The sequence below is a fragment of the Scyliorhinus torazame genome, chromosome 4 (assembly GCF_047496885.1).
Source record: "Scyliorhinus torazame isolate Kashiwa2021f chromosome 4, sScyTor2.1, whole genome shotgun sequence".
NCBI classification, from domain to species: domain Eukaryota; kingdom Metazoa; phylum Chordata; class Chondrichthyes; order Carcharhiniformes; family Scyliorhinidae; genus Scyliorhinus; species Scyliorhinus torazame.
In genome coordinates this window covers 196,433,910-196,560,186 of record NC_092710.1, presented here as the reverse complement: position 1 = coordinate 196,560,186, position 126,277 = coordinate 196,433,910, and the positions used below count along the sequence as shown (strand labels likewise).

At 48.1% G+C, this 126,277-nt stretch overlaps 1 protein-coding gene across 1 annotated transcript; it reads right to left on the bottom strand.

Moving 5' to 3' along the window:
• Positions 1-19,525: 19,525 nt before the first annotated feature.
• LOC140410677 (ammonium transporter Rh type A-like) lies at positions 19,526-112,982 on the bottom strand. The gene is made up of 11 exons (XM_072499063.1): positions 112,747-112,982; positions 88,080-88,266; positions 84,564-84,714; positions 68,510-68,657; positions 57,912-58,078; positions 55,649-55,786; positions 45,836-45,969; positions 28,458-28,567; positions 25,288-25,361; positions 23,601-23,791; positions 19,526-21,983 (listed from the first exon to the last, which is right to left on the bottom strand). The coding sequence occupies exons 1-10, from the start codon at positions 112,922-112,924 to the stop codon at positions 23,714-23,716; spliced, it is 1,365 nt and encodes a 454-aa protein (XP_072355164.1). The 5' UTR covers positions 112,925-112,982; the 3' UTR covers positions 19,526-21,983; positions 23,601-23,713.
• Positions 112,983-126,277: the final 13,295 nt, after the last annotated feature.

Genomic DNA, 126,277 nt, shown 5'->3' with positions numbered 1-126,277 from the left:
GAAAAATAAGGTAATTCAGCCCATCAAGTGCAGTGAACCCCTGAAAAAGCACTCCACCCATCCCCACAACCCTGCACATTGATCATGGTCAATCCACCTGCACATCTTTGGACTCTAGAAGGGGCAATTTAGCCTGGCCAATCCACCTAACCTGCACATCCTTGGACTATGGGAGGAAACCGGAGCACCCAAAGGAAACCATGCAGACACAGGGTGAATGTGCAAACTCTGCACAGACAGTCACCCAAGGTCGGAACCGGGGTCCCTGGCACTGGGAGGCAGCAGTGCTAACCACTGTGCCACCTTAAATTAAATTCCAAGGTAAGGTCATCTCTCTCAGCCCTTACTGCATAGTTGCCTGAGCAACCATGTATGCAGCAAATTTTAATAAATGACAGAACAAAAAATCATACACAGAAAAAATACAATTAAAATTTTAAAGAAGTAATTCCTCCAAAAAAATCTCAGAAGCAGCCCCAATTAAAGATGTTATGCCAATAGGACGTCCAGTGGTGACCATGGAGTGAGTGGTCGCACACTTGGAGCTCGGAGCTCACACTCAAGGTGGATTTTTTTTAGACCTTTCCCGTTTGGATGGAAAAAGGTGTAGTAGTGCTCGGAGAAAGTGAGACTCCCTGGTGTGGCTGGTGGATGGATCAACGAACCAGAAGTGGGTTGAGAAGAAGGGAGCTGGTGGAGCAGGAGAATCATTGTGCCTCACAGGTAAAGATGGCAGAGGTTAAAGGACCTGTCCTGCCCGCCCAGTGATCCACGGAGCAGCTTGTGGACTTCTTGAATGAGAAGGTCAGCCAGCAGAGCAGGGAAGCCCAAGAGGACGTAGCCAGGCTGGAAGAGCCGCTTAAAGCATGGATTAACCGTGTGGAGCAGAAGCTGGATTCACAGGGCAGGCGATTCAGAAAGTGGAGGAGATGGTGGGGGAGCACGAGGAGCAGCTCGCCTCGTAGATGGGAGTGATGCGGGAGACACAAAAATGGCTGAAGGAGGATCTGGAGCACCACTCCATAAGACAAAACTTGCGGATCGTGGGGATGCCCGAAGGCATTGAAGGAGCGGATGCCGGCACGTATGTGGCCAAGATGTTGGAAAAGCTGATGGGGGAGTGGTTCTTCGACTGGCCCTTGGAGGTCGACTGAGCATACATGGCGCTGATGAGGAGGCCGCAGGCGGGCCAGCTGCCGAGGGCAATGGTGGTGAGGCTGCAGCGTTTCCTGGACAAGGAGAAGATTCTGCGATGGGTGAGGCAAACGAGGAGGTGCACCTGGGAAGGGAACGAGCTGCAGGTGTACCAGGACCTGGGTGCGAAACTGGTGAAGAGGTGGGCTGGGTTCAACTAGGTCAAGGCTGCCCTCGTCAAGAAGGGGGTGAAGTTTGGGGTGTACCCCCCTCTACACCAATGGCTCCAAAGTGGAGATGGTCGATAGCTTTAACTTCCTGGGGGTCACCATTACCAACAGTCTGCCCTGGTCTACTTACGTTGATGCAACAGTCAAGAAAGCCCAACAACGTCTCTACTTCCTACGGAAGCTAAAGAAATTCGGCATGTCTGTATCGACTCTCACAAACCTCTGCAGATGTGCGATAGAGAGCATTCTATCCAACTGCATCACAGCCTGGTATGGCAACTGCTCGGCCCAAGATCGCAAGAAACTGTGGTGAATTCAGCCCAACACATCACACAAGCTTGCCACCCCCCCCCCCCCCCCCCCCCCCCCATTCATTCTGTATACACCTCCCGCTGCGTCAGGAAGGCAGAGAGCCCTCACACCCAGGCTTTGCCCTCTTCCAGACTCTTCTATCAGGCAGAAGATATAGAAGTCTGAAGGCCCATACATTCAGACATAGGAACAGTTTCTTCCCCACAGCTACAAGACTCCTCAACGACTCTCCCTCGGACTGATCTTCCCTGTAAGAACACTATTCACGACACCCAATGCTGCTCTTGCTTTGTTTGGCCCTTGTTCCACACTAACCAATTACTTTTTGTCAATGTACTTTGTCGATTATTCTTTTTGTCTGCTGTGTACGTACTGTGTACGTTCCCTTGGCCGCAGAAAAATACTTTTCATTGTACTTTGGTACATGTGACAATGAATAAATAAATCTGTTCCCAGCCTGCCTCTGGGTGACTTTCCAGAATCAGGAACATTATTTTGGTATGCCAGAGGATGCAATGGAATTTTTGAGGGACAATGGACTGGAAGGAGAAGGAGGATATTGAACTTTTGAGGATTGTGAGGAGGTGTTTTTTTTCATAAAGCTAAATGAGCTGTGGGAACGGAGATTCACCAGAGTATTCTGACTCTGTACAGGCCACGACTCGGGAAAAAGTCAAACCACAGTCCGGCAAAAAGGGAAAAATATTCTAAGCTGCTTTGTGGATAAGGGGATCACTTGTGTCCTTGGAGGGGAGGAAGTTGGTTGTAGTAAAGACCCTAGGAGCCAGGATCCAAAATGGTGGGAAAATCTGGCAACGTGGATGCATTTGATGAAGACCGTGAAATTTGGAACTCATGAAGAAAGATTCCAATTATATCTCAAGCGAATCAAATACTGCTGGAAGTAAAGCCTTTCTCAGTTTGCTTGGGCGTAAAACATTTATGCTGCTACAAAACTTGTTTCATCCAGCAAAACTGGCAGCCAAGTCCAATATTGAACTGTTGAAAATTTTAGAAGGGCATTTCTCACCTAGATTGTTGCTAATTGTAGAAGGTGAAAGCATTTTACAATTCGTAGCGGCTTTAAGAAAGTTAGCAAAACACTGCGAGTTTGGTGTAACACTTGATGACACTTCATGATAGGCTGATTTGTCGACTCCGCTGTGAAAGTGTTCAGAGGAAGCTGCTTGCTGTAGCAATTTACTCTCAAAGCTGCTTTGGAAGTGACCACATCTATGGATCTAGCAATGAGAAACGTTTCACAGATAGAGTTAGAGTGAAGATTCACAAAATGGATACCACAAGAAACAAGGCTGCTAGGGGACAACCATGTCACAGATTACACAGGTGGACACACTGCGGAGGAATGTTGGAGTAGAGATAATAAGTGTAAAAATTGTGGCAAAAAGGACATATTGCCAAGGCATGTTGGGTTCAGAAAACTTCACCAAGGATATTGTTTGTAAACATCTAGGAGATAAGTGCTTTCACTTCCTCATTTTCTCAGCAGAAAGCTTTTGATATGATGACAATGGTTAATGATGTGGAGATGCCGGCGTTGGACTGGGGTGAGCACAGTACGAAGTCTGACAACACCAGGTTAAAGTCCAACAGGTTTGTTTCGATGTCACTAGCTTTCGGAGCGCTGCTCCTTCCTCAGGTGAATGAAGAGGTCTGTTCCAGAAACACATATATAGACAAATTCAAAGATGCCAAACAATGCTAGGAATGCGAGCATTAGCAGGTGATTAAATCTTTACAGATCCAGAGATGGGGTAACGCCAGGTTAAAGAGGTGTGAATTGTCTCAAGCCAGGACAGTTGGTAGGATTTCACAGGCCAGATGGTGGGGGATGAATGTAATGTGACATGAATCCCAGGTCCCATTATCCCAAGAATCCCAAGAATCACTGAAACGACTACACAATGACATTAATAAGTTCCATCCAACCATCAGACTCACCATGGACTACTCTCCAAAATCAGTTGCATTCTTGGACACACTCGTCTCCATCAAGGACGGTCACCTCAGCACTTCGCTTTACCGCAAACCCACGGATAACCTCATGATGCTCCACTTCTCCAGCTTCCACCCTAAACACATTAAAAAAGCCATCCCCTATGGACAAGCGCTCCGTATACACAGGATCTGCTCAGACGAGGAGGAGCGTAACAGACATCTACAGACGTTGAAAGATGCCCTCGTACGAACGGGACATGGCACTCGACTCATCGATCGACAGTTCCAACGCGCCACAGCGAAAAACCGGACCGACCTCCTCAGAAGACAAACATGGGACACAACCGACAGAATACCCTTCGTCGTCCAGTACTTCCCCGGAGCGGAGAAACTACGTCATCTTCTTCACAGCCTTCAACACGTCATTGATGACGATGAACATCTTGCCAAGGTCATCCCCACACCCCCACTACTTGCCTTCAAACAACCGCGCAACCTCAAACGAACCATTGTTTGCAGCAAACTACCCAGTCTTCAGAACAGTGACCACAACACCACACAACCCTGTCATGGTAATCTCTGCAAGACGTGCCAGATCATCGACATGGATACCACTATTACACGTGAGAACACCACCCCCCAGGTACGCGGTACATACTCGTGCGACTCTGCCAACGTTGTCTACCTCATACGCTGCAGGAAAGGATGTCCCGAAGCGTGGTACATTGGCGAGACCATGCAGACGCTGCGACAACGAATGAACGGACATCGCGCAACAATCACCAGGCAGGAATGTTCCCTTCCAGTCGGGGAACACTTCAGCAGTCAAGGGCATTCAGCCTCTGATCTCCGGGTAAGCGTTCTCCAAGGCGGCCTTCAGGACCCGCAACAACGCAGAATCGCCGAGCAGAAACTTATAGCCAAGTTCCGCACACATGAGTGCGGCCTCAACCGGGACCTGGGATTCATGTCACATTACATTCATCCCCCACCATCTGGCCTGCGAAATCCTACCAACTGTCCTGGCTTGAGACAATTCACACCTCTTTAACCTGGCGTTACCCCATCTCTGGATCTGTAAAGATTTAATCACCTGCTAATGCTCGCATTCCTAGCATTGTTTGGCATCTTTGAATTTGTCTATATATGTGTTTCTGGAACAGACCTCTTCATTCACCTGAGGAAGGAGCAGCGCTCCGAAAGCTAGTGACATCGAAACAAACCTGTTGGACTTTAACCTGGTGTTGTCAGACTTCGGACAATGGTTAAGTCATAGCTAGATATTGTCGTTAGGTTCACAGCAGGGTACTTGAGATGCATTCAAGAGTGAGGAAAATGACAATAAACAATCCAAACACCAGGCTGTCTGGAAGCTATTACCTTTTCAATTACAGCCTATTAAAACTTTTTTATCTTTGAAAGTGAATAGAAAGTCAAAGGATCTCAGGGGGGTTAAAGCCTTGTGATAGTTTTGGCTTTCTATGAAGTAATAGCTGTTGCTGTTTGAGGCAGCAGGTGTAAAGGGACAGGTAAGTGAACAGGTAGTGATTTTTCACTGTCTCTGCCTGCACTGCTCTTTAGCTTCCAGGCATGGTTAACTGATTGGAGAGGAGGGGATTCTCTGATATGGGGGTCATTGATATGGGTGGTCACTGATAGAGGGGTCACTGATATATGGAGGGTCTCTGATATAGGAAGTCTCTGAGATGGGGGCCTCTGATCTGGAGGGCTTGTCATGTGGGGGTCTTATTTGGGGGATCTCTCAGATGGGGGTCTCCTATATGGGGAGGTCACTGATATGAAGGTGTCATGGATATGGGCTGACATATTAGCATGGTGCGTAGCCCCATGCCCAACCGGGTCCAAAGGCTACATGGTGGCCCTGGCTGGCACCGTGGGCTCTGCCCCCGCATGTCCCCCCCCCCCCATCCCCGCACCCCTGGTCCCGTTGTTAGCAGGCACCGTGCGGGCCTCTGGCACTGGCGCCTATCCCTGATGCCAGGTGTACCATCGGCTGGCACTGCCCTTGCCGGCAGTTCGCTCCACGACCCCAGTAGGGGCTACAGTGGGTGTTGTCCTGGGTGGGTCACCATGTGGACATGATTCGTGGGCCCACCTAACTTCTACCCCTTCAAAAACCCTGCTCATCCTAGCCACCGCATATGTGCCCTGTGGGCCACCTTAAACTGAATAAGGCTAAGCCTAGTGCACAGCGAGGATTCATATACCTCTCTTTCAGCTCTCCTCAACTGCCCCACCACCTTACACGTGGATAACAGCCCAAACTCCGTCTGTAACTTCTGCTGCTCCCTCAGCAACCCAGCCTCCGGGGCCTCCAAATACCTCCTATCCACCTGCAGAATCTCATCCACTAACCTCGCCATCTCTGCCCACTCCATCTGATCCCTGTGTGCCCATATCAAAATAAATTACTGCTGCCTTCAATACCTCCCATACCTCACCTGTGTCATTCAGCTCCACAAATCCCCGAATGGCAGCCCTCACCTGCTCACAAACCTCCTCACCTACCAACAGCCCCACATCTAGCCTCCACTGCGGTCGCTGGCCACCCTCCTGATTCACCTGCAAATCCACCCAATGCAGCGCATGGTTCAAAGCCACAATTGCTGAGTACTCTGAACTGACCACCTCCGCCAACAACGTCCTATCCACCACAAAATAGTCGATTCAGGAGTGTAGCGCAACAATTACTCACTCAAGTCGAGAAGAGATTAAATCAATCGAGGCTTTATTAAGCAAGACTTGTTCCCCAGCAGCTCAGTTACAGAATGCGGCTGCTGGGAGAACTCGAGCTCTTATACTCCACCTTCAGGGCGGAGTCAGCAGGCGGCAGATCCAACCAGGACCCGGGACCTGTCAGCCAATAGCCTCTCGGCTTCACAGGTACCATACTACCCCTAACACATACCACCACATTCACCCCTTGTTAAAAAAGAACCCGGCGGGGTGGTGGTTCGCATGGTGGTAGGGGTTTACAAGGCTGGTCCTGGAACTGATTTCGCACAGTGGCTAACAGTTAAGCCCAACAGATTAACCCAACAGTTAACTATGTACAGGTTGTCAGAATTATTTACATGTTCGGTTTCCTTGTTGTGTCATGCGGATTCCACGAGTCGAGCGGTGCCCTTGTCGTTCTTGTCGATCGCCTCAACCCCGGTGGTGGTGCAGGTGCTGGCTCGGGCACTGTCGTCTCTGGGAGCGGTGCGCTGTTCGTCCCTGTTTCTTTACTCCTGGGCGGGCACGGTAGGAGGACCAATCCACCCGGGAAGGGAGCGGACGCGGGGTGCGCCGGTGGCAGGGTGGGGGTGATCGGTGTTGGGAGTGTGTGTGTTTCCGGCGGGCGCCAGGTCCCATAGGGAGACCGTGTCCTATCGGCCGTCGGGGTACGCCACGTAGGCGTACTGTGGGTTCGCGTGGAGAAGGTGAAACCTCTCGACCAACGGGTCCGATTTGTGCGCCCGCACATGTTTTCGGAGCAAGATGGGTCCTGGGGCTGCCAGCCAGGTCGGCAGCGACGTTCCGGAGGAGGACTTCCTGGGGAAGACAAGGAGGCGCTCGTGAGGCGTTTGGTTAGTGGTGGTACACAGCAGCGACCGGATGGAGTGGACCTGCCACCGGGAAACTGGGAGATTTCTGGACCGTAGGGCCAGTAGGACGGTCTTCCAGACCGTACCGTTCTCCCTCTCTACCTGACCGTTCCCCCGGGGGATGTAGCTGGTCGTCCTGCTCGAGGCAATGCCCTTGCTGAGCAGGAACTGACGCAGCTCGTCACTCATGAAGGAGGACCCCCTGTCGCTATGGATGTACGCGGGGAAACCGAACAGTGTAAAGATGGTGCTGAGGGCTTTAATGACTGTGGCCGCTGTCATGTCGGGGCAGGGGATGGCGAAGGGGAAATGGGAGTACTCGTCCACCACGTTCAGGAAGTATACGTTGCAGTCAGTGGAGGGGAGGGGGGCCTTTGAAATCCAAGCTGAGCCGTCCAAAGGGACGGGAAGCCTTTATCAGGTGCGCTCTATCTGGCCTGAAAAAGTGCGGTTTGCACACTGTGCAGATTTGGCAGTTCCTGGTGGCTGTACGGACCTCCTCGACCGAGTAGGGGAGGTTGTGGGATTTCACGAAATGGTAGAATCGAGTTACCCCCGGGTGGCAGAGGTCCTCGTGGAGGGCTTGGAGGCGGTCTACTTGTGCGTTGGCACATGTGCCGTGGGATAGGGCATCGGACAGCTCGTTCAGCTTTCCGGGACGGTACAAGATCTCATAGTTATAGGTGGCGAGCTCAATCCTCCACCTCGAGATCTTGTCATTCTTAATTTTGCCCCGCTGTGCATTATCGAACATAAAGGTTACCGACCGTTGGTCAGTGAGGAGAGTGAATCTCCTGCCGGCCAGGTAATGCCTCCAATGTCGCACAGCTTCCACTATGGCTTGGGCTTCCTTTTCCACTGAGGAGTGGCGGATTCCTGAGGCGTGGAGGGTCCGGGAGAAAAAGGCCCGCTTGGTTGAGAGTGGCCGCCAGAGCTACATCGGATGCGTCGCTCTCGACCTGGAAGGGGAGGGACTCGTCGATGGCGCGCATCGTGGCCTTTGCGATATCTGCTTTGATGCGGCTGAAGGCCTGGCGGGCCTCTGTCGACAGGGGGAACGTAGTGGACTAGATTAACAGGCGGGCCTTGTCTGCATACTGGGGAACCCACTGGGCGTAATACGAAAAGAAGCCCAGGCAGCGTTTCAGGGCTTTGGAGCAGTGGGGGAGGGGAAATTCCATGAGGGGGCGCATGCGTTCGAGGTCGGGGCCTATAACTCCATTACGCACTACGTATCCCAGGATGGCCAGGCGGTTGGTGCTAAAAACGCATTTTTCCTCATTATAGGTGAGGTTCAGGGCGTTAGTGGTCTGGAGGAATTTGCAGAGGTTGGCGTCGTGGTCCTGCTGGTCATGGCCGCAGATGGTTACATTGTCGAGGTATGGGAACGTGGCCCGCAACCCGTGTTGATCAACCATTCGGTCCATCTCCCGTTGGAAGACCAAGACCCCGTTCGTGATGCCGAATGAGACCCTTAAGAAGTGGTAGAGCCGCCCGTCAGCCTCAAAGGCCGTGTACTTGCGGTCACTCGGGCGGATGGGGAGCTGGTGGTATGCGGACTTGAGGTCTACGGTGGAAAAGACCTTGTACTTTGCAATTCGATTGACCATGTCGGATATGTGGGGGAGAGGGTACGCATCGAGCTGCGTGTACCTATTGATGGTCTGACTATAGTCTACGACCATCCTCTGCTTCTCCCCGGTCTTCACAACTACCACCTGGGCTCTCCAGGGAGTATTGCTGGCCTGGATTATGCCTTCCTTCAGCAGCCGCTGGACTTCAGACCGGATAAATGTTCGGTCCTGGGCGCTGTACCGTCTGCTCCTAGTGGCGACGGGTTTGCAATCCGGGGTGAGGTTCGCAAACAAGGAAGGCGGTTCAACCTAGAGGGTCGCGAAGCTGCAGATAGTGAGTGGGGTTATTGGGCCGCCGAATTGGAACGTAAGGCTCTGGAGGTTACACTGGAAATCTAATCCCAAGAGAGTGGGAGCGCAGAGTTGGGGAAGGACATATAGCCTATAATGCTTAAACTCCCTCCCTTGCACCGTTATGTTCGCGATGCAGAACCCTTGGATCTCTACTGAATGGGACCCTGCAGCCAGGAAAATCTTTTGGGTACTCGGACGAATAGAGAGAAAACAGCGTCTTACCGTGTCCGGGTGGATAAAACTTTCCATGCTCCCAGAGTCGATTAGGCATGGCGTCTTGTACCCGTTGACCAGCACCGTTGTCGTTGCCGTTTGGAGCGTCCGGGGCCGCGATTGGTCCAGGGTCACCGAAGCCAGTCTAGGTTGCTGCACCGTGGCATTTTCTTCTGGCCCCGTGGAGCCGTCAATGCTGGGGTCCTTGGCTACCAGCCAAGATGGCAGCGTCCATGGATCGCACGCGGTCGGTGGTGGACAAAATGGCCACCCCCATGGATCGCACGTGGCCGGGGGGTCACAAGATGGCAGCGCCCATCCTCCCCTCGTGGTGTCCGGGGCCCAAAATGGTGGCGCCCGCGGGCCGCACATGGAGCACTGGGGGGGTTGAGTCTGCTGTCCCCGTTCTCCCCCGGAGATTGCGGCGACCCCCCGGGACTGGCACACCGCTGCGTAATGCCCCTTTTTGCTGCAGCTTTTACAAATAGCTGCGCGGGCCGGGCAGCGCTGCCAGGGGTGTTTCGCCTGCCCGCAAAAATAGCAGTGGGGCCCACCAGGATGGTCTGGTGCTCTAGCCGCGCAGGCTTGCGGTGGGGTGGGGGGTGCCGGGGAGTCGGTCGCAACGGGGGTCCACGGAGCCCAAGGGGCTGCCGCGCGGTCGGGGCCGTAGGCGCGGGCATTTTGTGAGGCCACGTCGAGGGAGGCCGCAAGGGCCCGTGCCTCTGTGAGTCCTAATGAGTCTCTTTCTAACAGTCTTTGGCGAATTTGAGAAGAAGTCATACCTACCACAAAAGCATCCCTGATTAGAAGTTCCGAGTGCTCGTTTGCATTCACCGACGGGCAGTTGCACTTCCTTCCCAGAATCAAGAGCGCACTGTAGAACTCGTCGAGCGATTCTCCGGGGATTTGCCGTCTCGTCGCGAGTTGGTGGCGTGCGTAGACTTGGTTTACGGGCCGAATGTAGACTCCTTTCAGCATGGCGAGCGCCGTCGGGAAATCCTCCGCGTTTTCGATGAGCGAGTAGACCGCCGGGCTCACCCTGGAATGCAGGACCTGCATTTTCTGATCTTCCGTGGTCCGGCCGGGGGCCGTTCGAAGGTAACCTTCGAAGCATGGTAGCCAGTGTTTAAACACGGCTGCCGAGTTTGCTGCATGGGGGCTGATTCGCAGACACTCCGGGCGATCCGGAGCTCCATAGTCTTTTAAGCTTGCTTAATAAATTGTAGCGCAACAATTCTCACTCAAGTCGAGAAGAGATTAAATCAATCGAGGCTTTATTAAGCAAGACTTGTTCCCCAGCAGCTCAGTTACAGAATGCAGCTGCTGGGAGAACTCGAGCTCTTATACTCCGCCTTCAGGGCGGAGTCAGCAGGCGGCAGATCCAACCAGGACCCGGGTCCTGTCAGCCAATAGCCTCTCGGCTTCACAGGTACCATACTACCCCTAATACATACCACCACAGGGAGTACGCCCTGTGCACATGGGAGAAAAACGAGAATTCCTTTGTCCTCGGCCTACCAAACCTCCACGGTCCACCCTCCCCATGTACTCCATAAACCCCCTCAGTTCCTTCGCCATCACCGATACATACTCTCCCTGACCTCAGACTGGACCAATCCAATTTAGGCTCCAAAACTGTGTTAAAATCCCCTCATTATCAACCGGTGCATTTCCAGGTCTGGAATCTTCCCCAAAATCCGCCTCATAAACTCTACATCGTTCCAGTTTGGGGCATAAACATTCACCAATACCACCAATTTCCCACTCACTTTAACGAACCACCCCACAGAGTCTGCCACTATGTTCCCCACTTCACAAACTACTCATTTATTTATCAAGACCACTACCACCCTTGTCCTCAAATCCAATTCAGTGTGAAATACCTGCCCTATCCACCCATTCCTAAGCCTAATTTGATCCCCAATCTTCAGATGCGTTTCCTGTAAAAATGCCATGTCCGCCTTCCGACTCATGAGATGCGCGAACATGTGAGCCCTCTTGACCGGCCCATTCAGCCCTCTCACATTCCATGCGATCAGCCTGGTTGGGGGGGCACCCCCCCCCCCCCAGGGGTACCCCCCACCCCCATCCCCCACAGACGTACACAGGACAATGGCCCCCACAGAAAAAAGAACATCTTCTCCAAAGTTCAATGTTCTCCTTCTCCATTGTCCCTCAAAAACTCCATTGCTTCCTCCAGCATCCCAAAGTAAAGTTCACGGTCATTATAACATAGAACATACAGTGCAGAAGGAGGCCATTCAGCCCATCGAGTCTGCACCAACCTGATGTGTTGGGTGCTCTGGATCCGTGGAACACAGGCAGGCCACCAACACTTAAAATAGTGCAACACTATTTTATTAAGTCAGAAACTGTTGAACATACTTTCACTGTGGGTTAACACGATGTTAGATTAAACTAAAGACCTATGCCTGTCCGAACCAGTCTGTGCACTCAGCACATGGTGAAGATCTGTGCTGTAAGCTGTAAGCTCTGTCCTTCTGAGAGGCTGCATCCCGAATGAGCGGGAACTCTGATGCCCCCTGTCTTTATAGTGAGTGTGCTCTAACTGGTGATTGGATGCGGTGTTGTGTGTGTTGATTGGGCTTGCTGTGTGTCCATCAGTGTGTGTGTCTGCACCATGATATACTGGTGTATATTATGACACGACCCACTTAAGCCCTCACTTCCATCCTATCCCCGTAACCCAATAACCCCTCCTAACCTTTGTTTTGGTCACTAAGGGCAATCTATCATGGCCAATCCACCTAACTTGCACATCTTTGGACTGTGGGAGGAAACCGGAGCACCCGGAGGAAACCCACGCAGACACAAGGAGAACGTGCAGACTCTGCACAGACAGTGACCCAGCAGGGAATCGAACCTGGGACCCTGGCGCTGTGAAGCCACAGTGCTATCCACTTGCGCTACCGTGCTGCCCATATGGTTAGCAAGAGGCAAGTCGGGCACAGCATCCCAAATTTCACCTCTTTCTTAAAGAGGGTAGCTTTCATGTTATTAAAACCCACTCTCCTCTTGGCCAGCTTCTCATCCAGGTCCTGGTGAACTCAAAGCTCACTGCCCTCCCAGGTACATTGCCTCGTCTGCCTGGCCCATCTCAGGATCCGCTCCTTGTCAAAAAACTGATGCAGCTACTCCCCCGTCGCCCTTGGTAGCTAGTTACCCCGCGGCTTCCTCATCAGCACCCCATGCACCCAGTCAACTTCCAAGGGCCGTTCAAAGGCCCCCTCCCCCAGCAACGTCCAAAACATCCTGGCCACATACGAGGCCGTATCCGCTCCGTCACTGCCCCGTGGCAGCCCCATGATCCTCAGGTTCTGTCTCTGGGACCATTTTTCCAAATCCTCCACCTTCTCCTATAGGCGCCTCTGAATATCCCGCATTGCCCCCATCACGGCCGCCATCGAAGTGAGCTGCTCCTCCTGGTCTCCCACATCTCCTCCACCTTCTGGATCGCCTGCATCTGAGATTCCAGCCTCATCTCCACGCGGTCGATCCCAGCCATAATCAGATCCACCATCCTCGCCAGGTCATCCAGAGTCTCCTTTCTCTGCTGGTTGAACATCTCATTCAAAAAGTCCACCAGCTGCTCCATAGACCACTGAAACGTTGTCAGCTTCTGTGTCTCCGGCACAGCTTCTCGCTCCAACTTTCTCGCTCCTTTCGTTTAAACCACTTAAGGTCCATGAGTCCATCCACCGGTAGAACACACTCTTCTTCCACTACATCTACACCTTTTTCCATCAACAAGTCCACCCGTTAGCCGGGGAAAAGGTCCAAAAATATCGGCATAAGCAGGAGCTACCAAATGTGCAACCACTCACAACATAGCGCCACCGGAAGTTCGGTTTCATGATTTTTCAAAGCACAAGTGAACTGTGCCGTCGGATACTCGGCCCATTGAAAGCGGAGCATCGCAGAGGCTCCGGAGAATACCAGGTCGGGCCCGCTAATGTAAACGGTGTTTACTGTACGTGCGTTCCGATATGCATTGACGCTGCTGTTGAGGGGACGGATAATTGCGTTTTGGCGTCAGATCGGCGCCCATCGCGATTTTAGCATCGGAACCGATTCTCCGCCCAATCACGCTTCACGATTTCAGCATTTTGTCTATAGGCATTAATGTTATGATGTACTATCCACTTTAAAGTGTGTGGCACGTTAAATATTTCTGTAATAAACTTGCAAATAAATTGGTAAAGTATAATCTCTCTGGCATGCAGTTTATAAACACCTCTCTTTTATTTTCTGAAAGTAGAAAGATACAAAAGGGCTGGATTCTCTGCTGACGGGATTCTCCAGTGCACCGGCTGTGCACCCACGCCCAGGGATTTCCCAATGGCGTGCAGCTGCCCACAATGAGAAATCCCATTGGCTGGCTGGTGGGACGGAGAAACCCGCTGCCAGCGGGGATGCGGCGCACCAGGGGCGGGATTCTCCGAACCCCCGCTGAGCCGTAGAATCGCCGGGGGACGGCGTGAATCCTGCCCTGCCATCCCAACGCCGGCTGCCGGATTCTCCAGGGCCGGTTTTTCGGCGGGGGCGGGAATCGCGCCGCACCGGTCGTGGGCCGTTGGCAGCGGCCCCCCCCCCGGCGATTCTCCAACCCGCGATGGGCCGAGTGGCCGCCCGTTTTCGGTGGGTCCTGCCGGCGTGAAATTCACCAGGTCCGTACCAGCGGGACCGGGCTCTGCGGGTGGTCTGCGGAGTCCTCGGTGGGGCGCGGGGGGATCTGGCTCGGGGGGGGGGGACACCCCCACGGTGGCCTGGCCCGCAATCGGGGCCAACGATCCGCCGTCGAGCCTGTGCCTTGGGGGAACTCTTTCCCCCCGAGTCGGCCGGTGTAAACGTCCGCCATGGCCAGCGTAGAAAAGAAACCCCTCCACATGCGCTGCGATGATGGCAGAACACACTGGCGCTCCCGCGCATGCGCCAACTCACGCCGGCCGGCGGAGGCCCTTCAGCGCCGTTTGTCGCGGCACCAACCCTGGCGGCGGCGGCGTAGCCCCTGAAGGTGCGGAGGATTCTGCACCTTCCAGGCGGCCTGATGCCGCAGTGATTCACGCCACTCCTCGGCACCGGTATGGCTTGCCCCGCCGGGTAGGGGAGAATCCCGCCCACAATTTTCGAAGGGTAATTAAAACTTGGCCAACTAATTATTTAACAGGCTATCTGGGGAAAGGTAATATCTCTTAATAGCCACTTTCCTCGGGAGAGATGTGATTCACTTTCTCAGACCCAAATTATGTGTCCGTGTGAAGTTGCTACTTTGAATTCAGGTGACGGTGATTGTTGAGTGAGTGCTCCCAATCTAAGGTAGTCTCTATTTGGGACTCGAGTTATAATTCATTCCATCAGAAGATTAGAAGGAATGTAAAGAACAGCAAAGAATGAAAAATATATTGATAAGGTGGAAAAAGTAGAGTACGAGGCAAAACTTGCTCGTAATATAAAGAAGAATGCCAAGATATTCCATAGATATTTAAATAGGACAGGAGTTAACAAAGTAGGCATTGGTCCTGTAAAAATTGCACCTGGGGAATTGATAATGGCAGTGAATTAAACAGGTATTTTGCATCAGTCTTCGCTATAGAGGACACAAATAACATTGTAGAAATAGCTGTGAATCAAGGGGTGGCACAGTAGCACAGTGTTTAACACTGCTGTCTCACAGTGCCAGGGACCCTCAGGTGACTGTCTGTGTGGAGTTTTTACTTTCTCCCCATGTCTGAGTGGGTTTCCTCCGGGTGCTCCTGTTTCCTCCTACAGTCCAAAGATGTGCAGGTTATGTGGATTGGCCATGACAAATTGGTCCTAGTTGCAGTTACAGGGATAGTGTGGAGTTATGGTGTTCTTTCAGAGGGTCGATGTAGACCCAATGGGCTGAATGGCCTCCTTCTATAATGTCAGGCTCTATGATTCTAAAAAATGGAAGGGAGGAACACAGAAAAATTACAATTGCCAGCCAAGTGATATTGAGGAAATTGTTAGGTCTGTGGGCTAATGAACTTCACCTGAAGGTCATGAAAGAAGAGGCTGGTAAGATCACTGATGCATTCATTTTAATTTTCCAAAATTACCTAGATTTGGAGATGGTTCCACTAGATTGTAAAATAGCAAATGTAACTCCTTTATTAAAAAGGGGAGGGAGACAGAAAGCAGCAAACTATAGGCAAGTTTGCCTCACATCTGTTCGCCTCACAATTCGCCAATATTAAAGATGGGCACAACACAATGTTAACATACTGGTACAGCAGAGCACTTGGAAAAATTCAAGGCAGTCAGTTAGAGTCAACATGGTTTTGTGAAGGAGAAATCATATTTAACCAATTTATTGGAGTTCTTTGAAGGAGTCACACATGTTGTGGATAAAGGGGAACCCTTCCAACTTCTTCCATCGGGCAGGAGATACAGAAGTCTGAGAACACGCACGAACAGACTCAAAAACAGTTTCTTCCCCACTGTTACCAGACTCCTAAATGACCCTCTTATGGACTGACCTCATTAACACTACACCCTGTATGCTTCATTCGATGCCAGTGCTTATATAGTTACATTGTATATGTTGTGTTGCCCTATTATGTATTTTCTTTTATTTCCTTTTCATGTATTTAATGATCTGTTGAGCTGCTCGCAGAAAAATACTTTTCCCTGTACCTCGGTGCACGTGACAATAAACAAATCCAATCCAATCCAATCCAGTGGATGTACAGTACTTAAATTTCCAGGAGACATTTGATAAGGTATCACATCAAAGGTTATTACAGAAAATAAAAGCGCATGGTTTAGATTGTAATGTATTCACATAATAATAATAATCGCTTATTGTCACAAGTAGGCTTCAATGAAGTTACTGTGAAACGCCCTGGACTGAAGATTGGCTAGCTAACAGGAAACAGAGAGTTAGCTTAAATGGGTCTTTTTCTGTGATGACAGATGTGCCATGGTGATCAGTGCTGGGGCCTCAACCTTTTACAATTTAGTTAAATGACTTGGATGAAGGGACTGAAGATATGGTTGCTAAATTTATTGACAACAGATAGGACTAAAGTAAATTGTGATGAAGACATAAGGAGGCTACAAAGGACCATAGATAGGCTAAGTGAGTAGGCAAAAAAATCTGGCAAACAAAGTATAACATGGCAAAATGTGAAATTGTCTATTTTGGGGCGAAAAATAAGCAAAAAACCTATCTAAATGGTGAGAGATTGCAGGGCTCACAGAGGGATTTGGGTTTCTGACGGCATGGATCACAAAAGGCTAATATACAGACTCAGCAAGTAATTAGGAAGCTAATAGAGCGTTATTGTTTATTCTGAGGGGAATTGATTACAAAAGTAGGGAGGTTATGCATCAGTTGTACAGGGCATTGGTGAGATCACAGCTGAAATATTGTGTACAGCGTTGGTCTCCTTATTTAGGGAAAGATGTAAATGCATCAGAAGCAGTTCAGAACAGATTTACTAGAATAGGCAGGTTGTCAAATGAGGAAAGGTTGGAGAGGTTAGGTTTGTATTCACAAAAAATAGAAGAGTAAGAGGCGACTTGATTGAAACCTTTAAAATCCTGAATGATATTTACAGGGTCGATGGAGGGGAGATGTTTCCTTTTGTCAGAGAATCTAGAGCTTGGGGTCACTGTTTAAAATTAAGGGATCACTCAATAAAGACAAATGAGGAGAATTATTTTCTCTAAGAAGGTTGTGAGTTCTGGAACTCTCTTCCTCAAAAGGTAATGGAAGCAGAGTCTTTGAATATTTTTAAGGCAGATTCTTGATTACAAAGGGGGTGAAAAGTTATCAGGAGTCAGCAGGATAGTGGAGTTGAGGTTATAGATCAGCTATTATTTTATTGAAAGGTGGAGGAGGCTTGAGCAGCCAACTGTTCATATGTTTGTATGATATTACTGTGCCAAGTTTGGTGGTTGAAATTGAGTTATATTGCCCTTGTATCTCTGAGTGTCTCCTCTCATTCATGTTCAACATGGAGTAGTATTAAAACAAGTCAACTTGTTACTAAAGGGAAATCCTGTTTAACAAACTTATTGGAGTTTTTTGAAGGTATAACTAGTCAAGTAGATAAAGGGGAACTATACCTGGATGTTCAAAAGGTTTTTAATAAGGTTCACAAAAAGGTTAATAAGGTAGATGAATTAGCATGGAATTAGAGATAAAATATTCGCATGGATAGAGGACTTTTTAATAGATAAGAAACAGATGGTGGACTTAAATGGGTGATTTTCAAGTTGGCAGGAAGTAAATAACGGAGTACCACAGGGTCAGTGCTGGGACTTTAGCTATTTACAATCCATATAAATGACTTAGATGAAGAGACAGAAAGTAATGCATCTAAATTTGCTGATGACATAAAGCTAGGTAGGATGGTAAGCTGTGGGGAGGATATAGAGAGGTTGCTAAGAGTTAGAAAGGTTAAGTCAGTTGGCAACAATATGGCAGGTGAATTTTAATGTCGAGAAGTGTGAAGTTATTCACTTTGGTCGGAAGAATAGAAGAGTTGAATTTGTTTTTTAAAGTGAGAAAATTTTAAGTATAGATAGTCAAAGAGTCTTGGGTTTGCTCATACAAGGAATGCAAAATGCTAACATACAGGTACAGCAAACAATTTGGAAAGCAAATGGCATGTTGCCCTTTATTGGGACTGGAGTACAGGAATAAAGAAGTCTTGCTAGAGTTGCACAAGGCTTTTCTGAGAACACATCTGGAGTATTGTGTTCAGTTTTGGTCACTATATTTAAGGAAAGGAGACGGTACAATGAAGGTTCACTAAATTTGTTCCTGGAATGACAGGTCACCCTATGATGAGAGATTGAGCAAATTGGATCCAATTTCTGTGAAAGTAGAGTTTCGAAGAATGAGAGGCATTCTCACTGAAATGTTTAAGATTCTGAAGGGGCTTGACAGAGCAGCTGCCGACAGATTGTTTCTCTGGGTGAGGAATCTAAAACACAGAGACACAATCTCAGAATAAGAGGTTAATTATTTAGAACTGAGATGAGGAGAAATTACTTCAAAGGGTAGTGAATCTTTGTAATTCTCTCCCCCAGAGGGTTGTCGATGCTCCATCATTGAATACATTTAAGACTGGGAGAAGCAGATTTTTTTTCCCTCAAGGAATTAAGGGTATAGGAAACATGCAGGGAAGTGGATATGAAGCCCAAAATCAGCCATGATCGTAGTGAATGGAGGAGCAGGCCTGAAGGGCCATTTGGTCTATTCCTATCCCTATTTCTTGTGTTCTTGATTAATAAGTTAATCATTACCAACACCACTCCCATCTGGCTCAAGATGCTGCCAGAGTGTGGCGGCTCTCTGCCAGTTCTCTCCACAGATCCTCTTCCTACATCGCTTACAGCTTCAAATTCCTGGTCCACTAACAGGTTCAAAAACAGTTGCTTCCCCACTGTTACCAGAATCCTGAATGACCCTCTTATGGACTGACCTGATCTCTCCAAACTGAGTAGTACTACACTCCATGTGCTTCAGCCGATATCTGAGTCTATGTATTTATATAGTGTATTTATCATATGTCCTATGTTTTTTCATGTATGGAACGATCTGCCTGGACTGCTCATGTACATGTGACAATAAATCAAATCCAAATCCAAACCTGATTGTACATTACTGTGCAATGGGAAGTTTGCTCGGTCACTTTGGAAGCTATAAAGACTAGGAATGGGCAGCATGGTGGCGCAGTGGTCCCAGTTTGATCTGGCTTTGGGTCACTGTCCTTGTGGAGTTTGCACATTCCCCTGTATTTGCGTAGGTTTTGCCCCCACAACCCAAAGATGTGCAGGGCAGGTGGATTGGCCATGCTAAATTGCCTCTTAATTGGAAAAATTGAATTGGGTACTCTAAATTTTTTTTTTTTTTAAATAATAAACGTCGGCCAGTCCAAGTAAGGAGGACAGAATTTTCATGAGAATAAGGTAGCTTCCCTAGTTATTTTTCTGGTGCTAGCACACACATTTGATGGGCCAAATGGCTTCCTCCTGTGTTGTAAAATTGTATGAAAATACTACATTTATTGAATTTTGTCTCATGGTTCTACATGGTAGAACGTGAACTCACAACTTCCATGTTACTTGTCAAATACAATAACTCTAGGCTGCCATACCTTTTATTTTAAAAGTAATTGTGTTATAAAACATGTATAGAAATTTAAACAAGTAGATAATAATGAAGAATCAGCAGTTAGAAATTTTCTATAAAAACAGAACACGCATTTCTTAGAAAAACTATTGGGCACATTGTTACATGGGAATTTGTAACTTTTAGACAGCATTTGATCTATTAAACACGCAATATGGGTTCCATTGAAGCCTTTTCACAAGCTAGGGGATACATTGTGTGTCCACCTGTTATTTTTTGTTAATGTATATTACTTTTCACTGGATCACTGCGAGTATTTCCGCTACATTCACAGGTATTATAGAATTTTACACAGAATAATGAAACCAGTGATCTACGACGTTCCATTTATAAAATTTATACCTACATTTTAGCAACGATGTTTGCTAATGCTCACCAACATCAAAAATCTAATTATTTTGTTGTTCAATATAATATTTCACACCAGCAAGATTACCATTTTGTAGCTTTCTATGCATCATTTTATTTCAATATGTAGTTCTTACTCTTCACTGCTACAGATTTACAGGAAATTTGGTTTGGAAATATTTTATATTACAGGTAAAAGTATAGATTTCAAAAGCTGCAGAGTACATTTATTTTTGAAAAATTTAAATAGCTTATAATGGTCCTTTCCATCTGCATGAGAAATTGTGATAGTCTTGCCTTGAGTGTAATCTTTCAATTCCTCCATGGCTTCGCTTCTGTCGACTACTTCACCTCTAAAATGCTCTGAGTTCTGCGTTCTTCCAGTTCTGCCTCACCTCCTTTGTTCCAGTATTGGTAGACATGCTTTCAAGCTGTGTAGGCACTAAACTCTGGAATCTCCTCCCTTAATCTCGCCACCTTTCTTTCCTGCTTTAAGACACTCCTTAAAACCTACCCCTTTCATCTTAGTCACCTACCTAATTCCTCCTTCGGTTTGGTGTCAATTTTTGTCGGATTGCACTCTCCTTATAAACCTAGGCACAATTCGCACTGTTATGTGGATGTAAATTATTCTTGTAAGGAGTTTGTGTAGAAAGGTTTTTGGAAATACAATAGTCAATGCTATAAATCTATTTTTGTTCTTTGATCTTAGTTCATTCACCAACTTCAGATTTTTATTTAACTTATTTGTGTTAAAATTTAGTTTCCTTAATTTCCTTCCCTTTTTTTTCAATGCACTGGTTCGTGTTGGGAAAATATTTCTTAAGTATCAGCAGCCTGTCCAACACTTGACCAAAGTGGCCATTCTTTATGAATAAAACTGGTGAATAATGGCAGGGTATTTGACATATGAGAAATATAAACAAGCCGAGTTCTGTCCTTGTATGTGCACTGCCCAATGATTTTTCAACATTGATGAGGATTCAGAACCCTGGATGATTTATTTTCTACTTCTTATTTGAGGGACACTGAGGGTGACTTTAGTATCCCTACTTTAGTATATACTAGACAGCACAATAAAGAATTTTGCATTCATATTGTACCTTTCATATCCTTGGGGCATCCAAATGGTTTCACATGCAATTAATGTCTTGCTTTGAAGTATAATCACTGTTGTTACATGTGGTAGCTGAATCTGCCCTCATGAAGCCTCACAAACAACAATGAAATAACCAGATACCCTCGTTTGGTGTTCTTGGTTGGCACATTAATGTTGGTGCTAAAATTGGGAGAACTCCCCATATTATATTTTCTTTATTATTTTGATGGAATGTGGGTTTCACTGGCAAGGCCAACATTTGTTGCCCAATCCTAATCGTCCTTCAACTGTGTGGTTTGCTCGGCCATTATACAGGGCAATTAGAGTCAACGACATTGTTGCGGGCTGGAGTCACATGTGCCAGATCAAGGAAGGATGGCAGATGTCCATTCCATCAGGGAAGTGAACCAGATGGTTTTTCCACAGTTGATGATTGTTTCCTGGTCACCATTACTGACTAGCTTTATTAATTGAATTAAAATTTCACCAGCTGGGATTCGAACCAATGTACACAGAGCATTAGCCTGGGCCTCTGGATTACTTGTCCAGTGACATTACCACAATGTTACCATCTCCACTCTTCAAATAGTGCCACCGGATCTTGTAAATCCACTTGACAAGCTGAACAGCGCCTCTCAATCCGAAAGACTGCACCTTCAGCAATGTAGAACTCCTTCAGTATCTTACTGTCAGCCAATTTGTCCTGTAGTGTGATTGAATCCACAATCACCTGAAGTCCTACCTCCCTGCAACTACAACTTGAAAAAGAGAATTCTAACTGTTGTGTATCGGTAAAACAAATGGGGTTCAGCAAATTAAGAAAGACATGACCAAAAAGGTATATCAAAAGAATGCATATTTACCAGTGGAGAAAAATGTTTTGTTTTTATCTGATTATTATACTTTAGAAAGTACAGAAAGTTAATTCTGTTGCAATCTGAAATCTTCTTTTGTTATGCATTTTTGTTGGGTGTCTTAAAAAATATTAAGGTAGATAAGTCCCCAGGGCCGGATGGGATCTACCCCAGAATACTGAAGGAGGCTGGAGAGGAAATTGCTGAGGCCTTGACAGAAATCTTTGGATCCTCGCTGTCTTCAGGGGATGTCCCGGAGGACTGGAGAATAGCCAATGTTGTTCCTCTATTTAAGAAGGGTGGCAGGGATAATCCCGGGAACTACAGGCCGGTGAGCCTTACTTCAGTGGTAGGGAAATTACTGGAGAGAATTCTTCGAGACAGGATCTACTCCCATTTGGAAGCAAATGGACGTATTAGTGAGAGGCAGCACGGTTTTGTGAAGGGGAGGTCGTGTCTCACTAACTTGATAGAGTTTTTCGAGGAGGTCACTAAGATGATTGATGCGGGTAGGGCAGTAGATGTTGTCTATATGGACTTCAGTAAGGCCTTTGACAAGGTCCCTCATGGTAGACTAGTACAAAAGGTGAAGTCACACGGGATCAGGGGTGAACTGGCAAGGTGGATACAGAACTGGCTAGGCCATAGAAGGCAGAGGGTAGCAATGGAGGGATGCTTTTCTAATTGGAGGGCTGTGACCAGTGGTGTTCCACAGGGATCAGTGCTGGGACCTTTGCTCTTTGTAGTATATATAAATGATTTGGAGGAAAATGTAACTGGTCTGATTAGTAAGTTTGCAGACGACACAAAGGTTGGTGGAATTGCGGATAGCGATGAGGACTGTCTGAGGATACAGCAGGATTTAGATTGTCTGGAGACTTGGGCGGAGAGATGGCAGATGGAGTTTAACCTGGACAAATGTGAGGTAATGCATTTTGGAAGGGCTAATGCAGGTAGGGAATATACAGTGAATGGTAGAACCCTCAAGAGTATTGAAAGTCAAAGAGATCTAGGAGTACAGGTCCACAGATCACTGAAAGGGGCTACACAGGTGGAGAAGGTAGTCAAGAAGGCATACGGCATGCTTGCCTTCATTGGCCGGGGCATTGAGTATAAGAATTGGCAAGTCATGTTGCAGCTGTATAGAACCTTAGTTAGGCCACACTTGGAGTATAGTGTTCAATTCTGGTCGCCACACTACCAGAAGGATGTGGAGGCTTTAGAGAGGGTGCAGAAGAGATTTACCAGAATGTTGCCTGGTATGGAGGGCATAAGCTATGAGGAGCGATTGAATAAACTCGGTTTGTTCTCACTGGAACGAAGGAGGTTGAGGGGCGACCTGATAGAGGTATACAAAATTATGAGGGGCATAGACAGAGTGGATAGTCAGAGGCTTTTCCCCAGGGTAGAGGGGTCAATTACTAGGGGGCATAGGTTTAAGGTGAGAGGGGCAAAGTTTAGAGTAGATGTACGAGGCAAGTTTTTTACGCAGAGGGTAGTGGGTGCCTGGAACTCACTACCGGAGGAGGTAGTGGAGGCAGGGACGATAGGGACATTTAAGGGGCATCTTGACAAATATATGAATAGGATGGGAATAGAAGGATACGGACCCAGGAAGTGTAGAAGATTGTAGTTTAGTCGGGCAGTATGGTCGGCACGGGCTTGGAGGGCCGAAGGGCCTGTTCCTGTGCTGTACATTTCTTTGTTCTTTGTTCTTTGTTGTTGTGAATAGACTACCACATAAAATATTTAGAAAGAACACTGTTTACAACTTAACACTGCTGAATTCCTTTTAGTTGGCTCTAAAAGTTGATGTACGTAAAAAAAAATCATGTTGGATCATGCGTCAGCATTAGTTGTCTGCCTTCCATGTTCTGAAGAAAGCAAATCTTCATGTTCATTTTTACCATTTGGCACCTGTGATTAAGTAAAAGAATCACATGATTAAAAGAAAAAAAATAATGATTTTGCACGTTCGTTGAACTTGAATGGGCTGAATCTATCATGCCTCCAGTGTTTGCTGTGTGTGTTTGTGTGGGACGGGGGGCAATTAAATTAGGTGGGCACCCATTCTTCCACCTCTGAGCTAACCCCTATAATGTGGTAGTCTCACTGCTGTCATTAAATGAACAATTAAGGGTGAATTAGGCTTGTTATGACGTGGATCGTGCTCACGCCCTAAAATGTTTGGAAGCAGGAACCCTGATTTTTCATTTCAACTTGTTAATGTGGGGGATAGGAAAGTTCTTTGGGAGCTGTCCTTTACCGATTGTGGAGTAGCCTACCTTTGGTTCCCTCATAACCATTTGCTCTCTTAAACCCAACCCCAACCCCCTCCCCACTGGCCGCTCACCCTACCCTGCCCAAACCATCCCTGGCCTTACCTGCTCCTTGGATCTAAGACCTTGGGGTCCTTTGTTCACCAGCACTCCCAGCATTGGCCACTGACTGTTAGGTAATTTGGACATTCTGAATTCTCCCTCTGTGTACCCGAACAGGCTGTGGAATGTGGCGACTAGGGGCTTTTCACAGTAACTTCATTGCAGTGTTAATGTAAGCCTACTTGTGATAGAAAAGGTTATCAATATTATTATTATTATTGGCGTGTGCCTGGCGCTGCTGGGATTGATGGAGCCACCGGCCAATCTTAAGCAACCACTAAAGTCCAATATGAACAACAGCTGAACAGACTAGAAAGTTATTTTTAGTAACTCTTTAGCAGTTCACAGAAGATTTAACCTGGAATGGGCTGGTTGTCTAATGAGGAAATGTTGGATAGACTCAGCTTGTATCCACTGTACTTTTGAAAAGTAAGCGAGGACTTGATTGAAACATAAGATCCTGAGGGTTCTTGGCAGGGTGGATGTGGCGAGGATGGGCACGATTATCCCAAAAGGGAACAAAGTCTCCTAGCAAGCACATTTAGCCGCATGTCTCCCAGCACTCACAGTGCCGCTAAATACGTGGCTATTCAATGCGACTCGCGCTGAATAAGAGGCCTGAATGGGGAATGCACGGTTGAGACTGTACTTAGCCCCGTTTTGTTCAGTGGGGAGCTCCGCGCACCGGAACTCCCCATTGTAGCGAGAGATCGAGACACCATTTTTAAATGGCGACTCAATCTCCGAGGCCCTGAAACAATTTCCGACCTCCCCCTCCCCCCAGCCTGAACGCAATATGTTCAGCACTAATAATGTCTATTAAATACTCATTTCTGAGATTCAGTACTCAAGATATGTGGAAGACAATGTCAATATTGAAGTATGAAGGCAACATTAGATTCATTAAAAACAAAATAACGAATCCCCTTTCAGCACATGAGCAGAATAGAATGCAAAATTTAAGCCATAAATAAAGTTAAAAAGGTGGCACTCTAATGTGAAACTTTATGTGAACATACTGAAATTTCGTACCTCCCAGTAAATTTGATCATCAAAACAATTTTGATCTGGTGGTTGCCCCCAAAAGGGAATGAGTAGAATGAAACCTGTAAAGAGAGGATAGGTTGCTCTTTGAATTATAAATAGCTATCTTTTCCATTAGAGCATTTAATTTGTCTACATAGTGAAAGGAAGAATCCCATCATAGCACAGCTCATCAATTTTTTGCCTACGATACAGTTCCCAGTTTTTATTGACATTTATCTCTTAAATAATGGGCGTGATTCAGTGCCTTGTCACGCCCGACTTGGTGTCAGGATGAGATCGTTGAACTCGCAAGAGGCCTCTTGCGAGATTCGCGACACTCAAAGTCTTGTGAGATTCATCGGCATCTCGTGAGAAGTTGCAATCTGGATCTTGCCTCACTGGGTGTGATCAAGACCAGCAAATTTAAATGCGTCATTAGGTTAATTTAAATGTGTGTTCATCGGGTTCACCCAGCGCCCAGGACTCAACGACCATGCCTGGGAGACCTCGCCACTACGCCATTTAGTACTGGTCCACACAAATATGGACCAGTCTTAACGGCACCTGGGGAGGTCTCCCAGGCCATTGGAGACCACCGAGTGGTCGGGAAAGAACAGAATTGTGCCCGGGCCCTCCCCCTTGACACCTGGACACCTTGGCACTGCCAGGTTTGTAGGGTGCCCAGGTGGCACTGCTTCCAGGGTGTCAGGCTGGCAATGCCAGGGTGCCCAGGTGACAGGTTGACACCATCAGGGACCGGGCCGGGGGGGGGGGGGGGGGGGGGGGGGGATATACATTGCCAGCTAGAGGGGGGGAGGGGCTTGAAGGAAGTGGGTTTCTGGGAGCCTCCCCAAAGTTGCGAATTGGGTTGGGGGGAAGATCGGAGCAGCCTTTCAAAATGGTGCCCAGATATCGAGCAGCCTTTCCTGCTAGTGAGATCAGCCTGTCAGCAGGAAATCCCTCTAAGTGTGATCCCGGTGGAGAGAATCTCCCTGAGGCCAAACAAAACAGCAGAGTACCACTGACTAGTGGGATGTCTCTTGGCCTATTCAGCGGCCTTTAACTCAAGTCTGCTGAATCGCGCCCAATATTTTGCCAGCTTTATAAGTGGTTTTCTGTTATCAAGGTCCTTTGAAAGATAAGTTATTCCTACAATGATCTATTAATCAAACAAATAAATGTTCGATCTTCAAATTAATCTAAGGTTTCTTTTGAAAACCTGCAAGAGAAGTCGCCTTTGTGTGAATACTTGCTACTTGATTAACAATATATTGACACCAATTAAAATTGTTGCATCCCTATATTGATTTGTTGGTTGTAGGAAAATGCTGAGCGCAGGATAACATCCAAAACTGAAAAGTTAGGACAGTTCCTCATAGTTAAGGACATAGTTAAGGGGCGGCACGGTATCACAGTGGTTAGCACTGTTGCTTCACAGCTCCAGGGTCCCAGGTTCAATTCCTGGCTTGGGTCATTGTCTGTGTGGAGTTTGCGTGTCTGCATGGGTTTCCAACAGTTTCCTCCCACAAGTCCCGACAGACGTGCTGTTAGGTGAATTGGGCATTCCGAATTCTCCCTCGGTGTACCCAAACAGGTGCCAGAATGTGGCGACGAGGGGCTTTTCACAGTAACTTCATTGCAGTGTTAATGTAAGCCTACTTGTGACAATAAAAAGATTATTATTATTCTGCATCTTGAATGCAAATTTCGCCATATCATCGGAGCACAAGTTAGTATGTTTTAATGTGCCATGCACTAACATTTCTGCAAAACTGAGTCACTTTTGTTAGTTTTGCATAGATCACACTTTATGATGGGGATGTCAATAGGAGTAATCAGTCAATCACATTGGCTCTTTCAGGCAGTCATATAATAAATATGTATAATAGTTGCACAATGTAATAAGAAATTGTTAATTGGTTGGCTTCATAAATGGTCAGAAGCGATCTGCCTAACATTGATGCCTGAGGACACTCTTGTATATTTGCAGTTACTTATTTTTTATAAATAAATTTGGAGTACCCAATTCAGTTTTCCAAATAAGTGGCAATTTAACGTGGCCAATCCACCTACCCTGCACATCTTTGGGTTGTGGGGTGAAACCCACGCAAACCCCGCCTGCCGCACTGGATCTCAGGCAAGCCCCCCCCGCCCCAGATCTCTTCAAGCCTCCCCCCCCTCCCCCTGAATCGCTGGCAAGCCCCTCTCCAAAATACTGGCAAGCTCCCCCCAAACACTGGCAAGGTGGCCCCCCTCTCCTAAGTGAGTAACATCTTGTGGCTTGTAAAATGCAGCCCCCCCTGCTCAGTATCGCCAGTATCCCCTTTCGGACCCCACTCCTTGGCAGTACCAACACATCAGAGTGTACACTTTTAACCACAACCTGACATGCTGCAAGTCAATTTAATGATGGAAGACTTGCCACACGACCCCTATCCTGGGAATGTCCACTGACCTTGGTCCCTCCATTGCAGCCTGAGCCCTTCCCCCCCCCCCCCGATCCCCACCTCCTCTGAAGGAACCTGCTAGTCACTCTGAAGGGAAGTGTAGAGAGGATACTCACCCACTTGCCCCCCTCCATGGTGTCTGGCCCCTGCTTGTCAGGACCAGGAGAGATTGGCGCCCAGGGGATTTCCAGCTGTGGGGGAAATAGGAGCATACCGGGAGACTGGAGCCTCCGGCCTCAAACCTGGCAATTATATTTAAATTCAGGGCTTGATCAGCTGTATTCAGGTTCTCACCTGCTTTGGCCAAGAACATGATCGGGCCAGGTGCAGCAAGCTGGGAGACTCGCAACGGTGAGAATCCCGTTTTGGGACTCACACCCGATTTGAAGAGACCACCAGGAATTCCATCTGGGGCTAACGGCCCTGGAGAATTGTGGCCAACATGTCAATTTGCAACCTTCCATCACCATCTTGACTAACAGGCTACCAGGCCTATAAAGCCTGGCTAGTTTGAATATGATCACATTTAACTTGAATAGGGGAGCCAGGTTTAAGTATTAAAAATGGGTAAATACACTTCTACAATGGGCAACAAAGGTTCCTGGACCTACATCAAGTTCAGAAATTGCAATCCAAACAATTATTTTTTACTTGATTAATTCTTGTATTTCTATTTGTGATGAAAAGTGCATGGAACAAAGTATTATTGGTAGTATTTCATATTCTGACCTGTGATGATTCCTCCAACGAGGGCCACAGCAAGAGTAGCACCCAATCCAGCAGCTTGGTATCCAGCCTGTTGAAGACTATTTCTTGATTCCGGGAAAGTTAAACGAAATCTGAAAGAAAAAGTTAAACATTAGAGGCTGGATTCTCCGTTTGGGAGATGTTCCTGCCGGGAGCGAATATCATGCAATTTGCGTTTCCATTTGGGGCAGGGAGGGCGGGGCGCGATTCGTTCCGTGATTTAGGACATGCAAATGGGCCAGCACTCTGCCTGCAAGAATTGGAAGCAATTCCCAGCACAGCGGGCAGTGTAACTGATGGGGCCGGACTTAGCAGTAAAGAGCCTGACAGCTGGAGCTGTTTTAAGCACTCCACTCACCACACACACATTACAACCATGAATATAGCTCAGAGAAGACCTTGCCCCCGACATCGGGAGTGTGCGGTGAACCCACTGCTCGAAGCCAATGAGGAGAGGAGGAACACCCCAAGGTGTGCCGCAGACTCAAACCCACCCTCCTGAACAGCGCCTAGGAGGTGGTGGCAGAGGCAGTCAGTGCTGCCAGTCTAACCAGGAGGAGATAACTCGTGATCCTGAGGGGTGGGGGTTGCTTGTGAGGCTTCTGCCCTGAGAGGGACACAGAACCCGGGAGGGTTTCAAAGGTCACGGTGGAGGTGTTCTTTGCTTGGTGTAAGCTCTGCTAATCCCCTGCCATCACTTCTGAGGAGTGCCAACACCTGGTGGACCACTGATTGAGCATGACCATGCCATCCCCTTGATGATACCCACCATGCCCGACAATCTTTGAGAGTTTTTTAAGCCTCTCGCTCCCCCTCAACAGCGATGGAGCCTAGTTTCTGCTTGTAAATACTTGCACCAATTGGCACCCGTGTGACCTCTGCCTAAGAGGGGCAGAGGGAGTATTGCGGAAGGCCCAACCCGCTAATGAGGTTTAAATCCATGAAATTTAACATTTTGCATGACCACTGGGGCGGGATGCAAACGTTTATATTGCCACCAGCGGGAGACCAGAGCATGGTGGGGGAATGGGCACAGGGTGCAAATCACCATTTTTCTATTGCATGCTATTTTTTACCCATTCACAATTTGTGCTTCCACCAGCAGGAAGTGGAGAATTAAGACCCAGAGGTTCTGCTTATAACATTATTAAAAGCTTGTTTATTTATAGGGGTGAATTCTGTTTGGGAGAATATGGGCGGGATTCTCTGTCCCGGGTTGCCTGGAATATGTTCCCCAATGGGAAGGAGAATTGGGCATCGGGGGAAAATCAGAATCGCCGCCGGGCACCAAACAGAACTCAATGCTCTACCTCTCCGCTGGCAGTGTGAACAAGGTCTACGATGCACGCCAACAGGGGATGCAAATTAATGGGTCTGAATGTCCCGGTCTCCAGTGGTTCCCGGGGCCCCACGGCTGGGAATCATGTGGGTGCAGATCACTTGTGGTTTTTACCAGTGTAGTCCAGATGTGTTGAACTTCGCGTTGGGCCAAGGGGGCAACATTCACCACATTATAGAGGTGTAAGTGCATTGCAAGCACAAACTGCATTCCAATCAGTCAACCGTATGATTTTACTGCACTTAACTCTCTTTGATGTTGTTAATGTTCACAAACATTAGGATTTCACCGCACAGGCCACTGAGCGTGAAAGGATATGAATGAACCAAAGCTGCAGATGTTTTCTACAGACTGTCAATCACAGACCACTACTCAAAAGCTATGCATGGCTTGCAGCTAATGGATTTGGGGGAACCAGATCCAGGCATTGCAGGAATGGACATGTGGAGCTGCAAGGTAAGTGTTACAGCTATACTGCTTCCCAGTGCCCATGTTTGCACTTGTCTCCAGCTTCCAGACAGGGGTCCCTTTTCTGGAGGGGGGGGGGGAGAAGGGCGGGGGGGAAAGAGGGGGGGGGGGTGGGGAGAGGAGGGATCTGTGGAGGGGGTTCCTTTAGGCACAGGGTCCTTGGGGGGTCCCCTTATTACAGGGGTCTCTGGGGGGGGGGACCCTATTACAGGTTTTGTTGAGGAATCATGGGAACATAGGAATTAGGAGCAGAAGTCGGCAATTCAGCCCTTCGAGCCTGCTCCGCCATTCAATCAGATTATGGCTGATCTCTTCCTGGTCTCAAACCCACTTCCCCACCTGTTCCCCATATCCCTTTAACACATTTTTAAAAATCAGAAATACATCTATCTCCTTCTTGAAACCATTTAATGATTCAGACTCCACTGTACTATGGGGCAGCGAGTTCCACAAATTCACCACTCTCTGCGAGAAGTAGTTGGTCCTCATCTCAATTTTAAAGCTGTGTCTCTCAACCTATATCTGTGACCTCTCATTCTAGATTACCCCACAAGGGGGAACATTTGGTATATGTTTACTTTACCAATCCCTCTCAGTATTTTATATACCTCAATCAGATCCCCCTTTCATCCATCTAAACTCCAGCGAATATATATATGTATATTTTTTTAAAAAAAATTTTATTAAAGGTTTTCAAAAAATATCAATAACAAAATGAGAAAAAAAAGAACCCAACAGGGTTAAGTACAAAACACAGTCCAGAAAAACAACCCTCCATACCCCACTCCCCACTGTACATAAATAATAAATTAACATTAACACCCCGACTTAACACAACAGGTATTTACACCCCCTCAGACCCTTCAGTGTAAATAACAAAAACAATAATAAAGTAATAAAGTAAACCCCCCCCCCCCCCCCCCCCCCCCGCCCCGAGCTGCTGCTGCCATTGACCAATGTCTATCATTCTGCCAGGAAGTCTAAGAACGGTTGCCACCACCTGAAGAACCCTTGTACCGACCCTCTCAAGGCGAATTTCACCCTCTCCAATTTAATGAACCCTGCCATATCACTGATCCAGGATTCCACACTTGGGGGCCTCTCATCTTTCCACTGAAGGAGAATCCTTCGCCGGGCTACCAGGGACGCAAAGGCCAGAATTCCGGACTCTTTCGCCTCCTGCACTCCCGGCTCCTCTGACACACCTAATATTGTGAGCCCCCAGCCCGGTTTGACCCTGTATCCTACCACACTTCACACCCTCCTTGCTACGCCCTTCCAAAATCCCTCCAGCGCTGGGCATGCCCAGAACATATGGGTGTGATTTGCTGGGCTCCCTGAGCACCTAATGCACCTGTCCTCCCCCCCCAAAAAAACGGCTCATCCTTGTCCCGGTCATGTGTGCCCTGTGCAGCACCTTAAACTGTATGAGGCTGAGCCTCGCGCACGATGAGGAAGAGTTCACCCTCCCTCGGGCATCTGCCCACGTCCCTTCCTCAATCTCCTCTCCCAACTCCTCCTCCCACTTACCTTTCAACGCCACCACCGAGGCCTCCTCCTCCTCCTGCATCACCTGGTAAGTTTGCGAGATCTTCCCACTCCCACCCCCCCCCCCCCCCCCCCCCCCCCCGAGAGCACCCTGTCCTGTACTGCCTGTGGCAGTAGCCGCGGGAATTCCACCACCTGCCGTCTGGCAAACGTCCTTACCTGTAAGTACCTGAAGGTGTTCCCCGGGGGGAACCCGTACTTCTTCTCCAGCTCACCCAAGCTCGCGAACTTCCCGTCCACAAACAGGTCCCCCAACTTTCGTATCCCTGCCCTGTGCCACCCCGAAAACCCTCCACCTGTTCTTCCTGGGGCGAACCGGTGGTTCCCCGTAATGGGGTCCACGCTGAGGCCCCAACTTCCCCCCTGTGCCGCCTCCACTGCCCCCAGATTTTGAGGGCAGCCACCACCACCGGGCTCGTGGTATACCTCCTTGGAGGGAGCGGCAGCAGCGCCGTTGCCAGCGCCCCCAGACTCGTACCCACACAAGATGCCGTCTCCTGCCTCTTCCATGCAGCCCCCTCCCCCCCCATCACCCACTTGCGCAGCATCGTCGCATTGGCGGCCCAGTAGTACCCACAGATGTTGGGCAGCGGCAGTCCCCCCCTATCTCTACTCCGCTCCAGGAAAACCCTTCTCAACCTCAGAGTCCCTCGCGCCCACACAAACCCCATTATACTCCTGTTAACCCGCCTGAAAAAAGCCTTCGGGATAAACACGGGGTGGCACTGGAACAGGAACAAAAACCTTGGGAGCACCGTCATTTTGATTGACTGCACCCTACCCGCCAAGGATAGCGGCAACACGTCCCACCTCTTGAACTCCTCCTCCATTTGCTCCACCAGCCTTGTAAAATTAAGCCTATGCAGGGCCCCCCAGCTCCTGGCCACCTGGACCCCCAAATACCTGAAGCTCCTCGCCGCCTTTTTTAGTGGGAGCTCGCCAATCCCCCTCTCCTGGTCCCCTGGATGAACTACGAACAGCTCGCTCTTCCCCATGTTGAGCTTGTACCTCGAAAAGTCCCCGAATTCCCTAAGAATCCTCATTACCTCCGGCATTCCTCCCACCGTGTCCGCCCCATACAGCAGCAGGTCGTCCGCATAAAGTGACACCCTATGCTCCTCCCCACCCTGCACAAACACCCTCCAGTTCCTTGACACCCTCTGTGCCATAGCCAGGGGTTCAATCGCCAGTGCGAAGAGCAGGGGGGACAAGGGACACCCCTGTCTCGTCCCTCGGTGCAACCGAAAGTACTCGGACCTCCTCCTGTTTGTGGTCACACTTGCCATCGGGACCTCATACAACAGCCTAACCCACCTGACAAACCCCTCCCCAAACCCGAACCTCTTCAGCACCTCCCACAGGTACCCCCACGCTACCCTATCGAAGGCTTTCTCAGCGAACATCGCCACCACTATCTCCGCCTCCCCCTCCCTCGCCGGCATCATGATAACGTTCAAAAGCCTCTGCACATTCGCATTCAACTGCCTCCCCTTCACGAACCCCGTCTGGTCTTCGTGGATGACCTGCGGCACACAATCCTCAATCCTCATGGCTAAGACCTTCGCCAGCACCTTGGCATCTTCATTTAGCAAGGAAATCGGTCTGTAAGACCCACATTGCAGGGGATCCTTGTCCCGCTTCAGGATCAAGGAAATCAATGCCCGGGACATCGTCGGGGGCAAAGCCTCCCCCCCTCCCTTGCCTCATTAAAGGTCCTGACTAACAGCGGGCTCAACAGGTCCATATATTTTTTATGGAATTCGACCGGGAAAACGTCCGGCCCCGGTGCTTTCCCCACCTGCATGCTTCCTATCCCTTTGATCAGCTCCTCCAGCCCAATCGGGGCCCCCAATCCCGCCACCAGTCCCCCTTCCACCTTTGGAAACCTCAATTGGTCCAGGAAGCAGCCCATCCCTCCCTCCTCCCGTGGGGGCTCGGATCGGTACAATTCCTCATAAAAGTCCCTGAAGACCCCATTGATGCCAACCCCACTCCGCACCACACTCCCTCTCCTGTCCTTAACTCCCCTGATCTCCCTAGCTGCGTCCCGCTTACGAAGCTGATGCGCCAGCATCCGGCTTGCCTTTTCCCCATACTCGTAGACCGCCCCCTGGACCTTTCTCCACTGCACCTCTGCCTTCCTGGTGGTCACCAGGTCGAATTCGGCCTGGAGGCTACGACTCTTCCTCAACAATCCTTCCTCGGGCTCCTCCGCATACCTCCTGTCTACCCTCACCATCTCCCCCACCAGCCTCTCCCTCTCCCCCCGCTCCCTCCGCTCCTTGTGGGCCCTAATGGAGATCAGCTCTCCCCTCACCACCGCCTTCAGCGCCTCCCATACCACAGCGGGCGCTGGTCCCTCTCCTCCCCCATCTCCAAGTCCACCCAATGCGGGGCGTGGTCCGAAATGGCTATTGCCGAATACTCAGTATCCTCTACTCTCGCTATCAGCGCCCTACTCAAAATGAAAAAGTCGATTCGGGAATAAGCCTTAGGGACATGTGAGAAGAATGAAAATTCCCTAGCCCCCGGCCTTGCAAATCTCCAAGGGTCCACCCCTCCCATCTGGTCCATAAACCCCCTCACCCCTCAGCACACTAGCCGCCACCGGCTTCCGACCCGTCCTAGACCTGGAGTGATCCAGTGCCGGATCCAGCACCGTGTAAAAGTCTCCCCCCCATTATCAGGCCCCCCACTTCCAAGTCTGGGATCCGACCCAACATACGCCGCATAAAACCCGCATCATCCTAGTTCGGGGCATACACATTGACCAGTACCACCCTCTCTCCCTGCAACTTACCACCTACCAATATGTACCTACTGCCATTATCTGCCACAATGCTCGACGCCTCAAATGACACCTTCTTTCCCACAAAGATCGCCACCCCTCGATTTTTGGCACGCAGCCCCGAGTGAAACACCTGACCTACCCACTCTTTCCTCAGTCTTACCTGGTCTGCGACCTTCAGGTGTGTCTCCTGAAGCATAACCACATCCGCCTTGAGCCCCTTCAGGTGCGCGAACACGCGGGCCCGCTTAACCGGCCCATTCAGTCCCCTTACATTCCAGGTTATCAGCCGGATCAGGGAGCTACCCGCCCCCTCCCCCGCCGACTAGCCATGACCCCTCCTCGGCCAGCCACGCGCCCGCACCCCACACCCGGCCCATTCCCCACAGCGGCATACCCCCGTCTCGACCCCCCCCACTCGCTCCAGCTCCTCCTTGACCATAGCAGCAGCAACTCGATTCCCCCCTACCCAACCCCCCCACCCAGCTAGGACCCATCCTAGCTGATTTACTCCCCCCATTGCACTTCCGCAAGTCAGCTGACTCCTGCTGACCCCGGCCACTCCCGCCTCTCCTTCGACTCCCCCCATTGTGTGGCACACCCTCCTCTCCCGTCCCCATCCATAGGCTCTCCCCCTCCCCCTTCCGTTCTAAGCGTAGGAAAGAACCCTCGTTTCCCCGCCCAGGCCCCACCCCCTCCAGTCTTCACCGCGGGAAAAAGCCCGCGCTTTCCACCTACCAGGCCCCGCCACCTCTGACGCAGCTCCTTTTACAGGCCCGGTCCCTTCACCCCTGACTCGGGCCTCCCCCTCCCCCACGGGGCCCCATCTCACCGCCGTCCACCGCCCCCCTGTTCCGTTTACCTACCCCCCTCCAAGAGCCTCCCCGACCAACCCAACCAAAACAGTGCCCAACCCGCCCCAGCCACCCTCACCGACCCGAAAGAGAAAAACACAGAGAAAAAGAAATCCGGAGCAGTACAAAGGAACGAAAATAAACATAACATATCAACCGCAGTCCCCAATAGCCCATCCCGACCCTCAATCTGTGTCCAACTTCTCGGCCTGAACAAAGGCCCACGCCTCCTCCGGAGACTCAAAATAATGGTGCCGGACCTTATAGGTAACCCACAGTCGCGCCGGCTGCAACATGCCAAACTTCACCCCCTTCCTGTGCAGCACTGCCTTCGCTCGATTGTACCCGGCCCTCCTCTTCGCCACCTCCGCACTCCAGTCCTGATATATCCGAACCTCCGCGTTCTCCCACCAGCTGCTCCTTTCCTTCTTGGCCCACCTGAGCACACACTCCCGATTGACAAACCGATGGAACCGCAACAGCACCGCCCGCGGAGGCTCGTTAGCCTTGGGCCTCCTCACCAGCACTCTATGGGCCCCTTCCAGCTCCAGGGGCCCCTGGAAGGACTCCGCTCCCATCAGCGAGTTCAACATGGTGACCACATAGGCCCCCACGTCTGGCCCCTCCAGTCCCTCCAGGAGGCCCAGAATCCGCAGATTCTTCCGCCTCGACCGATTCTCCATCTCCTCGAACCGCTTCTGCCATTTCTTGTGGAGCGCCTCGTGCGCCTTCACCTTTACCGCCAGGCCTAAGATCTCGTCCTCATTGTCAGAGATCTTTTGTCGAGCCTCGCGGATCGCCACCCCATGGGCCATCTGTGTCTCCAGCAGCTTAGCAATAGAAGCCTTCATCGGCTCTAGCAGGTCCGTTTTAATCTCTCTGAAGCAGCGCTGGATACCCTCCTGCTGCTCCTCCGCCCACTGCATCCACACTGCCTGGTCTCCGCCCGCCGCCATTTTGTCCTTCCGTTCGGTGAAATCCCTCCGGCGTCGGCCTAGCCCCTCAATGTTGGGGGTCGGCCCCCAAAGATGCGGAGCATTCCGCACCTTTGGGCCGGCGCGATGCCCGTCTGATTGGCGCCGTTTTTGGAGCCAGTCGGCGGACATCGCGCCGTTGGGGGAGAATTTCGCCCCATATGTCAAAACTTTATCACCGGAATCAATCTGGTGAACCTCTTCTGAACTGTCTCCAACGTGACCACATCCTTCCTCAAACAAGGAGACCAAAACTGGACACACTACTCCAGATTTGGTCTCGCCAACACCCTATACAAATACAACAACACTTCTCTACTTTAATACTGCAGTCATTTTTCAATAAATTTATTTTCAATAAATGCTAACATTCCATTTGCCTTTTTAATTACATGCTGTACCTGCAGACTGACTTCATGCTAGTCATGAACAAAGACACCCAGATCCCTCTGCCCAAGTGCATTTTGAATCTGCTTTCCATTTAGATAATAATTTGCCTTCCTATTTTTTTGGCACTTATCCACATCAAACTCCATCTGGCAAATTTTGACCCATTTGTCTAGCCTATCTAAATCCGTCTGTAAACTCTTTGGTGTGATTGAATGGCCATGCTGTGCCTGAAAAGCAGCTCGCCATGACATAACACGGCTGATAGAAGCCAGGAGAGCCGGCTCCCGGGGTCTACCAAGTTCGCAAAGCCTCACAAGATCTAACGCAATGTAAATGGGCGGGATCAGTTTTTTGCAAATGGAAAATAATAAGACTGGAGAAAAAACGTAAATAAGAAAATATTAAAGTGAGACAGCTAGTCTCACTTTAATATGCAGTTTCCGAGGTCCCCTTTGCCTCAAAGACCTCGGGCGTGCACCGTTCAGGACTGGTCTGCGCAAACGGGTGCCAGTCGAAATGGTATTCGTGGGAATCTCCGAGAGGATTGGAATCCCCCAGGTGCATGCCCTTTGTGCAGTGTGGTACACTGACACTGCTGGTGCCACCCAGGCACCCTGGCAGTGCCACCTTAGTGCCAGCCTGGCTCTTCCAAAGTGCCCAGGTTGCATTGCCAGCTGGCAGGGGCACTGCCAGGGTGTCAGCCTGACACTGCTAAGGTGCCAAGCTGGCGATCGGGCCAGGGATGCCCTGTGCGAGTGTTTGGGGGGGGGGGGGTAGCTGGGGAGGACTTGTTTCTACAGGAGCTGTCAATACTGAGGTCTTATCAGTTTCATTATAAAATATTATGGATGAGGAATGCCATTCAACTCTGTCATGCACTCAAAAAAAACCTCTTTGTCCTCTCTAGCCACGTCCAATTGTTCCTTAAATGATTTCATCTCTCTGTCTGACTGAAAGTGAGCAAAACAAATCTATTTATGAGGATAGAATTCATTTTGTTTGTTCATTCACAGGATGTGATATCATTGGCAAGACTAGCACTGATTGTTCACCTTTATTTCCCCTTGAGAAGGTAAGCCATTTCAGAGGGCAGTTAAGAGTCTACCATATTGTTGTGGGTCTGGAATCCCACATAGGTCAAATTGGGTAAGGATGGAAGATTTCCTCTCCGAAAAGCCATTAACAAAGCAGATTTTTTGAAATGACATCATTACTGAAACTAGCTTCTTAAATTCCAGATTTATCTAATTATTTGTATTTAAATTCCCCATTGGGATTTGAACTGGCTGACACATCATCAATCCTGCCATCTGGATTATTAGTCCAGCAATATAACCACTGTGCTAAAATACCCCCAGTCATTTATGCTGAGAGTCACGATTTTATTTATTTTCTTTTGTGAGGGACACAAAGAGTCCATCACCAGTTTGAGAGAAAAAAAAACCTTAACTTTATTTACATTAATATTTACACAGCACCAGTAGCTCGCTCCAGCCGGTACCTAACTGGCCGGCTCTATTTGTACAACAGAAAAGGTTAATGATTGCACCTTATCGGGGGAGTCATACTCCCCAAGATCTATGGGGTAACCAATTGTCCCTAGCCAGTAGGATCTGTGCAGATTACAACTGTTTCTTATTTACGTTTTTTCTCTAGTCTTATCACATTTCATTTTCCATACTATTGTGATTTTAAAAAAAAACTCAAACCAATACTCTGTCAGCACGGAGTATTGGAACATTTTCCTTCAAATGTAATTTATCACTCATCAACTTACCTTCGTAATCTATTTCGGCATCATTATATTTCACACAAAAGCAAAATATTTGTGGATGCTGGAAATCTAGAATAAAATCAGAAAATGCTGGAAATGCTCAACAGGTGGAGAGAGAAATAGACTTAGCATTTCAGATCGATAGCCTTTCATTGAAATGGCAAAGGTTAGAGGTGTAACAGGTTTAAACCAAATACAGAGGCAGGAAAGGGGAGGAAAGAACAAAAGAAGGACTGTGGTAAGGGAAATAAACAAGAGAAATTAAGTGACAAGGGATGATAGTACAAGGCAAAAGGAGGTGGTACCAGAACAAGTAAAGAAACAAAAGGTGGGTCCAATGCAGGCATAAATGACAAATGTAGAATTATCGGCAACAGCTGTCATCCACAAAAGGGAGCAAAGGGCACGATTAAAAATTATTGAACTCTGGAGGCTGTAATGCAATTGTGAGCGACCTGTGGCCTGCAAGCTGTATGCGACCCAACAGACTTGTGTGCGGCCTGAGAGACATTTTATTGATTGTTGCCTACATGCAGATTTACCAGTCTCTGCTGGTTTCCATTCACGTAGTTTTTTCCAACCAGTATTACTAAGTGATCGGCATGTGAAGTGAGGTGCGTGCTGATTGCACTCAATGACTGTGAGAGCCGTGCGCTCCCTCTGCATCCAATCAAAGGGTTGCTATGGTTCAACCTACACACCCTGAAAATTTTAGGTATGCAAGTGCAGTTAGCAAAATTACCCTATCGCAGGAGACTTTCTTGGTTACAACACCTCTAGATGTGGGAGGTTGTGCTTTTTTATGTTACTTGTATGCTTTGAATAAGGTCAGCATAAATATTTATATTTTTTGACTATTTGAGGTTGATGACAGTTCTATTAATATATGAATGATTAAACATTTTCTATAACTCGTTATGAAATATTTCACGTGTATTAAATGTACTTAAATTGTTTTCATGGGTCATGGTTGGCGCACAAACCCAATTTCAATCTTGTGGCCCACTGAGATGAAGGAGGGCCATTCATATGCTTAGGTAGCTTGTCACTGCTGTAAAGTGCCTGATCGAAAAAAAACAATATTGAGCATCATTCGAACAGTGTGGAGCACCGAGGTAAGAGAGGACAGCATGAGAATGCAGAGCAGAATTAAAAGGACAGGTGACTGGAAACTCAAGTCCTGCTCAGAAAAGTGGTCATTTGGTTCTCCTCAGTGTAAAGGAGACTGCATACAGGGCAGTGAGTATCGGTTATGAGGTTGAAAGAAGATCAGACAAATCACTGATTCAGCAGGAAGCAGTGTTTGGAGCCTTGGAGAGTGAAAAGGAAGAAGTAAAAGAGTAGAAATTTCCACTCTTGCACGTACGTAGTCAGGTGCCATGCGAAGGTAAGTAGGTGTTGGGAGTGATTGGGGATGTAGACCAGGATGCCGCAACAGGAATGGTCCCGTTAGAATATTGAAAGGAGAGTGAAAGGTTTGTTTGGTAGTGACATTATGCTGGAGGCAGCAGAAAAAGTGGAGGATGATGTGTTGAATGTGGAGGTTGGTGGAGCGGAAGATGAAGACCATGATGTACCATCAATAACGACAGAAGACGAGTTGAGAGTGAAACTGTGGCTTTAATTAGCTTAAAGATACCTGCTGGCAGCTGGCCCCAGACTGAAGGCAGAGCCGGAGGTTGGCCACCTTTATGCCCGAACCCGAGGGGAGGAGCCACAGGCAGAGCCAGCAGGGGCAAGCCCGGGCATGTTACATACAGCAGGTATAATATAATACAGTGGTTTACCACATTCACCCTCTGTTAAAAAGGAGTCCGGTGGGGGTAAAGTATACGGTTGAATTATATATCGAGTCTGTCAGGGGCTTTGACTTTCCGCTGTGGCCGCCGCAGTCCCGGCTGTGGTGTGGATACTGGTGTCGGATGAAGTGTTGAGGCCTGCGTGCCGTCTTCTGTGTCACCATGTAGATGAGTGCCTGGCGACGGACCCTGAGGCTCTGGCGTGCCATGCACTGGGACTAGCGGAGTATGCCATGGCCCTGGTGCACCATGGGTAGCAATGGAGGGAGAAGGTGTAGGGTCGGGGGTAGTGGTGATGGTCGCTGGGGAACCTGTGGGTGCCAAATCCTGAAGGGAGACTGTGTCCTCCCGCCCGTCATGGTGTGCCACGGAGGCATATTGGGGGTTAGCATGGAGGAGATGGACCCTTTCAACCAGGGATCCGACTTATGACTCCTTACATGATTCCACAGGAGGACGGGCCCTGGGACCGTCAGCCAGGACGGGAGCAAGACCCCTGAGGTGGACTTCCTGGGGAAGACAAACATTCTCTCATGAGGGGTCAAATTGGTGGCGGTACACAGAAGCGACCGGATGGAGTGGAGCGCATCAGGAAGCACCTCCTGCCAGCGGGAGACAGGGAGACTTCTAGACCATAGGGCAAGAAGGACGGCCTTCCAGAACGTCACATTCTCCCTCTCCACCTGTCCGTTCCCCTGGGGGTTGTAGCTGGTAGTCCTGCTTGAGCTGATGCCCTTGGTAAGCAGGTACTGACGCAGCTCATCACTCAGGAACCCCGATCACTATGGATGAAGCTGGGGAAACCAAACAAGGTGAAGAGGCCGTGCAGGGTCTTGATGACTGCGGCAGAGGTCATGTCAGGGCATGGGATGGCGAAAGGGAAACGTGAGTACTCATCAATTATGTTGTGGAAGTACACGTTCCGGTCAGTGGAGGGGAGGGGCCCTTTGAAATCGACGCTGAGGCGCTCAAAGGGGCGGGAGGCCTTTACCAGGTGTGCCCTGTCTGGCCGATAGAAGTGTAGTTTGCACTCCGTGCAGAAATGCAGCTTGCGATTCTCCGGGGCGCTGTCGCCTCATGGCAAGGAGATGCCTAGCATACACCTCATTGACTTTCCTGACATACTGTCCTTTCAACAGCGTTATCGCATCTGCGTATGAGGCAGAGTCTCTGATAATAAGATATACTTGCGGGCTCACCCAGGAGTTGAGAATTCGCAGCTTGTGCGACGACGGTGGCGGAGGATTCGATGTAGGATTCGAAGCAGCGTAGCCAGTGTTCGAACATGGTAGTGGCATTGGCTGCTTGGCGATCAGGCGATCAGGTTTGAGTGATTGGTCCATCTTAAAACTTTAAGCTAATTAAATTGATGTACCATCAATAACGACAGAAGACGAGTTGAGAGTGAAACTGTGGCTTTAATTAGCTTAAAGATACCTGCTGGCAGCCGACCCCAGACTGAAGGCAGAGCCGGAGGTTGGCCACCTTTATACCTGAGCCTGAGGGGAGGAGCCACAGGCGGAGCCAGCTGGGCCAAGCCCGGGCTTGTTACATACAGCAGATATAATACAATACGGTGGTTTACCACATACAAGTGGAACTGTATTGTGGTTCTGGGAAGAAGTGGAAAGTGTGAGAAAAGAGGTGCAGGAAATCAAATGGATATTGTCAAGGGCCGTGTCAATTACAACAATGCATGATCCTCAGTCGAGGATGGAGCAAGACATTTCAGATTTGCTGGTATAGAATGTTGCATCAGCAGAACAAATATGATCGAAATGGAGAAACTGGGAAAATGGAATAGAGTACTTTCAGGAAGTGGGGTGGGACGAAATTTGGTCCAGGTGGCTGAGAAAGTCCTTGATCTGATCGTGAAGGTTTGCCTGTCTCCAAAAATGGGGACAGAGAATTCGATGGAAATAAAGGACTAGTTGGAGATGGAGCAATTAGGGGAAGGGTGGAAATTGGAAGCATATATTTTTTTGAAATTTTCCAGCTGGGAGGAGAGAGCTGGAAATGGATGTTGTCACAAGAACTTACAAAAGAGGTGAAGGAAGGGAGCTGATTAGGACTGGAGCAACGAATGTTGTACAAAATCGAAAGAAGGCAGACAGAGCCAGGACTATACTGGTTCCTATACAAACCTTTTTATTTGGAAGAAGTGACTGCAGTTAAAGGAAAGTTGTTCAATGTGAGGACATGTTTAGCCAGGCAGTGATTGGGCCTCTGTTCCCGGGAAAAAATGGAGAGAACTCAGACTGTCCTCGGAATGGAGGTGTAAAGAGACGGATTGTCCATGCTCGAAAAAACGGTTAGAACCAGCAAAATGCTAAAATAGCAGAAGGCTTCAGAAAATCACAGAAATAAGTGGGAAGAGATGAAATAAGGTGAAAAAAATCAACCGAGGTAAGAAGAAATCAGTTCTGGGGGGAAATGTGGCTGAAATGATGGTCCTATTAGGACAGTCCTGTTTGTGGATTTTGATAAGGAAATAGATATGAGCTGTTTGTGGCTGGGGGTCTATGAGATTGGAAGGCATCGAGGGAGGACTGCCAGAGGAGATGAGCAGTTGATAGCTTGATGGTTGGTGGTAGAGGCACAATCCAGGAGAGATAAGAAGAAGTATCAGAGTTGCATTCAGTCTCCGTGTGGTAGAAGTTGATTTGCCGTAAGTGGTAAGTTGCAGGGAGAGAGGGTGGTACTGGTCAATGTGTATGCTCCCAACTGGGGCGATGCGGGTTTTATGCGGCGTATGTTGGGTCGGATCCCAGACTTGGAAGTGGGGGGCCTGATAATGGGGGGAGACTTTAACACGGTGTTGGATCCTGCACTGGATCGCTCCAGGTCTAGGACGGGTAGGAAGCTGGCGGCGGCTAGAGTGTTGAGGGGATTTATGGACCAAATGGGAGGGGTGGACCCTTGGAGATTTGCAAAGCCGGGGGCTAGGGAATTTTCATTCTTCTCACATGTCCATAAGGCTTATTCTCGAATCGATGGCGAGTGTGGCCACAAATAGGAGGAGGTCCGAGTACTTTCGGTTGCACCGAGGGACGAGACAGGGGTGTCCCCTGTCCCCTCTGCTCTTCGCACTGGCGATTGAACCCCTGGCTATGACACTGAGAGAGTCGAGGAACTGGAGGGGGTTGGTGCGGGGTGGGGAGGAGCACAGGGTGTCGCTTTATGCGGACGACCTGCTGCTGTATGTGGCGGACCCGGTGGGAGGAATGCCAGAGGTAATGAGGATGCTTAGGGAATTCGGGGACTTTTCGGGGTACAAGCTCAATATGGGGAAGAGCGAGCTGTTCGTAGTTCAGCTAGGGGACCAGGAGAGGGGGATTGGCGAGCTCCCACTAAAAAGGGCGGAGAGGAGTTTCAGATATTTGGGGGTCCAGGTGGCCAGGAGCTGCATAAGCTTAACTTTACAAGGCTGGTGGAGCAAATGGAGGAGGAGTTCAAGAGGTGGGACGTGTTGCCGCTATCCTTGGCGGGTAGGGTGCAGTCAATCCAAATGACGGTGCTCCCAAGGTTTTTGTTCCTGTTCCAGTGCCTCCCCGTGTTTATCCCGAAGGCTTTTTTCAGGCGGGTTAACAGGAGTATAATGGGGTTTGTGTGGGCGCGAGGGACTCCGAGGGTGAGAAGGGTGTTCCTGGAGCGGAGTAGAGATAGGGGGGGGGCTGGCGCTGCCCAACCTCTGTGGGTCCTACTGGGCCGCCAATGCGACAATGGTGCGCAAGTGGGTGATGGAGGGGGAGGGGGCTGCATGGAAGAGGCTGGAGACGGCGTCCTGTGTGGGTACGAGTCTGGGGGCACTGGCAACGGCGCTGCTGCCACTCCCTCCAAGGAGGTATACCACGAGCCCGGTGGTGGTGGCGGCCCTCAAAATTTGGGGGCAGTGGAGGCGGCATAGGGGGGAAGTTAGGGCCTCGGCGTGGACCCCATTACGGGGGAACCACCGGTTCGCCCCAGGAAGAACAAGTGGAGGGTTTTCGGGGTGGCACAGGGCAGGCATATGAAAGTTAGGGGACCTGTTTGTGGACGGGAAGTTCGCGAGCTTGGGTGAGCTGGAGGAGAAGTACGGGCTCCCACTGGGGAACACCTTCAGGTACTTACAGGTAAGGGCGTTTGCCAGACGGCAGGTGGTGGAATTCCCACGGCTACTGCCACACACAGTACAGGACAGGGTGCTCTCGGGGGGGTGGGTGGGATTGGGGAAGATCTCGGAAACTTACCAGGTGATGCAGGAGGAGGAGGAGGCCTTGGTGGTGGAGTTGAAAGGTAAGTGGGAGGAGGAGTTGGGAGAGGAGATCGAAGAGGGGACATGGGCAGATGCCCTAGGGAGGGTGAACTCTTCCTCTTCATGCGCGAGGCTCAGCCTCATACAGTTTAAGGTGCTGCACAGGGCACACATGACCGGGACAAGGATGAGCAGGTTCTTTGGGGGTGAGGACAGGTGTGTTAGGTGCTCAGGGAGCCCAGCAAATCACACCCATATGTTCTGGGCATGCCCAGCGCTGGAGGTATTTTGGAAGGGCGTAGCGAGGACCAGGTCGAGGGTGGTAGGATACAGGGTCAAACCGGGCTGGGGGCTCGCAATATTTGGGGTGGCAGAGGAGCCGGGAGTGAAGGAGGCGAAAGAGGCTGGAATTCTGGCCTTTGCGTCCCTGGTAGCCCGGCGGAGGATTCTCCTTCAGTGGAAAGATACGAGGCCCCCAAGTGTGGAATCCTGGATCAGCGATATGGCAGGGTTCATTAAATTGGAGAGGGTGAAATTCGCCTTGAGAGGGTCGGTACAAGGGTTCTTTAGGCGGTGGCAACCGTTCTTAGACTTTCTGGCAGAACGCTAGACATTGGTCAATGGCAGCAGCGGCTCGGGGGGTGGGGGGGGGAGGGGTTACTTTATTTTGGTTTATGTTATTTACACTGGAAGGGTCTGAGGGGGTGGAGACACCTGTTGTCTTAAGTCGGGGTGTTAATGTTAATTTATTATTTAGGTACGGGGGGGGAGGGGTTTGGGGGGTTGCTTTTTTAGATTGTGTTTTGTACTTAACCCTGTTGGGTTCTTTTTTCTTTCTCATTTTGTTATTGATATTTTATGAAAACCTTTAATAAAAATTATTTAAAAAAAAAGAAGTTGATTTGCCATATAACAACAGCAGCGCCCTTTTCAGATAGAGAATGAAATATCACAAGTTCAGAGGGTGATAAGTTAAATTGTGTGAGGGGAGCTGAGATTTTGAGAAAGTCAATGTTGTGCCAGCAGTTTGCAATTAAATGATCCATTGAATTAGCCTTTTTCCAATTATTTGAATACTGTAACCACTATTTGATATCTGCCAGTTGACATTGGTCACAGCTTTTGATTTCATTGTTTGTCATATACATAACATGATGACACATAACATTTTACATCCCTTAGTAAAACTCACCCGTCGCCATATAATTGTTGACTGGCCATGGCAGATGCAATTATACCAGCCAGGCCTCCAAGTATTCCAGGCATGCCATGAAGATTATGTACACCACACGTATCTTGTATCTTCAATTTAGATGCAAAAATTGGCTGGAAAAAGAAAAAGAAAAATAATGCAATTAATGGATAATTGAGGGGTTGCTTTCAGAAAAGGAAGCGTTCAGTTTTGATTTTTGTCACAAATGCAAATCTAATATATAATTTATATATGACTTAATACAAATCTATAAAGCATATCCATTCTACTGAGCACATCATTGTAGATTGAGCAAGGCTGAAATCAAAGGAAGAAAGGAAGAAATAAAAAAGCTTTAAAATGTTGAAAGTACACAGCAGGCCAGCTTATAACAGCCAGACAATCTGATGCCTTACGTGGTAGCCTGGCAACGATGAAGGGGGAAGATCTTCGCGTGAACAAACTGAGTTTATTGATAACAAGGAACAACGGTACAGAGACCACTGGCCTCACTGCCCTGGAGCAGCTGCTCCAGCAGTACATTTTTACTACATGGTTCCCCGATGCACTCTGCCTGATAGGGGACTCCACTCTCGGGGTGACCCTCCCCTGCTGTGAATCATAGAATCCCTAAGTGCAGAAAGAGGCCAATCAGCCCATTGAGCCTGCTCCGACCCTCAAAAAGAACATGCAGCCTCGGCCCACTCCACTGCCCTATCCCTGTAACCCCACACATTGATCATGGCCAAACCACCTGACCTGCACATCTTTGGACTGCGGAAGGAAACCGGAGAACCCGGAGGAAACCCACGCAGACGTGGAGAGAAAGTGCAAATTTCCTTAGGCTGGTATTGAATTTGGGTCCCTGGTGCAGTGAGGCAGCAGTGCTAACCACTGTGTCAATGTGTCACCTTGTGTTGTCTTAAAGAGACAGGCACCTTAATCCACCAATCATTATAACCAAGGCAGCAAAGCTCAAATTGATTTCCCACTCCCTTCTTTTATCTTCTCTTTAATATCAACTTGAATTAACTGTCATGTTTTTTCTTCCTTAATTATTTTTCCTGCTGAATTCTGCCATCAATATTTACTACTTCCCTTTTATGTTGAAGTTTTGATTAACTAATCTTTTGCCTTTTTCTCATGTCTGATAATCCTTTTTACTCTATTTTGTCATTCTTATTTTGTAAACTCTATTCACAGATTATTAAATCGATTAGTTAGCTTGTGGTAAAAATGAATTACATTCTTAGCCTCTGCCTGTTATTTTCTTTGTCCCATTTGGGACAACTTCATTAAGAGACTGTTCTGTCTGTTTAATGAGATGTTGGCTTCAAACTGTTAATCCCTCTTTTTCTTTCAGATGCTGACTGACCTGGTGCAAATTCCCAGAAAAGCAAACATTGGCCATGACTCTCCTGAATCAAATTTAAATGCTTCCGCCAATGGGAAAGCCTGTGTGTTTCCCGCTGGCACTGGCAGTGCTGCTGCGGCACGATTCAAAGGCACCTTGAAACATTTTTGGAGTGGGGCGGATTTAGCGCTGGCCTAGAGAGAGGCAGGGCCTTAACTGGCTGACAGGAAAAGCTCCATAGAGGTCGGGGTGCCCTTTTGCAGGGCACCCTGATCTCAGAATAACACAGCACCCCCCAAATCGCAGGCACAATCCCTCCCCCACCCAATCGTTGGAAAGGCCCTCACCAATCGCTCAGAAACATCCCCCCCACCCCCACTGCAAAGTGAGCAACTCTGCATTATGGGCTCACTAAATGCTCGCCTCGGGTCCCACCCCTCGGTCCCCACTATAGGCCTCTCCCCCTTCAGTCCCCTTTTCAGTTTCCCCCTTCAGTTTCCCCCTTCAGTCCCCTCTTCAGTTTCCCCCTTCTGTCTCGCCCTTCTGTCTCGCCCTTCAGTTTCCGCCTTCAGTCCCCCCTTCAGTCTCCCCCTTCAGTCTCCCCCTTCAGTCTCCCCCTTCAGGCCCTAATCTCCCTCTGTCCTCACCTTCAGGCTGCACCCTCTTCAGCCCTACCCTCAGTTCCCCCCTTCAGGCTCTTAGCCCCCTTCAGGGCCTGCAGTCCCCCCTTCAGTGCCCCCCCACAGTTTTCCCTTTCAGGTCCCCATAGTCCCCCTGGGCAGCACGGTATCACAAGTGGATAGCGCCAGGGTCCCAGGTTCGATTCCCCGCTGGGTCACTGCCTGTGCGGAGTCTGCACGTTCTCCCAGTGTCTGCGTGGGTTTCCTCCGGGTGCCCCAGTTTCCTCCCACAGTCCAAAGATGTGCAGGTTAGGTGGATTGGCCATGCTAAATTGCCCTTAGTGACCAAAAAGGTTAGGAGGGGTTATTGGGTTACGGGGATAGGGCGGAGATGAGGGCTTTTGTGGGTCAGTGCAGACTCGATGGGCCGAATGGCCTCCTTCTGCACTGTATGTTCCATGTTCAGGCCCCTTGGCAGTGCCAACCTGGCGCCGTGGATTCCGAGGGGGAGCAAAGCCACAGAAGGAGGACTAACCATATGACTCACATCCCGGGAAAGACCACATACCTGAGCCCCTCCAGTCCAACCCGAGACCACTTGACCCTCATCTTTCCTGAAGGATCCCCACCCCTCGCACCCTAGGAGTTTGTATAGAGAGGGTACTCACCTCTTCGCTCCAAGTCGGAGTTCACGCTGCCTGGTTCCCGCTTGTCAGGACCAGGAGAGACTGACGCCCGTGGGATTTCCAGTTTTGGGGTTGGTGGGGGGGGGGGGGGGGGGGGGGGGGGGGGGAAGCATCCGGTCTCAAACCCGGTAATTATATTTAAATTCATGGAAATCAGTTATAATCAGGTTCTCACCCACTCTGCTTGGGCCAGGCACAGTGGGCCGCGAGACTTGCAACGGATTTGACGCCCAGGGCGACTTCCACTTTGGCACTCACACCCGATTCAAAGGGCCCTCAGGAATCCCACCAGGGACTAGCAGCCCCTGAGAATCACGTCCATTATTTCTGATAGGAACAGACAATGGGCAGCATCTTGTGAAGGTGTGGTTATTTCACTCCCCCGGAAGCAAAGTCGGTGTTGAGCTGATTCAATGGATGCTAAGTGCCAAGGCTGCTGCTGTGACTGCAAGCAGGCCCAAAAAGTAGACCCAATTGATTCCAGAGCAAGTTTAGGCAGCTTAGGGAGGGGGAAAGGGTTTGGGTTTTGGGGGTAGTGTGTTTTTTAGAGAAGGACGGTAGAAAGAAAGGGGGTGGTACCTTAAGGGGCTGACCCCCAGTGCATAAAGGACATCACCTGAAGATAGTATCCCACTTCCTTCCCAACCTTTTAAAAACCTCTGCCCAACTGCCCGTGCCAGCTATGTTATAGTGTAGGCAGCATGTTGTCAGGGTCAATTGACTTGTTAACAAGCTCATTTGACCCTTGATTATCTATTTAAATATGGTGGTCAGACTGATGTTTTCGATACCCCCCACACCCCAGTAACATGAGTGTGCGTTTGGGGTGAGTAGGAAGGTGGGTTTGGGGGTGGGGGTAGAACTTGCCTTATTTTCCATGCACACCCCACTGAAAATACCCCCAGCAAGATCATGTAAAATCAGCTCAATGATTGAGCTGGGGAATGATTGGCCATTGAAGTTGCTCCCACCCCATTGTCCTATTTTTGCTAGAAGTGCAGTGGACGATATTTTTACATGTAGATGAAGTTTCTGGCGTTATGAGAGCACATTGAAATTTTCCTGCTAATGTTAAATCTTTCAAACATGTTTTCATTAGCTCATGCTAACCCAACACCTTTAATATGTTTCTCAAGCAAGTATGGGGTCTATGAATAATAATCACAAAACAGTATTTCCATTCTTTTTTCCTTGTCTCCTTCATTTACAGTCATATGATAAAAGAAAATTAACAAAATATTTCCCTCAGCATTGACAATACTGCTTTTAGTTTGGCTGCAGAAGATCCTCGCAAATTGGATCAACATTTATTGGACAATGAGAAAAGACTGGCTGCATTGCAAGGTGAAAACCACTAGACAGGCAGCAATTACGGCTGACGATTATGAGCTAATTCATAAATTTAAACCTTTGTCCCATCACCCCCATAATTTTGAAAAGGATAGGAAGTGGGAGATTTAGGGGGGATTTGAGACGCAGTCAATTACTAGGGGGCATAGGTTTAAGGTGAGAGGGGCAAAGTTTAGAGTAGATGTACGAGGCAAGTTTTTTACGCAGAGGGTAGTGGGTGCCTGGAACTCACTACCGGAGGAGGTAGTGGAAGCAGGGACGATAGGGACATTTAAGGGGCATCTTGACAAATATATGAATAGGATGGGAATAGAAGGATACGGACCCAGGAAGTGTAGAAGATTGTAGTTTAGTCGGGCAGTATGGTCGGCACGGGCTTGGAGGGCCGAAGGGCCTGTTCCTGTGCTGTACATTTCTTTGTTCTTTGTTCTTTGAGAGTGAAATGAAGGCAGGTAGTCAAAGTAAGGAATAGATAGCTGGAAATGCTCCGAGATCTCCTTCTCATACCACGAAGGAAGGTATCAACGGTTAAGGTGAGACTCGAAAGCCTAGGTGTTACCAATGTAATAAGGTGACACATGTTTGTTTAGCATGTTGGAAGTTGTGAGAAAATCCCATGGGACCTGTTGGAGTTCAATGAAGGATTCACAGAATCAGAGAATACTACGATGCAGAAGAGGATCTAATCTGCACCGACTCATGAAAGGCCCTGACCTGCCCACCTAATCCCACTTGCCAGCACTTGGCCTTGAATGTTATGGCATGTCAAGTACTCATCCCGGTACCTGTTAAAGGATGTGAGGCAATCCGCCTCTACCACCCTCACACGCAGTGCATTCCAGACCGTCACCACCCTCTGGGTAAAAAAGTTTATCCTCAAATCCCCCCTAAACCTCCCACCCCTCACTTTGAACTTGTGTCCCCTCATAACTGACCCTTCAACTAAAGGGAACAACTGTTTCCTATCCACCTTGTCCATGCCTCTCATAATCTTGTACACCTCAATCAGGCCTCCCCTCAGTCTTCTCTGTTCCAGAGAAAACAAACCAAGCCTATCCAACCTCTCTTTATAACTTAAATGTTCCATTCCAGGCAACATTCTAGTGAATCTTCTCTGCACCCTCTTCAGTGCAATCACATTCTTCCTATAATGTGGCGACCAGAATTGCACACAGTGCTCCAGCTGTGGCCTTACCAAAATTCTATACAGATGAAAAAGGAACAAAAGTGGGAATACTACGGGGTAGACTGGAGCTTTAACTGGACTGAGGAGTCCTGAGGTAAACACTGCTGTGGGAGCAGGTCTGATGAATGAGGTAAATGAGAAATATACAGATTTTTTGTCTAAGGGGAAGATCACCCTATTTGCCTCAACTGCGGTCGCCAAACCCATAACTATTTTAAGGACACGGGTGCTACTCAAGCTCTCCTACTGGAGAAGGATTTGCTTTTCCCTCCAGAGAGTTCAATGAAAGCTAAGGTACTAGTGAAGGGGATATATGGAGATTATATCTCGGTTCTATTGGGCAGCACGGTAGCACAATGGTTAGCACAATTGCTTCATAGCTCCAGGTCCCAGGTTCGATTCTCAGCTTGGGTCACTGTCTGTGCGGAGTCTCCACGTTCTCCCAGTGTGTTCGTGGGTTTCCTCCGGGTGCTCCGGTTTCCTCCCACAGGCCAAAGATGTGCAGGTTAGGTGGATTGGCCATGCTAAATTGCCCTTAGTGTTGGGTGGGGTTACTGGCTTATGGGGTTATGGGGATAGGGTGGAGGTGTGGGCTTGGGTAGGGTGCTCTTTCCAAGAGCCGGTGAAGACTCGATGGGCCGAACGGCCTCCTTCTGCACTGTAACTGCAACTTCTATGGTATAAAGTACAATTGGAGTGTGATTTAGTGTCGGGTCCAGTGTTGGCCGGAGTGGTTAAGAAGTTACCAGTGGATAGAATAGACTTACTTTTGGGTAATGTTTTGGCAAGAGTAAAGGTTGCAGCTTCAGCCATATTCACAGAGAGTCCGAGGGAATTACATGCGCCCACTTGCGCCGGCCGGCAGAAGCCCTTCGGCGCCGGTTGGCGTAAACCAGTCCGCCGCCGGCCTAGCCGCTGAAGGTGCGGAAGATTCCGCACCTTCGGGGCAGCCCGACGCCGGAGTGGTTCACGCCACTCCTTCGCGCCAGAGTTGACGGCCCCGCCGATTCTCGCAGAATCTCGCCCATTAATCACATCAAATGACAATGGTACTGCATTTTATTTTGCTGATACTTGTGCGTGAGATACCAATGGCATGACAGGTGAGAATTAAGAAAACCGATTGGGCATTAAATGACACAAAGAAAGAAATATTGAAAGACATTGGACGGGATTCTCCGACCCCCAGCCGGGTCGGAGAATCGCCGGGGGGCGGCGTGAATCCCGCCCCTGCCTTCTGCCGAATTCTCCGGCGCAGTGGATTTGGTGGGGGCAGGAATCGCGCCGCGTCAGTCGGCGGCCGCTGGCAGCGGCCCCCCGGTGATTCTCCAGCCCGCAATGGGCCGAGTGGCCACCCGTTTTAGGCTGGTCCCGCCGGTGTAAATTACAACAGGTACTTACTGGCGGGACCTGGCTGCGTGGGCGGCCTCGGGGGGCACGGGGGGATCTGGCCCCGGGTGGTGCCCCCACGGTGGCCTGGCCCGCAATCGGGGCCCACCTATCCGCAGGCGGGCCTGTGCCGTGGGGGCACTCTATTCCTCCGCGTCGGCTGCTGTGGACCTCCGCGATGGCCGACGCAGAGATGAACCCCCCTGCGCATGCGTGAGGATGATGCCAGCACACGCTGGCGCTCCCGTGCATGCGCCAACTCGCGCTGTCTGGCGGAGGCCATTCGGCGCCGTTGGCATGGCGCCAAGCCCATTCCACGCCGGCCGGCGCAAACCACTCCGCCGCCGGCCGAGCCCCTGAAGGTGCGGAGGACTCCGCACCTTCGGGGCGGCCCGACGCCGGAGTGGTTCACGCCACTCCTTTGCGCCAGAGTTGCCCGCCCTGCCGATTCTCGCAGAATCCCGCCCATTAATCACACATCAAATGACAATGGTATTGAATTTAATTCTGCTGATACTGATATTCTCTACGAGAATAATTCCGCCAGAAGTTGGTCAAAGATAAAATCCAGTAGCAAACCAGATTCTGAGAACTCCAAGACTGAAGGTGATCCTAAGAAAGAGGGAGTTTGAATCTAATAGTTATAAGACTGATATTCAGATGAAAGTTCTGAATCTGATTTGGATTCTGATTATGAAGAATTTCTAAACAACTATTACCAAATAGACCTGTTACTAACTGATCTTGAACAGATGGCAAGTAATTATTCCAAACCTAAGGAAGAAGAAAGAAAATCAGAAGAAGAAAGTGAATTGGAATTTCATAAAAGTAATTTTTTTCAGCCTCTTGCAGTAGAGCCCTTGCCATCCACTTCAAGTACAAATATTTTCCTGAGTTTGACTGTTTGAAGGAAGATATAAATAATGGCATGGCATCAGCTATTTAGGATGAGGACAGCAACGACTGTGAAATGGCACCAAGCAAATAGTTGATTAACCCACATCCTTTTAAAAACCCACAGTGCTTCTTCAAGGTAAAGGAAGGAAATATCAAAGGAAATGAAATAATTAGTGATCAATTGTTTTTGAAAGTGAAGAGGAAGGTGGATGAAGAACCGCTGGTGAGCTGGTGACCAATGAATTGGCCAAAAGGCTGTATTCTGTCCGGTGCCAGGGTGAAGGAAGGGTTAAACTGTTTTGCTCCCTCTGCACTGGGGCGGTCTTTAAAAATAGCGCCCCGATCATCGGCTGTCTAAGTTGTCGGTGGACGGGAATCGGAGGATGTCCCGCCAGTGATGTCGTGGATCCCGATCACTGAACAATCTCAGACTACAAGGCAGAGAAAGCCACCTTGGTGTGGGTGGCTTCAATGCCACTTTTCCTGCCCAACATCATCTTTTGCCGATATCCGGGAAAATCTCACCCGGAATGTCACAAACCATCCAGTGGTTTGCAGCAATTCTCAAATCTTATCTCTTCACCTCAAACTGCTGGTTTTTTCACACATTAATCATGAAGGGTACCATGAACTCACGATTATCTTTCCAGTAGATTCCGGACTAATATTGGAGTTAGAATGGGCAAAACATATTATAAAATTGTTGCGATCTACTCCACTAATTTATTTATTTGCCTATTCAGTGGGTTTGCAATGATTTTGAATAAAATTTACTTGCAGCTGTCATGATTGCAATTATCTTTTTCAAAGATGTTATGAGAAAATATCTGCATCAAAGTTTACAAAATACACAATTTCAATTAGGTTTTTAAAAGAGAATATTAGTTTATACTTTTTGGTGAATGTTGTGAATTGCGATGCAGACCACTCATGTATATCGGGGGCGGGATTCTCTGATCCCGAGGCTAAGTGTTGACGCCATCGTAAACGCTGTCGCGTTTCACGACGGCATCAACATGCTCCCAGGAGCAGCGTTTCTGACCCCTACAGGGGGCCAGCATGGCACTGGAGTGACCATCGCCGCTCCAACTGCCAATACCGGCGTCAAGGGGCGTCGCGGGTCTGCGCAGTGCGACCGGCGCCAATGCGCGCATGCGCAGTGCGACCGGCGCCAATGCGCGCATGCGCGGTGGCTCTCTTCTCCTCGTCGGCCCCGACGTAGGGCTACAGGGATCGGCGTGGAGCAAAAGAGGCCCCCAGCCCAAGAGGCTGGCCTGCCGATCGGTCGGACCCCCCTCCACCCTCACCAGGCCGCCCCCGGATGGATGTACTCTGAGGTCCTGCCGGGTAAGACCACACGTGGACGGCGCCGCGGGACTCGGATTTTTTTTCCGGCCGGGTGGAGAATTGCCGGTGGGGCCGCATAGAGCTGCCCCCGACTGGCGCCGCTCCGCTCTCCGGAGAATCGGCAAACCGGTGTCGGATTGTGCGATTCGCGCCCGGCCCAGCGATTCTCCGGCCCGGCCTGGACTGAGAGAAACCCGCCCAGGGTTTTGCTCTTTCCTTTATGGATTGTCCCTTCTGGGGACTAAGTCCCCATGCCGGCGGGAGAACCGGCACCAACCGTTCTGGCGTCAACAGTCCCCGAAAGTGTGGAATTCTCCGCAGTTTCGGGGGCTAGATAGACGCCGGAGGGGTTGGCGCCACTGCAGCCGGCGCCGAACTGACGGCATGAATTTGCGCATGTGGCAAAGGGCCAGCGGGATCTTGCGCATGGGGGGTTCTCTTCTCCGCGCTAGCCATGGCGGAGCCCTACAGGGGCCGGTGCGGAAGGAAGAAGTTCCCCCACGGTACAGGCCCGCCTGCAGATCGGTGGGCCCCGATCGCGGGCCAGGCCACCGTGGGGGGCTCCACCCGGTGTCGGATCCCTCCGAGCCCCCCCCCCCCCCCCCCGAGGACCACCCCCGCCGACTCGCCTGTCAGGTCCCGCCGGTACGTGAGTTGAGTGATACACGCCGGCGGGACTGGCCAAAAACAGACTGCCGCTCGGCCCATCGGGGCCCGGAGAATCGCCAGGGGGGGCGTTGCCAACGACACCCGACCGACGTGGTGTGAATCCCGCCCCACCTGAAAAAAGGCGCAGGAGAACACGGCAGCCGGCGTCGGGGCGGGGTTCGTGGCTGTCCCCCAGGGAGTCACCGACCGGTCAGGGGGTCGGAGAATCCTGCCCCATGGAGAGATTTTCAACTTGGTCTATTGATGCAAAGCCAAGGTGCGGTCGATGCTACCCCCAAATCAGAGATTCAATAATGCAAAAAGGTCAGAAAATACCGTCAGATATTTGAATCCAATTGTGGAGATTATTCCAGCTACGCATCCAATCAGCAGGCTTCCATAGGGATAGATCATCATGTCAGCAGAGGTTCCAGCAGCTACACCACCTGCCAGAGTAGCATTTTGTATATGAACCTGCACAAAGGGAAACAAACACGAGCTTCATTTGGGAAAAAGCACAGGAATACTTCCTTGACACATTTAAAATTAACCCAGTTTGTAGGAGTCAATCAGAAGAAAGGGCTGCATCAAAGGCTATCATTTTGACCAAAATACCCATCACAACTATTTTACCTTGGTTCAGCAATGCCAAGAAAATACAATATACCCCCATAAGAATGTGGACAAATATGTGACTAAGGCCCTTAAGTGGTCATTAATTGGCACTTAAGTGCCCCAATAGTTGGCAGAGCGGTAAGTTCAACCTTGGACCTTCCCACCCAGAACCTAATTTTGGCAGATGTGGGGAGGTGTTAGGGTTGTAATGTTAAAGGATTAAATATTACACAGCGGAACATGAACCATCTAAATTTTTTAGGTGTACAAATTAGGAGGCGCTGATTTGTTTTTAATTCAGCCACGATAGGCACTGCCTTATCATGTACATTAATGCTCAGTGAAGTGCATGACTGAAAACTAAAATTTATTAATGTTGAATTTGAAATCTGACTGAAGCCCAGCAGCAGGCATTCACACAGGAAATTTAATCTTCAATTGTTGAGTTAGGAAATGTCACCTGGTCCCTCGGCAGAAAATTTTATCTGCAAAATTCTTCCCTCCTCCAACTCGTGAAAATTGAATACTGAATACTGCAGTTTTTTAAGACTAGTAAAATAGATTGATACAACTAATGAAATGCCGGAAACTCCCCGAATTTGTTCTATGATGACTAAATTGGACTGTTTTCCCAATTAAGGAGCAATATTAGCATGGCCAATCCACCTGCACATCTTTGGGTTGTGGGGGTGAAACCCATGCAAACTCCCCACAGACAGTGACCCAGGGCCAGGGTCGAACCCAGGTCCTCAGTGCTGTAGGTAGCAGTGTTAACCATTGTGCCACCCTATCTAAATTGGAGTGACAACGAGGTTTAGGATTTATGATTTAATTACTGTTTCAAGTACTGATACAATATTATGACCAAAATGACATGTACCCCTATTTCTTCTCCTTACTCTACACGAGATTGTTAATATATAGATAATACTTTCATTTCACCATATTCCCTAGGTTCAATATACAATAGATATATTAGTACTAAAGCTTTTAAAAAAAATAAATTTAGAGTACCCAGTATTTGTTTTCCAAATCCAATGAATTGATTGTTCCTCCTATTATATTTGCTGTTGCAACTACAATGGATAGAGTAACTCCTCTTTATGGTCAATAGCTGAGCTATTCTACTTCAAACAGTGAAAGAAATGGAAAGCGAGGCCAGAATCTTGTGCTGCGAGCTAGGGGACAGGAAGAATGTCTGTTTAGGGGGAATAGTGACATACCAGAGCCCTAACACCTTCCCACATCTGCTAAAATTAAGTTCTGTTTGAGAAGGACCATGGTTGACCTTGTTGCTCTGCCAACTATTGGGGCCCTTAAGTGTCCAATTAATGACCACTTAAGGGCTTCACCCTGTCACCAGTGTTATTAACTCAGCTGCAGGCAGGCCTGTCGGCATCCAATGTGTTTGATTGGTAAAATTGTGGCAACTATCTTGTCTCTCTTGGGGGTAGGGGTCCTCAATCACTCAGTTCCTGATCGAAGGACTGGATATAAGGAAGGGGGAGTGTGGCCCTCCCTGATAGCCGCCACCAACCCTCCTGTGCCCCCACCACAAACATTAATCGCTTGTGTGACTCCATGATCCTGGGACTCCAGTGCCTGTCCTTCCAGCAGCGGCCACAACCTTCCTAGTGACACTGCTGAGCACAACAGCTGCCAGTCTCTGATTGACCTGCAGCTTTCTGTAGGCGAGGCTTCCACCCCTGAAGAATGGATTCCTGGGGAAGCGCTGGACTCATCACTGCCTGATAGGTGTGTGGTGTGGTGGACCTTCCCAAAAAGAGGCTGCGCAGGTCTCTTGCCGGCTTCCCAGCCAGAAGGCAACATCCCCGACAGCTCAGCAAGATTCCACCCATAATTTCTCAAAGTTAATTAATGAAGGAGTAATCTATCAGAAATATCCCTAATTGAAGAGCAATATGATATCCTGATAGTCAGTAATTATGGCAAAATTAATAAATATAAAAATATTCATCCTCACCATATCCAATCTTCCCTTCTTATCAAGCAAGCTAGAGAGGGCATAAGCAGTGAGCACACATGCAGCCAATGAATAATAAGTGTTGATAATGGCTCGGTACTGTCCATCAGGATTTTCTACTATGGCGGAGTTGAAACTTGGCCAAAACATCCATAAGAAAAGAGTACCTGTAACATATTTAGAACAATATGTAGTTATATTGGAGCTTTAAAAACAACAGTAGTCAATGTGGCAAAAATAAATCTTACATTATTGATTATGTTGAAGGTTAACGGTCCTCCCGAGGTTAATACCTTCAACATATATTAAAATAATAAAAAAGAACTGGCAGAGGTACCTTTAGCATTGAGCATTATCTAATTGTTGTACCAGCACTATCTAGGAACAGCCGGTCCAACAAAATGGATTAATTACTTAATTTCACATATATGTTTTAGGTGAACAAGTGGTTCGAATATGAGTTCAAAAGCAGCTCAACCGTATGGGATAAAATCTGTTTTGTTTGTAGGCAGTATCTGGCAATGTCAGTTCAGTTCCCAGATCATTGCACCCACATCCCCCTAATTTAGTTCAAGTTGTTACTAAATTAACAATCTTGCAAGATTGTGATGTGCAAGTTAATAACCATCACACTGATCTGGTAGCGCTCTTCCGAGGTTTGACTTGGGACATATTTTTCGGATAAAATATGTGGACTGTTAATTCTATATGTAATGTTAGGGCAAGATTTCCACGGTCCTAATCAGGACCATAAAAAATGTCTGCCCAGATAAACTAAATTTGGGCTGGGTATTCAGGTGGCAAGGGACTGGGGTCAGATTCGTAAATTAAATTTGGGCAGGGATTCAGGTGGCAAGGGGACTGGGGTCAGCTTCATAAACTAAATTTGGGCAGGGTGATTGAACAAATGAAAGGGGACTTTCGCAGGTGGGACGTGCTCCCGCTGTCATTGGCAGGGAGGGTACAGACTGTGAAAATGACAGTCCCCCCCAAGTCTGCTGTTTGTGTTTCAGTGTCTCCCAATCTTTATCCCCAAGGAATTCTTTAGGAAAATAAACACGGCGATCTTGGGTTTTATATGGGCTGGGAAAGCCCTGAGGGTGAAGCAGGTCCTTCTTGAGTGGGGGCGTGGGGAGGGAGGCCTGGACCATCTGAACTTTATTAATTACTAATGTGTGGCTAATATTTCAATGGTCAGGAAGTGGGTAGTGGTAACGGGTGCCATGTTGGGTGCTCTGCTACACAGACGAACCAACACGGTTGCGGAAGGTACAACTCTGTTTTATTACTAACAGTATTAACATTTGTACACTGGTTACTGTGGTTTGTTCATTACCCTCTAACCTGTGGAGCCAGCCCTAACACTATCTTGGAGAGGCACTCAGCACATGGTGAATGTCTGAGTGGCTTGCTGTGAGCTCTGTGCCCTGAGCTGTCTCCTGCTGGAATGAATCGGAAGTGTCGTGTTCCCCGTTTTATAGTGTGTCTGCTCTTGCTTGTGATTGGCTGTGATGTTACGTGTGTATTGATCTGTCCGTCAGTGTGTATGTGTGTTTGCACCATGATGTTTATCTGAATATCATGACATCCCCCCTTTTTTACAAGAATATGTGCCTATGTGGTAATAAATATAGATGTGTACTGAGTGCAGCTGAATGTGTGTATGTGTGCAATATCTACAACATGTACATGAGGCTAAACTATATACATAGGAAGGTGTCGGGTGCAGCATAGCAACGAGGTTGTACCATCAACAAAACAAGTGTAAACATCAAGCATCAAAAACGAACTCCTGTAATGACAAAAGAGAAACTTATTAACATAGTGGCATAAAACTTTTAGTGAGTCCAATATTCAAACAGGCTCATAAGTCCAGCCTAGTAGGTGGGCGACGAATTCGGGTTGACCGTTAGGGTGGCACACCATTCATCACCCGGATTGACACTGTGCACTAACATCGGCTGGTGGGTCCTGCTTGGAGACATCCAGTTCCTGTCGATGACCGCAACGCGGAAGGCTTCCCGGTCGTCTGTATTGCCGGTCTGTATATCGTCCGGGTATGATTCGGAGTATGGAGGCTGAATGGTCCGCACGTCCCTGTAAGGCTGTTGGAATTGGGGAGCGTTGGCAGGTTGAGCTGCTCGACAGCAGGCAACGTAATGGCCCATCTTGCCACAGCGGAGGCATTGTCGGTTCTTTGCTGACCATTGCCGCTTTAAATGTGCGGATCCACAGTTGCCACACGTTGTAACGTCATGGCGTTCGTTGCGCCATCGCGCATGCGCAGTTCGGTCCTGCGTGGAGCGCGCCTGCGCGTCACGTCCCTCTGCGTCGACGTCTCTTTTGGCGCGTACGAGCGTGGGAGGCCGCGAAAAGCACACGAAATGGCCGCCCTCGTCCGGGCCGCGGGCTGGGAGGAACTCAATGGACTGGACCCGCTCGGCCTCGTAGGGCCCCTGCCGTGCCGAATCGGCCGCTTGGAATTGGGAGTAGCGGCTGGTCGCGTTTCCATGGAGGACACAGGCTTCGATGGCGGTGGCTAGGGTGAGACTTTTTGTCTTGAGGAGCTGCTGGCGTAGGGCACCCCAGGTGGTCCCAAAAACTATCTGGTCCCGAATCATGGAATCGGAGGTGGCCTCGTAACCACAGGACTGCGCAAGGATACGGAGGTATGTAAGGAAAGATTGAAAAGGCTCATCCTTACCCTGCAGGCGCTGCTGGAAGAGGTACCTCTCAAAACTCTAATTTACTTCGACGCTGAAGTGTTGCTCGAGTTTGAGAAGGACCGTCTTGTACTTCGTCTTGTCCTCACCTTCCGCGAACACCAGGGTGTTGTAGGTGTGGATGGCGTGGTGCCCTGCTGTGGAGAGGAAGAGGGCGATTTTCCTGGTGTCCGAAGCATTCTCCCTTTCTGTGGCTTCTAGGAAGAACTGGAAGCGTTGTTTGAACAACTTCCAGTTAACGCCGAGGTTTACAGCGATTTGGAGCGGCTGCGGCGGGCTGATGGTGTCCATGGCGCAGGATGGTGGATTCCTGAGGATGTGTAGGTAGGTCTCACAGGTACTAGGTTCCAATCCTGGTACTATGTCGTGTTGGGTGCTCTGCTACACAGCCGAGCCAACACGGTTGCGGAAGGTATAACTCAGTTTTATTACTAACAGTATTAACATTTGTAAACTGGTTACTGTGGTTCGTTCATTACCCTCTAACCTGTGGAGCCAGCCCTAACACTATCTTGGAGAGGCACTCAGCACATGGTGAATGTCTGAGTGGCTTGCTGTGAGCTCTGTGCCGTGAGCTGTCTCCTGCTGGAATGAATCGGAAGTGTCGTGTTCCCTGTTTTATAGTGTGTCTGCTCTTGCTTGTGATTGGCTGTGATGTTGCGTGTGTATTGATTGGTCCGTTGATCTGTCCATCAGTGTGTATGTGTGATGGCACCATGATGTTTATCTGAATATCATGACAAAGGGTAGAGGCGGCATCGTGTCAGGGCACTGGAGGCTCTGTTAACGGCACCTCTGTCGTTCTCGCCGGCTCGGTACTCCACAAGCCCTGTGGTAGTGGCAGCCCTGAGAGTGTGGGGGCAATGGAGGCAGCATTAGTGACTGGAGGGGGCGTCACCAATCTGTGACAATCACTGGTTCGCTCGGGGGAGCTGGATGGGGGTGGCAGCGGGTAGGGATTGAGAGATTTGGGGATCTCTTCATTGAGGAGGGGTTCCAATACCTGGAGGAGCTAAAGGAGGAGTTTGAGTAGCCAGGTGGGAATGGATTTCGGTACCTGCAGGTACAGGACTTTGTCTGGAGGTAGGTGCCAAGCTTCCTTCGCCTCCCTCTATGGGGACTACAGGATAAGGTGATGTCAAAAACAGGGGTTGGGGAGGGTAGGGTCTCAGAAATATATAAGGAATTGATGGAGTGGGAAGGGGTCCCAATCGGGGAGGTGAAGAGGAAGTGGGAGGTCGAGTTGGGTGGGGGGGGGGAAAGAGTTGGAAGTTGGGCTCTGGGAGAAGGCCCTGAAAAGAGTCAATGCATCCTCGTCGTGTGCCAGGCTCAGCATGATTCAGTTCAAGGTGGTCCACAGGGCTCATATGACTGTGGCCCGGATGAGTAGGTTTTTTGAGGAGGTGGAGGACAGGTGTGGGAGGTGCGGGGGAAGTCCAGTGAATCATGTACATATGTTCTGGGCGTGCCCGAAGCGGAGGGGACTTTGGTAGGGATCCTTAGATGTCAGAGGTCCTGGAAGGGAGGGTGACTCCGAGTCCAGAGGTGGCAATACTTGGAGTGTCGGAAGATCCGGGAGTCCGGGGGGGGGGGGGGGGGGAGGAGGAAGGCCGACGTTTTGGGCTTTGCCTCCCTGGTGGCCCAGAGAGGGAATTTGCCGGGATAGAGGGACTCGGAACCTCCAAAGTTGGGGGTATGGGCCAGTGACATGGCGGGGTTTCTCAGGTTAGAGAAGGTTAAGTTTGCCTTAAGGGGTTCAATACAGGGGTTCGCTCAGAGGTGGCAGCCGTTCATCGACTTCTTGAAGGAAATCCGACCGTCAGCAGAAGGGGGGTGGGGTGGAATGGGAGGGGGGGGGGGAAGGGAAGGCAATGGAGTGGAGAATAAGGGCAGGGAATCTAATGTATGGGTAGCTAGGAGTTGGGTGGGGGGAGGTTAGGCATGCTACTGTGGAGTTTTTGTGGGTGTTGGATCGCTCTGCTATTTAGAATGTTGATATGTTAAAATGATAAAATTATAAATGCCTCAAGAAAATGTTTTCTAAAAAAAAAATGTCTGCCCAGCAAGGTGGTTTAAGATCCCTTTGAAATGGTTGATGTTTGTAAACATTGTGTATACAGCACTTCAGAGTTACCCCATGAATAGAGATCAATGAAGCAAGGTTCACAGTTGTGTTTGTGGAAGCTGTCAATCACAGCCCACTAAGAGAAATGATCCAATGGCTTGTAGTAGAGGATCTGAGGGGTTTAAACATAAAGTAACTGCTTTCCTCTTTCCAGGAATGGACACATGGTTCTTTCTCTGTCTGAGCCAGCAGACCACATGAATGTTACAAAAGTTTTTTTTGTCATGACCCTGGCTGAATTGCTATCTAGCTTGCAGACAGGGCTCTCTTTTGTGGGGAGGGTGGGGATCTGTGATGGAGTTCCTTTAGTTAGGGGATCTCTGTGGGGGGTTCTTTTAGTTAGCGGGTCTCTGGGCGTCCGTTTAGTTAGGAGGTCTCTGTGGGGAGGTCCCCTTGTTTAGGGCATCTTTAGGGGTTTCTTTATTTAGGGGGTCTTTGGGGGGCCGTGGGGATGTGGTGAGGGTGGGGTGGAAATGTCTGGAATTGTGGGGGGGGGGGGGGGGAGGGGAGGGTGGCCCTCGGGTGGCCTTGGGGGGCAACCCCCTTAAGGAGTTACCCTTTTGGCGCACGGCAAGGCGCACCACGTCAGGACAACGTTTATCCATGCCTGTTGTAGTTCACGCCCAGATGATTCCTGGCTTGGAGGACCAGAGAATCGCGAAGGCCCAGAGAATCTGGTGCCCAGCCCGCTAAGTGGATGCAAATGGGCCATTAAGACCCATTTGCTGTCTCCCACTGACGCGTGAGTGAGAATCCCGAATCTACCACTAGTGGGGGGGGGGGGGGGGGTGCAGAACATCGTAAATGGGGGGGGGGGGGGCACCAATCCCGTTTTTACCCCTGACTCCTGGGGCGCAATTCTCCACTCCCGCGCCGGTTGGGAGAATCGGCTGGCGCGCCATTTTTCCCCGCGACTCTGGTCCGACGCCCTCCCGCGATTCACTCAAGCGGCGAGAACGGCCCCGTCGAGTTCTGCGCGGCGCACCCAAAATGGCGATTCTCCGCTACACCTGCTATTCTCCGGCCCAGATGGGCCGAGCGGCCTGCCCAAAACGACGGCTTCCTGCCGGCGTCATCCACACCTGGTCGCTGCCGGCGGGAACGCTGGGGGGGGGGGGGGGGCCTGTGGGGGGGGCAAGGGGTGTTCTTTCACCGGGGTAGGACTCAAAAGGGGTCTGGCCCGCGATCAGTGCCCACCGATCAGCGGGCGGCCTCTCTGAAGGAGGACCTCCTTTCCTCCGCGCCCCGCAAGATCCACCCGATATCTTCTTGTGGGGCGGCCTCGGGGAGAACGGCAACCACGCGTGCGCGGGTTGGCGTTGGCTGGCACCGGCCAACCCGCGCATGCGCGGGTGATGCCAGTTATGCGGCGGATGACGCGGCGCCGCTTTTCTGCGGCGCCAATGCCCGGCGCGCGCTGACGACGCTGCTTTCGCGTCATGCCCCCCGAGTTTCTCGCAGCCCCGATCCTAGCCCATTTTTGGCCCCTGAATCGGTCAAGATCGGGGCTGTTTCGCGCCGTCGTGAACCTCGACGGCGTTCACGACAGCGTGGGCACTTAGTCGCGGGAGCGGAGAATTGCACCCCTGATTCTCTGCTGCATTGGGAAATATGCTTCCAGCAGTGGGCAGCAGATAATTTTGTCCTCTCTTTCTCTATCCATAGAATCATAGACTCTTTACAGTGTAGAAGGAGGCCATTCGGCCCATTAAATCTGCACCGGCCCTCTGAAAGTGGACTCCACCCAAGCCCACGCCCCTGCTGTAGAACTCCATAACTAATCTACACATCCCTGGGCAAACTAAGGGGCAGTGCTAATGACTATGCCACTGTGCCGTCCCTGTGCCGCCATGCTGCCCCAGATGCTGAGTTTTTCCCACACTCCCTATTTTTTGCCAAAGTAACTATAGCCTTTGGACAATACACGTTGGCTTCATATTTGAGTCATCAAATAAACAATAACAACTTGCAATTACATAATAACTTTACTGTAGAAGAATGTCCCAAAGTGCTTCAGTGGCCAGTAGACAAACAACATTAATATAGGGCCATAAAATTGACATTAGGAGAGGAGGCCAAATGTTGAATCAATAAGTTAAGTTTAATGCATCATCTCAAAGGTGGAGAGAGCTACAAAGAAGCAAAGAGGTTTGGAGAGGTAATTCTAGATCTTAAGGCCTAGTCAGCTGAAGATATAGCCACCAGAGCAAAGAACAAAGAACAAAGAAAAGTACAGCACAGAAACAGGTCCTTCGGCCCTCCAAGCCCGTGCCGACCATGCTGCCCGTCTAAACTAAAATCTTCTACACTTTCTGGGTCCATATCCCTCTATTCCCATCCCATTCAAGATGCCCCTTAAACGTCACTATCGTCCCTGCTTCCACCACCTCCTCCGGTAGCGAGTTCCAGGCACCCACTACCCTCTTGTGTAAAAAACTTGCCTCGTACATCACCTCTAAACCTTGCCCCTCGCATCTTAAACCTATGCCCCCTAGTAATTGACCCCTCTACCCTGGGGAAAAGCCTCTGACTATCCCCTCTGTCTGTGCCCCTCATAATTTTGCAGACCTCTATCAAGTGGCCCCTCAACCTCCGTCGTTCCAGTGAGAACAAACCGAGTTTATTCAACCGCTCCTCATAGCTAATGCCCTCCATACCAGGCAACATCCTTGCAAGCGCCGTCTCTGAAACCTCCACATCCTTCTGGTAGTGTGGTGACCAGAATTGAACATTATAGAATTTCATAGAATTTACAGTGCAGAAGGAGGCCATTCGGCCCACCGTGTCTGCACCGGCTCTTGGATAAGAGCACCCTACCCAAGATCAACACCTCCACACCCTATCCCCATAACCCAGCAACCCCACCCAACACTAAGGGGCATTTTGGACATTAAGGGCAATTTATCATGGCCAATCCACCTAACCTGCACATCTTTGGACTGTGGGAGGAAACCGGAGCACCCGGAGTAAACCCACGCGCACACGGGGAGGACGTGCAGACTCCGCACAGACAGTAACCCAAGCCGGAATCGAACCTGGGACCCTGGAGCTGTGAAGCAATTGTGCTATCCACTATGCTACTGTGCTGCCCCAAATTATACTCCAAGTGTGGCCTAACTAAGGTTCTATAGGGCTGCAACATGACTTGCCAATTCTTATACTCAATGCCCCGGCCAATGAAGGCAAGCATGCCGTATGCCTTCTTGACTACCTTCTCCACCTGTGTTGCCCCTATCAATGACCTGTGGACCTGTACACCTAGATCTCTCTGACTTTCAATACTCTTGAGGGTTCTACCATTCACTGTATATTCCCGACCTGCATTAGACCTTCAAAAATGCATTACCTCACATTTGTCCGGATTAAACTCCATCTGCCATCTCGCCGCCCAAGTCTCCAAATGATCTAAATCTTGCTGTATCCTCTGACAGTCCACATCGCTGTCCGCAATTCCACCAACCTTTGTGTCGTCTGCAAACTTACTAATCAGACCAGTTACATTTTCCTCCAAATCATTTATATATACTACGAACAGCAAAGGTCCCAGCACTGATCCCTGTGGAACACCACTGGTCCCAGCCCTCCAATCAGAAAAGCACCCTTCCATTGCTACTCTCTGCCTTCTATGACCTAGCCAGTTCTGTATCCACCTTGCCAGCTCATCCCTGATCCCGTGTGACTTCACCTTTTGTACTAGTCTGCCATGAGGGACCTTGTCAAAGGCCTTACTGAAGTCCATATAGACAACATCCACTGCCCTACCTGCATCAATCATCTTTGTGACCTCTTCGAAAAACTCTATCAAGTTAGTGAGACACGACCTCCCCTTCACAAAACCATGCTGCCTCTCACTAATATGTCCATTTGCTTTCAAATGGGAGTAGATCCTGCCTCAAAGAATTCTCTCCAATAATTTCCCTACCACTGACATAAGGCTCACCAGCCTGTAGTTCCCTGGATTATCCTTGCTACCCTTCTTCAACAAAGGAACAACATTGGCTATTCTCCAGTCCTCTGGGACATCATCTGAAGACAGTGAGGATCCAAAGATTTCTGTCAAGGCCTCAGCAATTTCCTCTCTAGCCTCCTTCAGTATTCTGGGGTAGATCCCATAAGGCCCTGGGGACTTATCTACCTTAATATTTTTCAAGACGCCCAACACCTCGTCTTTTTGGATCACAATGTGACCCAGGCTATCTGCACACACTTCTCCAGACTCAACATCCACCAATTCCTTCTCTTTGGTGAATACTGATGCAAAGTATTCATTTAGTACCTCGCCCATTTCCTCTGGCTCCACACATAGATTCCCTTGCCTATCCTTCGGTGGGCCAACCCTTTCCCTGGCTACTCTCTTGCTTTTTATGTACGTGTAAAAAGCTTTGGGATTTTCCTTAACCCTATTTGCCAATGACTTTTCGTAACCCCTTTTAGCCCTCCTGACTCCTTGCTTAAATTCCTTCCTACTTTCCTTATATTCCACACAGGCTTCGTCTGTTCCCAGCCTTCTAGCCCTGACAAATGCCTCCTTTTTCTTTTTGATGAGACCTACAAGATCTCTCGTTATCCAAGGTTCCCGAAATTTGCCGTATTTATCCTTCTTCCACACAGGAACATGCCGGTCCTGAATTCCTTTCAACTGACATTTGAAAGCCTCCCACATGTCAGATGTTGATTTACCCTCAAACATCCGCCCCCAATCTAGGTTCTTCAGTTCCTGCTATAATTAGCCGTCCCCCAATTTAGCACATTCACCCTAGGACCACTCTTATCCTTGTCCAGCAGCACTTTAAAACTTACTGAATTGTGGCCACTGTTCCCGAAATGCTCCCCTACTGAAACTTCTACCACCTGGCCGGGCTCATTCCCCAAAACCAGGTCCAGTACAGCCCCTTCCCTAGTTGGACTATCTACATATTGTTTTAAAGAAGCCCTCCTGGATGCTCCTTACAAACTCTGCCCCGTCCAAGCCCCTAGCACTAAGTGAGTCCCAGTCAATATTGGGGAAGTTGAAGTCTCCCATCACAACAACCCTGTTGCTTTTACTCGTTTCCAAAATCTGTCTACCTATCTGCTCCTCTATCACCCGCTGGCTGTTGGGAGGCCTGTAGTAAACCCCCAACATTGTGACTGCATCCTTCGTATTCCTGATCTCTACCCATATAGCCTCGCTGCCCTCTGAGGTGTCCTCCCGTAGTACAGCTGTGATATTCGCCCTAACCAGTAGCGCAACACCGCCACCCCTTTTACATCCCCCTCTATCCCGCCTGAAACATCTAAATCTGGAACGTTTAGCTGCCAATCCTGTCCTTCCCTCAACCAGGTCTCTGTAATGGCAACAACATCATAGTTCCAAGTACTAATCCATCATAGTTTCAAGTACGAATCCAGTGTGGGATAATAAAAGGGGGAATCTACAAAAAAGCCATTATTGGAGGTATGCAGTGTTCTCAAAGGATTGTAGGTCTGGAGGAGTTTACAGAGGGGTGGGGGATGGCCGGGGGGGGGGGGGGGGGGGGCAGGGGGGGGGGGGCAGGGGGGGGGTGGTGAGACCATTGGGGGATTTGAATAAGAGGATGAGAATTTAAAATCAAATCAACACAGCAGGCACGGAATGTAGTACTAGAAGAGATTGTCGCAATAGATTTGAGTACGGTACAATAGATCAGAAATATACGTTTTGTAGGTTAATGCAGAATGTGCATCTTATGTTCTAAAATGTCTGCCAAAAGTTGTATATTTTTACTTACCAATCATAGCAAATAAATCCGAGTGATACACAGATCCTTCATTATCATGGCCAGCTTGCAATCCTGGCCTATATAGGACACGAGAAACAGCCAGACCAAAATATGCGCCAAAAGCATGAATAGTCATTGATGCACCAACATCTTTGACCTGTAAAATATCCAAAAACTCACCGTTCCTTTATCTAGATTAGTGAAAATGCATATAACACCAAATTATCTGAAACAATTGAAAAGCTGCATTTGTATCCCTAACTCATCGCAGCCCTTACAAAATCAAATAGAAACATCTGTAAATATTCATCAGGCTAGGGAATGTCTGCAGAGAGAGAAAGAGTTCATGTTTCATTTCATAATCACAGAAACCTTACAGTGCAGATTGGTACAAAAACTAAAATTACACAAGATTCGTGGTGGGCTGGCTAGATGGATACACAACTGGCTTGGTTAGAGAGTAGCAGTGGAAGGGTGTTTTTCTGAATGGAGATCAGTAGCTAATGGTGTTCCACAGGGATCAGTGCTGGGACCTCTGTTGTTTGTAGTTTACATAAATGATCTGGAGGAAAATGTGGGTGGTCTGATTAGTAACTTTGCGAATGACACGAAGATTGGCGGAGATAGTGCCGAGCATTGGCAGAGGATACAACAGGACATAGATAGATTGGAGGCTTGGGCACAGAAATGGCAGATGGAGTTTAATCCAGACAAATACGAGGTGATGCATTTTGGTGGATCAAATCTAGGTATGAATTATACTGTAAATGGCAGAACCTTAGGAACATTAATAATAATAATAATAATCGTTATTGTCACAAGTAGGCTTACATTAACACTGCAATGAAGTTATCGTGAAAAGCCCCTAATCGCCACATTCCGCCGCCTGTTCGGGCACACAGAGGGAATGTTCAAATGACAGCACGTCTTTTGGCATGTCTAACAGCACGTCTTTTGTGAGCTGTGGGAGGAAACCGGAGTCCCTGGAGGAAACTCACGCAGATACGGGGAGAACGTGCAGACTCCGCACAGGCAGTGACCCAAGCCGGGACTCGAACCTGGGTCCCTGGCGCTGTGAAGCAACAGTCCAAACCACTGTGCTACCATGCCGCCCTATTAACATTAACACTCAGAGGAACCTGGAAGTTCAGGTCCACATCCCCCAAAAAGTGGCATTTTTTCAGGTCCACATCCCCCAAGATGATTAAGGAGGCATATGGTAGGCGTTGCGCAGGTCAAAGAGCCACAGCCTGAGTGAGTAAGACACATCCAGAGTGGGAATTTGAAATTTGGTAATTTGGTGCAGTGAGGTAATTCGGTGCAGAGTGGGAGAAGGTGCTTTTTCCCTACTGTTTTGTTCTCTCTCTTCGGGCCTAGTTTCGAAAGCCGTTCGGAGGAGGAGGAGCAGTCTCTGTGTGAGTATAAAAACCTAACGGTAACTTCCTGTTTTCCACTTTTTTCCCCAAACGTGGCGTCAGAGGGAAGCTGTGATCTGATTGGTTGATAGCAAATCTGCCCCAAATTTAAAAAAAACACAGCTAAACTCGTAAACTTAAATTAAACTAATTAATTAATTAGAGATGGCTGGTCAGGTGATGTGCTTGAGCTGCTTGATGTGGGAGCTGGCAGATCCCATTGCGAGCTGCAGCGACCACATCTGCAGTAAGTGTTGGCTGCTCGAAGAGCTCCGGCTCAGAGTTGATGAGCTGGAGTCTGAGCTTCAAACACTGAGGCACATCCGGGAGGGGGAGATTTACCTGGACACTGTTTCAGGAGGCAGTCACACCTGTCAGAGTAAGTAGTTTAAATCCTGCTAGAGGCCAGGGACAGCAGGGTGTGACTGCAAGTCAGGCAGGTAAAGGGAACCAGCAGTCAGGAACTCAGGAGCCTCAGCCCTTGACTCTGTCCAACAGGTATGAGGCACTTGCTCCCTGTGTGGATGGCGAACAGGGTTGCAGGAAGGATGAGTCAGCTGACCAAGGCACCATGGTTCAGCAGGCCATTCAAGGGGAGGGAGCAAATAGGCAAGTTGTAGGGGATTTTATTATCAGGGGGATAGATAGTATCCTTTGTGAGCAGGATAAAGAGTCCCGCATGGTATGTTGCCTGCCTGGTGCTAGGGTGCTGGACATCTCTCACCGGCTTGAAAGGATACTGGAGAGGGAGGGGGAGGATCCAGTTGTTGTGGTCCATGTCGGTACCAACAACATAGGCAAGTCTAGGAAAGAGGACCTGTTTAGAGATTATAAAGAGCTAGGATTCAAATTAAAAAACAGGTCCTCAAGGGTCATAATCTCCGGATTACTGCCCGAGCCACGTGCAAATTGGCATAGGGAGGCAAGAATAAGGGAAGTTAACACGTGGCTGAAGGAGTGGTGTGGGAAAGAGGGGTTCCTTTTCATGGGACACTGGCATCAGGTTTGGGACAGGGGAGACCTATACCGTTGGGATGGTCTCCACCTGAACTGAGCTGGGACCAGTGTTCTGACGAAGAGAGTAAATAGGGGTGGTCAATAGGACTTTAAACTAGACATTGGGGGGGGGCGGGGGGGGGAAGGGAAAGTCAGGGAACCAAGAGGTAAAGTAATCAGTGGGAAGCGTAACTGCTTAGGAATACAAAAAAGCACGAAAAGACAGAACTCAGGAGAGGTTACAATAGTCCCCATCTCATAAAATATGACACAGTGTATGGAAAGGCTCAGTAAACCAAGGTCCACCACACTAAGAAAACAAAAAGGGACGGTCAATGGAGAATTAAAGGTGCTATATTTAAATGCGCGCAGTGTACGGAACAAGGTAGATGAGCTTGTGGCCCAGATTGTGACTGGCAGGTATGTTGTGGTAGGCATCACAGAGACGTGGTTGCAGGGGGTTCAGGACTGGCATTTAAACATCCAGGGATTCACAACCTATTGAAAAGACAGAGAGGTGGGCAGAATTGCCTTGTTAATTAGGAATGAAATTAAATCAATAGCACTAAACGACATGGGGTCAGATGATGTGGAGTCTGTGTGGGTAGAGTTGAGGAACCACAAAGGCAAAAATCGACTGGGAGCAAAGCCTAGTGGGAAAGACAATAGAACAGCAATGGAAGGAGTTTCTGGGAGTAATTGAGGACACAGTACAACGGTTCATCCCAAAGAAAAGAAAGGTTATCAGAGGGGGGATTAAGCAGCCATGGCTGACAAATGAAGTCAGGGAATGCATCGAAGCAAAAGAGAAAGCCTATAATGTGGCAAAGAGTAGTGGGAAGTCAGAAGATTGGGAAGGCTACAAAAACAAACAGAGGATAAGTCAGAGAGAAATAAGGAAAGAGAGGATCAAATATGGAGGTAGGCTAGCCAGTAACATTAGGAATGACAGTAAAAGTTTCGTTCAATACATTAAAAACAAACGGGAGGCAAAAGTAGACATTGGGCCGCTCCAAAATGACACTGGTAATCTAGTGATGGGAGACAAGGAAATAGCTGAGGAACTAGATAAGCACTTTGCGTCAGTCTTCACAGTAGAAGACATCAGTAATATCCTAACAATTCAGGAGAGTCAGGGGGCAGAGTTGAATATGGTAGCCATCACAAAGGAGAAAGTGCTAGAGAAACTAAGAGGTCTAAAAATTGATAAATCTCCGGGCCCAGATGGGCTACATCCTAGAGTTCTAAAGGAGATCATATCAAAGTTCCAAAACCTAGGACTTGGCTCCCCACTCTGCAACTGGATCCTCGATTTTCTGACCAACAGACCACAATCAGTAAGAATGAACAACAACACCTCCTCTACAATAGTACTCAACACTGGCGCCCCGCAAGGCTGCGTACTTAGCCCCCTACTCTACTCCCTGTACACACACGACTGCGTGGCAAAACTTGGTTCCAACTCCATCTATAATTTTGCTGACGATACGACCATAGTGGGTCGGATCTCGAATAATGATGAGTCCGAATACAGGAGGGAGATAGAGAATCTAGTGGAGTGGTGTAGCGACAACAATCTCTCCCTTAATGCCAGCAAAACTAAAGAGCTGGTAATTGACTTCAGGAAGCAAAGTACTGTACACACCCCTGTCAGCATCAATGGGGCCGAGGTGGAGATGGTTAGCAGTTTCAAATACGTAGGGGTGCACATCTCCCAAAATCTGTCCTGGTCCACCCATGTCGACGCTACCACCAAGAAAGCACAACAGCGCCTATACTTCCTCAGGAAACTAAGGAAATTTGGCATGTCCACATTGACTCTTACCAACTTTTATCAGGCTGCATCACAGCCTGGTATGGCAACTGCTCGGCCCAGGACCGCAAGAAACTTCAGAGTCGTGAACACCGCCCAGTCCATCACACGAACCTGCCTCCCATCCATTGACTCCATCTACACCTCCCGCTGCCTGGGGAAAGCGGGCAGTATAATCAAAGATCCCTCCCACCCGGCTTACTCACTCTTCCAACTTCTTCCATCGGGCAGGAGATACAGAAGTCTGAGAACACGCACGAACAGACTCAAAAACAGCTTCTTCCCCACTGTCACCAGACTCCTAAATGACCCTCTTATGGACTGACCTCATTAACACTACCCCCTGTATGCTTCATCCGATGCCAGTGCTTATATAGTTACATGGTATATGTTGTGTTGCCCTATTATGTATTTTCTTTTATTCCCTTTTCTTCTCATGTACTTAATGATCTGTTGAGCTGCTCGCAGAAAAATACTCTTCTCTGTACCTCGGTACACGTGACAATAAACAAATCCAATCCAATCCAGATAGCTGAAGAAATAGTGGAGGCGTTAGTTATGATCTTTCAAAAGTCACTGGAGTCAGGGAAAGTCCCAGAGGATTGGAAAATCGCTGTTGTAACCCCCCTGTTCAGGAAGGGAACAAGAAAAAAGATGGAAAATTATAGGCCAATTAGCCTAACCTCGGTTGTTGGCAAGATTCTAGAATCCATCGTTAAGGATGAGATTTCTAAATTCTTGGAAGTGCAGGGTCGGATTAGGACAAGTCAGCATGGATTTAGTAAGGGGAGGTCGTGCCTGACAAACCTGTTAGAGTTCTTTGAAGAGATAACAAATAGGTTAGACCAAGGAGAGCCAATGGATGTTATCTATCTTGACTTCCAAAAGGCCTTTGATAAGGTGCCTCACGGGAGACTGCGGAGTAAAATAAGGGCCCATGGTATTCGAGGCAAGGTACTAACATGGATTGACGATTGGCTGTCAGGCAGAAGGCAGAGAGTTGGGATAAAAGGTTCTTTTTCGGAATGGCAACTGGTAACGAGTGGTGTCCCGCAGGGTTCAGTGTTGGGGCCACAGCTGTTCTTTTTATATATTAACGATCTAGATGACGGGACTGGGGGCATTCTGGCTAAGTTTGCCGATGATACAAAGATAGGTGGAGGGGTAGGTAGTATTGAGGAGGTGGGGAGGCTGCAGAACGATTTAGACAGTTTAGGAGACTGGTCCAAGAAATGGCTGATGAAATTCAACGTGGGCAAGTGCGAGGTCTTGCACTTTGGAAAAAAGAATAGAGGCATGAACTATTTTCTAAACGGTGACAAAATTCATAATGCTGAAGTGAAAAGGGACTTGGGAGTCCGAGTCCAGGATTCTCTAAAGGTAAACTTGCAGGTTGAGTCCGTAATTAAGAAAGCAAATGCAATGTTGTCATTTATCTCAAGAGGCTTGGAATATAAAAGCAGGGATGTACTTCTGAAGCTTTCTAAAGCACTAGTTAGGCCCCATTTAGAATACTGTGAGCAATTTTGGGCCCCACACCTCAGGAAGGACATACTGGCTCTGGAGCGGGTCCAGCGGAGATTCACACGGATGATCCCAGGAATGGTAGGCCTAACATACAATGAACGTCTGAGGATCCTGGGATTATATTCATTGGAGTTTAGGAGGTTGAGGGGAGATCTAATAGAAACTTACAAGATAATGAATGGCTTAGATAGGGTGGACGTAGGGAAGTTGTTTCCATTAGCAGGGGAGACTAGGATCCGGGGGCACAGCCTTAGAATAAAAGGGAGTCACTTTAGAACAGAGATGAGGAGAAATTTCTTCAGCCAGAGAGTGGTGGGTTTGTGGAATTCATTGCCACAGAGGGCGGTGGAGGCCGGGGCGTTGAGTGTCTTTAAAACAGAAGTTGATAAATTCTTGATTTCTCGAGGAATTAAGGAGAGAGAGCGGGTAAATTGAAATCAGCCATGATTGAATGGTGGAGTGGACATGATGGGCCGAATGGTCTTACTTCTGCTCCTATGTCTTATGGTCTTATGGTATGCTTGCCTTCGTCAGCCGGGGCATTGAGTACAAAAGCTGGGAAATCATGTTGCAGCTATATAAAACCTTGGTTAGGTCGCATTTGTAATATTGTGTGCAGTTCTGGTCACCATGTTATCAGAAGGACATGGAAGGTTTGGAGAGAGTGCAAAGAACAAAGGCATGGTATCACAGTGGTTAGCACTGTTGCTTCACAGCGCCAGGCTCCATGTTCGATTCCCAGCTTGGGTCACTCTGTGTGGGGACTGCACGTTCTCCCCGTGTCTGCGTGGGTTTCCTCCAGGTGCTCTGGTTTCCTCCTACAAGTCCCGAAAGACGTGCTGTTAGGTGAATTGAACATTCTGGATTCTCCCTTCGTGTACCCGAACAGGCGCCGGAGTGAGGCGGCTAGGTGATTTTCACAGTAACTTTATTGCAGTGTTAATGTAAGCCTACACGTGACAATAATAAATTATTAAGAAGGTTCACCAGGATGTTCATAGAATTTACAATGCAGAAGGAGGCCATTTGACCCATCAAGCCCATGTTACCTGATCTCAAGGGCATTGGCTATGAGGAGAAGTTGAATAAACTAGGATTGTTTTCACTGCAAAGATGGAGGCTGAGGGGAGACCTGATAAAGGTCTACAAAATTATGAGAGGCATAGACAGGGTGGATAGTCAGAGGCTTTTTCCAAGGGTGGAAGTGTGAATTACAAGGGGGCATGGTTCAAGGTGAGAGGGGGAAAGTTTAAGGGAGATGTGCGGGGTAAGTTTTTCACACAGGGTGTGGTGGGTGCCTGGAACGCATTGCCAGAGGATGTGGTGAAAGCAGGCACATTAGCAATGTTTAGGAGGAATCTGGATGGGTACATGAATAGGGAGGAAATAGAGGGATACGGACTGAGTAAGGGCAGAAGGTTTTGTTTTTAGTTCGAGCATCATGTTCGGCACAGGCTTGGAGGGCCGAAAGGGCTGTTCCTGTGCTGTACTTTTCTTTGTTCTTTGTGGCTATTTGGCCATCAGATCTGCACCGACCCTCTGAGAGAGGCCGAAGTCCCCACTCTATTCCCGTAACTCCACCAAATCGTTTTTTGGACTCTAAGGGGCAATTTGAGCATGGCCAATCCACCTAACCTGCACATCGTTCGACTGTGGGAGGTTCAGCACTGAGTGCTGAATTTGGTGCATTTGAATGCGATAGTGAGAGTTTGGTGACCGAGGGAGTATAAGGCTTCATTTTTATCTAAAGTTTAGTCTTTCTTTTATTTAGTTAATTAACTTAAAAGTTGCTGTTTGGTTTAGAAGAAGGTGAATTTTCAATCAGCTTTAAACAGGCTTCTACTTGTAGGCACTTGCAGCTGGAGCTTGTTAATTAGTTAATTGGATTAGGCCAGTTTTTCAGAGGCTAGATTCACAGTATAAAAGTGATCCCCTACAGTGCAGACTTTGTTTGCACTGAGTGCTGAATTTGGTGCATTTGAGTGCGATAATGAGAGTTTGGTGACCGAGGGAGTGCTGAATTTGGTGCATTTGAGTGCGATAGTGAGAGTTTGGTGACCGAGGGAGTGCTGAATTTGGTGCATTTGAGTGCGATAGTGAGAGTTTGGTGACCGAGGGAGTGCTGAATTTGGTGCATTTGAGTGCGATAGTGAGAGTTTGGTGACCGAGGGAGTTAGGTGAGGAGGGAGTAAGGTGCTCCTTTCATTTTGTTTCCGACATTTCCGCAAAGAGTGCGAAGAGAGCCAGGAGTTTACAGAAAGTGTAGCTGACTGGGAGCAGGGTCGGAGGACGGAGATCTAGTTAGTCCACACGGCAGCTATATTCTGTAAGGTAAGAGGGGATGGAGGCTAGGCCAGTTACATGCTCCTCCTGTAGGATGTGGGTGGTGAGGGATACCACCGGTGTCCCCACTGACTATACCTGCGGGAAATGCACCCAACTTCAGCTCCTCAAAGACCGTGTTAGGGAACTGGAGCTGAAGCTGGATGAACTTCGGATCATCCGGGAGGCAGAGGGGGTGATTGAGAAGAGTTACAAGGAGGTAACCACACCCAAGGTACAGGACAAGAATAGCTGGGTTACAGTCAGGGGGAAAAAAACAAACAGGCAGACAGTGCAGGGATCCCTCGTGGCCGTTCCCCTTCAAAACAAGTATACCGTTTTGGATGCTGTTGGGGGGGGATGACCTACCGGGGGAAGGCCCTAGCGGCCAGGTCTCTGGCACTGAGTCTGGCTCTGGGGCTCAGAAGGGAAGGGGGGAGAATAGAAAAGCAATAGTTGTAGGAGATTCAATGGTTAGGAGAATAGATAGGAGATTCTGTGGTCGCGAGCGAGACTCCCGGAAGGTATGTTGCCTCCCGGGTGCCAGGGCCAGGGATGTCTCGGATCGTGTCTTCAGGATCCTTAAGGGGGAGGGTGAGCGGCCAGAAGTCGTGGTGCACATTGGTTTCAACGACATAGGTAGGAAAAGGGGTGTGGAGGCAATAAACAAGTTTAGGGAGTTAGGCTGGAAGTTAAAAGCCAGGACAGACAGAGTTGTCATCTCTGGTTTGTTGCCGGTGCCACGTGATAGCGAGGCTAGGAATAGGGAGAGAGTGCAGTTGAACACGTGGCTGCAGGAATGGTGTAGGAGGGAGGGCTTCAGGTATTTGGATAATTGGAGCGCATTCTGGGGAAGGTGGGACCTGTACAAGCAGGACGGGTTGCATCTGAACCAGAGGGGCACCAATATCCTGGGAGGGAGGTTTTCTAGTACTCTTCGGGAGGGTTTAAACTAATTTGGCTGGGGAATGGGAACCGGATTTGTAGTCCAGCAACTAAGGTAGCCGATATTCAGGACGCCAAAGCGTGTAATGAGGCAGTGGGGAAGGGAACACTGACAAAGGAGAGTACTTGCAGGCACGGAGATGGGTTGAAGTGTGTATACTTCAACGCAAGAAGCATCAGGAATAAGGTGGGTGAACTTAAGGCATGGATCGGTACTTGGGACTACGATGTGGTGGCCATCACGGAAACTTGGATAGAAGAGGGGCAGAAATGGTTGTTGGAGGTTCCTGGTTATAGATGTTTCAATAAGATTAGGGAGGGTGGTAAAAGAGGTGGGGGGGGTGGCATTATTAATTAGAGATAGTATAACAGCTGCAGAAAGGCAGTTTGAGGAGTATCACCCTAATGAGGTAGTATGGGTTGAAGTCAGAAATAGGAAAGGAGCAGTCACCTTGTTAGGAGTTTTCTATAGGCCCCCCAATAGTAGCAGAGATGTGGAGGAACAGATTGGGAAACAGATTTTGGAAAGGTGCAGAAGTCATAGGGTAGTAGTCATGGGCGACTTTAACTTCCCAAATATTGAGTGGAAACTCTTTAGATCAAATGGTTTGGATGGGGTGGTGTTTGTGCAGTGTGTCCAGGAAGCTTTTCTAACGCAGTATGTAGATTGTCCGACCAGAGGAGAGGCAATATTGGATTTAGTACTGGGTAATGAACCAGGGCAAGTGATAGATTTGTTAGTGGGGGAGCATTTTGGAGATAGTGACCACAATTCTGTGACTTTCACTTTAGTAATGGAGAGGGATAGGTGCGTGCAACAGGGCAAGGTTTATAATTGGGGGAAGTGTAAATACGATGTTGTCAGACAAGAATTGAAGTGCATAAGTTGGGAACATAGGCTGGCAGGGAAGGACACAAATGAAATGTGGAACTTGTTCAAGGAACAGATACTACGTGTCCTTGATATGTATGTCCCTGTCAGGCAGGGAAGAGATGGTCGAGTGAGGGAACCATGGTTGACAAGAGAGGTTGAATGTCTTGTTAAGAGGAAAAAGGTGACTTATGTAAGGCTGAGGAAACAAGGTTCAGACAGGGCATTGGAGGGATACAAGATAGCCAGGAGGGAACTGAAGAAAGGGATTAGGAGAGCTAAGAGAGGGCATGAACAATCTTTGGCGGGTAGGATCAAGGAAAACCCCAAGGCCTTTTACACATGTGAGAAATATGAGAATGACTAGAGCGAGGGTAGGTCTGATCAAGGACAGTAGCGGGAGATTATGTATTGAGTCTGAAGAGATAGGAGAGGTCTTGAACGAGTACTTTTCTTCTGTATTTACAAATGAGAGGGGCGATATTGTTGGAGAGGACAGTGTGAAACAGATTGGTAAGCTCGAGGAAATACTTGTTAGGAAGGAAGATGTGTTGGGCATTTTGAAAAACTTGAGGATAGACAAGTCCCCCGGGCCTGACGGGATATATCCAAGGATTCTATGGGAAGCAAGAGATGAAATTGCAGAGCCGTTGGCAATGATCCTTTCGTCCTCACTGTCAACAGGGGTGGTACCAGGGGATTGGAGAGTGGCGAATGTCGTGCCCCTGTTCAAAAAAGGGACGAGGGATAACCCTGGGAATTACAGGCCTGTTAGTCTTACTTCGGTGGTAGGCAAAGTAATGGAAAGGGTACTGAAGGATAGGATTTCTGAGCATCTGGAAAGACACTGCTTGATTAGGGATAGTCAGCACGGATTTGTGAGGGGTAGGTCTTGCCTTACAAGTCTTATTGAATTCTTTGAGGAGGTGACCAAGCATGTGGATGAAGGTAAAGCAGTGGATGTAGTGTACATGGATTTTAGTAAGGCATTTGATAAAGTTCCCCATGGTAGGCTTATGAAGAAAGTAAGGAGGCATGGGATAGTGGGAAATTTGGCCAGTTGGATAACGAACTGGCTAACCAATAGAAGTCAGAGAGTGGTGGTGGATGGCAAATATTCAGCCTGGATCCCAGTTACCAGTGGCGTACCGCAGGGATCAGTTCTGGGTCCTCTGCTGTTTGTGATTTTCATTAATGACTTGGATGAGGGAGTTGAAGGGTGGGTCAGTAAATTTGCAGACGATACGAAGATTGGTGGAGTTGTGGATAGTAAGGAGGGCTGTTGTCGGCTGCAAAGAGACATAGATAGGATGCAGAGCTGGGCTGAGAAGTGGCAGATGGAGTTTAACCCTGAAAAGTGTGAGGAGGTTGTCCATTTTGGAAGGACAAATATGAATGCGGAATACAGGGTTAACGGTAGAGTTCTTGGCAATGTGGAGGAGCAGAGAGATCTTGGGGTCTATGTTCATACATCTTTGAAAGTTGCCACTCAAGTGGATAGAGCTGTGAAGAAGGCCTATGGTGTGCTCGCGTTCATTAACAGAGGGATTGAATTTAAGAGCCGTGAGGTGATGATGCAGCTGTACAAAACTTTTGTAAGGCCACATTTGGAGTACTGTGTACAGTTTTGGTCGCCTCATTTTAGGAAGGATGTGGAAGCTTTGGAAAAGGTGCAAAGAAGATTTACCAGGATGTTGCCTGGAATGGAGAGTAGGTCTTACGAGGAAAGGTTGAGGGTTCTAGGCCTTTTCTCATTAGAACGGAGAAGGATGAGGGGCGACTTGATAGAGGTTTATAAGATGATCAGGGGAATAGATAGAGTAGACAGTCAGAGACTTTTTCCCCGGGTGGAACAAACCATTACAAGGGGACATAAATTTAAGGTGAAAGGTGGAAGATATAGGAGGGATATCAGAGGTAGGTTCTTTACCCAGAGAGTAGTGGGGGCATGGAATGCATGCGCAGTGGAGGGAGTCTCTTCTGCCTCCGCCATGGTGGAGACCGTGGCGGAGGCGGAACGGAAAGAGTGCCCCCACGGCACAGGCCCGCCCGCGGATCGGTGGGCCCCGTTCGCGGGCCAGGCCACCGTGGGAGTACCCCCCGGGGCCAGATCGCCTCGCGCCCCCCCCAGGACCCCGGAGCCTGCCCGCGCCGCCTTGTCCCGCCGGTAAGGTAGGTGGTTTAATTTACGCCGGCGGGACAGGCATTTTAGCGGCGGGACATCGGCCCATCCGGGCCGGAGAATCGAGCGGGGGGGGCCCGCCAACCGGCGCGCCGCGATTCCCGCCCCCGCCAAATATCCAGTGCCGGAGACTTCGACAACCGGCGGGGGCGGATTCACGCCAGCCCCCGGCGATTCTCCGACCCGGCGGGGGGTCGGAGAATCTCGCCCCTGATTACTGGCTACAAACCAAGCCTCTCTAATCTCTCCATGTAACTAAAGTCTTGTATCCCTGATGCCATTCTCAAAATCTCCTCTGGACTGTCTCTCACAACAGTCTCTTCCTACGTGTGGTGCCCAGAAATGGCCGCAAAAGCTCGGACCTAAGAAGTGATTATGAAATATTTTGCTTAACTTCCTTTCTTTTGTGCTGAAGGGCGGGATTCTCCGTCAGTCGATGCCAGATTCGGGAAACTGATTGGTCAGAGAATCGGTTTCAACACCAAATCGCGATTCTCCATCAACTCGACGGCGGCGTCAATGCGTTCCGGAACGCGTGTACAGTAAACACTGTTTGAATGTCATTAGCGGGCCTGACCCGGTATTATTCAGGGTCTCCGCGAGTTCCGCCTCCAATGAGCCGAGTTCCCGATGGCACGGTTCACTTGTGCTTTCAAAAATTGTGAAACCGATGTGGTGGCTGCTGGGGAAGAGAGGTGGGAGGGCATGGAGAGGAGCGGCCGTGGGCTGCTGGGCCGGACACTGGCCAGGCTGGCTGGGGTGGTGGGCCCGGCCAGGGCCGGGGAGGGGGGGAATGAGGGAGCAGGCCAAGTGGCCAGGGTGACCCCCACGGGACTGGGGTGGTGTCCAGCACGGACTGCCATTACCGCTGCCTGCAAGGCAGGCATCTGTTGCGCACCCAATGAGGGGCCCTCCAGTATGATGCTGAGAGGGTCGCCCTCACTGTGACAGCCTGTTGTGTCCTCCACAACATTGTACAGCAGAGGGGCAATGTGTTGGATGAGGAGGAGGAACGCCATGCCTCGTCCAACAAGGAGGATGTGGGGTAGGGTGAGGGCGGGCAGGACATGGAGCCCAGGCAGGCACAGGAGGCCGCACGATGCATGCGCCAGGGCCAACGCACACGGGACCTTCTGATCACCTTCAGGTTCACCGACTAGGGGATAGGGGGGTCTGGTCAGGGGCACGGACACCGCATCCCAATGCCACACTCCCTCACTCCTCCTGTCCCCGGCAACAGGTGTTTAATGTGAACAAATATATACAAATTTGTGCCCTAGCCCCTATAACTAGGGTGCTCTGCACCCGTGTAACTTAACTGGTGTCTAACCGCCTGACCTTACAGGCTCTAACGCTACATCTCGGTAGTTCCCCAGACGGCACTGTAGGACTGGAGGTGGCCTGCTGATTCCTGCCCTGTGACATGGGTCCCCTATGGCGGAAGTCTTCTGGGGTGACCAGGCCTGGGTGGGCCCGGCGGCTGCTTGGGTGTCCCGGGTGGCGTGCTGCTGCCCTGTTCTGCCAGCTGCCCACAAGATGCACCAGGGACAGGAGGGGGAGAGTCCGAGGTACTGCTGTATTCCGGCACCTCCCCTGTGGGAGTCACTGGCTCGGGCCCCATCACCTCCCCCCTCGGGGTGTCCGATGGCCCCCGGACTACTCCAGGGGATGGGGCTGCGAGGGGAGCTCCCTGAGGAGGACGTGCAGTTTTTTCCGGCACTGCTGGCCTATCCAGACGGTGTTGCCCACGGCACTCACTGCCTCTGCCACCTGGGCCCAGGTACAGTGAACTGTGGCGGTTGGCAGCCTTCTTCCCAGACCGGGGTAGAGGGTCACCCTTCTCTCCTCCACAGCATCCAAGAGGGTCTCGAGCTCTGCGTCTGCGAACCTTGGTGCCGCTCTCCTTACTGCCATTTTGTTGGCTGGGATGGAGTGTGTGGGGAGTGCAGTGTATATATGCGGCTGCAGGTGTCAGCCTTTGAGTTCACTGACTAGGGGTTTGGGGGGGACTGGCCAGGGGCACAGACACTGCATCCCAATCCCACACTCCCTCACTCCTCCTGCCCCCGGCAACAGGTGTTTAATGTGAACGAATATATACAGATTTGTGGCCTAGCCCCTATAACTAAACTGTGCCCTGCACACATGCCAACTTAACTGGTGTCTAACCTCCTGGCTTACAGGCTCTAACACTGCATCCAGGTGGTTCTCTAGACTAAGTCCCCGCGCTTTGCGGAAGCCCTCTTCCGACCCTCAGATGGTGCATTTGATCTTCTCCAGGTGGAGAAATTCTGACAATTGTTTTCTAATTGCGGAAAATCCGGCGAATTCGCCATAGTTTCTCATGAGAATGATGTGTTCCACGTGGTGCCGGTGCTAGTCCCTTAACAGTATTCCACTATTTAGTTTTGTTTTAATCTCTCTTCCTTCCTCCACCCAGATTACAGCACCCTAAATAAACCAACAAATTTTGAATTGCAAGAAAGCAAAATGTTTTTTTAATCAGTGATGTAAACCAAGGCAAATTATTTGTTCATATAAATCACAAGCATCCAAAATGTATTCATTCATCCTAAAAGGACAGCTACAGTGTTCCACTGATAGAACAACAATGCCGTGATCTGTGAAGATTCGTGCTTTGAACAAAATATTGATGGATTTTGACATTTGAGCCATAAATCTGTCCTTTATTTTACTAGAGCAACCACTTGTAAACATCACAGCCTTAAATCAATCAAGTTTTATGGTGCAAATTTTGCAAGTTGTGCACCCAATATAAAGCAAATTAAAAATTCAGGTACTGAGATCTCCCAGATGCAGCCAACTCAATTTCCTGGTTATTAACTTCCATGATACAAGCTTCCTACCCACTGGGTCTGCTAACTCTCAAAACATCTTCCTTATGTTTTTATATTATTTTGGATGTTGTATATTCTTTAATGTTAACTGAATTGTTTTTTCCACATGGAATGCATATACCTGAGCCTGATGACCTACTAGACAATTGAAAATCTAAAGAGACTTTGGACTAGAATTATTGTTGCTGAGGATAGCAAATGAATGTCTAATTTGTTCGCTATTCCTGTGTTTTGCTATAATGGAGGCCCCAAAAATATCTTGGTAATTTTTCTCTCTTGTTCTGGGACACTTCTCTGCGTCAATTGGCATGCCCTATTTTTTTAAAAATGTTTTTATTCAGGTTTTTAATTTTATTCAAAATAAACAAGTCTGTATAGAGCAGATAAAATTTACAAAAGCCAAACATTGGAGATAACCCCCAAGCCCCTACCCCCTCAGCCCCTACCCCCCGGTCCTTTTTCTTTCTACTTTCAATTATTTGTGTTGACTTTTTACATCTGTACACTGTACAATAGATGAGCAAGATGGTTCATATGTACAATTTTGTTACTGTTGCCCCCATGGCTTTGGTGGGCAACAGTAACAAATTAGATTTTTTCTAATCGCGGAAAATCCGGTGGAAAAAGCTGCCATTGCCATCAGTGGCTCCATAAGACCATAAGACATAGCAGCAGAATTAGGCCACTCGGCCCACCGAGTCTGCTCCGCCATTAAATCATGGCTGATATTTGTCTCATCACCATTCTCCTGCTCAACATCGCTTTCTCCGTGCGCGATCGGACTTTGCTGATTTCTGAGACAATTCTGCCCATTATGAAATCTGTGTATTTGCCTGTCCTGTTCCTTCTAAGATTCCCCTGAATACTTTTTATCCTTCTTTCCACCTCAGTGATGATGTTGACATCAACACTCATTGACAATTCCTCATTTTAACTAATCCCTTTCCAGGTCCTCAACATTTCTCATCCCTCAATCTTTTGTAATCTCTCGAAAATCCAAAAATGTATTCTAAACTTTCTTCACTTCATCAATTTCACTTCCAGTTTATCTCATCTTTTTTCAGCCTGAGTTGTGCCCTGTACTGTGACCCTTGACATTTTGCCTTGCGGTCTCAGAAAGTGAGGCATACGTACCTTCAAGATACCAGTAACTAGGTGCTCATTGCAAGCAAATATCGTAATCTCGAGCAGAGTCATAATCAGAAGCTGGATTGGACTGGTCTTTCCCAAGATGGCTCCAAATGAAATCAGAACAGTTGCTGTGCTGAAGTCTGCATTAATTAAGCTACAGAACAAGAATATTAACATTACTTTCCATTGTTTATGTTTTAAGTTCAATTCAGTGACTATTAACAGCCATTGGTGACCAATGGCCACTAGTTACATGTAGCTGATTGGGAATCCAGGTGTTGGTTATTGCATTTCAGATTAGTAAATAAAAATTAATAATAGACACCATCATTTGGCATGTGGTCTATTAACATGGCATACACATACATAATTAACCATTTTATGAGTTTGCTGGTAAAATTATGAAATAAAAGCAATGTGCGTGAATCATTTTTGATCATTACTTGCTTTAACTCCTTGGTGGAAGTCCATTCACCAGCATTATGTTCTACTAAAATTATTACCTACGTCTACATGTCTACTCAGCAATTTCTATTGGACCACTGTTGGTAGTTTCAAAATCAATAGTTTTAGTATAACCCAACCATTTTCAGGTTAATTTAAGTTATAAGTGTTGTAATGATAAGTTAAAATGCCATTTTGTATTAACACTGAGATAAGAAGCCATTTAAACGACTAAACCGATTACGTTATTATTGGAAACCAACAAGATCAATCAAATACAGAGCCTTAATAGCAATTAATCAATAAATGTATAAATAAGGCTTGTAATATAGCCTGGCACATGAAGTTTGTAATGTTTTATGTTTTCTAATTATGCATTATTAACACTTGGTTCTAAGTACACTAGTCATACATCAAGAGACCTGTAAAAGGCTGTCTTCCCAACTGGTTTGGAGAGATGACATTAACTGTGTTGATATTGATTGAATGAATCATAAATTGACAGCCAGTTAATTTAACCATTCATTGTTCAGCATTTAAATTAACTTAAGATAAGTCACATAGCTTAAGAGAAGCCATTGTCTTGAACTTAAGACAGTGGATCAGATTTTCTGCTCCTACAGTTTTGAGGCTGAGGTGGCCTACCATTGGCGGGATCTTCTGCTGCTTTCAACAGGGTTTCCCATTGTTCTCACCCTCTGTCACTGGGGAACCCACAGCAAGAGGTCGGCAGGACTGGAAAATCCTGCCCAAGGTGTGTACTTAGCTAAAACCAATGGGCTAGCTCTTATCCCATTGTTGACAAATTATGGACCAATTGGCTATTCACAACAACATGGCTAAGATGGGCTGACAACATCTTTAAAGCATAAAATAAAGGTCTCAAGAAGCCAACTTTGTTAGCAGATCATCCATATTGTTGGAGTCATCGCTTCACATCTTGGCCTGTTCAATCAAGGAGAGTGGTGAGAAATCTGCACATGGCAATCTTAATTAGTGCCTATTTAGAAAGTCACAAGAATAGCTGTCATGGGACGTTTTTGTGTGGTACTGATTTTTTTTCGAGACTGTGGTTTGGATAATTTGTTGGGGAACTTAACTGTACTTCCAATGTCTGCTGTACTTTGGGTGGAGTGCACCTCTTATATGGCGATTTTGTATTAGTACACATTTGATTTGGGCTGTTTCTTTAATCTCTCTGAGAATTATGAAAGGAACAAATTCTAAGTATATTACAGATTATAACTGAAATTATAGGGTAGATTTACAAATACTCTGGTATTCTATTGGGAATTCTGGCGCAGAGGTTAGGAGACTGTGCAAGAAGTTTTATCCATTAATTTAAATATAGGATAAGATGATCATAAGACCTGCAGTGCACTATCACCTGAGTGGCAGAGAGCCATCCAATGAGCAATACATTACTTCATCAGGACCAAATCATTTTTCGAGCTTTAATACATATATTTGTCCATCAATGAATCAATATGGGTGCAATTTACTGGCCGCGCCGCGCTGGAATTGGCATGGGGCAGCCAGTAAAGGTCGCGAGAGTACTCTACCGGGAGTCTCAACAGTAGTGATGCCCCGCAAGGTCTAACGAGATCTCGCGGGGCTGGTTTAGCTCATAGGGCTAAATCGCTGGCTTTTAAAGCAGCCCAAGGCAGGCAGGCCAGCAGCACGGTTCAATTCCCGTACCAGCTGCCCCGAACAGGCGCCGGAATGTGGCGACTAGGGGCTTTTCACAGTAACTTCATTGAAGCCTACTCGTGACAATAAGCGATTTTCATTTAATTTCATTTCATGATCTGGATCCTGCCCACAGGCGGCATGGTAGCACAGTAGTTAGCACTGTCGCTTCACACATCCAGGGTCCCAGGTTAGATTCCCGGCTTGGGTCACTGACTGTGTGGAGTCTGCACGTTCTCCCCGTATCTGTGTGGGTTTCCTCCGGGTGCTCGGGTTTCCTCCGGGTGCTCAGGTTTCCTCCCACAGTCCAAAGATGTGTGGGTTATGCAGGTTAGGTGGATTGGCCATGCTAAATTGCCCTCAGTGTCCAAAAACGTTAGGTGGGGTTATGGGGATAAGGTGGAGGTGCGGGCTTGGGTGGGGTGCTCTTTCCAAGGGCTGGTGCAGCCTCGATGGGCCGAATGGCCTCCTTCTGCACTATAAATTCAATGATTCTAATAGGCGGGATCCAGACTTGCATACTTAAGTGAGCTTAAGTGGTCACTTAACTATGTTGATACCAGCTCCCAGGATCTATTGGCTTCACCAAGGGGACCCCAGCAGGATGCTGATTTGTACTGGTCCACAGAAATGGAGCATTTCAGGCCTTTGAGGCCCCTGGCTATTCAGAGACAGAGTGCCCTCTTGGTACTGCCACCCGGGTACTCCCAAGGTGCGCAGGTGGCACTCAGGCTGCTAGGAGCACTGACAGGGTGGCAGTGCCTGCATGCCCAGGTTCCAGGGTGGCACTTCCAAAGGTCAAGACCTGGGGAGTACATTCACATGAAAGGAGGTTATGAGGGGGGTATGAAGGGTGGGTGGGGGTGAAGGGTGGATATGAAGGGGCCTATAAAAGATTGGAGGGTGAAGGAAGGAGGTCCTGAAAGAGGTGGGGCCCAAAAGGGGGCATTGAGTGGCCTGGAAAGGGGACCTTCAGTGACCCCATAGCAGGATATCTTCACTTGGGGGATGTGGGGTATAATGTCCATGTGTGTGGGAGAGGGTGGGAGTGGGGGTGGGGGGTGGGGGGGGGGGGGGGGGTGACGGTGCCGGTGGGTGGGGGACCTTCAAATTCACTTTGAGATCAGGGCATCCTTTCAAAATGGCGGCCCAAACTCTGAGGAGCCAGCCTGGCCAGCGAGTTCAGCTCCCAGTTATGAAAACATTTCTAAGTGTGGGTTCAACGGGTGAGAAACTCCCCAGGGGCCAAAAAAGCGACTAAGTGTGGTTAAATAGTGGTGTGAATCTTTCACCGCCAAAGCCGATGGGAATCACCCAGCCACACCCACCCAAAATTACACTTAACAACGTTCCCGTTAAGTCGTGCCCCCCCACCCAAAAAAATACCTTAAAATGTTGACTTTAATTTTTCCGTCATCTGAATGGTGCAGCCAGCCTTGCATCAGTGTGCCCCACTGAAGACCAAATGCAGCAATGAGTAAATTAAATCCCACACTGCTGAATCCATATCTCTTCAAGAAAGTCATCAGAAATCCAAATCCAACAAAGATCATTACGTGCACATCCTGGAAACCTGAATAAGAAATATGTACAACTTATTATTACCATTAGTTTATCCTAAAATCTACAAAGGAAAAACAATGGCTGATTTTCTTGACTTACCATGTTCAGTGCTGAATAGGATTAGTAAATACAGGGCGTGATCTACTGACTGTTCATGCTGGCAGGATATTCTGGTCCCACGCTGGCACAACGGTTTCCTGGTGACGTGGGGTGCAGTCACCGGGAAATCCTGTTGACAGTGGCGGGGTCGGTAAATCCCGCTGGTGGGCTGTCTCCACCGCCGAAAAACACGCGGTGGGTCGGTCGGTAAATCGCGCCCACAATGCGCATTGTTCCTGTCCAAACCCAGGAAGCTGGCAGCTGTTTTTCTGGCTATTCGTTTTGTTTGTTGGTGTTTGCAGGATTGAGGCTAGGATGCCACGAAGGTTCAGCAAACTAAGGATATTTATTCAGATGTGTTCAGTGCAGGCTGAAGACCTACCCTGTGCAGTTACCCGTGCGAACAGTTGATGACATCACCTCCAATTATGTTATACATGCATTAAAGTGCCCTATTCAGCTTCAATGTTGCTGCTAAGTAATCACTATAAACACATAACGGGCTGAATTCTCCACCTCGTGCTGCGAGCGTTGTGAAGAAAACAGCGTTTCCAATGCTCCGGCCCCCCCCTCACTGGCGTCGGGATCAAGGTTCACGCTCTGCGCTCACGGGAGGATGCAAATGGATCATTAAGACCCATTTGCAACAACTAAGTGGGCCGGACAGCATATTCTCTGGGCCCATGTAGGCAAGAATTACTACTGGTCCTGGAAAACTTGGCCCCAACGTGGTGGACCTCACGCTGGCCCAAGGGGGTAACACTTTAAGGGAGTTCCTACCAGTGTCCATCCAAAGGTCACTCATCCCCCCCTCATAATGCAAGACCGTCCCACCTCAACCAGGTTCCCCCTCTCTGCTGCCCCCCCCCCTCCCCACCTGAGACCCCCTAAATGAAGAGTTAAGTTCTGTCAGTCTCCAGCTGACCACTTCAGAATCACTCAACTGTGAAGGGCAGTGATTGGAAAGCATTTAATACTGTTTGGAGTGGTCCAGGAGCTTGTCAATCAAAGCTTGATGTTTATCAATGCTGCGGTTAGACCAATTCCGAGTTACTTAACCATGAAGGAAGATGAATGGAACAATGCTGACAGCTGGGTGTGTGTGGAAGCTGTCAATCACAGCCTAGTAGAATCAATATTAAGGAGAAATGATTACAATTAATAAGGGTAACTACAAAGACATGAGGGATGAGCTCGCCAGAGTTGATTGGAAAAGGAGCCTATCAGAGAAGACAGTGGAACAGCAATGGCAGGAATTTTTGGGGTTATTTGGGAGGCACAGCAGAAATTCATCCCAAGGAGGAGGAAACATGCTAAGGGCTGGACAAGGTATCCATGGCTGACGAGGGAAGTCAAGGACAGCATAAAAGAAAAAGCATACAAAGTGGCAAGGATTAGTGGGAAGCCAGAGGATTGGGAATCCTTTAAAAGTGAGCAGAGGACAACTAAAAAAGCAATAAGGGGAGAGAAGATGAAATACGAGTGCAGGCTAGCTAGGAATATTAAAGAAGATACAAAGAGTTTCTTTCAATATATAAAAGGTAAGAGAGAGTCAAAAATAGACATTGGACCACTGGAAAATGTGGCTGGAGAAGTAATAATAGGAAACAAAGAAATGGCAGACGAACTGAATAGTTACTTTGCATCAGTCTTCACAGTGGAAGTCACCAGTGGGATGCCAGAGCTTCAGGAGAATCAGGGAGCAGAGGTGAGTGCAGTGGCCATCACTAAGGAGAAGGTTCTGGGGAAACTGAAAGGTCTGCGTCACCTTGACCAGATGGACTGCACCCCAGCGTCTGAAAAGAGATAGCTGAGGAAATTGTGGAGGCATTAGTGGTGACCTTTCAGGAATCACTGGAGGCAGAAAGGGTCCCAGAGGACTGGAAAGTGGCTAATGTAACACCCCTGTTTAAGAAGGGAGGGAGGCAGAAGACTGGAAATTATAGGCCGGTTAGCCTGACTTCGGTCATTGGTAAGATTTTAGAGTCCGTTATTATGATGAGATTGCGGAGTACTTGGAAGTGCATGGTAAAATAGAACTAAGTCAGTATGGCTTCGTCAAGGGGAGGTCATGTCTGACAAATTTGTTAGAGTTCTTTGAGGAGGTAACAAGGAAGTTAGACGAAGGAGAACCAGTGGACGTGATTTATTTAGATTTCCAGAAGGCCTTTGACAAGGTGCCACATATGAGATTGTTAAATAAGTTAAGAGCCCATGGTGTTAAGGGTAAGATCCTGGCATGGATATAGGATTGGCTGACTGGCAGAAGGCAGAGAGTGGGGATAAAGGGGTCTTTTTAAGGATGGCAGCCGGTGACTAGTGGTGTGCCTCAGGGGTCTGTGCTGGGACCACAACTTTTCACAATATACCGTAATGATCTGGAAGAAGGAACTAAAGGCACTATTGCTAAGTTTGCAGATGATACAAAGATCTGTAGAAGGACAGATAGTATTGAGGAAGCAAAGGGGATGCAGATGGATTTGGACAGGCTAGGAGAGTGGGCAATGAAGTGGTAAATGAAATACAATGTGGAAAAATGTGAGGCTATACACTTTGGAAGGAGGAATTTAGGCATCGGCTATTTTCGAAATGGGAAGTGCTGAGGAAATCAGAAGCATAAAGGGACTTGGGAGTCCTTGTTCATGATTCTCTTAAGGTTAATGTGCAGGTTCAGTCGGCAGTTAGGAAGGCAAGTGCAATGTTAGCATTCATGTCAAGAGGGCTAGAATACAAGACCAGGGATGTACTTCTGAGGCTGTATAAGGCTCTGGTCAGACCCCATTTGGAGTATTGTGAGCAGTTTTGGGCCCCATATCTAAGGAAGGATGTGCTGGCCTTGGAAAGGGTCCAGAGGAGGTTCACAAGAATGATCCCTGGAATGAACAGCTTGTCGTATGAGGAACGGTTGATGACTCTGGGCCTGTACTCGTTGGAGTTTAGAAGGATGAGGGGGGATCTTATTGAAACTTACAGGATACTGCGTGGCCTGGATAGAGTGGACGTGGACAGGATGTTTCCACTTGGTAGGAAAAACTAGAAGCAGAGGACACCATCTCAGACTAAAGGGACGATCCTTTTAAACAGAGATGAGGAGGAATTTCTTCAGCCAGAGGGTGGTGAAACTGTGGAACTCTTTGCCGCAGATGGCTGTGGAGGCCAAATCACGGAGTGTCTTTAAGACTGAGATAGATAGGTTCTTGATTAATAAGGGGATCAGGGGTAATGTGGAGAAGGCAGGAGAATGGGGATGAGCAAACAATTAGCCATGATTGAATGGCGGAGCAGACTCGATGGGCCGAGTGACCTAATTCTGCTTCTGTGTCTTATGGTCTAATAAAAGGCTTGCAGACAAAAGATCTAAGGAAGCTTAAACCCAGCTGACTGTTTTTCTCTTTCCAGGAATTGACAGGTGCTGCTTCCTGGGCCTGAGCCAATAGGTGTATGCCCAGGTGAGTGTTAACGCAGTGATGTTTTTCATTGCCTCTGTCTGGACTGCCCTCTAACTTCCAGACAGGGGTCTTCTGTGGGGCTTCCAGTCAGGGGTCTCTTTTCTGGAGGGGGTGGCTGTCAAGTTGTCTCTGAGGGGGGTCTTTTTATTTAGTGGGTCTCTGTGGGGTGGTTGTGGGTCGGCTCTCTCCATACTGGGTGAAAGGGGAGCCCAGAAAGGTGGGGGGGGGGGGGGGGTTGGGGATGACTAGCTGTGGGACCTTGCTATTGGGCCACCTGCTCAAAATAGAGCATTGGGCAGGGTGGGTATGGAAGGATATGGACCAAATGTGGGAAAGTGGGACTAGAAACTGGGCGGCATGGACAAGCTGGGCCGAAGGGCCTGTTTCCATGCTGTAAACATTTATGAGTTCGATTCATAGAATTTACAGTGCAGAAGGAGGCCATTCGGCCCATCGAGTCCGCACCAGCTCTTGGAAAGAGCACCCTACTTAAGCCCACACCTCCACCCTATCCCCGTAACCCAGTAACCCCATCTAACCTAAGGGCAATTTAGCATGGCCAATCCACCTAACCTGTACATCTTTGGATTGTGGGAGGAAACCAGAGCACCCGGAGGAAACCCCCGCAGTCACAGGGAGAACGTGCAGACTCCGCACAGACAGTGACCCAAGCCGGAATCGAATCTGGGACCCTGGCGCTGTGAAACCATAGTGCTCACCACCATGCTACCATGCTGCCCCTATGATTCCCTGATTGTGGGATTCCCTTGATAATCCTCACAATCCTTACCTTTCAAAAATTTGCATGGCTAAGAATTGGGATCGCCTTCTGATTTGCGCTCCCAGCGGGACTGGAATGAGGTGCAATTCAGCTCTGGCTGGAGAACAGAGGGCTGGATTCTCCGTTGGTGGGATCCTCCGTTTCGCTGGCAGTGCACTCATGTCTGTGGATTTCCTGCTGGCATGGGGGTGCTCACAATGGGAAGCTCCATTGGACGGTTGCAGGGGCGGAGGATTCCGCTGCCGGCAAGGGGGGGGGGGGGGGGGGGGGGGGGGGGGGGGTACTGCACCTGTAAACGGGTGTACTGGACAGAATCCCCCCCATAGCCTCCCAAATGGAGAATTTAGCCCAACATTTCCTCTCACTTTAAATAAAACGTCCTCAACACATTAAACAAAGATAACGTGAACAATCATTTAACAACAAGTCAATAAGTCAGATGATTTGGAGGTCTTTGTTCTCTGTATAGTTGTCAGTGAACCCGTCTGTTTCTTAGCAATTGCTGTAACCTCTACTGTGTTTGACTCGAACTGAACGTAGTCAGTGGTTGTTTTAACTGGAGTCGAGGTTATAATTTGAGGTTGATTTGCAATTGAGGTGCTCTTTCCCCCAAATGGTTCTGTTAGTGTCAGATTTTCAGGAAGGTCCGGGTTGTCTCTCGGGACAGTTGGATTCGGACTTTCTGCAGGTTCTGCTTCTGATGGATTGGTCCTCCTCACCAATAGATGACCCGTAAGCCTCCTCCAGATGACATCGTCATGGGTTTGGGCAGTGTAGGAGATAGGTATTGTCTGTGCTATAATTGTGGCAGGAACCCATTCTTCTCCTGTAGTATAGTTTCTTGCTAGAACTTCTTGTCCCTGGCAGAAGACAAAGCGCTTTGCTTTGTTTTCCCGCTGTTTATCTGATCCTGTTGTTTTTACTGGATGATTTATCTTGCTTTGAGTGGTCTTAATAAGTCAAATGCTGTATGCAATTGGTAGAGAGTCATAAAGCTATAGAGGCTTACAGCATGGAAACAGGCCCTCCGGCCCAACTTGTCCATGCCGCCCAGTTTTTACCTCTAAGATAGTCCCATTTGCCTGCATTTGGCCCGTACCCCTCTATACCCATTTTCCATGTAACTGCCTAAATACTTTTTAAAAGACAAAATTGTACCCACCTCTACTACTGCCTTTGGCAGCTCGTTCCAGACACTAACCACCCTTTGTGTAAAAAAAACTTCTTTCTAGATTTGTGCATAATTGATTGCGGCTTTACTCAATGTTCTGGATCCAAAGGCTAGGTTTCCCTTCACCTTAAGGCATTATGTGGGATATGACCACCACAACACCATAGGGTGATGCATCACACGCTAACTGTAGGGATAGGTTTGGATTAAAATGTGTTAAGACATCTGACTTGAGCAGTGCCTCCTTGGCTTGCACAAATGCTTTCTCACATTGATTCTCCCTTTTCCACTTTATATTTTGACACAGTAGATTATGCAAGGGTTTTAGAATGGTTTCCAGATTGGGATTAAACCTTCCATAGTAATTTTGTCAACCTAAGAAGAATCAAAATAAGTTGGCTGACATTCTGAGGTGCCTCGATAATAGCTTTGACCTTCGAAAGAGACTTATGAAATCCCTTGGCAACAATTACATGTCCCAAATATTCAATTAAAGATTGGAAAAATTTGCATTTGTCCTTGCAGACTCCTAATCTATACTCCTCTAATCTTTGTAGTGTGGCAGCCAGGTTGCGAAGATGTTCTTCCTCATCTTTGCCATTAACCAGAATGTTATCCAGGGAACACTGGACTCCGCTTAACTTGCTTAAGATTTGGTCCATTGTTCTTTGGAACAGTGCCGTAGCTGGAGTGATGCAAAATGGTAATCGTCTGCATTGAAATAACCCTAATGTGTCGCAATCGCTAGGAACTGTAGCGACTCCTGATGTATGTTTATTTGGAGGTATGCTTGACTTGGGTCGATCTGACTCAAATGTTGGCCTCCAGCCAACCCTGTGAAGAGGTCATCGATAAGGAGTAGAGAGTATTGTTCCTTACAAAGTACAGGATTAACAGTTACTTTGAAGTCACCACAAAACCGTATGGACCTGTCTTTTGTTTATAACTGTATTATTGGGGTAGCCCATTCACTAATGGTGACAGGTCCCACTAATCATTCCAAATCCACCTCTATTTTTGGTCTGATTGCATAGGATACTGACTTTGCCTTTAAGCATTTTGCCTGACTCCCTTCTTTGATCTTCAACTTCACTGGGATGTTCCTCATACTTAGGGTGGTAAGGTGGCACAATGTTTGGTACTGCTGTCTCTCAGCGCCAGGGTCCTGAGTTTGATTACAATCACGGGTGACTGTCTGTGTGGAGGTTGCATGTTCTCCCCGTTTGGGTTTCTTTGGGGTGCTCTGGTTTCCTCCCACAGTCCAATGATGTGCACGATAGGTGTATTGTCCCTTAGTGTCCAAAAGATTAGGTGGGGTTACGGGCATAGGACGGGGTGGGTGGGCCTAGGTAGGTTGCTCTTTTGGATGGTGGGGGCTGACTCATTGGGCAGAATGGCCTTCTTCTGAACTGTAGGGATTCTATGATTCTATGATTTCTATGATTCACAGCTCACCATTGAAAACAACAGCAATCTTCAGGATTTTAGTAAGGCCTGGTTCGGAATCAGTCGGTAGGTTTACTTCAGCCCAATTTAGTTGGACCTTTTCCAACCAAGTTCTACGCACTCGTGCTGGATAATTTCCTTTGACTATGCGTAAGAGCAAATCGTCTGTCTTCCCATTTAATTGTACTGCTAGATCAATATGGCCATTCAACATAACCAATTCTTAAGCGTAAATACATATTTAGCACAATTTGTGAGTGTACCAGAGGGATATGTCGGAGCTTTTCTTGATAGGCAATCCCTGGCATCAATGTGTCTCCTGCTCCAATGTCCACCTCCATCTTTACCAGCTGTCTATCCACTAGAGTAGCGACCCAGTATCGATTTGTAGCACCAGCAATGACAACTTGTGCTCACACAGTGAATCAAGCTCTTTGCTAGCACATTCAAAGACAACTTGTCCTCAGACAGTGAATCAAGCTCTTCGCTTGCCCTTGTTCTACTTCATGTACACTTTTTCCTTTGTTCTGTTTGCAAGTTGCTTCATTCGGCTCTTGCTTTTTGCTACTTTTGCCCGAACATGTACGCTCAATGTGGCCCTTTGTTCCACAGCTCCTGCGCATGGTACCTTTGCACCAACAGTCTGCTAGTGATTGCACAAATGTCTTTGCACATCTATGGAAAGTACGAGTCTGTGCTTGCGTTCGAGTTTCGGCCGGCATCTTATCAATCCTTGTTTTTGAACTCAAATACTGCATTCTTTGGCTGCTAGCTCCATTGATACAGCAACTTCATGGCTTTATTTAAAGTCAGGTTGCTTTCGGTTAACAAACGCTTTTGAGTTGCTTTGCTCCTCAAATCACCGATCAGTCAAACCCGGAGTGTGTCGCTTGATACATCCCCGAATGCACAGTGCTCTGCCAGTCTTTTCATCGTAGCCACAAATTGTGCAATCGATTACCCCTCTTCTCCATTGAGCTTATGAAATCTAAACCTTTCTACAATGACTAAAGGTTGTGGCGAACAGTAGCTCTGCAAAATGTCTACTATTTCTTCACATATCGTTGTTCCTGGCTTTCCCAGCCACACCAGAGTCCTGAGGAGGTTAAATGTTTCTACCCCACCCCCATTATGCTCAGGAATGTGGCAACTTTTATATCCCCCACTATGTTGTTAGCTTGTACAAAATAGTCAGACCATTCCAATAGGAGCTCCATTGCTCTGTATTCTCATTAAACGGTCCCACGGTGCCAAAATCTCACCCCATTTTCTATCCATGGGAGGACCTGCGTGTGCACACTGTGACATAAATTTGAAGTACTATCTTGCATTTCTTCTCTGAAAACAAGGCATAACCCAAGCTTCAGCCTGTTTTCCTAGTTTTAAAACACCACCAGCTCTAGATTGTAATTGTTGCTCACGGTTACTGAGTTCGTTTGGAGTTCGTTCTGGGTTGAAGCTCATGGAGAACTTCCCTTCAAAGCTCTTTTCTTTGAATTTCTCGATAATTGTTTTTCCCTCATAATGCACTTTCAATTACGATGAGACGAGAGTAGAGAGTAATCGAGGCTTTATTACACAGAAATGTGTGGCCTCCTACAGTTGCTGCCTAAATGGCTGCAGTTCGGAGAGCACGTACATTTATACTCCGCCTACTGGGCGGGGCCTTACCGTAATACCCTCGCATGCAGTGCAGTATATACAATATAATACAACAGTGGTGACTACCACATTCACCCCCTGTTAAAAATGAGTCCAGCGGGGGGGGTGGAAAACTATTTACATACAGGTCATCATTAAAATTTCACAGAAGGTTACAAATTTAGACGGTCGGTCGCCTTGATCCGTCGTTGAGAGCGCCGCAGTGCTGGTGGCGAGTCAGGCGTCGGCTCGGTCGTTGGTGACTCCGGGAGCGTGTCGACATCCTCTTCATCCCCGGGTGGGACCAAGGGGAGGACGGATTGTCCTGGAGCGGGGGCTGTGGTGGGGTGCGCTGGGGGATGGGAGGGTGGCGCCGGGGCAGAGGGAGGGGGTGTGTGGGGACCCAGCTGGTGCCAGGTCCCTGAGGGAAACTGTGTCTTGGCGGCTGTAGGGGTACACTACATAGGCATACTGCGGGTTTGCGTGGAGTAGCTGTACCCTCTTAACCAACGGGCCCGCCTTGTGGAGCCGCACGTGCTCGCGGAGGAGAAAGGGTCCTGGAGCTGCCAGCCACGTTGGGAGCGAAACCCCAGAGGTGGACTTCCTGGGAACGCAAAGAGACGTTCATGGGGGGTTTCGTTAGTCGCCGTGCACAGGAGCAACCGAATGGAGTGAAGTGCGTCGGGGAGGACCTCCTGCCAGTGGGAGGTCAGGAGATATCTGGCCCGTAGGGCCAGCTGGACGGCCTTCCAGACCGTCCCATTCTCCCGCCTACCACACCTCAGGTGGCTGCAAGCGTTATTCAACTCCTTGTTGCCTTTTTTTTGTATTGGTGATGAAGGATTGAGGTTGAACAAACTAAGGGGGCTGGATTCTCTGTTCCTGAGACTAAGTGTTGACGCCGGGGCAGGATTCGTGAACTTTCACGAAAGCAAAACTGATGCCGAACCTGGACCGATTCAGCGACTGTTAAGGAACTAGCATTGGCGCCACATGGAACACAATCGATTCCAATGAATAACAGTGCAAGGATTCGCCAGGTCCATGATTGACACTCAGGTGGCTGACAATCTGCAGCTGCATATACACATCACACACCAACCCAGCCAACAAGATGGCACTGATTGTGCCGGAGCACGCCCATACAGCAGATAAGTCGGCTGGGGCCAGAGGGCACTTAGTGGGGTGGCCTGGGGACCAACCACACGACCTGTGGCCCTAAGTTCACAGTGGGCTGACAGCGACATGCGCAGCTGTAAGGCTGCCTTTCCTTCACAGTGAATTGGAAAGACATAGAATTTACAGTGCAGAAGGAGGCCATTCGGCCCATCGAGTCTGCACCAGCCCTTGGAAAGAGCACCCCACTTAAGCCCACCCCGCCGTCCCATACCTGTAACCCAGCAACCCCATCCAACCCCTTTGGATACTAAGGGCAATTTAGCATGGCCAATCTACCTAACCTGCGTATCTTTGGACTGCTGGAGGAAACCAGAGCTCACGGAGGAAACCCACGCAGACACAGGGAGAACGTGCAGACTCCACACAGACAGTGACCCAAGCCGGAATCGAACCTGGGACCCTGGAGCTGTGAAGCAATCGTGCTAACCATTGTACTACCGCTTCCATCATGCAAACTCTTTGAGGCCATTTTTCTGTCACAAGCATGAAAAGTTATGAAGAAAGCAAACTGAGTAACAATGTCTGTGCAAAGGGCAGTAATGCTTAACAGAAGTGGATGTTGCTCAATTAACCTAATGATTTATTTTCTGCAACTGATTGCTTCATATTATAGTCCACAAGAGGTCGCTGTGACTCTATGGGTTGATCGAGGCCTTTAGATGGAACACTTAAATTTGACAACGGTTTGTCCTTTGTGCTATGAATATATATTTGGCAAATTCATATTGTATTTTTTTTAACAGCTGTCTTTGGCTTTAGCAAAGTTTAAAAGTGCACACCCCACCAGGATATTTGGGAATCTATTTTCGAAGGTGGAGACAGAGGCAGGAGTGGGGGAGGGGGATGTCGTGGTGGAAGATCAGAAAGCAAGAATAGGAGACTGTGCAGGGAGCATGTACAGGAGACTGTGCAGGAAAGGGTGAAAGACTGTGAGATACCCTCAATTACGACTCAGGAGAGGAGATTGGTAATTCAATGGCTTTAATTACCAGAGAACCAGACAGCTGCCAAGAAGTGTGCTCACTGCACGCTGCCTACTGAACGTAACCTTATATGCAGCTTCCTGGGGGCGGAGCCGGAGTCCCCCAGGGTTCCAAACCCGGTCTTAAAGAGGCCTACGTATTAAACGTACATATGTATACAGATATCATTCATCACAGACTGTTTAATTATGGTGACAGGACTTGTGAGGTAATGTTGGGACAAACTACTTCCTGCCCACCCCGAGGTGAAATTCACCGAGCTTATCATGGATGCATAATTAATGAGCTGAACAACAGAAAATTGCTGATGTTCAGCCATCCTGCCACCCAATCGAATGACTCCGACTTTCCTGCATGCCAGCAGGCATTGGGTGGGTTTCTCTTGTCCCCCAGACGCGTGTTCCTCAGTGGTGCGCCGTTCGCTGGTGGTGGGGTTCTCTACTCCCACCGCTTGTCAATGGGATTTCCCATTGAAGCCACCCCACGCCGTCAGGAAAGCAATGGGCACGAGATACACTTCCAGCGGGACCAGAGGATCCCAACGGCTGGAGAATTCCAACCATTGTCTCCAGAACTGAAGATTCCAAAGGTTGATGTAGATTGTAAACAATTGAGGCCCCAGCATAGATCCTGCGGCACTCCATTAGTTACAGCTTGTCAACCTGAAAAACTCCATTTATCCCAGCTTTCTGCTTCCCGTTAGCTAACCATGCTTTATCCATGTTAAAAGGATACCCACTACACCATGGTCTATTATTCTGTGTAGTAACCTTTGATGTGAAACCTTATCAAATGCCTTTTTGAAATCCTAGTACACCACATTTACAGGTTTCCCTTCATCCACCATGCAAATTAATTCATTTTTAAAAACTTTAATAACTTAATTAAACATGGGGCTGGATTTTCCGCTGCCCACCACCGGTCATGGAGCTCCCAATGTGGCATCGCCAATCCTGCTCTGATGCTCCAGTCCCCCACTGGTGATGGTATAGAGGTTCATTCCCCGTGCCATAGGAGGATGCAAATGGGTCAAACCCCAGGGCTAGAAGGGGCAGTCCAGACACAGGACTGCCATCCTGTGAGGGTCCCGAGGTCAACCCTTTACTCAGGGCCTGAGCCCACCCAACTCCCAGGACCCTTGGGGGACCCTCCCTCTGCAATGGCACAAAAGTAATGGGCTGATCTCCTTGACCCTCCTTGGGGTCCCATTGCGGCAGAACTGCACTTGGCAATACTTACACCAAAGCCCACCTAGTGGAGTTCCTGCTGTGGGGGTCAGAGCATAACGGGGTTGGGGGGGGGGGGGTGAAATTTGTATTTGTTAATTGTATTCAAAGCAATGCAAATCAGCGAGGGGTTTACAGGGGGGCACTATCTGGCAACGCGGGTCCACGCGCTGCCGGTGCATGTTGTACGGGTGGCGACCGCTGCAGGTCGCCGCGGTGCGCATGCGCGGCCACGGACCTGGCAATTCTCCGGCCGGTTCTGTCGGAAACACCGGGGGTTTTACGTGGCGCGGCTGCTACCCCCCACCGGGCAGAGCATCAGTGCCGGGGCAGCGCCGACTTTTTCATCGTAAGACTTGACACATGCTCCGGACATAGGCTCAAAATCGGAGAATCCAGCCCCTAATCTTAGCAGCGGGGAATGGAGAATCATGCTGTAATAACTCTCATCAGACCGAGGGGGACAACTCAATTAATCTCTCCATGGGACTCATGGAATACGAGCTCTCCCACCAGGGATGAAGGCCCTCTGAGCTGGGGCTTGGAAATTCACCTTATAAAAACTGGTCCAAACAGGGACCAGCGTGATGGGTAGTCCTAGTTTTTTTTTTTTAATAAATATTTTATTGAAAATTTTTGGTCAACCAACACAGTACATTGTGCATCCTTTACACAACATTATAACAATACAGATAATAATGACCTTTTTTATATAAACAAAAAACAACAAATAAATAAATATTAAATAACAAAAATGAAAACTAGCCCTAATTGGCAACTGCCTTGTCACAGGCTATACCCCCCCCCACCCACCCCCCCTCATCCCTCCCCCCCCCCTCATCCCTCCCCCCCCCCCATCCCTCCCCCCCACCCCCCACACCCCCTCATCCCTCCCCCCCCATCCCCCCTCATCCCTCCCCCCCCCTCATCCCCCCTCATCCCTCCCCCCCCTCATCCCTCCCCCCCCCCATCCCCCCTCATCCCTCCCCCCCCCCATCCCTCCCCCCCCCTCATCCCTCCCCCCCCCCCTCATCCCTCCCTCCCTCCCCCCCCCTCATCCCTCCCCCCCCTCCCCCCCCCCTCATCCCTCCCCCCCCTCATCCCTCCCCCCCCCCCTCATCCCTCCCTCCCCCCCCCCCCCTCATCCCTCCCTCCCCCCCCCCCTCATCCCTCCCTCCCCCCCCCCCCCCCCCCTCATCCCTCCCTCCCCCCCCCCCCCCCCCTCATCCCTCCCTCCCCCCCCCCCCCCCCCCCTCATCCCTCCCTCCCCCCCCCCCCCCCCCCCCCTCATCCCTCCCTCCCCCCCCCCCCAAGTCCTGGGCTGCTGCTGCTGCCTTCTTTTTTCCCCCATCTATCTTTCCGCAAGATATTCGACGAACGGTTGCCACCGCCTGGTGAACCCTTGAGCCGACCCCCTTAGGACGAACTTAATCCGCTCTAGCTTTATGAACCCCGCCATATCATTTATCCAGGTCTCCACCCCCGGGGGCTTGGCTTCTTTCCACATTAGCAATATCCTGCGCTGGGCTACTAGGGACGCAAAGGCCAAAACATCAGCCTCTCTCGCCTCCTGCACTCCCGGCTCTTGTGCAACCCCAAATATAGCCAACCCCCAGCTTGGTTCGACCCGGACTCCTACTACTTTGAAAGCGCCTTTGTCACCCCCACCCAAAACCCCTGTAGTGCCGGGCATGACCAAAACATATGGGTATGATTCGCTAGGCTTCTCGAGCACCTCGCACACCTATCCTCCACCCCAAAAAATTTACTGAGCCGTGTTCCAGTCATATGTGCCCTGTGTAATACCTTAAACTGAATCAGGCTTAGCCTGGCGCACGAGGACGACGAGTTTACCCTGTTTAGGGCATCTGCCCACAGCCCCTCCTCGATCTCCTCCCCTAGCTCTTCTTCCCATTTCCCTTTTAGTTCGTCCACCATAGTCTCCCCTTCGTCCCTCATTTCCCTATATATATCCGACACCTTACCATCCCCCACCCATTTCTTTGAGATGACTCTGTCCTGCACCTCTTGTGTCGGGAGCTGCGGGAATTCCCTCACCTGTTGCCTCGCAAAAGCCCTCAATTGCATGTACCTGAATGCATTCCCTTGGATGGGTAGTCCTAGTTGGGACCTTGGAATTGTATGCCACGTTATGGCCTTCACTTTATGTTGCTTTATTAAATACTGTTTAACTTAACTTCTCGGGCCTCCTGAGTTTTATACCCACCAAAAATGTTTTGGCCTCAATTGCTTTCTGTAGTAGAGAATTCCATAGCTTCACCACACTCTGGATGAAGAAATTACTCCTCATCTCAGTCTTAATGTTTTACCCCATATCCTTAGATTGTGACTCCTGGTTCTGGACTCCTCTGCTATCAGGAACATTCTTCCTGCATCTACCCTGTCTTGTCCTGTTAGAATTTTATAGGTTTCTTTGAGATTCCCCCCCCCCCCCCCCCACCACCCCGCATTCTTCTGAACTCCAGCAAGTACAATCCTAACCTCTCCTTATAGGTCGAGGCCCGCCGACCTCAACCGGGCCTGGGCGGAGCTGACAGAGGTGGCGAGTGCGGTGGCCCCCACCTGGTGGACAGATCTGCATGCAGGACAAAGATGAATGACTCCTTAGGTCAGCCCAGGCGAATGACCACCTCTGTGCCCCTGGCATCACTCCTGTCCCTTACCCTTCATACCACCCCCGAAAGTTGGCCAGGCCCATTGAGGTCCAGGATCTCCAGAGGTCGGCCACCAAAGGCACTTCGGGTCACAGGGTGAGATGTGCAGCAGGCCACCTCCACGTCTGATGTGCTGTCTGTGGTCACACTAAGAAAGAGAGGTATGCAAGTTGGACACCAATTAGGTTTGCACGGATACAGCACATAGGTTGATGGTAGGGGCCAGGGCGCAACAATAGTATTTAGTAACGATTAAACACCTTTTCACCAACATTCTGACCTGCGTCCATCCTCTGTCTGAGGGGTGTGAGGGATGGGCTGGGCTGGGTGTAGAGGGTGTGCTGCGTGAAGTGGTGCAGGGGATGCAGAGCTCACCCCAAATAAAGGACACATGCACCGTGGCCTTTGGCACCCTCCCTGGCACACTGCCCCTCTCAGGGCAGAGGCCTTAACAGTTAAACCATCAGGTAGCACATTCCGCAGGATCCCCAGCTGATTTCAGGTCCTGCCAATCCACCGTTCCCCTGCTCCCATCCATCCTACCCCTGGACAGACTGTCACAACCTATGTGCCACAACATACTACAGTTAAGCTCCCAGCAAACACCCACCCCCCTCAGCCAATCCCAGCTGCAGGACCTGCCAACACACAAACCCCGAAGCATGGAGCCAGTTGGTGGCATAATGTGACCCTCTCCACCGCACAACCCAGTGCCACCCTGCTGGCAATATAACACATGGCCCATCCAGTGAAGACACCCATAGTAGATCCCACTGGGGAAACAGGACAGGGGCCACAGAGCCAATCGTTAACACGGGCTGCAGCAGCCGCCAGTACCCCTGTCTACCTGGCCGCAGCTGCCCTTGTGGACGCATTGAGGCTGCAGGCAAAGGTGCTGCTCGGGGAGGACCCAACACAACAGGAGTCTGCCTCAGAGGGGTAGGGGCCGGCTGGTGAGGCTGGGAAGCCGGCCATCATACAGGCCGAGGGGAAGTCACGAAGGAGGCACCGTATCAGGCCACATTTATACCGTCAGCACCTGTCCTTCAAGAACCTGCAAAGACCAAGCGTGCAACTAAAGACTGTGGCCAAGCGCCACCTGTGCCATATGCGGAGTTATGGAGGAGGACATCCACTGCCGGTGGCTGTGAAGGTGACAGTCGCCCTGAGCTTCTTTGCCTCGGGGGGTTTCCAGACACCGAGCGGGGACCTGGCAGGTATGCACCGTGCACAGGTACATTAGCGCCATTACGGATGCTCCATATTCCTTCCTAAATACTTTACCCTGTATGCTCAGTTTCCACCCCTGATCACCCTGCGGCCATGTCTTTGTAATCCTGACTATATCATACCTATTAACATCTATTTGTGCGATTAATTCATCCACTTTATTGCGAATGCTCTCACATTAAGGCACAAAGTCTTAAGATTTGGCTTTTTAACATTCCTATCCCATTCCCATTATTTTTCACTGCGGCTCTGTTTGATTCTGGCCCTTGATATCTCTGCCTATCACTTTTCTTATTCCCTTTTCTGTCTTTTGTTCTTGTCCATATTTCCCCCTGCTCTGACTCCATGCGTATATTCCCACCCCCTGCCATTTTAGCTTAAACCCTCCCCAAACACTCCAGCAAATATCCCCCGGTCCTGCCCAAGTGTAACCTGCCCAGTTTGTACTAGTCCCATACATGAATACTGCATGCATTCAGATACAGAACACTTAACTCTATTTTTGCAATCTGTGGCCCTATATGCTGGTGCACTGTTTAGTTTGTACTCTGTCCCTTCCTGCCACATTCTGGTCATCATTACCCAAATTGCTACCCTGCTCTATTATCTAACTGTTTCCCTTTTCTTTATTACATCTCCTCGCCTCCTCTCATATGATCACTCCCCCCATTATTTATTTTAAAATGTGGCCTATGAGTACAAATGTGTGCTTTCATAAGGGATTAAGTATTTGAATGAAATGTTTTCTTTCAGAAGTACAAATTAGCTGAAGAAATTTAAATATATTGAGTGGGTCTTCATGAATGAATGTTTTTTAAATAAAGTCTGCACTAGTCACTTAGAAATTTATTTTATTTATCTCAGCATGGGTCCTGAGGTGGACCTACCCTAGGTGGACACTGGGTGAGTTAGTTTGAAGGGTGCAAGTGGTGAGTGGGGGGCATGTGCTGGCATGAGGTTGCAGTAAGTTGGAAGGGTACAAAGGATCATGGGGTGGGTAGTGGGGCATAGATTTCCATGGAGGGGATGAGCAATTGTGGGTGGGGGGCATGAGGTGGTATAAGCTGGCATGGGGAGTGTGTAGGGAGTGTGAAGGGTAAGGGTGAGAGGTTTTTTTGTTTTATTCTTTTTCTCACAAGTCCTTGATCATCGAGGTGAACCTTTCAAACAGCCTGCATTGAAACTTGGCATCCCCTCTGGCAGCCTCCAAACTCATTCCGGAACAAGTGAGGGCATAACAAGGCCTTTTTTAATATAGTGAACTTACAGGATATAGTTGGGTTCATCAAAATCCTTTTTTTTTCTTCATTCTTTCTAAATATAAATGATCCAAAGAGGATGGGTATGAGACATTTTTAGGAAAATAAAGGTGAAAATGAAATGAAATGAAAATCGCTTATTGTCACAAGTAGGATTCAAATGAAGTTACTGTGAAAAGCCCCTAGTCGCCACATTCCGGTGCCTGTTCGGGGAGGCTGGTATGGGAATTGAACTGTGCTGCTGGCCTGCCTTGGTCTGCCTTCAAAGCCAGCGATTTAGCCCTGTGCTAAACCAGCCCCTGGTTTAGGTAGATTTTAGGGTTTTATATTTCTATTGGTAAACATTAGAAATACGGCATAGTTTTAAGTGTGTTTAATTTAATATTTCTGTGCCTGGAAGGGTAAAACCTATAGTTAGATTCATGCTGGACAAAGGTGTTTGAATGTGTTGCGGGTTGGTTTCAATTCTATTGTGCTTAGAGAGGGCTATGACATGAAGAGTAAATAAACCAGCAGTGGTTGCTTAGCAACTGGAACATTGTAAGGTAGAGAAGCTTTTAAGTTTAAGATTAGCTGCTTTGAAGGCAGTTTGAGGTAAGTAAAGGGAGAGACGTTGAGTGCTGCCCATGACCATTAAATGTTTAGAAGGCCTCTGATCATCTGGGAGGCCACCCAATCTGGCCCTCTGGACACCTTCATACTCCAGCTGTATTTTCAAGAGCCAAGCTCACCACCAGAAGTGTTGACACTCCTCAGAAGCACTGCACCATTGCAGAGGAAGCAGGGGACCAGCAGACTTCACCCCAACCAGAGGGCACCTACACCGTGGCCTTTGGAACCCTTCCTGGTGCAGAGGACTCCCCAGTGACCTCCACCCCTCCGGATCACCAGCTGACTCCTCCTGCTGAGACTGGCAGAGCTGACTGCCTCTGCCACCACCACCCAGGCAGTGTTCTTGAGAGCAGGCTTGAGCTGAGGAAGCGGGTATCCCTCCACTCCTCACTGACATGGAGCTGTATGTCCACCTTGGAGTCCCAACCTCAGGGTGGGGGAGGGGGGGTTATTTTTTGAGCCATCTTGGTGGCTGCAGTTTGTGGTCAGTGGAGTGATTAAAAGCAGCTCCAGCTGCCAGGCTCTTTGGAGCTAACTCCAGCCCCAGCGGTTAGAATGCTCACTGGGCCAGGAGTTGCTCGGAAATCGTGGCAGCAGAGTGCTGGCCTATTTTCAAGTTCTGCCTCACTTACCAAATAGCACGTCTAATGAGACTGTGAATTACACACAATTAAATCCCTGTGACAACACTTAAGGGTGAATTTTCCGTCCAGCGATGCTGGACTCGCGAATCACGATCGAGCAGAGAATTGGCGTCATCAGAAAATCGAGATCGACGCAGGGTGACCTTCGAAGCACCATGCTCCAGTGCCTTGATGGCGATGTGGATGTGTTCCATGCCCCACGCTGTTGTGGGCATGCAAAATGTACAGCAGCATTCATTAACTTATTATTAACGGGCCCGACCCGGTAGTCTCAGGCCTCCTGCGATGCTCGGCCTACACTAGGCCAGAAGTGATGCCGTTGTGGTTCACTTGTGGTATTTAAAAATAGGGACAGGGCACTGTGGCTGCTCAGGGAGAGAAGAGATAAGAAAAGTTTCCAACGGCACAACAGTGGGCTGACAGTTGTGTCGCCGGCTGGGGTGGGTGTCTGCCAGGGCCGGTGGTAGTAGCGGGGGTGACCATGAGATGGGCCGTGGGTCCGGGGGATTCCCGCATGACTGAGGTGTCCAGGCACAGACCGCCATTGCTGTGGCCTGCAAGGCAGCCACCCCCGTCACCCCATGGCCACCCGCACCCCCCTCCCCCATGTCCCCGCTTCCTGCACACCATCACGTCCACCTTCCATCAGCTTCACCACAGGCTGTTGGCCCTTGGTCAGCGATATCAAAGGTCTAGTCCATGGGAAAGAGGATGATGATGACATAGTCTGACTCCTGCCTGGTGTCACATTCCCATCAATCCCAAACACGTATATTTTTCACACCACAATGTTGTTCCCTTTAACCTTGCAAGGACAACTTTGATCAATATTTTAGAGACTTTTACCGGACGCTAGAATTTGTTGCTGAGCTTTGATGTGAGGAAACAACTCACTTTTCCTGAGACTTGATGAATAAATATGGAGGATGCCTGAAAAGCAGAACATGTTGAGGAGTATTAAAAGAGTGGGTTAATGCTTTGGGTGAATCCATCAGAAGGCCCAGTTTATTTTATTTGTGGTTAAATATCTGTAATATGAGTGGGGATTTAAGATTTGTTTAATCTGGTGTGAATTTAACATACAGCAATTCATAAGATCAGCCTTGCTGGTGTGAACTTGTCCAAATTGAAAATTGCCACCCAGTACTTTGAATCCATTGATGTAAAAGTTGCAACAATAATTTCTCTAGTCACACTGAATATGTCATGTAAATACTCTGGATCGTCTACAGTTAGAACATAGAACATAGAAAATACAGCACAGAACAGGCCCTTCGGCCCACGATGTTGTGCCGAACCTTTGTCCTAGATTAATCATAGATTATCATTGAATTTACAGTGCAGAAGGAGGCCATTCGGCCCTTTGAGTCTGCACCAGCTCTTGGAAAGAGCACCCTACCCAAACTCAACACCTCCACCCAACACCAAGGGCAATTTATCATTGGCCAATTCACCTAACCCGCACATCTTTGGACTGTGGGAGGAAACCGGAGCACCCGGAGGAAACCCACGCAGACACGGGGAGGACGTGCAGACTCCGCACAGACAATGACCCAAGCCGGAATCGAACCTGGGACCATGGATCTGTGAAGCAATTGTGCTATCCACAATGCTACCGTGCTGCCCTTAAGAACAAATAAATCTGCACTATATCATTTTCCCGTAATCCATGTACCTATCCAACAGCTGCTTGAAGGTCCCTAATGTTTCCGACTCAACTACTTCCACAGGCAGTGCATTCCATGCCCCCACTACTCTCTGGGTAAAGAACCTACCTCTGATATCCCTCCTATATCTTCCACCTTTCACCTTAAATTTATGTCCCCTTGTAATGGTGTGTTCCACCTGGGGAAAAAGTCTCTGACTGTCTACTCTATCTATTCCCCTGATCATCTTATAAACGTCTATCAAGTCGCCCCTCATCCTTCTCCGCTCTAATGAGAAAAGGCCTAGCACCCTCAACCTTTCCTCGTAAGACCTACTCTCCATTCCAGGCAACATCCTGGTAAATCTTCTTTGCACCTTTTCCAGAGCTTCCACATCCTTCCTAAAATGAGGCGACCAGAACTGTACACAGTACTCCAAATGTGGCCTTACAAAAGTTTTGTACAGCTGCATCATCACCTCACGGCTCTTAAATTCAATCCCTCTGTTAATGAACGCGAGCACACCATAGGCCTTCTTCACAGCTCTATCCACTTGAGTGGCAACTTTCAAAGATGTGTGAACATAGACCCCAAGGTCTCTCTGCTCCTCCACAATGCCAAGAACTCTACCGTTAACCCTGTATTCCGCATTCATATTTGTCCTTCCAAAATGGACAACCTCACACTTTTCAGGGTTAAACTCCATCTGCCACTTCTCAGCCTAGCTCTGCATCCTATCTATGTCTCTTTGCAGCCGACAACAGCCCTCCTTACTATCCACAACTCCACCAATCTTCGTATCGTCTGCAAATTTACTGACCCACCCTTCAACTCCCTCATCCAAATCATTAATGAAAATCACAAACAGCAGAGGACCCAGAACTGATCCCTGCGGTACACCACTGGTAACTGGGATCCAGGCTGAATATTTGCCATCCACCACTACTCTCTGACTTCTATCGGTTAGCCAGTTCGTTATCCAACTGGCCAAATTTCCCACTATCCCATGCCTCCTTACTTTGTGCAGAAGCCTACCATGGGGAACTTTATCAAATGCCTTACTAAAATCCATGTACACTACATCCACTGCTTTACCTTCATCCACATGCTTGGTCACCTCCTCAAAGAATTCAATAAGATTTGTAAGGCAAGACCTACCCCTCACAAATCCGTGCTGACTATCCCTAATCAAGCAGTGTCTTTCCAGATGCTCAGAAATCCTATCCTTCAGTACCCTTTCCATTACTTTGCCTACCACCGAAGTAAGACTAACTGGCCTGTAATTCCCAGGGTTATCCCTAGTTCCTTTTTTGAACAGGGGCACGACATTCGCCACTCTCCAATCCCCTGGTACCACCCCTGTTGACAGTGAGGACGAAAAGATAATTGCCAACGGCTCTGCAATTTCATCTCTTGCTTCCCATAGAATCCTTGGATATATCCCGTCAGGCCCGGGGGACTTGTCTATCCTCAAGTTTTTCAAAATGCCCAACACATCTTCCTTCCTAACAAGTATTTCCTCGAGCTTACCAATCTGTTTCACACTGTCCTCTCCAACAATATCGGTTAGGTATGAACAACTGAAGAAAAAAGCTAAGGGTGTTGATTAACCCACCTATATTCTCACTAAACTCACTACATTAAGGTTATCACACTCAGAAATGCCCTGTTTGTTCTCTTTTCCTTTGTTATACCTTAAATTAATGCATGAGTTTCCTTGTTACACCCAATGAAATAGAATTCAATGAAATTCGTGCAGCCCAACAGACCAAGTTTAAATCATCTGAAATGCTGCCTGTTGCAGTCTCCAATAACAGGGGGCATTGGTAAGAAAACTGGCTCACAAGCCTCAACATTATGTCATAAATAATAGAATATAATGGGTTGGATTCTCTGTTTTAGAGAGGTGGCAACGCATCTGTGGTCTTTTATAATCAAAAAATCGGTGGGAAACCCACTCCGATTCCGGCATGGGTGAGGGGCGAGCACCGGCGCCGACTGAAACTCTCGCCTTCCACGCCAAAAACGGCCAGAGAATGGCTGGGTTCCGGGCCATGAATGCGCACAGCTGATGACCTGCTGCGGTAGTGGCGTACAATATTGTGTCGGCCGTGCACGAACCCAACCTGCCATCCGCGTGCCGCAACCCACCCACTGGTCACCCCCTACCAGTTCCTGTAAGCCCAGCAGAAGACCCCCAGGCCAGCAGCATGGATCCCGGCTGAGTGTGGCAGCGCTGGACATAGTCCACAGCCGGCACGCCGGGTTCCCGATTGCTGGGACTACACGCGCCATCCGGAACGTGGCCCATTTTGGCCGGAGCATTGCGGGTGGGCCGACCGATGATGCGCCAACGCCATTGTAACGGCAGACGGCACGTGTCATGATGATGCCAGTTTGGAGGGGGTGGAGCATGATGGAATGGCGTCAAACTGGCGCCGGTCCCGATTTCGCCGCAAAAATCCTTTCTCTGCCCGATCGTCGAACACGATTTTACCGTTGGACCACGGAGAATCCCACCCAGAACGTTTGAGTAATGTTGATAAATGGTTTGGGCTTTACTCTCAGTTTATTTCAATGTCTAAGGTTTATCATATTTTCTTGCCTATTATATTTTACACACAAAATCGCAGACACATGCACACAGACAGATAGAGGTAATGGGGTTCATTTTTAATTTCATTGACTGTGTGGTAACTTTACTCGCCTGTTATTGAATCTGATTAATTTCTATTCTGTTGAAATTAAGGGGATAAAATTGTCTCTCTTCACTGAACTGAATCATAAGACCAGAAGATATTGTAGCAGAATTAGACCATTAGAACATAAGAACTAGGAGCAGGAATGGACCATCCGGCCTCTCGAGCCTGCTCAGCCACTCAATAAGTTCATGGCTTATCTTTTTGGGCCTCAGCTCCACTTACCCGCCCACTCACCATAACCCTTAATTCCTTTACTGTTCAATAATCTATCTACCTTTGCCTTAAAAACATCCAATATGGTAGCCTCAACTGCTTTACTGGGTAGGGAATTCCACAGATTTACAACCTTTTGGTGAAGATGTTCCTCCTCAACTCAGTCCTAAATCTGCTCCCCCATATTTTGAGGCTATGCACCCCAGTTCACCCGCCAGTGGAAACAACCTCCCTGCTTCTATCTTAACTATTCCCTTCATAATTTTATATGTTTCTATATGATCCCCCCTCATTCTTCTAATTCCAATGAGTATAGTCCCAGTCTACTCAGTCTCTCCTTGGCGGAGTTTGCACATTCGATCATGGCTGATATGGGACAACTAGCACAACTTGCAGAAAACATTTTCTGCATTAAATGTGTAGCTTTAGGCTAACGTCTAGTTTGTTTTACTGGAATAAACAGGACATTTATGTACAAAAGATGAAAACAGAAGGTGCATAACAGTACATTAGCATCAGAAACAAAAATGTTTCAATATGCATTCCTTTTTAGATGTTGACTATTTTCTGTTTTAATTTCAGAGTACAGCAATTGATATTTCCAATCTTTACCTCTAATTTGTAACAAATATATTTCTGGAATTTGACAAGAGTTTTCAAATGACTTGAAAAGTGAAGCTTACAGAATTTGGATTATTTTTGTGCAAAACACTCTTACGAGAGGTTCAACTTGATATTTTGACTTAAACTTTTTACACAACAATACTTTCTACATGCAATCACAGTTGAAACCTAACCCACACAACAATACTTTTACATGTAGTCAGTTGAAACTTAATTTGCAACAAATTTTAAGTTAGAATTGTAAGAAAAGAGCTAGGGAAGTATGTCTTTTAGCAATTGGAAACAAAGACCTGGTGATAAAAAGCAAATGCCCAACTCTGCAATACCAAATTATTCCATAATCTTCCATTTTATGAAGCACAATGCTTTGACAACATTTAAAATACAGCGCATACAACCAGATTGATTACATTATCAAGCAATTTTCATCCAAATTATTTTATTTCCTTAATTGTACCATATAAAGTCATTAACCTAAGTATGAAGAATTAAAATATGTAAAGAATCTAGTTTGTGCAGGTTAGTCAGCAAGTTATCTGTGTAATACAACAGGGAAGATTTTTTAAAATTCCAAAGCCAACAACCTTATTTTACATATTTTTATAACCCTCTTCTTATAACCTTTTGTCCTGAATCTTGTCATTGATTGACTTTATTTTTATTGAAAAAACATTTTGTAATGAAGGAAATTGTGTAAATACTTGTACAAATTCACTTCATTTCATTTTTCATTTCAAATTATACCTAAAACACACCATAGAAAAGCAATAAAATTATTTCAATCTTGAAGTTTTAATCATCATAATATTATGATGAATAAAACCATAACACAATGTTTTTAAAATGCATCACATAGCAGTAAACAACAATATAAACATAGCTTTTTTTTGCCTACTTTAGATATACTCACTTGGATATAATTTGTAGAATGGGTCTTCAGGAATAGTGGTGTTCAGTGCTGCAAGTTTAGCATTAGCTCCATCATCATATGTAATGAAAAGTGCATATAAAATAATGATCACAGCTTCCAATGTTATAGCCAATATAGGAAATTTAAAACGCATGTTGGTAGAGTAAGATGGAGGCATCTCACAGTTTATCTTTGTCTCTGCAAACTTTCTGAGATATGCTGCTTGAGCTTAAAAGTAGCTTCTGGTAACTGGAAGCCAACGGCATCAGATAAAACTGGTCACTTGTTTACACCCACCTCAAAAGGGTGGGACCAATTGGCAAATTGTCAAACAGTTGTGTTGCGTTTGTTAGATACTTCAATTTTGTAAGACTTTTGCAAACAATACATGGTTACTTGTCTAACTTTCTAAAGTTGATCCCCCAGCAAATGTGAAGAATATGACAAAAATCAGCATGAGAGAAACTGCCTGCCTCCATATTTTGCTAAAAATAAGTTCCTTAAAAAAAATCCACAGAATAATATTGGCTTTGTGCCATTTTGCTTACCATTTTTTCAGATAATGAGTATAAAATTCCAAACCAAGTAATTATAATTACAAAAGCAATTGGAAGATTGTATTAGCCCATTCAAAACAAATAAAGAATTTATATTTGCAAGGCAATGTTGACCATCGTATTGTACAGTTCAGGATAATAATTGAGGGTAATAAAGATGATTCTGAAGGGCTGGAAATAGAACTTGGGAAAATATAATGGACGACAATATTAGTCAACAATGGGCAGAGCAGCAAACATTTAAAAAATATATTCCACTAAAAAAAACACAAGCATGAACAGCCAGTAAATTTCACCTGAAATTAACATAGCGAGAAAAATAACATAAAATAGCAAAATTTTCAGCATGCACAAAAATAAAAGGTGGAAAGTTCAAATCGGAATTGGGTCATTATTTGAAAAAATTATTTATTAAAGGTTTTTCGTGGATAACAAACACGATCTCAAATTCAACTCAGCCCAGAAAACGATTCATACATGGTACATTTGCAGTGCTAATAACACAAAAAAAATCCCCCAAAACCACATTCAACTACACTTAGAATCCCCCTCAATCTCACAACTATACCTATCCTCTCCCCAGCAGCTGATTGGTTATTCTTTGAAGTATGAGATAAATGGCTGTTACCTCAGGTAGAACCCCTTCACCGACTCCCTAACGGTGTACTTGACCTTTTCCAGGCATAAGAACTCCATAAGGTGACCTATCCAGGCCGAGGCACTAGGCGGAGCGGAACCCCTCTGGGCTATCAGCGAGGCAAAGGCAAGGGGTCTGCAGTCCCGGCAAATCAGACTCCCTAAAAATGGCCACTAACGGACAAGGCTCCGGATGAATGTTAAGAACCGCTGACATGGTGCTAAAGGAGACCTAAAAGCTTACCATCCTTGGACACGACCAGAACCTGTTGGTGTGATTAGTGGACCCACGAGAGCACCGCTTACACCAGTCTTCCACTTCAGCAGAAAGCCCGCTCATCCTAGTTTTAGTCAGGTGAGCCCATCTTGAGCTGAATCAGGCTGAGCTGCGTGCAGGAGGAACTGGTGGAGGTCACCAACAAAGGGCCACATTCCATGCATCCTCATCCAGGATGTGTCCCAGCGCCTCCTCCCATTTCACCCTCACTCAATCCAGCGGCACAGATTTCACTGAAATGATCCACCCATAAATATTTGAGATGCTCACCCCTCCAGACTTCACCAAGAATAAGATTCCCCCAGCAGGGAATGTTGTAGTGCCAAGGGAAAAGTAGGACAAGCCTTACGAACAAAGTCGGCCAATTGAAAGTATTGGAACAGGTGTGTCCCTGATAATTGAAATTTCTGTGAAAACCCCTCCCTGCTGACAAGTCATCCTTCCATACACAGGTCCCTAAAGCACTCTTGCCCCTTTCCTTCCCATACCTTAAAGGTCACATCCAAACCGGATGGTGCAAACATAGTTACCGTCTCTTGGGGCCCATGCGATGACATGGCACCCAGCTTGTAATGTTGCCTGAACTGCTTCCATATCTTCAAAGTAGAAATCACCACTGGGTTTGGGGTGTACTTCGCTGGTGAAAATGGGAGTGGTGCCGTCACCGGAGCCCACAAACTCGACCCCTAACACAAACTTCCTCCCCCATATGGTATCCGACTCCCTACACCAACCCAGCACCTTCTCCATATTGGGCGTCCAATAATACAGGAGAAAATTGGGTAGTGCCAAGCCCCCAGACTGCAGGTCCCTCTGAAGGTACACCCTGCAAATTCTTGGTGCTTACCCGCCCATATGGAAGAATTCACTAGATTGTTCACCCTCACAAAGGATGATTTAGCAATGAAAATAGGGAGGCATTGAAACAAAAATAAGAACCTTGGCAAAATATTCATGAATATCTGGACTCTTTCTGTCAGGGAGAGCTTCAGGCTATCCCATCTCTGCAAATCGGACTTCATCCAACCCACCAGACTTGTATAGTTTAATTTATGAAGCCTAGGCCAATCATGGGCCACTAGGTTACCCAGATACCGGAAGCTACCTCTGGCAAGGCAAACAGATAATACCTCCAGATTGGTTCCCCTCCTTGGGGGGTTAACTGGAAGATATTCACTCTTTTCGATGTTTAACTTAGAGCCTGAAAAGGAGTCAAAGCCCCTCAGTAGCTTGATAATCTCATCCATAAAGGAAATTGGGTCCATAACATATAAGAGCAGGTCATCAGCATATAGAAACATCCTATGCTCCCTCCCGCCCTGATTTATCCCCCTCCATTTCCCTGAAGACCTCAGAGGGCCAGAGGTTCTATCACTGGGCCGAACAGGAGCGGCGACAATGGGCACCCTTGTTCAGGGAAAAATATCCGACCTTGACACATTAGCGCATGCACTAGCTGTGGGGGCATTATACAAAAGCCGTACCCATAATATAAACTTCTGTCCAAGTCCAAACCTTCCAAGCATTTCAAAAAAGATACTCCCACTCCACTCTGTCGGATGCCTTCTCTGTATCCATAGATATAATCACCTCTGGTTCAGGGGCTAGACAAGGGGAAAGGACAACCCTCCATATATTAACCCTATACTAACCCTAATCCTAATCCATATATGAGCCGACAATTGCCGACCCTTCACAAAACCTGTCTGGTCCTCTGCAACTACACCCGGGCTCATGACTCTAATCGCAGAGTCAACACCTTAGCCAATAGCTTGGTATCCAGATTCAGCAGCGAAATTGGCCTGTACGAACCACACTCGGTGGGGTCTTTGTCTTTTTTCAAAATGAGGGAAATGCAGGCCTGCAAAAGTGTATCAATCAGTGAACCCTGAGTTAAAGCATTGGAAACATATCTACCATCAATGGCACCAGCTAGTCCACAAACTTCTTTGGGTGTTTCGGTCTTTCTCGGGGTACAAATTAAATCTCGACACGAATGAGTATTTTGTGGTGTCTCAGCCAGGGACGATGGCAGGAGTGGGGGGGCTGCCATTCCATAGGGTAGGACTCACTTTAGATACCTGGGGGTGCAGGTTGCTCGGGAGTGGGGGGGTGGGGGGGGGCTCCGTAGGTACAACATTTCTAGTTTGGTGGGAAGAGTGAAAGCTGATCTGGCAAGGTGGGATGGTCTCCTTCTGTCACTGGTGGGTCGGGTACAGGCGGTTAAAATGAATGTGCTGCCACGATTCCTGTTTATTTTCCAATGCCTGACGGTTTTCCTGCCAAAGGCATTTTTCAGAGAGATTGAAGGAATGGGGAGGTAAGGTGGCCAGAGGGGAAGGCAGGCAGGGGGTTTGGGTCTTCCGAGCCTGATGTATTATTACTGGGCGGCGAATGTGGAAAAGGTGCGGAGCTGGGTTAGAGGGGTTGATTCTCAGTGGGGCAGAATGGAGGAGAGTTTGTGCAAGAGGTCGGGATTGAAAGCACTAGCAACAGCCCCGCTCCCGACGGCCCCGGGGAAATATTCAGGGTGTCTGGTAACAATAGCTTCATTGAGAATTTGGAGCAGTTTCGCCAACACTTCGGGTTGGGGGCAGGGTCAAGGGAAATGCCGATTCAGGGGAACCACAGATTTAAGCCAGGGAAGTGGGATGGAAGTTTTCGGAAATGGGAAGAGAAGGGGATTAAGACGCTAAAAGATTTGTTTCTTGGGTTTCAGTTTGCAGGATTGAAGGAGCTGGAAGCGAAGTATGGGCTGGAGCAGGGGGAAATGTTTAGATACATGCAGGTTCGAGATTTTGCCAGGAAGGAGATACAGATTTTCCCGGTGGAGCCGGCCTCCACATTGCTGGAGGAGGTGCTGACGACAGGGGGACTGGAAAAGGGGATGGTGTTGGTGGTTTACGGAGTTATTTTGGAAGAGGAGATGACACCACTGGAAGGGATCAAAGCAAAGTGGGAGGAAGAGTTGGGAGAGGGTATGGAAGAGGGGGTCCTGGTGTGAGGTGCTCCGGAGAGTGAATGCCTCCACCTCATGTGTGAGGTTTGTTTGTCATATTCCACGGGTACATGAGTCGTGCCTAGAACTTCCAGGGGATCCCCCGTGTAGGTTTTGTCGATGTTTTTGTTAGGGTTAGTGGCTGGAGTCCATCTTTGATTTTTTAAAAATGCTGCCACTCCCATTACTGATACGGCCGCACCCATGTCTAGTTCCATTATTGTCGGCCGACTGTTCACCCGTGGGGTAATCTTAATAGGTTCTGCTTTCTTCGTCGCAATATTATATAACTGTTCCCCTTCGGAGGAGGATGGGGCATCTAGGTTGTGTACTTCCCTGCGTCCCCACCTGTTATTCCTCTTTTGCCACCTCCTTCTAGGGTTTCTGTTGCTGTTACTCCACTCTGTCTGGTGCCAGAAACGGTCCTGCTCTGTTGGGGGAGCCTCAGCCGGTAGTTTCCTCTGTCTCCAGTTAGTCCTAGCAGACTTGGGGGCAGTTCTGGGGTTTTCCTTTGGCCCTCTGTTCCTCAGGCTTTTCCTGAGGGCGGCTATCTGGTAGCTGGACCCATTGTGGTAGTCCCTCTCCCAGGTATCTATCTCCATTGGCTGCCCTGTAGTTCCTGCGCCCCACTTGCTGCCTTTTCTAGGGACAGTGCGAGCTGTAACGCCCGCCTGCAGTCTAGCTGCGTTTCCGCCAACAGGCGCTTCTGTATTTGGAGGTAATTTATGCCACACACTAACCGGTCCCGAAGCATTTAATTTAGCATCGGGCCGAACTCACATTTTTCCGCCAGCCGTCTCAGGCAGGTCAAGAAATTCGTGACTGACTCTCTATCTTCCCGCTTCGTTGTGTAGAATCTGTACCTACGCAAAATGAGGGGTAATTTTGGGTCATAGTGCTCTTCCACCAATTTTGTTAATTCTTGGAAAGGTATCGTGTCCGGCGTATCGGGATAAGTTAGACTACGTATAATGGCGAAGGCTGAGGGTCCACACGCCGACAGCAGTATAACCCATTTCCTTCCGTCCTCCGTTATCTCATTGGCCTGGAAAAAGTAACACATTCTCTCCACATACTGGGACCAGTCCTCAATAGTTGGGTCGAATGCATCCAACTTCCCAAAAAGAGGCATTTTTGAAAGAGCAAGGAGTGTGGCAGCTGGTCTCCGCAAGGTTCTTTGTTTACCTCGTTGCCACTGTAATAATCCACAGGAGGCAGGGGCTCCGTCACCACACCAGTATTTATTTGCAATAACTTCTATCCAAGAGCAGGTCCAAACGGTGCCTCTAGCATTCCAGTCAACTTAAGACTGCCTCACAAAGCCTACACAGGTGCTTATATGGGCCCCTCAATGAGCTATCATTGAGGGAGCTCATACTCCAATTGGCCAACCAATAATGCCAATTGGAGGTCATTACAAGAAGGGTATTAGAATATGGCCAGTCAACTCTAGAACGTAGCTCAACATTGGGTGTAGAAAATGTATCAGAACCCCGATTAAAGGAGAAAATAGGAAACAATTAAGCCTGAATTTTAAACTCTCTCTCAGTGGATTTTGAGGTGGAGGGGGAGCATAAAATTGCATGGCCAGGATTGCCTCTGGGATCCCGCCTACCCTGACTTGGATGAAATTTTACAATGGGTCAGCAGGGCCACAGAGGTTGGAGTGGGGTTTGCTGGGAGCATGCCCTGTCCCAATTAAGGCTCTTAAGCAGCCACTTAATGGCCACTTCCAGGTCTTTTCCCAGTCAGACTTACTTTTTAGGCTGGTGGAGCAGTTGACAGATCAGGGGGAAAACAGGAACATTTTAAGACTTATTTCGCAGGCAGGAAAGGTGGAAGCTTTTCTTTTGAAATTGACAATGATCACTCTTTTTCTTTGGTTTCAAGGGCCTCAATTTATTGGGTGGCAAAGGCTCACTGACTCCAACAGGCCTGCTGCCATCTTACACTCTAACGATCATTGATTGATGACAGGTGGGTCTTGCTTCCAACACAGGGAGCAAATCCCGCTAGAAGCCCCTTTCTTTTTCCAATTTAGGGGCAATTTAGCATGGCCAACTCACCTCCCCTGCACATCTTGGGTTGTGGGGATGAGACCCACGGAGACACGGGAAGAATGTGCAAACTCCACACGGACATTGACCCGGCGCCAGGATCAAACCCGGGTCTTCGGTGCCGTGAGGCAACAGTGCTAGCCACTGTGCCACCGTGCCGCCACTACAAGCCTCTTTCTGATGGTGCGAGCCCCCTCATGAAGGCTCAGAGACTTCTCCTCCCCCCCCCCACCCCCTGCCGGACTTTCCAGGGAACCACATTCAGCACCCTTGTAATCTCTTTAGCTGTCTGCTGCTCTCTCCTCACCAGGACCTCTGCCACTTAACTGGCCTCCATGGCCCAACACTTCCTCCCAGGCTTGTCACTACAGTGCCTCGTCCACTCACTGCAGCACTGTGTCTGGAGGGCCTGGAGAGTTGCCAGGCAATATAATTTGCCGACAGCTCTCCAAGGCGGGATTTCCTCTCTGGTGGACGGAGGTGCGATCTGCTGCCACTCAATGTCATTAGAGTGTTAGATGGCAGCACACCTGTTGGAGTCAGTGAGCCCCAGCCAGCCAAAAAATTCAAGCCCTTGAAATAAAGAAAAGGATTGGTCAACATTTCAAACGGGAAGGTCCTGCTGACAAAACCCATTGAATTATTTGATCAGGAAACAGATAGTGTAGACAAGGATAATGTTATAGATAGTGATATGTCCAGATATCCCAAAGGCATTTGATGAAGCACCTCTAAACTAATCGCATGTGCACAAACAAATCATTGAAGTTGGCAGGGTAGGTAGGGAGTATCGTTACTAAAGCAAATGATACTCTGGACTTTATCAATATGTAGAAAACAAAAGCAAGGATGTTACGATCAACTTGTATAAAGGAATTGTTCGGCATCAATTGGAGCATTGTGTATAGTTTTATGTACTAAACTTTAGAAAGGATGTGAAGGCATTAAGGTCCAGAAAAGAATCATTCCGTGTTTTTTAGGAATGAGAAATATCAGTTATGTTGATAGAGTGAAGAAGCTGGGGCTGTTCTGCTTGGAGAAAATAGAGTTAAGAGGGGATGATAGAAGTATTCAAAATTAAGAAGAGTCTGGACAGAGTAGACTGGGAGAAACTGGGGTGAATTCTCCGTCGGCGGTATTATGGGCCAGGGTTTAGAGAACCCCAAAGTATATTGTGGAGTTCACCTGACCCCAACTTTTAAAGGTTTTGGTTATGGGGAGCACATGGGCCCACTTTACATGTGTGATGCAACAGAGAACTAAAAGTATTTTTAAACAAAAACAATGTTTATGCTATGAATCCAGTTAATATTTTATAAACTCACAGTAAGCATCTTACCAACTACCAACACTGATAACCCCTCAAAAAGATACAGTACTCTATAGATAACCCTTAATAACTTTCCAAACAACATCCATAAGTCAAAAGTCAAGCAGGTATTACTTTGAAATCATCAAATGATCTGGAGACATTCTTTAGATTGCAGTGAGAGAGATCATTACACATCTACTTGCTTTGAATGCAGCTCTCCAACTGAAAGTGAAACTAAACACAGAGCCAAAAACAGCTCCCAGCTCAAAGCGAAAGTAAAAAAAGAGCAGAGCTCAGCTCCACCCACACAATGACATCACTGCAGCCACTGAAGAAGACAAACAGTTCTTAAAGTGCCATTCACATGACACCTCCTCCAAGAAAATAAAATAAACTATCAACTTCAAGATGGTTTCATTTTTCACCTTTTCACTTTCTTTTAAACAACATTGACAGTAAATATATTTTTGTTGTTTAACAAAACAAAACACGCAAACATTTATAATAACATAGTCCATTTTAGTTCTTCTTCCTCCAACTGAAATCCTTCTTGATTGACAGCCTCTTTGGACAAGAAGGTCTCTGCACAATGCATCCATTTCTCTACGCCTCGGCATTTCTCTTTAAGGTCAGATACTTTAGTTCATTCCGATCACAGATCCCTTGTAATTCTCCAACGCAGGAACATTGGCGAACACAGCCTTCAGGCAGTCAAATGCCTGTTGACATTCCGCTGTCCACTTAAATTTGCTCCGCTTCTTTAACAAGTCCGTCAGTGGTGCAACCACACTGCTAAGTTTCGGCACAAATTTCCGGTAAAATCCATTCATGCCAAGAAATCGCATTATTTCTCTTTGTGTCGAGGGTGTTGGAAACTCCCCAATAACTTTTGTTTTCACATTCCATGGGACCATTCGACCCTATCCGATTGTATGGCCAAGGAAAGTGACTTGGGCTTTTCCAAATTCACTTTTGCTAGGTTTACCACCAAACCCGCCTCTTGAAGTCGATTGAATAACTCCATCAGATGCTTTAAATGTTCTTTCCATGTGTGACTGAAAATTGCCAGACTGTCGATGTATACCGCACAATTGGGTAATCCTGAAACGACTTTGTTCGCTAACCGTTAAAATGTGGCTGGGGCGTTTTTCATGCCAACTGGCATAACTTTGATTTGGTATATGCTATTTGGAATCACAAAAGCTGAAATCTCCTTCGCCCTTTCGGATAAAGGTACCTGCCAGTGACCTTTAAGTAAATCCAGTTTAGAGATAAAAGCTGATTGTCCCACCTTCTCAATGCAATCCTCCAAACGTGGGATAGGATAAGAGTCCGTTCTTGATACTGCATTAACCTTACTATAGTCCACACACAACCGTTGGGTACTGTCTGGTTTCGGTACCATCACTATGGGTGAGCTCCATTGGCTACAACCCACTTCAATTATGCCATTTTTAAGCATATTTTCAATTTCCTTGTTAACCTGTGCCAATTTTAAAGGGTTAAGTCTAAATCGATGTTGTTTAACTGGAACAGCATTTCCCATATCTGCATCATGTATAGCCATTTTAGTACTTCCCAGCATATCTCCACAAACTTGCCAATATGATATCAGTAACTCTTTCAGATCAGTTCGTTTTTCCTCTGGAAGTAACTCAACAATTTGTCCCAATTTTTAAGAACATCCTCTTTTTCCAACTTAATTTGAGGGATGTCAAATTCACAGTCATCTGGATTTGGTTTGTCACTTTGAGTTGGAATCATTAAAACCTGCTCCTTTTGCTCTCCTTCCCTTTCAAAGTACTTCTTATGCATATTCACATGACACACTCGGTGAGTTTTCCGTCTATCTGGCGTTCTTACCACATAATTCACCAAATTTAATTTCCTTTCAATCTGAGAAGGTCCACAAAACCTTGCTTTTAAAGGTTCACCTACCACTGGTAACAATACTAAAACTTTATCTCCACTGGCAAAACTACGAACTTTTACTTTCTTGTCCGCTACCCATTTCATCACATATTGTGCAACCTTCAAATGTTGTCTAGCCAATTTCCCTGCTCAATTTAATTGTTCCCTAAAATTTGACACGTAATCCAATAATGCAAGTTCCGACTGCTCACTCACCAATTTTTCCTTAATCAATTTAAGTGGTCCTCTTACCTCATTACCAAAAATTAGTTCAAAAGGACTGAATTTGGTTGACTCATTAGGTGCATCCCTAATTGCAAACAGTACGAATGGAATTCCTTTATCCCAATCCTCTGGATAATCTTGACAATAAGCCCTCAACATTGTCTTTAATGTCTGATGCTCCCTGCAATTCTGGATGGTACGCAGTTGATTTAAATTGTTTTATTCCCAAGCTATCCATAACTCATTTGAATAACCTTGAGGTAAACTTTGATCCTTGATCTGATTGTATTTCTGTGGGTAGTTCATATCTAGTAAAGAATTTAAGTAACTCCTCCACAATCTTTCTAGCTGTAATATTGCGTACTGGAATGGCCTCTGGAAACTTAGTAGACACATCCATTATAGTCAAAAGATATTGATTCCCACTATTCGCTTTAGGAAGTGGTCCTATGCAATCAATTAAGGCCCTTGTAAAAGGTTCCTCAAATGCTGGAATGGGTATTAAGGGCATTGGTTTTATCATTGCTTGAGGTTTCCCTATCACTTGACATATGTGACATGATCGACAATATTGAACTACATCTTTATGTAGTCCAGGCCAATAAACAGGTTATTGTATTTTAGCTTGAATTTTCCTTATTCCCAAATGACCTCCCACTGGTACTTCATGTGCTACTTGCAACACCTCCTTTCTATACCCTACCGGCAATACCAGTTGATGAACCTCTGCCCACTTTTCATCCACCTGCATATGTAAAGGTCTCCATTTTCTCATCAAGACATCATTTTTACGGTAATAACCTAGGGCAGCACGGTAGCATTGTGGATAGCACAATTGCTTCACAGCTCCAAGGTCCCAGGTTCGATTCCGGCTTGGGTCACTGTCTGTGTGGAGTCTGCACATCCTCCCCGTGTGTGCGTGGGTTTCCTCCGGGTGCTCCGGTTTCCTCCCACAGTCCAAAGAGGTGCAGGTTAGGTGGATTGGCCATTCTAAATTGCCCTTAGTGTCCAAAATTGCCCTTAGTGTTGGGTGGGGTTACTGGGTTATGGGGATAGGGTGGAGGTATGGATCTTGGGTAGGGTGCTCTTTCCAAGAGCCGGTGCAGACTCGATGGGCCGAATGGCCTCCTTCTGCACTGTAAATTCTATGATATCTATGAAACATTCTGGTATACACTCAGATTCCTCTTCCGTGTATGCTTTCTGATACGTCCGTTTTATTTCTATATCTTTCTGTTGTAACTCCGCCAATTTTCCTGAACTGAAAATATCCGCCTCATCCTCCACTTGTTTTTTTCCAACCATCTGATCAAAAATCGTTTCTGATAGTTGCACTTCAACTTTATCTTCACTTTTTGATTTCTCCTCTTGTCTTAACCTGTGACTTTGTGACCTTGTTACTACACAATCTGGAAAAATACTAGGATATTCGTCCTGCAATACTTCAGTGTCTGATTTTCCACTGGCTTATCAACCACAATAGGCATCACTCATTCCTGCAATCCAGCTATATCATTACCAAGATAAACTGTATTCCTGGACAAGATAGTTTCTCTATTACTCCTACTACCACTTCACCACTCTTCACTGGACTTTCCAAGATACCTTATATAATGGAACACTACTCTTCTCACCCTGAATTCCACATATTACCACCTTTTCTGGCAATATTCCTCCCAAACTGCATAACTCCTCATCTTTTACCATCAAAGATTGACTCGCTCCTGTATCTCTTAAGATGGTGTCTTCTTTACCTACTCCTGCTGATCCACATGAGTAAACTTTACCCACACAAATAAATTATTTAAAGAGGTCTGGCACCTTCTTATCAATCACCTCTTGATCAGGCTGTACAATTCTTTGCACCTCCTTCACTTCACTTGGGCTTTCCTTTACCACTTTAACAAACCCCACTGGCTTATCCTGTTTTATCACATCACCCTTCCCAGTGTTTTTCTTCAACCACCAACGCTGTGACTTTACATGGTGTAGTTTATTATAGTGGAAACATTTCAAACTTTTCATTTCTCTTCCACACTCCTGGATTTCTTTTTTAATCTGAGGTACACTCTCCTTATTATCTCCCATCAGATCACCATTACTTTTACCACTTGAGTATTTCTCTTTGCCCCAGTTTCTATCCCTCGCAGGCTGAAACTGATGTCGGAAACCAAGCTTTGATTTATGAACTAATTCGTAATCATCTGCCATTTCTGCTGCTAACCCTGCAGTTTTAACCCTCTGCTCTTCGACATGAGTTCTCACTACATCAGGAATTGAATTTTTAATTTCTCTGAGAGCTTCATACGTTTGGTCTATTTTCAAAGCCCACCTATCAAAATTACTCTGTTTGATCCTTTCAAACTCCATGTATGTTTGGCCAGGTTCTTTCTTTAAATTTCTAAACCTTTGTCTATAGGCTTCAGGCATTAGTTCATATGCACCGAAGATGGATTTTTTCACCTCCTCATACGTCCCAGATACCTCCTCTGATAGTGATGCAAACACTTCACTTGCCCTACCTACCAGCTTTGTTTGAATCAGTAGTACCCACATGTCATGTGGCCATTTTATTTGTTTCGCCACCTTCTGAAATGAAATGAAAAAGGTTTCTATCTCCTTCTCATCAAACCTTGGCAATACGTGGACATATTTAAATAGATCCCCACCAAGCCTTTGACTATGATGCTCAAGCTCATTATCCTCATCACTCTCCTCAGACCGTACGTTTCCCTTTACATCCGCCAATTTTAACTGACTATCATGTTTCTTGGCCATTTTCTGAAGTTCAAACTCTCTCCCCTTTTCCCTTTCCTCTCTCTTTTTCTTGTTGTCCTGCTGGGTTATTCTTTATTTTTCCCGCACTTCATATTCAAGCTGCTTTAATTCTTTTTCATGTTCCAGTTGTTTAATCTGTAACTGAATTTTTGCCATTTCTAATGAGTCAGACTGTATCTCAGGCAATTTTAAATGCTCAGCTACCACCGTAAGTATCTCTTCTTTTTGTGTGCCTTCAGGTAAATCTAACTGCAATGTTTTTGCCAAATCTAAAAGCCTTTTTTTAGTCTCTGTTCGTAAGGTACTGCATGTGACCTTTTCCACCCCCAAAAACTTCCGAGCCTCTGAAAGAGCCATTGTCCACAACACGCTCCCTACTTAAACTGGAATACCGCACCGGAAAAGCAAACATAAATATGCTCACCCCTCACTGTCTTGAAGTTCACTAAGCCAACCCAATCACGAAAGATAGACTTTTATCCTGGAAGAGCCCCCAGTTTATTATGGGCCAGGGTTTAGAGAACACCAAAGTATATTATGGAGTTCACCTGACCCACAACTTTTAATAGATTTTGGTTATGGGGAGCACAAGGACCCACTTTACAGGTGTGATGCAACAGAGAACTAAAAGTATTTTTAAACAAAAACAATGTTTATTCTATGAATCCAGTTAACATTTTATAAACTCACAGTAAACATCTTACCAATTACCAACACTGATAACCCCCCAAAAAGATACAGTACTCTGTAGATAACCGTTAATAACTTTCCAAACAACAT

Coding starts and splice junctions, on each gene's coding strand:
- LOC140410677 (XM_072499063.1), bottom strand. CDS start 112,924: ATGCCTCCATCTTACTCTACCAACATGCGTTTTAAATTTCCTATATTG. Junction 55,787..57,911: donor AGAAGGGAAGATTGGATATG/GTGAGGATGAAT, acceptor CCCTTTGTGCAG/GTTCATATACAAAATGCTAC. Junction 25,362..28,457: donor CGTTGGAGGAATCATCACAG/GTCAGAATATGA, acceptor CTCTCTTTACAG/GTTTCATTCTACTCATTCCC.